Consider the following 144,179-nt stretch of genomic DNA (forward strand, 5'->3'; position numbering starts at 1 on the left):
GAGGGTGTACAAACATATAAAATCCTTTAACATTTTTCGGCCAAATGGGGAGACTTCTCAAAAGTGTCACAGCTAATATAGCTGGGAGCTCGCGAGAAGCCCACATATACAGATTGAAAGTGTGAGCCGTCCAACAACTAAGATATATTAAACTTAATGTTGTTCTATGTTTTAAGCATCTTCGTAGATTTGCCCTTTCCAGTGTTTCAAAACACTGCTTGAATGTTTGAGGATTTCACAACAGTCATAGATTGACTCAACTTGTTTTGTTACCGTTGGTCACGTGACACAGGTATTCCGCCATCGTCAACACCAAAGTTGACAGTGGAGATCACAATGAACTTGAACGAAAGTAATGTCTGGTTGGACTTCTTGTAGAGTGACTTTGTTTGTGGCAGTTACTTTGGTTCTATTTATTCAGTCCGAATCTCAGTTTGCCCACAAATACAATGTGATCGTTAATGCAATTCACGGCCCTGTTGAGGGGTTCACTATCCCAGCTTACCACGAAGCCTATGACAGGAAAAGAATCAATGTCTTTCTGGGGATCCCCTACGCAAGGAGACTGACACAGTATGGGGATTGGAGAAAAGAGTTCCGATTCAGGGTAACGAGACCACATATATCAACAACTCTGCCGGTAGCAGCAGATTGTATCACCTGCGTCTATTTCAGCGATAGGTGTCTTTTTTTTTTTTAAAAGAAATTTATTACAGATACATTGTAATGGCAGTTATACATTTTTATTCTATAATAGTGTATCAGTTTTCCTTGGAAAAACATTATATGAATGTCCCAAGAAATACATAGGACAGAATAGATGAGAAAATACATCAGCATTGTTTAACGAGTCCGACAGAAAGATGTGATTCAAGGTTGCAGTTTTGTTTTTAGTGTCATTTCTCAGCACAGGATAGGCTGTACATGGTGGTCAGTATAACTGGGGAGGAAGAACCCAGGAAAACCCTGGTAAGAACCACCAACCTATGTTAAGCTACTGGCAAGGTTACTCATGTACCCATATTAGCCTAGCCAGAGACTTGAACATACGGGGACATGCGTAAGATAGTAGTGATTGGTAAAGGCAAGTGCTTTAGCCCATTTAACCACCCATGGCCAGTGTGTTATCCAACGTACATGTAAACTGGATTGAATGTTGTACTATGACTTAACAATTAAAAGCTCAACGTTTTGGAAATTGATTTATGTCTTGCACTGGTGATAATTAGAACCGACATCTTGACCCGATTTGTTGCCATTTTCTCATGGTTAAACTAATAGTGATTGATAATTTTCATCTCGATTAAATCTTAAATGCATATTACTCAACAGTCATGAAACAATTGATATTTAAGATGAGTCAAGGTGCCTTCGTGACTGTTGATGGCCTACTGTACAGGGTTGGTGCTGGCTTTAAAAAAGTTGTTACCCAAAAAAATTGTCAACCCCAATATTTTATCACCAATTTTCAAAATATGTTGCCCTTTTCATAATGCAGTCCTATCCGTTTATCTCAATACCCCCGGAACCAAGGTAATATTGCAAATATAAGCAGATGTTGAGATAAGTAAGGGGGGTGAAGGGGGCTGAAAATAAATAGAAATTTTGTATACCAGTGTATACAAGTATTTGAGGTGACATGTCATCGGTGACTAGGATTTACACAGGGGAAAAAAAGAAGAAAAAAAAGGCAAGTTTGACTAAATGAAATACACTTGTATATTGACAACTCACATTTGTGTTGTACATTCCACAGTATGTTAAATAATGTACATGTATATGAAAAATCCATGAAGTTGAGTATTAAATCATATGTTAGAAAATTAATGTATCAGTCAAATCTCGTTAGAAAATACAACATATATATATATATATATATATATATATATATATATATATATATAAAAACTGGTAGTCCTTGTTTGATCTATATTCCATTGTCAACAAATACATTTTACAAAATTATTCATGGGTGTATAGTTGTTTATATTCTACATGTACATATACTTAAATTGGCCTAGAATTTGGTCAGCCAGAGACAACTACCAAGGGGATGAGGCTATTCATAGGGAAATGAAAATGTATGTACAAATTGAAAAGTTTAACAAACATTCTTGCGAGGTGTCACATCTTCATTTAACTTGACAGCCAGGTATATATTGTTTCAAAATATTGGAACTTTAATTTGGGTTTTACAGCACCATTGGTTGCAATCTTAACAAAGAAATATTTTGTTGCAAACTGGAGACTTTCACGGCACAATAAATATGTTCCAATCATTATGAAAAATCAAACAATGTTTTTATATAAGTCTGTTGCTGACTTCCTTCAATTAAAGGTCTTTGGTTTGCTTTGATGAAGGTGCATGTGTTATTTAAGGCACCGCTAAAGGTCCTCTTTGAAGGACCAAACAAATGCTTGCTTGTTTTTGCTTTTTTCTTCATTAACTTAGCATGTATGTATGTGTATATATATATATATATATATATATATATATATATATATATATATATATAGACACACAGAATGATTCAGTGCTTCAGAGGTAATCAGTTTTCTTTGAAGTTTCAGCAAAAGTATTGTTTCTGCTACATTTGTCAAAAGAAGAAAAAAAATCTGTCGTCTGCAGTCATTCCCATTCCAGCCTTCAGAGGTGGTCGATCGTAGCTATTCAGGTAGCACAAATGTTTTAGTTATATTATGGCATACAGTACTAAGGCCAGACATTGGCTTTAGCAGATTATGACATAACAGTGCTGTGTTTGGGTGGTTTGTCAATACGAACAAAGGATTTGTTTATGTAACAATAGATTCCATTGTAGTTTTACATCAATGTTTCCAGCTTCCTGTCATGGTTCCTTTGAATTTCTCCACTCCAAACCCAAGACTGTATGTACAGTTTTTAACAGCCAAAAATGTTGTCAGCAAAAAAATCGCTAGGCGGTATATTTTGTCACCAATGAGGAAAAAAACTCCAGAATTGGCAAAGCCCAGTGCAATCCCTGCTGCTTGACTATATCAATAGTCTGCATTACTGTTGGGGTGCTTACATAACTGTCAGTGGCTTGCATGACTATGTTCATGGTTTGCATGACTACATCAGTGGCCTGCATGACTATGTTGATGGTTTACATGGCTATGTCAGTGACCTGCATGACTGTTGATGGTTTGCATGACTATGTTGATGGTTTACATGGCTATGTCAGTGGCCTGCATGACTGTGTTAATGATTTACATGACTATGTCAGTGGCCTCCATGACTATGTTGATGGTTTACATGACTATGTCAGTGGCCTCCATGACTATGTTGATGGTTTACATGGCTATGTCAGTGGCCTGCATGACTATGTTGATGGTTTGCATGACTATGTCAGTGGCCTGCATGACTATGTTGATGGTTTGCATGGCTATATCAGTGGCCTACATGACTGTTGATGGTTTGCATGACTACGTCAGTGGCCTGCATGACTATGTCAGTGGCCTGCATGATTATGTTGATGGTTTACATGGCTATGTCAGTGGCCTGCATGACTGTTGATGGTTTGCATGACTATGTTGATGGTTTACATGGCTATGTCAGTGGCCTGCATGACTGTGTTAATGATTTACATGACTATGTCAGTGGCCTCCATGACTATGTTGATGGTTTACATGGCTATGTCAGTGGCCTGCATGACTATGTTGATGGTTTGCATGACTATGTCAGTGGCCTGCATGACTATGTTGATGGTTTGCATGGCTATGTCAGTGGCCTGCATGACTATGTTGATGGTTTGCATGGCTATGTCAGTGGCCTGCATGACTATGTTGATGGTTTGCATGACTATGTCAGTGGCCCGCATGACTATGTTGATGGTTTACATGGCTATGTCAGTGACCTGCATGACTATGTTGATGGTTTACATGGCTATGTCAGTGGCCTGCATGACTATGTTGATGATTTACATGACTATGACAGTGGCCTCCATGACTATGTTGATGGTTTGCATGACTATGTCAGTGGCCTGCATGACTATGTTGATGGTTTGCATGACTATGTCAGTGGCCTGCATGACTATGTTGATGGTTTGCATGGCTATGTCAGTGGCCTGCATGACTATGTTGATGGTTTGCATGGCTATGTCAGTGGCCTGCATGACTATGTTGATGGTTTGCATGACTATGTCAGTGGCCCGCATGACTATGTTGATGGTTTACATGGCTATGTCAGTGACCTGCATGACTATGTTGATGGTTTACATGATTATGTCAGTGGCCCGCATGACTATGTTGATGGTTTACATGGTTATGTCAGTGGCCTGCATGACTGTGTTGATGGTTTACATGACTATGTCAGTGGCCCGCATGACTATGTTGATGAATTGCATGACTATGTCAGTGGCCTGCATGACTATGTTGATGGTTTACATGGCTATGTCAGTGGCCTGCATGACTATGTTGATGGTTTACATGGTTATGTCAGTGGCCTGCATGACTATGTTGATGGTTTACATGGCTATGTCAGTGACCTGCATGACTATGTTGATGGTTTACATGGCTATGTCAGTGACCTGCATGACTGTTGATGGTTTGCATGACTATGTTGATGGTTTACATGGCTATGTCAGTGGCCTGCATGACTGTGTTAATGATTTACATGACTATGTCAGTGGCCTCCATGACTATGTTGATGGTTTACATGACTATGTCAGTGGCCTCCATGACTATGTTGATGGTTTACATGGCTATGTCAGTGGCCTGCATGACTATGTTGATGGTTTGCATGACTATGTCAGTGGCCTGCATGACTATGTTGATGGTTTGCATGGCTATATCAGTGGCCTACATGACTGTTGATGGTTTGCATGACTACGTCAGTGGCCTGCATGACTATGTCAGTGGCCTGCATGATTATGTTGATGGTTTACATGGCTATGTCAGTGGCCTGCATGACTGTTGATGGTTTGCATGACTATGTTGATGGTTTACATGGCTATGTCAGTGGCCTGCATGACTGTGTTAATGATTTACATGACTATGTCAGTGGCCTCCATGACTATGTTGATGGTTTACATGGCTATGTCAGTGGCCTGCATGACTATGTTGATGGTTTGCATGACTATGTCAGTGGCCTGCATGACTATGTTGATGGTTTGCATGGCTATGTCAGTGGCCTGCATGACTATGTTGATGGTTTGCATGGCTATGTCAGTGGCCTGCATGACTATGTTGATGGTTTGCATGACTATGTCAGTGGCCCGCATGACTATGTTGATGGTTTACATGGCTATGTCAGTGACCTGCATGACTATGTTGATGGTTTACATGGCTATGTCAGTGGCCTGCATGACTATGTTGATGATTTACATGACTATGACAGTGGCCTCCATGACTATGTTGATGGTTTGCATGACTATGTCAGTGGCCTGCATGACTATGTTGATGGTTTGCATGACTATGTCAGTGGCCTGCATGACTATGTTGATGGTTTGCATGGCTATGTCAGTGGCCTGCATGACTATGTTGATGGTTTGCATGGCTATGTCAGTGGCCTGCATGACTATGTTGATGGTTTGCATGACTATGTCAGTGGCCCGCATGACTATGTTGATGGTTTACATGGCTATGTCAGTGACCTGCATGACTATGTTGATGGTTTACATGATTATGTCAGTGGCCCGCATGACTATGTTGATGGTTTACATGGTTATGTCAGTGGCCTGCATGACTGTGTTGATGGTTTACATGACTATGTCAGTGGCCCGCATGACTATGTTGATGAATTGCATGACTATGTCAGTGGCCTGCATGACTATGTTGATGGTTTACATGGCTATGTCAGTGGCCTGCATGACTATGTTGATGGTTTACATGGTTATGTCAGTGGCCTGCATGACTATGTTGATGGTTTACATGGCTATGTCAGTGACCTGCATGACTATGTTGATGGTTTACATGGCTATGTCAGTGACCTGCATGACTATGTTGATGGTTTACATGACTATGTCAGTGGCCCGCATGACTATGTTGATGGTTTGCATGACTGTGTCAGTGGCCTGCATGACTATGTTGATGGTTTACATGGTTATGTCGGTGGCCTGCATGACTGTGTTGATGGTTTACATGACTGTGTCAGTGGCCTGCATGACTATGTTGATGGTTTACATGGTTATGTCAGTGGCCTGCATGACTATGTTGATGGTTTACATGACTATGTCAGTGGCCCGCATAACTATGTTGATGGTTTACATGACTATGTCATTGGCCTGCATGACTATGTTGATGGTTTACATGACTATGTCAGTGGCCTGCATGACTATGTTGATGGTTTTACATGGTTATGTCAGTGGCCTGCATGACTATGTTGTTGGTTTACATGACTATGTCAGTGGCCCATATGACTGTGTTGATGGTTTACATGGTTATGTCAGTGGCCTGCATGATTATGTTGATGGTTTACATGACTGTGTCAGTAGCCTGCATATATATGTTGATGATTTACATGCCTGCCAGTGGCCTGCATGACTATGTTGTTGGTTTGCATGACTATGTTTATGAGTACAGAGTATGTTTAAAGAATCTGATTTTAAAGTCATCAAAACAATTCTAACATTGAAGTACACCTTTTGCATGTCTACAGGTAGATGAGGGAACATTTGGAAAAAGGTCCGATTTCCCTCCAATTTCACATGTACCACTACTAACTACCTTAGAAGGATGCCCTCTTTTCCTAATAAGTCTGACTATTCTGACTATAGACTTTAAGTACAGAGACAAAGAAGATGTTACATACATGACTGATACTACTATCTTGGAGGCATTTGACTTTTTTTGGTCATCATTGATTGTGTATTAGATGTCATGTGTTGACACTTTTGGTTTGTTGCTATCTTGTGTTTGTGTTTTATTTTCTTTTTCTATGTGACATTGATGGCTTGTAGAAGGAATAATGTAAATAAACTATTACTGTCCTTTCCATGTATTAATATTATTACTATCATTATTATTAATTTTATAGAGGGCAGTATATGTTAAAACCCAACTGTTTTGCCAGAGTTAGATTTTGAGTGGTTCCTGTTTTGCGGGAGTTAGATTTTGATTGGGTCCTGTTTTGCAAGGGGTAGATTTTGATTGGGTCCTGTTTTACAAGAGGTAGATTTTGATTGGGTCCTATTTTGCAAGAGGTAGATTTTGATTGGGTCCTGTTTGCAAGAGGTAGATTTTGATTGGGTCCTGTTTTGCAAGAGGGAGATTTTATGTTGGTTCTGTCTGTCTTTCCATTTGATTTATATATAAAAAAGTTACCAGTAGCAAGAGTGTGCAGGAAACAATAGAGACTAAATAGTGTTTTTTTTGGTAAGATTTTGTTTGCAAGAATAAGTATAAACAGTGCAAAAGAAATTATTCTGTGCAAGAACTATATCCGGACACCAAGCATTAGCATGCTGCATTGACAGGTCATATAAAACATGTCAGTTTAACTCTGTCAATGACATGATTAGATTGCTTTTGTTGACAATAACTGCTGGTAATATATGCTATGATAATTAGGAAAGACATTTAAGATAGACAAGAGAAATTTCTATGCATGTTTGTATGCAGATGACCTGTTTTGATTTTGATGCTATTATAGCAATTTGTCCCATTTTTTTAGGCCCACCATAAAGCAGAGTGGTTTTGGTATTGTCCATTTGTCTGTCAGTTACTAATTTATTTTCCATGCAATTACTAGAGTTGACAGTTTCTAAACTTGATAGATTGCTTGCACTTGGGGTAAGGAAGAAGCCCATTTCTGAGTAAGGAAGAAACCAGTTTGGGGGCTGAAAGTTTCAAGGTTATGATTACTGTATTTGAAAGAAACAAAGTGTACTGTAAGATAAGTTGTGCAGTGTTGTGTCTAGAATGACAATGACAAGGGATACTTTGTCCACCATCCTCCAAATCTGGGAATCACCCAACAATTTAAAGGTACAAGTTTAATTAATAGACAGTACTTAATTCACAAGTAGTACTTAAAGATTTATACATGTATCCTTATTTGCATCAACGAAAAGTTAATTTTGAAAAAAAATTGGAGCCTCTTTCGAGAAATTGATGACCAAACATATAGTGGTATTACACAGTCCAAAGGTGGATTAAATTATGGAAATCTACATACGGTTCCTAACATTATGTCTTTAAAGAGTGTTGACATGGACAGATCTTTGCGAATGTTATTTCTAGAGATATTTTTGACATAAAAAATTTCATTGGGTACATACACGGTTGTAATAAATGTTTTAACAAGTGCTCCAGAAACTCTGAAAGCGTTCACATGTTTGAATATCTGATTAACCAGAAATGAGCTTCACCATGGAATTTTCCATTTCCTGATCTTCATCTCATTTAACTTTAGCTTCAGTTGTTATCTACCAGTGTTTATTTGAATAATTCCTTTTTTTTTCTTAATTATTTTAATTTGAAATTTGGAGTTAATGGATTCAAATGACAGATTCTGTATTTGCATATATCGTGTCCCATTTGTCATTAATACATCCTTGAAATAAATTATCTGTTCGCCACCATAAATATACAATATACTTTGAAAATATGTCACACTATCATCAGATAAAGATTTAAAATTTTAATTTAGTACATTGCCTTAAGTCCTTAATGTTTTGATTACAGTGTATGTTGCTTTAAAACATATGTTAATTGCTATCACACAATATTTACTGACTTTGTCAGCTCCGGTCATTGTTGGCATCTAACATAGAAGTGGATGGATTTGCACTAAAGAAAAGTAGTAGGTATATATTTTTAATTATTTCTGGGAAAAAATGTGCATCCATTGGGCTCAGAAGAGGTAATGACTTGGTGTACATGGACAAAAATGTGTGTCCAGTATGTCTCAAAATGGGTCATGACTTGAGGGACAAAGGACAAAAATGCATGTCCAGTACGTCTCAAAATGGGTCATGACTTGAGGGACAAAGGACAAAAATGCATGTCCAGTGGTCTCAAAATGGTTCATGACTTGCGGGACAAAGGACAAAACGGTGTGTCCATTTTGATTGATTGATTATTTGGATTAATGTCGCGTGTGCCCAAAAGGGCATGTGCAACAGGTTTATTCCCACAGAGCAGGATTCTAAATGTGCCTGGGGGAAGGAATTAGCGCCACTCCTCCAGAGGTTGATGTGCTCAAGGAACACTGCTAATTTAGCCACCAGGTCATGGGACTATATGCCCCTAACAAACTGAATGAAGGGCTTTCATGAGTGGGAATGGGCTCAACACACTCATATTAACAAAGATTTGATTTCAGTCTGTTATTGACTGTACTAGGTGTAGACCCAAGCAGTATGTAACGTCCATTGCAATTGGTCGCAACTATGACATCACATCAGGACACCTAGCTTTAGGCAGGTGGAAATTATTCCACATCTCGCGCTGTTATATGATGTCCGAGAGAGGCAAGAGGGCAAGAAACTCTGCAAGCCAGCCATGGATGTCATGCACTTCCAAGAACGCCAGTCCGTACTTAGTCAAATTTACTCTAGTTGTACTAATGGACAATAAAAAAAATGTCATTAATGTGTTAGCTACCTGTGCAATTGGGTCAAATCAAAATAAGTTGTAAAATTTTCCTACATCCTAACAATTGTAAAAATTTCTAGTACATAGTGTACTTTGTAGATGCCCTACAGATTTTTAATAACTAATATGTCTGAGCGACATATAAAAAGTTTGGTCACTGTTAGGTCATTAAAAGTTTGAATTTTGAAGCGATGGATTGAAAGATCAAGTTAGTGTACATAATAGTTTTATCAAAATGGGATACCATGTCAAAATGGTTCCCTGGATAAGAGGCAATATTGGTAGCCCTTAGAGGGCTTTTTAAGCAAAAGTTCCCAGTTTTTCTTCTGCTTCTCTACATTTCTCCAAAATCCTTTTTCCTGTCTGGTGTAAAAATGTAGTTAGCTGCTTCTACTAGCTGCTGGACTGAGTAGTTCTTGTAGGCCTCTTGATAGAATTGTGTGAGGATTCTGACACAATAGTACCACTCGCTACTCATTTATTTTTGCTTTTATTTATGTTATGAGTTTCATGCGCACATTGCACACTTATTCGTGTCTCACCGAGGCAAGGGAGGAAGTGACCAGGAAGGCAGGTGACCATCAGCACACAGGAGTCTGCTTATTCCAGGGTCTAAATGGATGTAGTTGCATGAATTTTGAGTTTTTGTTCTTGTGTCCAAAATTGTTCTAAAGATCAGCTAGGTTGGATTGGATGGAAAACTCTGTGCTGCTTTAGTGTTAGTCTGGTCTGTATCACAGAAGTAGGCCGCATTATTACCTTGGCTGTGTTTCATGTTAGGGCTAAGTAGAGAGCAGAGAAGATGAGGTTTGTTTTGTTTAAAATTCCATTTATTTTTGTTTTTATTTGTAAAAAAAAATTTTTTTGGTAATATTATTTATTTTTATTTTTAAGGCTATATTTGGGATTTAAGAAGACAGGAACCTTTGCTAAGTATTCAGGTCCCTAGGGACGTATCAAATCACCCGTCTGTCTATGTATATTAATCTGGTTTTAGAGAGTGTTTGGGTGGATTATGTATGTTTTACAGGTTGTTATTTTTGAGCTAGAGGGATACCTTTGCTGAGTACTCAGGTTTAAGTGAGGTTGGGTTGTTTATTTTATGTTTTTAGGGTGTTGTATATTTTTTCTTTTAGCTTGGATTTGTCTAGGAATTTAAGTATGTTTTGGTAGGTCAGATTTATGTTGGGGTTATTTTTAAGGAAATTTTTTTGGGGGGGGTGCTTTTTGAAATTCTATTCTAGCTACCTGATATTTTGAGCAGCTATTGAATATATGTGGCAGGTCTTCAATGGTTTTGCAGTGATAGCAATTGATATTAGCAGGCTTGGGTCCTAGATGTTTGCTAATTTTGTTTTTCTGGTTACGATGTGATTGATAATTTTTTGGTCCAGGCTGCTCACTTTGGGTGGTTTGATGGACCTATTGGTTTCTTTTATAATGGAGTAGAGCATCCTGCCTTTGGTAGTGGAGTTCCAGTGCTCCAGCCATTTCTGGTTAATATAGTTTCTTATTATGCTTTGGGCTTCTGTTATGCTATATCTGAGTGGGGCTGGGTTAGGGTTTCCTAACATGTTTTTTGCAACTTTGTCGGCTAGCTCATTACTAGGGATTCCTATATGTGAGGGTATCCAAATGAATTCAGCTGTCTGCTCCGCTAGCTGCAGATAATTCCTTAAGCATATAGAAAGCTCTAGCCAAGAATTGCTTTCTTGATTTGGTGCTGTGAGATTTGATGGATTCTGTTACACTAAGTGAGTCGCAGATGATAACTGCTTTTGAAACTTTTTGGTCTTTAATCCATTTTAATGATTCTATTATGGCATGTGTCCAGTGGTCTAAAAATGTGTCATGACTTGAGAGACAAAGGACAAAAGATCATGTGCACAGGGTGCAATAATAATAATAATAATAATAATAAAATAATAATAATAATAATAATAATGCTTTATTTATAGAGGGTGACTCATTAGTCAAGGACTATTCTCCCTATGAGGCCCTCTTAAGGAGAGTATTACAGTGCACATTATATGAAGATAGCAATAATTACTTTTTATTTTAACATGTTTAGTATTTAAATACTAAGCTACATTATTTACTAGAAACACCTACATGCTTATGATACTGCATGCCTGGACCGTACATCGTGGATGGCTTGCACTTTGGGGTAAAGAAGAAACATATCAAGGTTTTGGATGAGAAAACATCACAGGTCAATGTAACTCCATCTGACGTGTGGATTTTGTGCACTAGTACAACCCAACCAGTTTTTTAAGGTGGAAAGGTCAGAAGTCAAGGCCACTGAAGCAGAAAAAGAAATACATAATATTGACACAATAATGTTAATTCAGCAGCAAAGACCTGTCCAAATTTTGTGCGTTTCCCACATCTATCATTATGCCTATCAATTACATGTTAGTGATGTTTTGTCTTAGGTTTGTATTAGGCACTGTGGTACTGTGGTACTACGTCCATTTTCATGAATACATTTCTTGTTTAGACTGCTATGGTGGCCTTGTGGTTAGAGCGTCCGCCTCGAATGCGAGAGGTAGTGGGTTCGATACCTGGCCGAGTCATACCAAAGACTTACAAAAATGGTACTAACAGCTGCCTCGCTTGGTGCTCAGCATTAAGAAGTTAGTGTTAGGACTGGTCGGTCTGGTGTCAGGATAATGTGACTGGGTGGGACATCATACTACATGTCTGTGGCATGATGCCGCAGTGCTAGACATCACTATAAACTGCCACACTGCAGACATCATAGCGATATGACTGAAAAATTGTTAAAGCTATGTTAAAAATCCAAATTACACACATACACACACACATTTCTTGTTTTAATGTTGGTTCATTATCTTCTAGAGTTCCATCACGAAGACAGCATTTTTCGTTCACATGCACAAGATTATAATAAGCCAAGAAAGTATGAATTTTTGTAGATTAATTTTATTTCCATAGGTATAAATTTACAGTGAATGAAGAGTGAAAAAAAATTGTTTTCTCTGCATTCTTTTTTCCTCAGAGGCCTGAAAGACCATTTTGGACTGGAATTTGGAATGCCACATATTACCGACCTGCATGTCCGCAGCTTCCATTTCATGTTAAGCAGACTGTCCCTGGCTTTGATAGATTCAGAGATACCAGCGAAGACTGTCTCTATATGAATATTTTTGCTCCAAATGTAAGTATTTTGGGTTGTATTTTCTAGTATGTGTTTTGACCATTGTCAAGAGCTAATCTTTTAATGGTATGCAAGTATTTTCAGATTTTGTGACAGAATGCATGATGTCAGTTTTAAATACTGTTTTACTACATGACTACCTTCATTACATGTTCTTTATTAAATTAAAAGCAACTGACTGATTGACTTGCATTGCTTTAGTGTACTGAAAATAAAATGTTTGTCTTGAATATTTCCTGTCACTGTTTATCTCATCTTTATTGAAGGAAGAAATAAGATCCTTCAGTTTGATTTTCATTGAAGTGTCATGCATGGTCAATACTTTTGGTCTTCATTGAAGTGTCATGCATGGTCAATACTTTTGGTCTTCATTGAAGTGTCATGCATGGTCAATACTTTTGGTCTTCATTGAAGTGTCATGCATGGTCAATACTTTTGGTCTTCATTGAAGTATCATGCATGGTCAATACTTTTGGTATTCATTGAAGTATCATGCATGGTCAATACTTTTGGTATTCATTGAAGTATCATGCATGGTCAGTACTTTTGGTCTTCATTGAAGTATCATGCATGGTCAGTACTTTTGGTATTCATTGAAGTGTCATGCATGGTCAGTACTTTTAGTCTTCATTGAAGTGTCATGCATGGTCAATACTTTTGGTCTTCATTGAAGTGTCATGCATGGTCAATACTTTTGGTCTTCATTGAAGTGTCATCATGATCAATACTTTTGGTATTCATTGAAGTATCATGCATGGTCAATACTTTTGGTCTTCATTGAAGTGTCATGCATGGTCAATACTTTTGGTCTTCATTGAAGTGTCATGCATGGTCAATACTTTTGGTCTTCATTGAAGTGTCATGCATGGTCAATACTTTTGGTCTTCATTGAAGTGTCATGCATGGTCAATACTTTTGGTCTTCATTGAAGTGTCATGCATGGTCAATACTTTTGGTCTTCATTGAAGTGTCATGCATGGTCAATACTTTTGGTCTTCATTGAAGTGTCATGCATGGTCAATACTTTTGGTCTTCATTGAAGTGTCATGCATGGTCAATACTTTTGGTCTTCATTGAAGTATCATGCATGGTCAATACTTTTGGTATTCATTGAAGTGTCATGCATGGTCAATACTTTTGGTCTTCACTGAAGTGTCATGCATGGTCAATACTTTTGGTCTTCACTGAAGTGTCATGCATGGTCAGTACTTTTAGTCTTCATTGAAGTGTCATACATGGTCAATACTTTTGGTCTTCATTGAAGTGTCATGCATGGTCAGTACTTTTGGTCTTCATTGAAGTGTCATGCATGGTCAATACTTTTGGTCTTCATTAAAGTGTCATGCATGGTCAATACTTTTGGTCTTCACTGAAGTGTCATGTGTCATAGATACTTTAGTTGAGATTGAAGTGTCATGCAAAGTAGATACATGGGTCTTCATTGAAGTATCATGCATGGTACTTACTTGGGTTGTCATTGGAGTGTCAAGCATGGAAGATACTTTGGTCTTCATTGAAGTGTCATACATGATAGATACTTTCTCTTCATTGAAGTATCATGCATAGTACTTATTTGGGTTGCCATTGGAGTGTGAAGCAATGGAAGATACTTTGGTCTTCAATGAAGTGTCATACATGATAGATACTTTCTCTTCATTAAAGTATCATGCATAGTACTTATTTGGGTTGTCATTGGAGTGTGAAGCAATGGTAGATACTTTGGTCTTCATTGAAGTGTCATACATGATAGATACTTTCTCTTCATTGAAGTATCATGCATAGTACTTACTTGGGTTGTCATTGGAGTGTCAAGCATGGAAGATACTTTGGTCTTCATTGAAGTGTCATACATGATAGATACTTTCTCTTCATTGAAGTATCATGCATAGTACTTATTTGGGTTGCCATTGGAGTGTGAAGCAATGGAAGATACTTTGTTCTTCAATGAAGTGTCATACATGATAGATACTTTCTCTTCATTAAAGTATCATGCATAGTACTTATTTGGGTTGTCATTGGAGTGTGAAGCAATGGTAGATACTTTGGTCTTCATTGAAGTGTCATACATGATAGATACTTTCTCTTCATTGAAGTATCATGCATAGTACTTACTTGGGTTGTCATTGGAGTGTCAAGCATGGAAGATACTTTGGTCTTCATTGAAGTGTCATTCATGATAGATACTTTCTCTTCATTGAAGTATCATGCATAGTACTTATTTGGGTTGCCATTGGAGTGTGAAGCAATGGAAGATACTTTGGTCTTCAATGAAGTGTCATACATGATAGATACTTTCTCTTCATTAAAGTATCATGCATAGTACTTATTTGGGTTGTCATTGGAGTGTGAAGCAATGGTAGATACTTTGGTCTTCATCGTAGTGTCAAGCATGATAGATACTTTCTCTTCATTGAAGTATCATGCATGGTACATACTTGGATTTCATTGTAGTGTCAAGCATGATAGATACTTTCTCTTCATTAAAGTATCATGCATGGTAAATACTTTGGTCTTCATTGAAATGTCATGCACGGTAGATACTTTGGTCTTCATTGAAGTGTTGTCAATGGTAGATACTTTGGTCTTCGTTGAAATGTCATGCATGGTAGATACTTTGGTCTTCATTGAAATGTCATGCATGGTAGATACTTTGGTCTTCATTGAAATGTCATGCATGATAGATACTTTGGTCTTCATTGAAATGTCATGCATGGTAGATACTTTGGTCTTCATTGAAATGTCATGCATGGTAGATACTTTGGTCTTCATTGAAATGTCATGCATGGTAGATACTTTGGTCTTCATTGAAATGTCATGCATGGTAGATACTTTGGTCTTCATTGAAATGTCATGCATGATAGATATTTTAGTATTCATTAAAGTGTGGTTCATGGTACTGGGATTTAAGAACTTGAAACAGTCTTTTTCCTTGACATGTTCGACACCAGATGTTCTGGTAATGAAGTGTTCTTGATAGATATGCAGCCTTATCATTAAATCAGTCAGATGCATTGTGTTCCTGACAATGTTGACTTTTAATTGTGATGCCACACATTGTGAAAATCATTCCTACTTTAAGAATAAATGAACAGAACAAAGAAAGTTCCCTAAATGGTCCTCTAGTGACAAGAATTAGGACAGTGATCACCAAGACTGGTGCATATTTACTTTATATTCAGCATGACTCATTTTGGGTATTCTTTCTGTAAGCTTTGTCCTTAAGTCACTTTATTGTAAGCTTGGTAATTAGGTCATTTTAATGTGAGCTTTTTTCATAGGTCACTTTACTGTGAGCTTTTTTCATGGGTTGTCTTAGGTTTGCTTCAAGTTTACTGTAAACTGTTCTTTAGTCAGTTTTCTGTAAGATTTCTTCTTAAGTCTGTTTACTGTGTGCTCTCTTCTAAAGTCTGTTTACTGTGCACTTTCTTCTTAAGTCTGTTTACTGTGCGCTTTCTTCTTAAGTCTGTTTACTTTGTGCTTTCTTCTAAAGTCTGTTTACTGTGCACTTTTTTCTAAAGTCTGTTTACTCCCTTGCACTTTCTTCTAAAGTCTGTTTACTGTCTGCTTTCTTCTTATGTCTATTTACTGTGCACTTTCTTCTAAAGTCTGCTTAGTGTGCACTTTCTTCTTAAGTCTGTTTACTGCATGCTTTCTTCTTAAGTCAGTTTTTGTAACTGTGAACTTTCTTCTTACCACATTAACTCCTGGCAACGAGTTTACCTGGCAGGAGGTAGTAGCCTACTGCCAAGCTCCGTAGCATCAAAGTCATGTATGATACACTAAAGTGGGTGGTATTATAGAAAGGGAGACAGATGTAGCTCTACAATGATACCAAATAATCTGGAAGTTCTAGCTGTACTACAAAATACAGAGGGAAAAACCTCATTTTTTGGACCCAATTTGTTTTAACCCAAAATTTGCCTGTGGTCGGAATCTGATTTTGTGTCCAGATTTTAGACTTTTTGGTCTCAGATGTAAGGCAGACTGGTATGAACTGCAAATAGACAGAAGAACCTTTGCATAAAGTATGATAAATTGTGTATTTATATGAGACAGCCTTAGCTGGCACATGCATTTATTGTCAGCAACAAAGAAAAACTATTGATAACATCTGATTGCCTTCAAATTAGTAAACAGAAGTTGATTAAATCATGTGGTATGAAATCCACCCCCCCATTCCATGCTGCTTATTATAACCTCGCAGTATGCTCAGCCACTGATAATATGTATCATCATAAAGAAGATATTGTAAAATGTTTCCATATTTAATAACCACTTTTATGCAAAGTTTTGCTGTTGCTTCACATTTTGTTAACTTAAAGTTAAAATGAGGGCTACATTACCAGTGTGTGCAACACATTGAAATGTTACATTCAATGTTGATTGGTGGTTATTGTTTATTGAAGTCCAGAGTAAAACGATAAGCACCAATCAGAACAAACTGTAGCTTATTCATGGCATGACATGCCAGATGTATTGACATCCAAACTCAGTAGATACATAGTAACATGGAAACCTCATGACATGCCAGATGTATTGACATCCAAACTCAATAGATACATAGTAACATGGTAACCTCATGACATGTCAGATGTATTGACATCCAAACTTAATAGATACATAGTAACATGGAAACCTCATGACATGCCAGATGCATTGACATCCAAACTCAGTAGATACATAGTAACATGGAAACTTCATGACATGCCAGATGTATTGACATCCAAACTCAATAGAAATAGATACAATGTAACATGGAAATTTCATGCCTATTGAATGATTTGTAAAGTACTTGAATCATACATGAGGAACAAGTTTTGAGTCTCTCCTTTTACAATGATAATCAGTGACAAAACATTCTGATGAAGAAAAGAAATTACCGGTACCACAGGATCAATATGGTGGCAGAAACAAATTCAAGTTGTACTGACCTTGTTAATTTTTAGAAGAGGAGAGGGTGTTTTTAATAATTTAATGGCCGTTGGTCTGCATCTGGAGTAGGTACAATGTGAAGGATGTGATTGTTATCTCTGCTCCCATATTCAGACTTGTTATAGATAAAATTTTGCTTGCAAGAGGAACTAGCACTACCATATTTACTGTATATCTTGGGACACTGCATTTGTTGCAACACCATTACTTACTTTTATAGTTATTTTTTGTGCACTGTATGTTCTGGGACACCTTTTTTTAGTCATAGGTTGCGGGACACCTTTTAAATCATGAGAAATTATATGTAAATTTTTTTAAACTCCAATTTAAATTTTATTTAAAAATTTAATCTGTGTTTTCATCAATCCATCCCTTCTCCTGCACAAGTATGATCCTTTTTGGTACCTGGATATCTTTTATCTCCCTCACACAACTAAGAATTATTGAAAGCAACGCATCTTCTGCTGCAGAAACTGCAAAGGTTAAAGTCAGTTTTTTTTATATATCTGCACCAGAGTAATGTGAATTCGCACACTTTTAAGCCCCCTCCCCCCGTATTGACATTCTACCCAGGAATAAAATCCAATTACTGTCGGAGTTTCATCCATACTCTGGGTTATTTTGCACCTTACATGTTGTATGTGAATGGCAGCTGCCTTAAAGCAATCAGTTGATATTTCTCTCTCTCTCTCATTTGGTTTCATTTGTGATTTTGTTGGATTCAGTTTTCACTCTGATAACACAATGAAACCTAAGAGGACAACCAAACACAATTTGTTTCTGTATGTTTGTGTCAATGAACAATGTGTCGTGTGACAAAAGCGATACACACTACATGCATATGCTACATTTATGGAGTTCGTGGGTATATTTTTGTCTTTATTAAATTGCTCATGATGAAAAAAAAGAAGAATAAATGATAACAGTGCAAGGTTATTTTTAAAAAAATTGTATTATCCAATACACATGTTATTTATCTCTTTTGTTGTAACATGCAGTGGTGGTGGTGGGTATATTCGACACTGTGTTGTTTAAGTCTTGTGACATATAAACTTGGTGAAAAATGTTTCACCTTAAAATTTTGGCCAGGAATAAAAAAAATCATTTATTTGTTCATGTCTCAAGATACAGTTTATGGTAAATATTTTATTTCTTCTGTTTTGAAGATAACAGCCAAATACCTTCCATAACCTTCCATAACACATAAATTGGTAATGTTTTAAAAGCATTCATGCAGTATAAAACAAGGGGTGTGGTGACCCAAGTAATCCTTGTACTTGATTAAATGGGACAGTTTGAAATGGCCTAAAAGGTTGAATAAAAAGTCACTTTCACCTAACAGGTAGCCTGTTTGGAAGTTGTTGTTGTTGTTGTAGGGTTTAACGCCATTTTTCAACACATGATAGGCTATACATGGCGGCCAGTATTAATGGTGGAGGAAGAACCCGGGAAAACCCCAGAAAGAACCACCGACCCTGGAGAAGCTACTGGCAAGCTTGCTCACATATCCAAATTGGAAGAATCTGAGACTTGAACCTACACAGACAGAGGTGAGATGGCAGTGATCCATAACGGAGAGCACTTTAAACCACTCGGTCACTCGGGGCCCCGCCTGTTTGGAAGTATTTTCTCTTATGTTGTCATGGATGATAATAGCAAAGCATCCTAAAAATGCAACCAAGATGTCAACACATAAAATGGCACCACCACTAGTGAGAGATATTCTAACGATGAAAAGACCATTAAGTTGATATGTGTATCGATGCTGTACACTTTTGACTTTGGTTGATCAAATTTGTTGGTGAATGAACTAAAGCAGCTGTTTCATCTGTTTGAAAGTACAGATGATTAAGTTAACATTGTGGACGAGTTCACTGAGTCATAAATTAAACAAATGATTGTGATATTCGCATTGTCAACAACCAACATGAGAGACGCAGTAATTGAAAATACCATTCTGATCATTAAAACAGCTGTTTAGGAGAATATTCATATCTTTTTGCAAAAAGAATGGATTTTGACTGACGAATGTTTTCTAGGATCTAAAAATATATCACTGAAACACATATCTATCAGAGACATACCATTTTACAAGTCAGTCAAAATACTTGATTTGAGAAAAAAATGCAACTGAAGGTTTAGGTAGGAAACTAAGAGCCTCAGAGCCAATAATTCAAGATGAACAAAAAGTATTATTTCCACTTAAGTTTACTTTTTAACGTGACAGTTTAAAAAAAAAAACTGGTGTAGAGATGCGATTAAGTTAAAAAGTCACTGGGTGGAGCTATGTATGTATGAATACTGTATTTAAGTATTGATGAATTTATGGTTGTGAATTTATTTTGGAATAAAGCATAAATTCAATTACATTGTTTCTTGTAATATCTTTTATTGTTAAGCCTTAGTTAGTTTAAAAAAATGAGCATATAATAAAATGGTTACTGCATTTGTATGGGAAAATATGAACAACTTTTTGGGGCAAAATACTTCACTTCTTAACGTCGTGCAGTATTTTGCAGAAAACTTGTTCTTGTTTTTCCATACAAATGCCGTGACCTATAAATATTCAACATATAATTTTTTTCCCTTTCAGAAAACTGATGAGAGACCAGTGCTGAACCCTCCACTGTACCCTGTAATGGTCTTCATCCATGGAGGGGGTTTCACCATGGGTGCTTCAAATCAATATCCAGGGGTTTTCCTGGCAGAACGAAATGTTATAGTTGTCACTTTCAATTACAGACTTAATGCTCTGGGCAAGTATTTGTGGGTGTAATCTATAGTGTTATTAGATACAAGACTTTAGTCTGGGATGATGATGATGATGATGATGATTATGTTTAAGGTGGCAGCAGTGATGAGGGTGATGGTGATGATAGTTATCATGACAACAGTGATGAGGGTGATCATGATGGTTATCATGGCAGTGGTGATGAGGTTGATGATGACCATGTTATGGCAACAGTGATGAGGGTGATGATAGTTATCATGGCAACAGTGAGGATGGTGATGATAATTGTGATGAGGGTAATGATAATTGTTTTAGGTTAACTCAGTTGTAAAACATTATGAAACACTTATTCTGCTTATGTCAGTCCAGTAATCCAACTGTCCTACCCCATCCCTCAGAAAAGTTTATCTGATGATAAACCCATGCTTCCCATGCTTGATGAAAAGTCCCCCCCCCCATACACACATTCGGAGAATTTGGCACTGTCTAGCTAAAGATATATCTTTGCTTGATAATAAACTCACTCTTTATTTAGTGAAAACTTTCATAGTCTCACTTCAGGAGTTTATCATAGGTGAGATACAGTAGGAATTATCATACTCTGGTGTAATTCTACACATACGCAATCCAGACAGTTTGAGATCTGTTATAAACTGGATTTGTATTGTTTGTAAAATATGTAACAGTATTTAGGCATTGTGAACTCCACCCAGAGACAGGGACTGAAACCTCCAGAAGATTGTTTGTTGATGTTTGGATCTTTGCTTACACATGCCAGTTCTCAGTTATGCGAGGCAAGATAACCAGGAGTTATTTAGAATTCATGTAAAATCATCCCAGGCCCCAGAATAAGACAGTAGTACAAACATGTTGATATAATCTATACATAGGACTTGAATTGATAGTGCTTTTCAGCAGTCAAGACTGAACAATTGTTTTTGGACCTCAAACATATTCTTTATTATGAATTAATCATTCTGACATTTATTGAAACAAAATATATCTGTCAGTAAACACAGATATTGATTGTGTGTTTATTACTTTTGTTTGATTATGATGGTTGTATTACCTGCTAAACATACATGAGGTATAGGTATAACTTTGATGGTAAAAGCTTCTTCAACATTTTCGAGTTTATACAAGTGGTATACTACTCAGTGTAACTCAACATGGTGTTCTCCAATATATTTGTTTTTAATATTATTATTATTATTATTATTACTATTATTATTATTATTATTATTATTATTATTATCTGTTTTCAGGTTTTCTCAGCACAGGTGATAATTACTCACCTGGGAATTATGGAATGTGGGACCAACAGAGAGCTTTAGAGTTTGTAAAGGAGAATATTCAAGCATTCCGTGGAAATCCCAGCATGATTACCATATTTGGACAAAGCACAGGTGGTGCTAGTGTTGGATTACATATCCTGTCCCCTCGCTCTGCAAGTAAGTGTGCTGCTGTTTTAAGTCATCTTCCTTTTTATGTCTTATTTGCCTTAATTATCCCTCAGTTTGCCAGTTCATGATAATAATAATAATAATAATAATAATAACCATATTTAAAGAGGGTAACACAATTAGCTAAGAACTAATCTACCTTGAGGCCCTCATACAAAGGAATTTCTTTTACCAGTCCATCACGTTGTGTGTCTACAATTCTTTTCCTTATATCCTCTATTTGCCAGTCCATCATTTTGTGTGTCCACAATTCTTTTCATTATATCCTCAGTTTACACACAGTATTAAGTATGAACTTTAACTTTGTACAGAGACACAATATTGAGTATAAACTTCAACTTGTAACATTTGTACAGAGAGACCCAATATTGAGTATGAACTTCAACTTGTAACATTTGTACAGAGACACAATATTGAGTATAAACTTCAACTTGTAACATTTGTACAGAGAGACCCAATATTGAGTATGAACTTCAACTTGTAACATTTGTACAGAGACACAATATTGAGTATAAACTTCAACTTGTAACATTTGTACAGAGACACAATATTGAGTATAAACTTCAACTTGTAACATTTGTACAGAGAGACCCAATATTGAGTATGAACTTCAACTTGTAACATTTGTACAGAGACACAATATTGAGTATAAACTTCAACTTGTAACATTTGTACAGAGAGACCCAATATTGAGTATGAACTTCAACTTGTAACATTTGTACAGAGACACAATATTGAGTATAAACTTCAACTTGTAACATTTGTACAGAGACACAATATTGAGTATAAACTTCAACTTGTAACATTTGTACAGAGACACAATATTGAGTATAAACTTCAACTTGTAACATTTGTACAGAGACACAATATTGAGTATAAACTTCAACTTGTAACATTTGTGCAGAGAGACCCAATATTGAGTATGAACTTCAACTTGTAACATTTGTACAGAGACACAATATTGAGTATAAACTTCAACTTGTAACATTTGTACAGAGAGACCCAATATTGAGTATGAACTTCAACTTGTAACATTTGTACAGAGACACAATATTGAGTATAAACTTCAACTTGTAACATTTGTACAGAGACACAATATTGAGTATAAACTTCAACTTGTAACATTTGTACAGAGACACAATATTGAGTATAAACTTCAACTTGTAACATTTGTACAGAGAGACCCAATATTGAGTATAAACTTCAACTTGTAACATTTGTACAGAGAGACCCAATATTGAGTATGAACTTCAACTTGTAACATTTGTACAGAGACACAATATTGAGTATAAACTTCAACTTGTAACATTTGTACAGAGAGACCCAATATTGAGTATGAACTTCAACTTGTAACATTTGTACAGAGACACAATATTGAGTATAAACTTCAACTTGTAACATTTGTACAGAGAGACCCAATATTGAGTATGAACTTCAACTTGTAACATTTGTACAGAGACACAATATTGAGTATGAACTTCAACTTGTAACATTTGTACAGAGAGACCCAATATTGAGTATGAACTTCAACTTGTAACATTTGTACAGAGACACAATATTGAGTATAAACTTCAACTTGTAACATTTGTACAGAGAGACCCAATATTGAGTATGAACTTCAACTTGTAACATTTGTACAGAGACACAATATTGAGTATAAACTTCAACTTGTAACATTTGTACAGAGACACAATATTGAGTATAAACTTCAACTTGTAACATTTGTACAGAGACACAATATTGAGTATAAACTTCAACTTGTAACATTTGTACAGAGACACAATATTGAGTATAAACTTCAACTTGTAACATTTGTACAGAGACACAATATTGAGTATAAACTTCAACTTGTAACATTTGTACAGAGACACAATATTGAGTATAAACTTCAACTTGTAACATTTGTACAGAGAGACCCAATATTGAGTATGAACTTCAACTTGTAACATTTGTACAGAGACACAATATTGAGTATAAACTTCAACTTGTAACATTTGTACAGAGAGACCCAATATTGAGTATGAACTTCAACTTGTAACATTTGTACAGAGACACAATATTGAGTATAAACTTCAACTTGTAACATTTGTACAGAGAGACCCAATATTGAGTATGAACTTCAACTTGTAACATTTGTACAGAGACACAATATTGAGTATGAACTTCAACTTGTAACATTTGTACAGAGAGACCCAATATTGAGTATGAACTTCAACTTGTAACATTTGTACAGAGACACACAATATTGAGTATGAACTTTAATATTTAACATTTGTACAGAGAGACCCAATATTGAGTATGTACTTCAACTTGTAACATTTGTATAGAGAGACAATATTTAGTATGAACTTCAACTTGTAACATTTGTACAGAGACACACAATACTGAGTATGAACTTTAACTTGTAACATTTGTACAAAGACACAATCTTGAGTATGAACTTCAACTTGTAATGTTTGTACATAGACACACAATATGGAGTATAAACTTTAACTTGTAGCATTTGTACAGGCACAATATTGAGTATGAACTTCAACTTGTAAAATTCGTATGAAGGTGCAGTATTGAGTATGAACTTCAACTTGTAACATTCGTATGAAGATGCAGTATTGAGTATAAACTTCAGCTTGTAACATTTGTATGAAGATGCAGTATTGAGTATAAATATGAGTTCATACATTTTAAATAAGCGTGGTTTTAATTGATCTCAATGAAATATTTAGTGTTTTCTTATATTTGATCAGTCAAGTAATGATTGTGTACTTAAGTTGACAAAATTTAAGTGTGTGACATGATGATGATTGTTTTTCAATTAAATGTTGAGTATGTACACAAGTTGAAAAGTTTTATGAAAATGTAATGTGAAACTCGAATTTGAATGAAATATTGAGTAATAGTATAGTTACACTGAATAAGTTTTAGAAAACTTCCTTTTCTTCAGACTTGTTCCAGCAAGCAATAATGATGAGTGGATCAGACAGGTGTGAATGGACATTTATTCCTTCTACTGATTATGTAAAGCAATATGCCAAGGAACTAGGAGACCAGCTAGGATGTCCTACCAATGATAACCAAAGACTTATTACATGTCTTCAGGTCTCTCGGTCTGCGGATGACATTGTCAATGCTTCAGCCAGGGTCAGAATTAAGGTTAGAAATGTTTGCATTATGAATTCATAAAATACCAGGTTTTATCATATTTGAAAGATCAGTGGAACTAAAGTAAATGTGTCTCTGGCTGAAAGCTTTGTAATCATAATGCATTTTCATTGCAGAATGTCCTTTATTAAGGGTAACATTGCAGTACATTGATCTCAACTTAGCAGATTTTTGCAGTACAATGGGATCCATCCCTACCAAACTTAGTAGATTATTGCAGTACATTGGGATCCATCCCTACCAAACTTAGTAGATTATTGCAGTACATTGGGATCCATCCCCACCAAACTTAGTAGATTATTGCAGTACATTGGGATCCATCCCTACCAAACTTAGTAGATTATTGCAGTACATTGGGATCCATCCCCACCAAACTTGGTAGATTATTGCAGTACATTGGGATCCATCCCCACCAAACTTAGTAGATTATTGCAGTACATTGGGATCCATCCCTACCAAACTTAGTAGATTATTGCAGTACATTGGGATCCATCCCTACCAAACTTATTAGATTATTGCAGTACATTGGGATCCATCCCCATCAAACTTAGTAGATTATTGCAGTACATTGGGATCCATCCCTACCAAACTAAGTAGATTATTGCTGTACATTGGGATCCATCCCCACCAAACTTAGTAGATTATTGCTGTACATTAGGATCCATTCTTACCAAATTATCAGACTGCAAATTTACTGATCTCAACTTAGTAGATTAGCTTTGTTTTAAAGCACTGGCTTATTTAATTTTGTTCGTAGCAGTATTTCGTGCATATTATAGTTTTGACATGTCAGAAACTGCTCTCATCATTATTTCTTAGTACCAACATGGAGGTTATTAACTCATCCCATATGTGAGTAATTATTTAATTGTACGTTTTATATTTGTAAAGATATATTTCATTTGGTTATGTTTCCTAAATTCCTTCAGTGATTTTCTTCTTACTTTGGGTGAATCGTTGGGAAATTATGACAATTCATTCCATGACATGACTGCTCAGCCTTTTGATGTTTGAGTCAGTGTGATACTTTTTGCAGCAGTGCTTTGATCATCACCCATTGTTTTAGACACAACATTCCCTTGCACAAGATAGAAACTAATTCCTCAGGGTTCGCATGGTCATTAAAGATCATTGAGACATGAACACCTCAATTCAAGGCATTGAAAGTCATTGATATTTGACCTAGGTCATTGAAATCATTGAATTTGAGAGATTTCGCTTAAAAAATTTAAAGTGATTGAAAATTTTATTTTTGAGTCATTTGTTTTACATTGTATGATGATTGGAAGTATGGTTTGATTTGCTGTCATTATGCTGGTAGCAATTCCACTATTATTGTAATCCACATCAAGTAATTGGACATCACGCATAGTGCCACTTTCACATGATGTCATTAACACATTTTGACGTCACTAAGTTTAATTGTCAATTTGGATCATGGACAAGACATTCTGTCATAGAACTATGCATTGAGGAAGTTTTACAAATGCATGTTTAAAATATGGGAGGCCACATGTCCAAAAAGGGCTGAATCCCAGCGTGACTCGTCTTAGATGATTTGGTTTGGCAAGTAGCCTACTGGCTGATGATACTGATGGCAATTTATTTTAAAGCTATGAATTACGCCGGATTATTGGAGTTTGAAAAGTGTTAAAAGTGAGAATTTTTACTGATGCATCTTGACTGAAATTAATCTTTGAATAGAGTGGGTCACATGTAATCAGAACTGGAACTGATGTCATTTTTTTGAAAGCCAGGTCTCAAATGGAAGCTTTCCTAGTTATTCAGATGGTGAAATCATTTGTGATGCAAAGTTTGAAAACTGCACAATAGCTGTAAATCACATGTATGGGTCTGCTACCCCCATGCATCAAGGAACTATAAACAGTGATAGTGGTGAAAAAAGTGACTGTTGTTACACACTGTCCTTTCATAAAACTGATATTCATCAGCTGTTCAAAAAACTGAAATTTACTTTATGACCTTGGATGAAGTTTGTATCAGATAGGTTAAAATATTAAGCAATTTATTTTTTCAGTTACGTTTTAGGATTTGTTTAAATTTATGTGAAAATAGATAGGTATGTAATAAAAATATTATTATTGTAGTAATTTGATCCTAATTGCTAGATCACATATGGATGTCAGTATCAGAGAATTTGATAATGACTCAACTCGATGTGATCTACATGTGGTAATCAAGATTGCATTACTGTAATATAAGCTGCATGATCCAGATAAGGCCCTGCTTCTAGGATATATAAGCTGTATGAGGCCCTGTTCCTTGGATATATAAGCTGTAGGAATCATATAAGGCCCTGTTCCTAGGGTATATAAGCTGTAGGATTCAGATAAGGGCCTGCTTCTAGGATATATAAGCTGTAGGAATCATATAAGGCCCTGATACTAGGGTATATAAGCTGTAGGATTCAGATAAGTCCCTGTTACTAGGGTATATAAGCTGTAGGATTCAGATAAGGCCCTGATACTAGGGTATATAAGCTGTAGGATTCAGATAAGGCCCTGATACTAGGGTATATAAGCTGTAGGAATCATATAAGGCCCTGTTCCTAGGGTATATAAGCTGTAGGATTCATATAAGGCCCTGTTCCTAGGGTATATAAGTTGTAGGATTCAGATAAGGCCCTGTTCCTAGGGTATACAGGCTGTAGGATTTAGATAAGGCCCTGTTCCTAGAGTATATAAGCTGTAGGATTCAGATAAGGCCCTGTTCCTAGGGTATATAAGCTGTAGGATTCAGATAAGTCCCCATTACTATGGTATATAAGCTGTAGGATTCACATAAGGCCTGGAATATATGACTAGTATTCACATAAGTCTCTGGCTAGAATATATAACTAGGATTCATGTACATCTCAAGTGCTAGAATATATGACTAGGATTTCTATAAGTCTCTAAGGCTAAAATATATTTAGTAGGATTCATATAAGTCTATAAGGCTAGAATATATGATTAGGATTCCTGTAAGTCTCTAAAACTTGAATATATGACTACAATTCCTATATGTTTCTCAGCTAGAATATATGACCAGGGTTCATGTAAATCTCTAAAGCTAAAACATATGGCTAGGATTTACAGTAGCCTCTGAAGCTAGATTGTGACTTGGATTCACATCAGTTTCTGAGGCTAGAATATATTAGTAGGATTCCTATTAGGACTTAAGGCTAAAATATATGAGGATCATCAGAACTCTTCATAGAGGTTTAAGACTTTAAGTAAATAATTACTGATGGTCACATGTAAGAAGAGCCTTTCATTGTATTTATGCATGCAGGCAGAATCTGAGGAGATGGAAGGTTGAACACTGTAGAACCACCAAAACAGTCTTTGAAATAATGGAAAAAAATAGACTGCTCAGTTGGAAAAATAGATGGTAATTTAACCAATGTTTTTTTGATATTGAGAAGGCTGAATATGAATTGTTGGACTGGACTTTTATTTAATCAGTTACTGGTACATAAAATTGTAAAAATAAACACTGAGTCTTTCTCAGCATGATGACCATTGAGAGCTTTGTCAAATACCTGGTAGCCAGAAATACAGGCCAGAATTGCTTTCATGTTTTTACCAAAAAGCCAGAAATACAGACCAGTATTGCTATCATGTTGTTTTTACCAAAAAAAACCAGAAATACAGGCCATTATTGCTTTCATGTTGTTTTTACCAAAAAACCAGAAATACAGGCCAGTATTGCTTTCATGTTGTTTTTACCAAAATGCCAGAAATACAGGCCAGTATTGCTTTCATGTTGTTTTTACCAAAAGCCAGAAATACAGGCCAGTATTGCTTTCATGTTGTTTTTACCAAAAAGCCTGAAATACAGGCCAGTATTGCTTTCATGTTTTTGCCAAAAAGCCAGAAATTCAGGCCATTATTGCTTTCATTTTGTTTTTACCAGATAGCCAGAAACACAGGTCAGTATTGCTTTCATGTTGTTTTTACCAAAAAGCCAGAATAAGGCCAGTATTGCTTTTATGTTGTTTTTACCAAAAAGCCAGAAATACAGGCCAGTATTGTTTTCATGTTGTTTTTACTAAAAAGCCAGAAGTTCAGGCCAGTATTGCTTTCATGTTGTTTTTACCAAAAAGCAGAAATTCAGGCCAGTATTGCTTTTATGTTGTTTTTACCAAAAAGCCAGAAATTCAGGCCAGTATTGCTTTCATGTTGTTTTAACCAAAAAGCCAGAAATACAGGCCAGTATTGCTTTCATGTTGTTTTTACCAAAAAGCCAGAAATACAGGCCAGTATTGCTTTCATGTTGTTTTTACCAAAAAGAGAGAAATGCAGGCCAGTATTGCTTTCATGTTGTTTTTACCAAAAAGTCAGAAATACAGGCCAGTATTGCTTTCATGTTTTTACCAGAAAGCCAAAAATTCAGGCCAGTATTGCTTTCATGTTGTTTTTACCAAAAAGCCAGAAATTCAGGCCAGTATTACTTTCATGTTGTTTTACCAAAAAGCCAGAAATTCAGGCCAGTATTACTTTCATGTTGTTTTTGCCAAAAAGCCAGAAATACAGGCCAGTATTGCTTTCATGTTGTGTTTACCAAAAAGCAGGTTTCCATAAGATACATTTACCTATGCACATACATGTGGCCTAGCTTGAATTTTCAAAGTGTAATATGGTCACATAGGAAATCTTTATTAGAACAAATACTTTCTTTTTTTTTTCAGCAAGGGACTGTTGGAAATCCATGGGGTCCAGTAGTGGATGGGGCATTTATAGGGGCAAATGAAGCCTTCCTGACAGATGCACCCAAAGTTATGAGAGAACAAGGTCGTTTTCAGAAGATCCGAGTAATGGGTGGACTTGTTAGCGATGAAGGCTCCTTTTACATTCGTAAGCTTTCAAAAGTCATTCATAATCCTTTTAACAGTTCTTCTACTCTTTGTCACAGTAAATAACAAAGACAATTTTCTATATATAAAACACCTTTTTTCCTTCAATTACAGTTGTTATGATTATTGTTATTGAGTATAGTATTTAATAATAATAAATAGTAATAAAGACAGTTGCCATGCTTTAGCTACATTCTTGGCCTACACTAAGAGGAACCAAAATCCACAAGAGGCAAGTGAATTAAAAATGCTGTAAATGGTTAATAGGTCTGTTTAATTTTATTGTGTTTCTTGCAATGTAATTATTGGTAAAACTGCCCAGCACTGTGGCACTGATAACTAAGCCAACAATTTTTTGGTTAATCATAGACTGGATTTGAAAATGAAACCTCTGACTTGAGGGCAGCCATATTTAGAAATATTTAGTTTCGGGTACAATGATTCCTTTATTGAGGTAGTTGCCAAAGTAGGATGCTGGTGATGGCTAACTTAGAAATTTGAATTTCTTCTACAGATCCATTACAGGGTCATAATACATTTGGAAACCAGGCTCGGTTGTAAGGAGTTATAACGCTGTCATCTTTATTTATTCTACTGATGTAAAGCATAGTGACTCTGTAGATGAAACCAGAGTGAAATAAGTTTCTTTCATAATAATTAACAAGTCATAATATGGCACACATTCCCTCCTTCATTTACTTCCCGGGAAGAATGTCCACATTATCTCAGACTGGGGGTACATGATGATTAGCCCAGTTTGGCACCAGAGCCTTCATCCATTGGGAGACCATTGGGAGACCACTCTCATCTGACCTGTACATGGCATGCAGATGAACTGTTTGCAGATTTGTTGCTAAAATAAGTCTGGAGCATGTATCACAGTTAGTATGATATCATTATCTACCAATGTTGACATTTACAGGAAATGGCCTCAGCAAAGATGTGATTGAGCTTTGAGCTTCTCACAGCTGTTCTATTCTTTTCTTTGATAATTATAATCGGAGGTTATTATCAAAATCATGGTGAACATATGTTGCTTTTGTGGATTCATACACAGAGAGAAATGAACCTTGAACAAAACGGGGTACCAGAAGAATACAGTTACAGATCCTTCCATCTAGCCAAGTTGTCAGCATCATATCATCACTATCCTGGAGATTTCAATGAGAAATCTGTTCAGTCTTTTGTGCAGCCATATCAGTGATTGCCAGACCATCTTGTATGCCTATCTACAACAGGAGATATGGTCGCTCAAAAGAAAGAAAAGAAAGGGTGATGGAGCTTACAGAAAGGCCACAATCACTGGGGTTTTACTCAAAAACAGCAAGTTGAGAACCACCATCACTTGGAATTGACTCAACCACTTCCAGTTGGAGATGGCAAGTTCAATAGATGGGACAAGTATGCTATCAGTTTCAATCTGAGAGACACATTTTTTCCCATCCCTATCCACCCCATGTCATGAACATTTTCTCCATTTTTTCGCTTATCCCAACACAGTTTATCAGTTCACCAGTCTTCTCCTTGGCTTCAGCATCAGACCCTCGGGTTTTACTCAGAGTATGGATTGCATTGGTTCCCCGTTCCAGTCAACATCTTCTTTAATGATGGCAGTGTACCTGGATGACCTCCTCCATAAACACACAGTAAGTTCTATCCTACTCCAAGGCTGGAATGGTTTTCTTTCTCTTCTAGATCATCTAGGCTTTTTAGTTTACTGGGATAGCCAGACCTTCATCCATCCCAGAACTTTGTCCAGCTGGATATGGAGCTATTAACCAGCCATAATCTGGTGCAGTGGTGTTTGCATTACCAGAATCATGGAATTTATTGAGTCTGTTTCCAACAAGACTTGGATTTCAGTGAGATAGTTCTTTCAACTCCTCAGTTTATTCAGTGTGACAGTGGACTTGGTCCCACTTGGCTGTCTTGTTTATGTGGTCCTTGCTAACACAATGACTTTTACTCTGGCCCTTTGAGGGGAAACAGTTGGCTGTAGCCCATTGACGTGAGACACATTCCAGCATCATGGCAAACATGTTTTTGGGATGCCAATGGGAGGTAATGAGCAAGAGTTTTTGCCCTTTGCATCATGGCAGACATGTTTTTGGGATGGTTATAGACCTACCAGATCTTTTAGACAATTTTAGTCTTGATTGTCCAATATCCCTCATTTTGTCATCCTGGATTTTAACATGGTTTGATTCAAATCCATTCAGACCTCTAGCCTACACCTCGCTAAAGTCACTATCATACAAGTCATGTTTCCTGATAGCTTTGGCTGCATACTCTTTATGTAGACCCAGACTCTCTTCAGGGTTCAGGGATTTTCTTGACACAATTGGGCTTCATAGCCCAAATTAGGTTACTGTCTGTCAGTAATCAAAGAAACGTCACTCGCTTGTGAACAACAGTAATGCAAGATCCTGTTTGCGCTCTCAAGCATTACTTGAAATGCACATAGATAAGTGGTGGCATGTGCAAAGTGCCTCTTCCTTCCCATGTGAGTCGGAACACAGGATACCACCCTTCAAGCTGAAGAGGGTCATATGCTTGGTGTACTCAGACATCCCACCAGATCAATCGCCTCACATAGATTACTGCTCAGAACCTTCAAGCAGTCTTTGCAAGCCTTGCGTTCAAATGCAGTATTCCTACCCAAGACGTAATAGCTGTTGGCTGGCATGCATGGTCAACCTTGTCAAGCCTTCATCTCATAGTCCAGTAGGTCCATTGATGGCAATACATAGATTTGGCATCACAGAGGCAAGCCTTTGGTAGGTCCAGTGATGGCAATACCCATTGCCACCAGTCCAAACTAGCTCAATCAACACAATAATTGCTGGATTCGCCAGTGAAATTTTGTAGGTAAGATTTCAATCATCTTCTTAACCGTATGTTCGGGTCACAGGTCAAGTGATTCCAGGTTTTGTTGCTTATGCAATTAGGAGAACAAGTTATCATTCACATTGGGAAATTCAGCTATTCTTCCCTAGAAAAATACCTGAGGTAGAGTTTGGATGCTCTGCATCCCCTCCTCCTATTACTTATTCTCCTAACATAATGTGATTGGTGAATGTGTTCAAAGGAGAAAGCGGATTTTCAGGTAAATTATGTTTCTTCGAGAATACTTACCCAATCACATTACCTAAAAACCCTCCCAACCACCCCGCCATCTGAGAATCCTCTCTAGTATCTCGCTCAGCTAAAAAAAGTAGCAATACCTGGCAGTGCCAATGGGAGGTAATGGGCAAGAGTTATTGCCCTTTGTCACTTGATAATAGACAGGGAAAGATGATTTTTGTCCTTCAGTAGGGCCATATTTGCAAGGTAGTAGGCTAGTATTCCTAACATAATATGATTTGGTAAGTATTCTTGGAGGAACATAATTTGCTTATATATTTGCTTTCGTAACTTCAGCATGCTTTGAGTTTCTACTATGTACACATGTTTTGACTTGGCATGCTTTGAGTTTCTACTGTGTACACATGTTTTGACTTCAGCATGCTTTGAGTTTCTGCTGTGTACACGTTTTGACTTCAGCATGCTTTGAGTTTCTATGTATGCTCATTTCTTGACTTCAGCATGCTTTGTTTGAGTTTCTGATGTGTGCACATATTTCGTGCCTTCAGTATGCCTTGTTGGTTGGAAGCATCTGTAATAATCTGCATAGAACATCATGGGTTATTTTATTTACTACTGTATATATCTGACATCTTGTTTTCACTTAATTGTTTAAATCAGTCTCAAAATGAATATTACATATGCTTTATTGAACTCAACAATATTGGATGAGATGATATACCTCCAAAGTGTGAGAGCCTCCAACCTAGGAGGGAACTAACTCTTCTAGTATGTACACATGTATGAAGGAGATATTGTTTATATTTTTGGCATGTGCTTATTGTGATGAGCTTAAGCCTAAAATAAATTATGCAAAAACTAATGTATGCAAAAAATAATGTAAAAATAATGTATGCAAAAAATAATGTAAGAATAATGTATGCAAAAAATATTGTAAAAATAATGTATGCAAAAAATCATGTAAAACTAATGTATCCAATAAATAATGTAAAAATAATTTGTGCAAAAAATAATTTCTTAAGAACTGTATACATATTCAAGGTTCTTATGGTCTTTGAAAGTCTTTGACAGTTTGGGAAAAATATTAGGTAGCATTTTCAAGGCCTTGAAAGTTTGGGAAAATTGAGCAGATTACCCTGAGGTCTTTAAAAGTCTTTGAAAATTGAAATAAACCAAACAGAATGTTAGCAAACATAGGTCTTGGAAATTTATGTTTGTGGTTTTGGAAAGTTTGGGAAAAGTCATTGAATTTATCAATAAGAATTCTGTATGAACCCTGATGTTACATCTAATATTGCGCACATAGTATAAATGTTACATCTAATATGGTGACCACTCCAGTGGCCTAAGTGGTTAGAGCAACTGCCACGGATGCAAGAGGAAAATGGTACTAAAAGCTGCCTCGCTTGGTGCTCAGCATTAATAGGTTAGTGTCAGGACTTCTTGGTCTGGTGTCAGGATAATGTGGCTGGGTGGGATTTGATGCCCCAGTGCTAGACATCACTATCAACTGCCACACTTCAGATGTCATAAGGATATGACTGAATTTTTATAAAAGCTATGTTAAAATCCAAATCACACACACACTTTAATATGGCACACAGTATACATGTTCTAATACGGCACACAGTATACACATTACATCTAATATGTCACACAGTATACATCATAGGATGTAACTTTAAAACCCATTTTTATGTCCATGGATGAAGTTACACATGCCTGGTATACATGTTTCATCTGATATGTTACACAATATACATGTCACATCCAGGATGGTAACCAGTTTATATGTTACATCTAATATGGTATATAATTATTCCCATGATGGTAATGGATATTATTATATACTCATTTTTTTTTCTCTGTTAACTTTACATTGTCAGAATCATTTAGTGTTTTATGATACTGAACACTTTAATACTGCATGACACATGGATCTAAAAATAGTATAGTGTATTATGAACTTCTTTGTAAACAAAACACGTGCACTCATGTAGTAGATGCTTTAGGTTTTAGTTTAATAGATTTGTTTGTGGATGAACTAAAGTTGTTTCATCAATTTGAAAGTAGAAATGATAAAGTGAACTATGTGGACACATTTACTGAGTCACAATTGAAACTTTTAAAGAAGAAAACAAATGAACATTATATTCACAATGTCCACACTAAACATGAGAGACACATTATTGAAAATACCATTCTGATCAATTAAACAGTTATATAGGAGAAATGTTCATAACTTTTCATAAATGGAATGATTCAGACTGTGACCATAGACCAACAAATAGATCTCCATTTTTTATTCAGACATTACTGGTTGCACTACTGGTAATGTCAGAACAAAAAGCAGAGATCTACTTGATGGTCTACCTGTTACGACTGCTCTCTGGGGTATAAAAAATAGCATAGGAAAGAATATTGAGGCCAAGGGCTATCACATGTCTATCAGAGACGTACCATTTTATAAGTGGAAGTACTAAATTCGAGAAAAAAATTGCAGTTGAAGATTTTGGTAGAAAAGTATCGGCCTTAGAGCCAATAAGCCAAGACAGCCAAGAAATTAACTGGCTGAATGGACTGTCACACACTAGTTGCTTGCAGTTTTCCACATTGATTATTTGATACAATGTTTAAGGTTTAGGCTTGCGATAGATGCTATACAGGCATAACATAGCTGGGGTCCCTACAGAGAGATTGCAAGTGACAAGGAACAAGCATGCCTTCTTTAGCTGGTAATAAGAATGGCAAAAACAGACTTACATTTTTCCATCTTGAATTTCCTCAAAATGTACTTTTTTAGTTCTGCAAATGCGAATTATGTGAGCTATATCATGGGTTCCGAAACTTGATTACATACTGTGAAAATGTACTTTTATTTTGACTACATTTTCAGCTGCAATTATATTCTCGTTACTGCACTCAAAATGAAATTAACATGAAACTCCATAGTCTTTTTGATATTTTCAGTTTTTTACCACATTAAGATTCCAGACATTCAATGACAGAATAGAAACATGCATGCAGCTGAGTGAAGACGTGTCCCTCCCTGCTTAAATCATATGTACTTTATGTGGAATTGAAACAGCTAATAAATCCATTCCATAACCAGCAGATCTGAGTAGAATCGACAAAAAGAATCCAAATCCATCCATTCCAGCCCAACTGGAAAAGTTGTTGCAATGCACATTCATTTGCAAGATGACCCTTAATTTCAATTTTAAGTAGACCAAAATATTAGAGCACGTGATGAATTTGAAAGGTCGCTGTGATATGCTATGTGTGCATTAATGTTGTTATTGGGTACTGATGAATTTATGAGTTGTTTCATATATGTATTTTTTATAATTAAGACTCAGGTAGAATAAGAAAATGAGTATATAATAGAAAGGGAAAATGGGAAAATATGAACAAGTTTTCTCAGGATTAATACTGCACTCCCCAAAGGTCATGCAGTTTTAATCCAAAAAAACTTTTTCATATTTTCCAATACAAATGCAGTAACCTATAATTCCTTTCAGATTTCAGTTTGATTTGTAATACCAAGTTTTATTGCTTCAAGAGAAAAAAAAAGAGTGAAAATGTTCTTTTCTTTGACAGATTAGTGGGAAAAATTGCACACTAAACGTATTTTCACAAGGGCAGTATATATGATAAACATCACACAGATCAGTAACTTTTGAAAACATGTAATGCTTAATTTAGTGAAATCAGAAAGTTGTGTAAATTTAACATGTTATGATCACACAATAAATTTAACCTTTCAGCCAAACTTTCATCTCTGGAAAGTGGTGTGTCCCCAGCCCAGTATGAGAATATCATTAATGAGTTTCTGTGGGATCGGAAAATCACGGACATACTGAATACGAAGGAAGCCTTGAAATTCCAATACACATATTGGGCCCAGCCGGAAAATTACACCATGATTCGACAGGAACTGATTAATGTTAGTATTTCTTATACACGATAAATACGTAAAATGAGTTTTGTTAATTACATTTTGAAGAAAACATAGGAACTATGTGATCCTTGGTGTCTGTGAATTCTGTGTATACTTACTTTTCTTTCTATATGAATTGCTTAATTCAGACTTATGGAACACATTTCTTTTGAATTGCGTTAAATGCCTTACACTATGGGTCTCACACCTTGTTTATGTTGGTTGCACGGGCTGTTATAGAAGGTAGCCTGTACTCCTGTGTAACGACTCTATGGTCACAAACTTAAGTAACAGAAAACAAGTTTGCAAAACTCAACAATTTAATTATTAAAGTGATAAATGAAAAAATTTGAGAGGAACTTAAAGAATAATGAAGTGAATCCAAATTGGTCCATATAAAGGCCTATGAAAGTCCTAAATGAAAGAAAAGTCCCTTATAATTTAAAGCCTGGAAATGTACTGGTACTCCAAGAAGCATGATGTTGTCAAGTTGGCATTGTCCAGAATTCTTGTGAATAATTTATAGCCATTTTAGAATAATATTATTGTCCAAATAATGAGCACTTTCTATCACCACTGGACAGTCCAGCAGATTTTTTTCCTCTCACAAAATATCTAAGTACAATGTATAATGCGTCTGCAGACTTACAACAGGAACAGTAAAAATGTGAATGACTCCAGAAATCGGAATGAAACTGAATGCTTATTTTCACCTTATAAACACTGTATATTGTGATTGTAGTTCGTAATAGACCCCATGTGACAACATACACTATTGATTTACAACAAACTACATATATTTACATGATCTCATGCAACCAATGGGAATCCACAGAAATCTTCTTAAAACTTCCATATCTCATAAGTCACTAAGAAAATACGCTATAGGTGCTGTCCTAAGTCCTATTATTATGATTATTATTACTAATTGTCAACATGTACGCAAACAACTCTTTATAAATCCTACAAGATTTGTGTTTTCAAAAGAGCCAAATTACATGCACAGTTTGTAACAAACAATATTCTATACAGTCTACAACCATGAATTAAAATTACAAAAATTAAATAAAATCATATACCAAAATTTACAGAAAATATGGATATACATAACACCTATCAGGTTCAAATCACACTTTGTTCACCTGGAATGTTCGTAGAATTTGGATTCGGCAAAAGACATCACTGGCTAACTTGAAGAATTTAGCTCCTTTCAACTCATGGTGGCTAATATGTAAATGCATTACTTGCATATCCCATGCACAATGGTTAGAAACATAATACTCTTTGAATGTATTATATGCCTGACTTTTCATTTTTCCATTTTTCCATTTCACTCCTTGAATTAATTAAGTTTCATCATTCACATCCTATTTAGAAATAAAATGATGACATGTTTTATATCAGCACATGTCTTGCGAGTTACCTGATAGAGCCTCGATATATGTGATGTAAGTTACCTGCTACAACCTTGATGCATGTGATGTGAGTTACCTGGTACATCCTTGAAAGGTGATGTGAGTTGTTTGATACAGTCTTGATGCATATGATGTGAGTTACCTGGTACAAACTTGATACATGTGATGTTAGTTACCTGGCACAACTGTGATACATGTGATGTGAGTTACCTGATACAGTCTTGATACATGTGATGTTAGTTACCTGGCACAACTGTGATACATGTGATGTGAGTTACCTGGCACAAGTGTGATACATGTGATGTGAGTTACCTGGCACAACTGTGATACATGTGATGTGAGTTACCTGATACAGTCTTGATACATGTGATGTTAGTTACCTGGCACAACTGTGATACATGTGATGTTAGTTACCTGGCACAACTGTGATACATGTGATGTGAGTTACCTGGCACAACTGTGATACATGTGATGTGAGTTACCTGGCACAACTGTGATACATGTGATGTGAGTTACCTGATACAGTCTTGATACATGTGATGTTAGTTACCTGGCACAACTGTGGTGCATGTGATGTAAGTTACCTGATGCAACTTTGTTACATGTGATGCAAGTTATCTGATACAACCTTGATACATGCAGTGTGAGTTACCTGATACAAAATTGATACATATGGTAGCAGATATTAGAGAATTGCATATGGTTATGGACTAAATAAGTGTAGAATTTATCTGGATTAGAATGCAATTGAAATATTGGAGAATGGTTTAAGTCAGTGCAGAATCTCTCTGGATTAGATTGCAGTTGTTTAAAGTGCTCAGAAGCAGTAACTATTGTAGTTTTCTTCACTTAAAAGTTGAGAAATGGGTATTGAAAAGCATTATGTAGAAAAGTGTGTTTACAATCCAATTGCAAAATGCGCATACCCAGATCTGCTGTCATATAATGCACGGGCCGATCTTCGTTGGTGTAGTCTATTAGGAAACAAAACAACATACACCCTGATCAGATTGCTGATTATGTGGTGGTAGATTAGGGTCTGTATTGTTTGCAGATGGAGTAGACTTATGAATATATATGGTAACAGCCTGAGTATAAACTCATCTTCTGATTAAATTGTTTTCTTCAATAATTCTCTGAAGAATTTCTCAATGTTAGAAAGTTTAGCTTACAATGAGCCATGGGACATAGGATAAGACCAGCAACTGTTACTGGCTTTGCTTGAAATAAAATTAATATAATTTTTGTTGTCAGTTGAATATTTCTAGGTTATCAGATGAACATTGTTAGCTCATCTTGATGAAGTAGAGAGCCATAGTACTCCATACACTGGGTCCACATGAGTGGCAGATATATACACATATATACACACACATACATACATACATACATATATATATATATATATATATATATATATATATATATATATATATATATATATATATATATATATATATACACACACACGCACATACATATATAGTCTCAATGCATCTCAACTTTTCCTTCATCACAGGTCATATGCAGTAGTTTGGAGTGGATTTAGCAGCATCTATCCACTGGGGAGGGGGCCAAATCGACTAATTTTATACATATTCATTATTTGTGCATCATTGGGGAGGGGCCAGATGGGCTGACCTTGTACATATTCATTATTTGTGCATCAGTGAGGGGTGACTCGCCAAATGGGCTAACTTTGTATATAGCCATCAATTGTGCATCACTGGGGAGGGGTCCAAACAGGCTAACTTTGTACATATTTATCATTTATGCATAGGGAATGTTAGTCATGAAACATTGTACAACTATGCTTTTAATAGTGGTCACTTCAAGATTACCCAAAGCCTTTGGCTTCCACACTCTAAAATTTGAGTTTTTGCAGTTCTCAGTGATAATATCAAACAGATTTTACTAACAAGATTGGAATAAAGAAAACAAAATGCTCTCTAGTTTTTAGCTCATCTGTCCATCATCTGACAGCCATTTCTCATCTGTTAGTCCATTTCTCATCTGTCAGTCCATTAGCACAAGTTTGTTAGCTGTACTCCTAAACTTCTTAAAGGATTTCCATACAAGTTGACATGTTGTTGTGTATATCCTTAATTTCTGTAAATTTTGTTCATGGCTGTAAATCATAGCGATTCTCTTTAGTTGAAATTTTTTATGTGCATAGGTTCTATTTTAAAATATTAAGCATGTAAAATTGATTGCATATGATCTATAAATAGATGCTTATGTATATGTTTATGCTTACTAATGATACAATTATTGGTAAATATGTTGACAAAATTCAGGATTTTCCCATTGTACAGATTGTCAGCTGGTAACTTAGAAGAATTAAAGTTAATTCTCATTGGATGTGTTAAATCATGTGAGTTCTTCCAATTTGCCATGTAGTAGTATCTTAGAGTCCCAATACATGTACCTGTTAAAACAATGTTGTTGTCTTTATAGACATAGAGTCCTAATACATGTACCTGTTAAAACAATGTTGTTGTCTTTATAGACTTAGAGTCCTAATACATGTACCTGTTAAAACAGTGTTGTTGTCTTTATAGACATAGAGTCCTAATACATGTACCTGTTAAAACAGTGTTGTTGTCTTTATAGACATAGAGTCCTAATACATGTACCTGTTAAAACAATGTTGTTGTCTTTATAGACTTAGAGTCCTAATACATGTACCTGTTAAAACAATGTTGTTGTCTTTATAGACTTAGAGTCCTAATACATGTACCTGTTAAAACAGTGTTGTTGTCTTTATAGACATAGAGTCCTAATACATGTACCTGTTAAAACAGTGTTGTTGTCTTTATAGACATAGAGTCCTAATACATGTACCTGTTAAAACAGTGTTGTTGTCTTTATAGACTTAGAGTCCTAATACATGTACCTGTTAAAACAGTGTTGTTGTCTTTATAGACATAGAGTCCTGATACATGTACCTTTACCTGTTGTTGTCCCTAGAGATATAGAGTCCTAATCTATGGACCTGTATAAACAATGTTGTCTTTATAGACATTGAGTCCTGATACATGTACCTTTACCTGTTGTTGTCCCTAGAGATATAGAGTCCTAATCTATGGACCTGTATAAACAATGTTGTCTTTATAGACATTGAGTCCTGATACATGTACCTTTACCTGTTGTTGTCCCTAGAGATATAGAGTCCTAATCTATGGACCAGTATAAACAATGTTGTTGTCTAGAGTCCTGATACATGTACCTTTACCTGTTGTTGTCCCTAGGGATATAGAGTCCAAATCTGTGGACCTGCATAAACAATGTTGTCTTTATAGACATTGAGTCCTGATACATGTACCTTTACCTGTTGTTGTCCCTAGAGATATAGAGTCCTAATCTGTGGACCTGTATAAACAATGTTGTCTTTATAGACATTGAGTCCTGATACATGTACCTTTACCTGTTGTTGTCCCTAGAGATATAGAGTCCTAATCTGTGGACCTATATAAACAATGTTGTCTTTATAGACATTGAGTCCTGATACATGTACCTTTACCTGTTGTTGTCCCTAGAGATACAGAGTCCTAATCTATGGACCTGTATAAACAATGTTGTCTTTATAGACATTGAGTCCTGATACATGTACCTTTACCTGTTGTTGCCCCTAGAGATACAGAGTCCTAATCTATGGACCTGTATAAACAATGTTGTTTTCTGTAAAGACATGGAATAGGCTGGATTCTTTTAATGGAACAAATGCAAGTGAAAGCCAAAAGAGCACATATTGAAGATGCTTCAGGTCATGTCACCGAGGTAATATGAAGGGAACCAAAAATATTTGCATGAAACTATACTTCTTCTAGGCTTGGATGGATTGTTAATATTGTGCAGGTCTGATTTGCATTAATACCCATGTTCCCATTTTACAATTATTTTAAACAAATTACAGATATTGCAATTATGTATGTACGTACATACGTACATAAGTATGTATATCTGTATGTATGTATATATGCATGTATGTATGTATGTATGTCTCTGTTTTTGTTCATTTAGTTTAAGCTTACTTGTAACTTTTTCTTGTTTGTATGCAGATGATGTCTGACTATATCTTTGGATCTGGTATGGAGGATGCATTGAAATATCAGACCCTTTACAATCGCACCTTCTTCTATGTCTTTGACTTCAAGTCTCGTTTTGATTTCTTACCACCTTGGCGAGGTAAGTTAATGTTGGACTATTATAGTTCAGTACCATAAAAAAACTGACATGGTACTGTAGGTATTTTAGGTGCTTATTAAGGTATGTCTTATTGTGTAACCATACTGCATTAGAACTCTTTGCAGATAAGAAAATACAATGTAGCTGCAAAATAGTTGTACAGTTTGAAATTTTTATGGATAAAATGTGCCTTCATTCATTTGTTCATTTGTTCCATGTTCCTTCAGTCATGTTTTCCGTTATTCATTATGGCACCAGTGTCATGGACTCATTTAAACAATACTTATGATCATTGATATTATAATGTATCTTCAGAAAAGTAACAGTCATTATAAAACGTCTGTTACCTCATTTTCATGCTAGCATGATTTTTTTACATGGGGAGAGTAGAATCCATTGTTGTCTATTGCATAGTGCTCATTTTATTTGAACAAAATTTAGTTCATATTTACTTAAAATTGCAACAAACTTTATGGTCTTGCTGAAGTTTGTAAGAAATTGTAGATCCATTGGCCTTTTAGGTATTTTATGTCAGGGGAGGTAAGTCAGGTTTAGGTGTACTTTATAATAGTTATCTTCCTTTGCTTTTGTTCCACTAGAAGCAATATTTGAACGTAGTAGAGAATGCTTTTAAAAGGAAATGACATCAGCCATTACTGTAATAAGATTTCTAATGCTAATATAAAATCATTAGATATGTAATGAAATCTGATTCTGAGTAATCACTGTAGGAATCGTCATAATTAATTGTTTGTAGGATGCTTAATTATTAAAGCAGTGGATTTTCCCCTAAATGTTTTTCAAGATATCACTGAATGAATCAAGTTTTATATTTCCTTCATTTTTCTATATTTTTGATGAAATTCAGTGCATTGGCTGTAAGTTCAGTTGCACCAGGACCATATGAATTGTAATTTGGACACATGCTGAAGATCAGAATAAGTTAATTTAATTTTTGCACAACAAAATAAACCCCAACAAAATCAGCTGCATTTGCAGTTGGCCTTTCCAAACCAGCCAAATCACAACTTTTTACCTTGTCTTCATACACAAGAGTCAAAAGCTGACCTTAATGAACAGTTTTTTTTATTTTACTGTTTAGGATTCAGAGCTGCCTTTTGTTAAATGCAATTAACATTTTTTGTTCATTAACAAATCTACAGGAAATATCAGAGATAAAAATATTATTGATTTTCTTGGGGACAGAACAGAATGCAATGACAACTAAATGGCTCAGTCAGTGTAATGAGACCTTAAAGCCTCCAAACTGTCAGTTTTATTATTACTTTTTATTTTTAATAATCCGCTATATATCCAGTCCACTCACATTATCTTGGATTTATTTCACCTATATTTGTAAACTAGATATGTGGATTTTAAGAAAAGTTAGTCAGTCATTGAAAATTAGGTCACTGTGACCCCATTATTTTTATTTGTTCAGGAGTAACTTTTGTCTTTTTCAATTTTCTGTTTGTTGCCCCATTGGTATTTATGATCCTATTTCACCTACAGATATGAAATTTGGATGACTCAAGTATAGTAACACTAATAAGCTAGCACTAATGCATTTTGGATGACTCAAGTATAGTAATGCTAATAATCTAATACTAGTGCAACTTAGATGACTCAAGTATAGTAACACTAATAAGCTAACACTAGTGCATTTTGGATGACTCAAGTATAACACATCTGAGTTAAATATAGTGCACTTTGACTGAGTTTTCATATTTAAGAGACTTGGTTAAAACTACCCCTTTGTACACTCGATATATTAAGCCCTTTTTCTTTTGCACTCTTTAATATTGATATGAGATTGCATTTTAAGAAGACTAACTCACCCATGTAATAACTGACTCATTGTGATATAATTTTCAAACTAGATAAACATGTGATGTGATGTGATTTTGATTTTTAACGTAGCTTAACAATTTTTCAGTCATATTGCTATGATGTCTGCACTGTGGCAGTTTATAGTGATGTCTAACACTGGGGCATCATGCTGCAGACATGTAGCAAGATGTCCCACCCAGTCACATTATCCTGACACCAGGTTGACCAGTCCTAACACTAACCTCTTAATGCTGAACACCAAGCAAGGCAGTTGTTAGTACCATTTTTGTAAGTCACTGGTATGACTCGGCCGGGGGTCAAACCCACGACCTCCCACATCCGAGGCGGATGCTCCAGCCACTAGGCCACCAGATCGGTCAGATCAGCTTGTATTTAGTTCTCTATTTGTTACATCATCAGTATTTACATCATCAGTATAATTTAACATATTTCATGTACACATTAGAAAATTGGTCTGTGCATGCAGCTTAAGGAGAGTAACTCTGCCATGACAAAACTAGGTAACTATGACCTATTTTTATGCCTTTGTGACTATTTTATGGGGTGCTGACTACCCTCTTCTGCTAAAACAAATAGCCTGACTTAGTCTAAAGTACACTATCTGTAGCAGTTATTAAAATAGGGAAAATGAATTTTGCCAGACTAGACAATACCAGTTTCTGAAAGTGCAATGAATGAATTCCCAAATATATAAAATGTAAAAAAAATATTAAAAAAAAGTATTAGCTCTTTTTTTATACAATTTACCTCTCAAGAACAGAAGTGAAAATGACCACGTAGAGCTAGCACTTTTTTGAAAGATGCATATCTGGAGTAAGGCCAAGCTGTATACTCTATAACCCATATTACACCCGTCAATCATACACCAAAATAAAGGGAATTAAATGTTCTTTAAACTATACCTAAGATATACAAGGTCTTTTTTAAATAGCCAGTATAACCTGTGAGGGAAGCCAGGGAAATTATTTTTCTTTAAAATTCTAACCCTAAGCAAAATATGAAACTGTAGAGTGCCACCTTATTTACATCCTCTGTTTTTAAAACCCTATTATATCCAGACTGAGGCTTTGTATAATCTTGAACTGTTGAAATTTTTGTTTGCTTTATGAGGTAAACCATCTCCAGTACCATGCAGATCTGACCCTTTAGTGCAAAAGGGGACATATTCATTAAAATGCATGAAGTATATTGCAAATGCAATTCTTCAGTGCAAAAGAGGACATATAATTCATTCCAATGCATGGAGTATATTGCAGATATAACCCTTCAGAGCATAAGAGGAAGTTCACTACATCTTTTGGCTTGCAATTATGGCAGAAGTACTACAAATTGTCGGCTTGCCATGGTTGAAGACTCACGAGAGTAGTCTCCCTTTGGAAGAGGACTTTGTGCCATATCCCATAACTTCTAAGTTATAACATCCACTCATATCTAGTCAGCACACTCTTACAAGAAGCCTTTCAAATGTTGACATTGAACATTTTCATGAGTTGATGAGTCCTATGGAGCAATACTTCTTACTGTATCTGGCTATTTTTCCATTGTTGAATTTGTCTAACTTTATTGTACATGAAGCAGAGCTGCACCATATGCTAAATTGATATAGATCTTATAACCTGTCTCCACACTATGCCTTGTGCAGTAAAACCTATTATAGACCTCTGTTATGGGCAACCACCTGTCATTTCTGACCTCAGTTATAATGCATAGATCGAATTTATACATTCTTTAAAAAAAAAATAATTTAAAAGAAGTTTGGCTACCAGTATCTGAAATTTTATGGGCATACTTATTTGGTGTTTCATATTTTCTATTGTAAACCAAACTAAAGTACCTGTAGAGTATCCCAGCACTTAGCCTGGTTCCCAGCCTTATTGTAGTGGGACCATCGTAGCTACCGACAATATGTATGAGTAGAACCCAGTATCCAGCCCCATGAATGACTGTATTATGAGAACAGAGACAGACACCACTGACCTTTATGTAATCATTTGTAACAACAATTGCTTGAATAGTAAAGATTGTTCTGATAAAAACAAGCATAAAAGAAGGGAATAAAATGGATTATGGCTACTGGTTTGTATATAGTGACAGATAATAGTCTGTAAACCAGGCTAATGTACATGTCGCAAATTTGCCATTGTAGTGTTGAAATTAAGGTAGTGGTCACATATATTGTTTTGTCTTTAGATTTAATCCATATTGTCTGGTGGTAAATAAGGTCTTTGTTTATTTAACCAGCAAGTAAGAATCATTTGAGTGATTCGAAGGATAGTGTTAAAGATTTGTTTCTTGGGTTTTTTTTCCCCTGATGTTACATTGATTACATCCCAGTAACCAAGCTGTTGTCTATTCAAGTTGGTACGACCTAGATGCACCATTGTCTTTGCAACTGATACAAATTAAAAAGAGCACACCACACATAAATAAGCAGTTTAAACATTGGTACAACAAATTTAGGGTATTATAAAGGAAAAAGATTAAATCAGAAACGATTTCATATGCTAATACATATACATGTAATCAAAAAATGTAAATGTGATTACATGTTTAATGATAGAAGTATATATTTATTTTTATATAATTTTGTTCTCAGATGAATGCATACAGTATTTTAGCAAGAACTATTAATACAGAATAGAATATATGTATAGTGATTGCAGTTGTTTTTCTTTACATTGTTCTGAAACTGTACCTTTGAAACTGGTCTTTTTGTACAAACCTGATATCAGTCTTGGTCTATGAGATGCTTCGGCCCAAGATGCCTGATATCAAAGTAGGACTGTGGATGAGATACTGAAGTTCCATATGCCTGATATCAAGGTAGGACTGTGGATGAGACACTTCAGTTCAAGGTGCTAGATTCCACACTAGGAATATGAGATACTTCAGTCCCACATGCCTGATATCAAGCTAGAACTGTGGATGAGATACTTCAGTTCCAGATGCCTGAAATCAAGCTAGGACTATGGATAACTCATTTAGCAATTGCCTTAAAGCTTCCTTGTCTCAGTGGGAAGACTTCTAGTATGGCTAGACAGCACACTCAATGGGCTTCACCAACACAGTCTAAGAGTTTACAAGTAGTGACTGCATCATCATACTCTACAAAAGATGACAAACCTTGTTTACAAGCACCATTGTCTTTGCTTCACCCAATGATGACAGATCATGCTTACAAGCACCATTGTCTTTGCTCCACCCAATGATGACAGATCATGCTTACAAGCACCATTGTCTTTGCTCCACCCAATGATGACAGATCATCGCTTACAAGCACCATTGTCTTTGCTCCACCCAATGATGACAGATCATGCTTACAAGCACCATTGTCTTTGCTCCACCCAATGATGACAGATCATTGCTTACAAGCACCATTGTCTTTGCTCCACCCAATGATGACAGATCATGCTTACAAGCACCATTGTCTTTGCTCCACCCAATAATGACAGATCATGCTTACCAGGTCCATTGCCTTTTGCTTCTCCCAGTGATGACAAGTAGAGATTCTGCTTTCTTGGCATCTTGAAGAAGTGTTTTGCCAGTTTTCATCAGAATTTTGTTCCACCTCCACTTACTCCCACCATCTCTCAATCCATTATGCAAGAAAGACCAACCAGCATTCAAACAGTTACCATAGTCTGGTCAAATGGCTGACTTACTGCATTGTTTATAAAGGCAATTACAGAACCCATATGTAAATAAACGTTTCTTTTTATGGCAATGACTGCTGTCCATTTTCAGTAAATCATTCTATAAGACATGTACACTGACGTTGAGGCTTTCAACAGAGACATAACAAGCCTAAGAATTTTGAAACTCTTGTCAGTGGAATCACTTAAACCACACAAAAGTGGTTCTGGAACTCTTTTGCTATATACAATAGACTCTCAGCTAGACCTGGTATTAATTCCAATTTCCATGCTTGCAAGCTACACTGTGTAAGCAGCAGGGAAGTCGTACAGACCCCCTGGCTCAGATAAATTTAAGCCTCCCACCAAACATTTCTCCGTAGAAGCCTCAGAAAGCAGAAATAACGCCTCCTACGCAAATTAATCCGCAAAATTTCAACCCAAAGTGCATTTTCAGGCATAAAAAAAACCAGCATTTTTTGGGGGGGGGTATTGTAAAATTTGTTTGTGATTGCAAATTCCGACTACAATTTTATGAGTAAATTTGATCAAGACCAACTCGATACCTACTACGCGGATCATGAAGATTAATCGTGACAAAACCGTGCGGTGTTGCTTGAGCGTGACTGAAGAAATTTTTAAACTTATTTATATCCATGTCGCCGTTGCACCAAGTTTGATGAATATTCCTCAGTGTGTGAGTATCAACGCCATTGAAAACCGATAAAATATTACAATTGTCTCTAATAACCTTCGGAATTTGCGTATATCGCTGCGTCACGTAAATCACATCGGTGTTCTTGTGTCGGCCACGCGAGAATATCCTAGCTGGGTTAGTTTGCTTATCCAGCATCACATCATCGAAAACAACAAGATTATTAGCATCACCGTCTAAATTTTCCACTGATGGAGTTTCATTGATATCCGTTATAAATTCTATTGTGCCATCCTCAGTTTTATCGCTAAATTCCTTTAGTACTTTATAACATCGCTGATCATCAACGGACGGCGCAACCAAATATAATTTATCCCATTTTAGCCATCTCATTATCAAATTTAGCAACAATTGCGTTTTTCCAGAACCAGATGGTCCAATAATTATCATTCTTATCGAATTCGGTAATGCTTCGGTGTGCTTTACTTGCTCGCGTTTTTTCGTGGCTGAAAAATCAATTACATTCATGTTATTAGAATATTATGGATTCATATTGTGTTAAGTGTCGCACTCGAACTGCTACGATAAATCCAATCGAAGTCGTTACACGCAACAACAGGAATGCAATTAAGGGAGAATGTGAAGTTTGCAAGACAATCAAGTTTAGATTTGTAAAAAAAAAAGTAGAACCGGAGGAGACATCGCAACCTCCTTAACAAATCTGCCTGGAACTCCCTGGGCGAAATATCCCGGAGAGAAACATTTACCAGGATATAATTACTGCGGACCTGGTACAAGGCTAGATATAAGACTTAACGATAATAATCAACCAAATCCTGGCGAGGATCCAGTAAACGCTATCGATAACGCATGCTACTATCACGATCTTGCATATCGCAGCGGAGATTTACAACAAAGACATCTCGCTGATATTAAATTAATTCACGCAATAGATGCTATTCCTGATAAAAATTTCAAAGAGAAATTGGCAACTTGGTTAATAAAAGGAGCAATGAAAGGTAAATTAGTACTAGGTGCTGGTAATTTATAATGGAGCAAATATATTATTCTCCGCGAGGATTTTGGCGAGGAAAATCAGCAATAGCCAAACTTGCTAAGGCAGCAAAAGTAAAGCAATCTGTCGCTGAATCGTGGCTATCGAGGCAAGCAGTCTGGCAAATTTATCTTCCTCCGCCTAAGAAAATATCATATGCGAGTTTCTCTGTCAGCGTCCCTAATGAAGTCCATCAGGCTGATCTTATGTTTCTTCCTTACGATACCGTCGACGGAGTTATATACAAATATGTTCTGACGGTTGTTGATATTGCTAGCAGATACAAGGAAGCGGAACCGTTATCGAATAAAACAGCAACAGATATTGCTAAGGCGTTTAGCGAAATTTATTCACGATCTCCATTAACATGGCCGAAGCTTCTCCAGGTTGATCCAGGTCGAGAATTTCTTGGCGCGGTTACTTCACTGATGAAAAAGAATAATGTTAAAATCCGTCGCGGTATTGTAGGTGTTCATCACAATCAAGCTATCGTTGAGAGATTCAATAAAACTCTTGCAGAACGATTATTCGGATATCAGTACGCGAGAGAATTTATCCAAGATAAACGATCTCACGATTGGGTAACAAGATTACCTCACGTGATTAACGCGCTAAATAATGAAGTAACACGAACGATATCAATGAAACCCGCAATTGCAATTACAAAAACAAAAATACCACTAAAGCGAGATTCTACTATTCCACCTGTGCTAGGTAGCGTTATTGTAAGGTATTTGTATAAGGAAGGAGAAGCCGAAGGTGGCAGAAAAAGAGCAACTGATCCAAACTGGAGTGTTACGACACATAAAATATCAGCTGTAACAAGATCATCAGGAAGGCCAGCAATTTATTTTCTAGATTCACTAGCGCCACAACGCGGATTTACCAAAGAAGAACTACAAGTAATTCCAAAAGATACTCAATTACCACCATCGTCGTTAATGTGAAATTTAATCCTACCCAACTGAGATAATTTTCTTACTCGAGACACAGCTAGATAAACTAAATTTGACCAGGAAATTCTATCATCGACAATCCAGACTTGACTATCTACTGTTAATCCCTGTGACGAGTGTATCGTTGCTGCGTATCCGAGTTTCCATGGCGATCTTTCTGCGTTTATTGCATCATTGACAAGATTAATATCAACGAAAATAATATCATTTAAAACTAATATTTTTTCTTCTCCACATGGCAAAATAACATTGATATTTTGTTTTCTAGTATCAGTTGGCCTATAACACAACGGCACCTGCAACGTTGGAAATTTATCACAATGAAGTTTGAATAATATTTCCTGAATAACATCGCGAACAATTTTTCTGCTAGCAACGATCAGATGATCTGGACGCCACAAAGTTAGAAAATTATCCATCGAAGTTTCGTCGATTATTTTTCTCATCACATCACATTGAAATTTATTAGGTTGCAATCGAATCATTTTTTTAAACTCGGTCAGTAAAATATCATTAGATCTATAATCAGCGTCAATTTCTTCATAATAATCTACAAAATTTCTAAGCCACCTGTGAGGAGATTCACCATCAATAGGATCAGGTTGCCCATGATCGCCGCACATTATTACTGCAGTATTTTTTTCTTCCAACCAACTTAGGAATGATTTTAGTATAACTAAATTTACTGTGCAAATTTCATCAAATATTATAATCTTGTTGATATATTTGTTTCCCATTCGAGCCGGATCCCACAATCCACCGCTGTACTTGAAATAACTGTGATAAGTACAAGAATTAACGCCACGTTGTTTTATTTCTCGCGCTAATCTATGAGTTGGAGTCAACACGATCATATCAGAATTTGAAAATAAATTTATTGCTCGTGTTGTTTTACCACTACCACCAGGACCATTTAGGTAAACGAATTTGTTTCGTGAAATTGGATCAAACACTGATACTGCTGTTGATACTTCATCACATTGGTCTTTATGAAACTTATCGCAATCTTCTACATCCGCGTCCTCACAATAATCTAGAATATCCTCGTTTTTTATTCTCCAAGTTCCCCAGGAACCATCGGTAATTAAATTCTCCAATCTGCACTGGAATTTCTTATCGATATAAAATGAATCCGTTGCAACCCTTACCGCGATATCAGAAAATTTATTTATCATTGACAGCAAATTAATACTCACATAAGCGAGCATTGATGATCTTAAATGAGTATACTGTGCTGATTCTCCATCAAGATAAGTGATCACTGTACCTAACTTCGTTCCATCAATAATAATATTTTCTCTGTTGCAAAATATTCCACGAGACACTGTATCGGCAATAATAAAATCCATCTCAGCATCATTGATAAATAACCTAGCGTGGCGATGTTTATGATCAACTGATCCTCCTTGAGTAAATTTACCAATTATTTTTCTTCCAATATCTTTCGCGTTTTCACAATCCGTGGGTAACCACACCTCGGTCTGCTTTCTATACGATATAATTGCTTCACTTACCGTCAGCGATATCAACATCGACGAATCCAACATATATCTCAACAATACCGTAGGGACCCATCTTCGCTGAGATAAATGCCGACCAAACCAAATATAACAAATTTTATGCAAATTTTCAGCAAGTTCGAATGAAGTAACATGAGCGAATCCTGTCATGACAAAATCGGGTAACGGTCCGTTAATTGCAACTCTAGTCATCTCGTTGGTGGGATGGCCAAATTTAGTAAAGTAATCTGCACAATCGCCATACCCAAGGAAACTTCCAGGATAGCATGCGCTCATATCAACGGAAATCATATCTTCGAAATAGTATTTGGTATTCCATAATCCTCCATGGCCGTATTCGATACAGCTAAGTTGAATATCATTGAGAAATTCATTTCTTGTAGGTTTCCACGAATTTCTTTCTCTAGCAGCGTGAGCAGCAACAGACGGAACAGTAAAGCAATTTGTCAGTAATCGATCTGGATTTGACGAATACTTCTCCGCGATATTTTTCATCGATTCATGTAATATTTCATCTCGGTAAATATCTCCGCGTGGTAAGATAAATTGATCGTATCTTTCTTCGCTAGAAAATAACCAAATCGATATTGGATCGGACTTGGCTAATAGTTTGATAAACCTAAACATTGCATCGGAACTATCTTTGGATTCCACGGGATAAAACTTAACAACACGATCTCGCGGAAATATCATTACCGACTGACTCCACGCATGTGAATTATGATCAACAATTTCGATTGGTGTTCCTCGAGAATTATACGGCGATGAATATAATATTTCACCCGATAGTGTTTTAACCGTAATAGGAAATTTAAGTTTCTTACTTAACGCAGCAACATCATCGATTGATGCGCCATCAGCAACTGTCTTTGCCCATAAATTAATTTTATCCAATCTCAATTGAGTCAGACCAGATCCGCGACGGGCATTTTTCATGTGCTCGATAACTCGCTCAGCTACACAATTTATCATCGGAGATTCCCTCATCGCGGGTAGATTTTTCACATCAGGATTATTATTCAGCCGATAAATTCCATAAACAACAGCACTAGAAGGATACGCCCTAGCATAATAAGGACCATCAATCCCCAGCAGCAATCCCGGTTTCGAATTTTTATCAAGAACAACATTTTTCTTACCGCCACGTACTGGATCTCGTTTATCACGAATAATCCAAATGTCATCGGGCATTTGTGCAATAAATTTTATTCCGAAAATAAATCTCTCTTCTTTGTGTGAGTTTTTTATATGTTCGATTATCTTCTTCGCTCGCTCCAGATTCATCGTAGCATCAACAAAGTTAGTTTTCCAAGTTGACCAGGTATGAATCGCTCCATCATCAAAAAATTCCTTCTTCGCACTATCAACTTCAGGAATGATATATTCTGCCTCATCAAGATCAAATAAATCCATTATTATATTTTAGACAAATGTTTAAATTATAATATGCAATGCAAATGGATAACAGTCGGATCAACAAAGTCATGTGACAAATCCTGCAGAGGCGAATACTGTGGTGCTCACATATACGAAATTCGACGAGGCAACAAAGGACCACAACGATGTTTAGTTTGCCAAGTTGGTATTCGAGGAAAAACAAGATTATGTTTCTCTTGTGGAGGAAAGAAATATCGTGAGTTACGGAGATATTATGAAAAAAGATCTTCCTCAGTGATAAAATGCGAAGAAGATTATATTAATCGTTTCAGAGCAAATTACGATTTAAACAAACAGAATATTGTATATGAATCACAAATCAACGATCCCTGCAATGAAAATCTCACACGAGTATAGATCTCATCCTACCATTAAGAATTACGAAGCATCTGCCGATGGTAATATCAGAAATATCAAAACAAAGTATCATCTCGGTAATGTTTGTAATTCGGGGTATTTGGCGTGTAACTTCAACGAGAATAAAAAAATAAATTATCTTTCTCACAGATTTATATTCGAGTGTTTTCATGGAATCATCAAGGATAATTTGGTTATCGACCACATTGACGGAAATAAACTTAACAACAAACTTTCTAATCTTCGCGCGGTAACTCCGAGTGAAAATGCAAGATTTGGTAATACCAGTGGCGGACGGCGACCAGCTAAGGCGGTTAAATCGATAAATCGAGAAACAGGTGAGGAGATCGCTTTCGAATCGATGAAATCAGCTGCGAAATATTATAATATTAGTTCAGCATCGGTGCGGCGAGCGGCAGAAAAAATAATCCACGCTACATTTTCATATAATCTCGGCAATTGGATCGAATTCTCCTATACTCGAATAATATTTGATTCGGAGAGTGACGAAGAATAATTGAATATCTCCGCAAAACAAAAAAAAAATTAATTTTTTGAAAATTCTCCTGGATTTTATTTATTTTTTTCCCCCAGAAATATTTCTGGGATACAGATTTGGAAAATCTCACTTGCGATTTAAAAATCAGAGATTCTCACGATTTCACCAAAAGATTGATACTCACAGTTTCTCCTCGTATATCAAGTAAATTTCCTTTTTGATCCGTTAGTTTGAAATTTATTCTTGTCAATAATCGATTATGACATCGCAGGTAAAACGGATTCATTGGCTCCTTGATTATCAAATAACCAGGAGATGCGCTAGGTGAAAATGAATACAATATAAAACCCTGATGAGCTTGATTTGACTCTGACGAATCCACGTTGTAACTACCCTCGACAACGTCCGCGTGAAGATAAATCGCGATAACTTCCGTTATATTAACGATACCCGGCGATATATGTCGTCCACCTTTGTCAGGATCGTTATTGTGTTTAAGAATCAATTCTGAATGTATTTTTTTGGTCCATGCGGCATATAATTTCGGAAATAAATCATCGATGGTATCAGTGACGGATTTTCTCATCGCATCAAAATCAGAATTGGGAAATTTGAAATTTGGCAGTGTTTCCTCGGTTAATTCAAATACTCTCATGAATTTTTGTTTCTCACCCGAGTTCTTGATCAACTCGAATTTGCTAATAGGAAGAACATAGTCGGCAATTGATATATCGTCGACTATCGCCCGAATAAACATATCATGATAATATTCAATATCATTCGCAAGTTGATTTAAAATTTTCACGTGTTTTATAATTTCGCTACATGAACCAGATTTATTTAGGATGCATTCATGAAATGATCCTCGCAATAAATTTAATTGTAATTCGTGTTCTTGAATAAACTCGTCTAGTGTTCTTCTTACCAAGATACCGTCTATGGGGGCTATTATCCTGTTAATGTGGGTAGCGTCGAAGATTTTCACATCTGGGGGGATTTTAGGAAGAGGCAGCCATGAGAGAATTCTTTCGTTAATAAAAGTGAAAGCGAATATTACTAGGTTAATTTTGTGGTTATTCATGAGATTGATGGCGCTGTGGATCAGAGGTTTGTGTTTGATATCTCCATACCATCCTTCGTCGGTTGTAAAATCTTCCTTTTTTGGTTCCGGTAGTTCTGGAAGGGTTTCATCATACCAACCTGGAATAATAACATCCGATTTCTTTGGTTTTATCAGAGGTGCGACCTCGGGCCAACCTAATATATTCCTGATCGATGATTGGTAAATATCTACCACGTACGGTGATTTCACTTCTATCATTGACGATAGTGTTGGATCATGTGAAGATATCTTTATTCCCGGAGTAGCATCGCCGGTTAAATTTGATATTCTAGTGGTAAACTCATTATTCAGCTGATCAATTTCGTAACTACCGGTTGGTATACCAACGACGATCCAATCGGGTGTTCCATCGGGTTTATTCTTATTTGCAAAAACAAGTGAATTATTTGGCATCAAATTACCAAATGATTTCGATCTAACATTAGGCCAGCTATTGTAGACGCGCAATTGTGTTAACGCAATTTCGTTAACGCTAATTGGTGTTGAAAAATTAATACTAAACTCGGGTTTCGTTGAACTTAGCGATATTAACGTTGTTGTCGGCGGCGTCGTGTTTGTCACGATCTGGGCTAACTCGGACATTATTAATATTCATTTGTTCAATCTCCGAGTAAATACTGATCATTGCAGAAAATTCTAGATCGGATATAATACCATCGTTGAGACTTTCAGAAAGTAACAATGATAACTTCGAGTACGCGTCATTGATCTTAGTTAGTTTGTTTTTGTACGAAGATAATTTCTCACTTGTGCACGATGATATTTTTTTCGCGATGATACTAAGAACACCCGCGATTGCTGTTGTTGACGAGATTATTATTGTTGCTACGATTGGCGCTATCATTGTTACCGCGGATAGAATTATTCCTGCACCAGCAACTACAGCTGATACCGCGTACACTGCAACATCAATGATAACTAATTTGCGCTGGTATTTATTTATTTTTGTTTGATAATCGTCAAGTTGTTTTTTTAGTGAATCCTGCCATGATCGCGCCTGATTGTAACGGTAATCCGATGCTGTCATTTATTAGTATCCTACGATAACAATTGCATAATCATTATTTATCCAAATACTTCCAATCCCGACAAAAATTCGAAAATTACAAAATAATCCACCGGTCCTGTGGTAGTTCTATCTGGTGGTTCCAGATTGCATACTGTATCCTCATCTTTTTTTAGTGAAATAATAAAAGATGAGGGATAAAATTCGTGGATTTTATGCCATGATCGGATTCTAAATTTCGTATCAGAGATAATATGTATTCGATATATACCGGTAATTGGCACGGTGAGACTAAAATCGGTTGTGGCATTTTTAATACTCCAAATATAGGATTTTGTCCTTAACACGAATGGCACACTGCAGGTAAGATTTTTTGTTTCTACTTCCTCTGGTATCGAAATTCGCGATAATCTTCCAAATTTCATTGATGATAATTTTGTGCTGATTTCGTTGATGTTTGTTGTTAAAGTAAGAAATTTCTCATTGATATCTTTTATTTCTCCGTGATACACTGATGGATCGAGTTTCTTATGTGTTAGTTCAAACATTTTATTGATATTGTCGTTAACTTCCTTAATGGTTTTTTTTGTTTCTTCATGTGATTTTATATCGACTTTATGTTGCAATAACATATGAATTACTTCGAGATTATCTTTTATTATTCTAATCGCTTCGGAATTTGCATCATTTCCTTGAGATGCGTTTATTTTCTCGATATCTTCGTTGATTTTTTTTATTTTCTCGCTAAGATCGTCATGTGATGCTTGATCGGCTTTCTTATCTGATACGGAGGAAGTATCAGTTGATGTTTTTATATTCTCGTCAAATTTTTTGCTAAATTTAGCTAAAATATCGTCAAGTTTTTTAAGATCGTTATTTAGTTTGTTAAGTCTTTTTGTCATTCTATCTTGAAGTTCGTCGTGTAATGCTTTATCGGCCTTCAGGGGTAACTTTGCTATAATATCGGCGATATCAGCAACAGATTTTAATACCATCTCCGATTGGCGAGTAAATTGACTAATATGATCGCGGTATTCGTCTCGCTTGATTATATCAGTTATTTTGACGTTGCTAGTTTGTAATCGCCCTTCGGTATTTTGAAATACAGCAACTTCACCAGGATCAACTTCTGACAGTGATAAAAGATTGTTAATATCGCTCTTAGTTGCAAACTTTGATGTATCGATGTCGACTACGTCTTTTTTTTCTTTCCTAAAGAGAGATCTACCGTAAATGTCAACCATGATATTTATCTACGGTATATTCAAATAAAATTTTGCGAAAAGGACGAGATGATTTTGAAATTGCATCAAGGACGTTAATTGTCTCTGGACCGCATATTGGTGGATCTGCTAATGTTTGTGTTGGAAGTGTTGAATACCAAACCGGAAGTTTTAGTTTTGACACGTATTTGATAAATTCATTTGGCGGTGCTAATCCGTATGAGTCGAAGTAAATGATTTCGCGAGGATTAATCGCATACGCAACCCAGTGAGTGCCAGGACCGGAATTTTTATCAAGATTTATTATTCCTGTCTCGGTAGGATTTGGTTTATCTGGTAGTTGATCTCGCATAAATACGCCTCTGAAAAATTTTATTTTCTTTTTTTTTGCTTCACTGATTAAATCTAAATTTGAGGTTGGTAGGCTCGACTTAGACCGGATCCGTACGGGGGTCGTCTTAGGTAAAGGCCTGATCCTTGTTGCGGCTGCAATAATTTTGCGAGAAGAGAGGGGAAGAGAAATCCTCCCTTTTTTTTGCGATATCTTCCTCCGACGATCTTCTTTCCTAATACGGTACCCATCCCACTAAGTGCACCTAATCCTATTGTTTTTGCAATCATGGGGGCCGCTGCAGCTATTAATCCTGGAATAGCCGCGAATAAAGGAAAAATACCACCTACTTTGATCATATCTCTGATTGCACCTATCGAGAGATTCAGGCGAATACCAGTATTTGCTGATCTGGCTCTGGTGAAATGTCCGTGTTGATTTTTAGTTAACGATAGTTTGTTAGGTCCACCGTGAAGTTGATTACTTTTTAAGGTTAAACTTAAACCTCGTCGCGCTGTTGTTGCTGCATGAAGTTTTTTTATTTGACCTGGGGTCAGAGTTACGCTGACGTGATCGTATGGCATATTAATAATCACTTAATCTAAATTTAGAATTTTGTTACATGTTCTCTACGGGTGCGTCGATAACTCTCATTCTACCACTGATACCCTCCAGGATCATTGTTCTATCGCTGAGAATAACCGCGATTGCTCTTGCCGGTCCTCCTGTGTTAATTCTGGCTTTGAAATGAATATCGACAACCGACTGCTTTACCAAATCGAGATGTTCCAGGGAAAAGTAATAGATGGGATAGAGAGTATTAAAATCTAACTGTGATATTTGCAATCCGGTATCAATATTTTGATCACGACCCATAAAACTTAGCAAGCGATGATACGCGCGCGCCGTGGAATAATTTTCAAAATCGATGGCTATTTCCTCAGATGGCTCCTGTTGGCCATTTATTCTCAACGATACGTTTGTTGCCTCTAATCTATCGAATATCATGTTACTATGTAATTGATCGTCTCTGATCATGCTTTGCAGAGCAACAAAGATATGTCTAGGTGCGGAAGAGCCTTGCTGTGAAGCAATTCGCCAGGTAAAAATTCCGTCCAAATTAACATTTTCGTTGGAGTCAGTCATTGTTGTCAACCAAGACATGATGGATTTTCCTCCTTGATTCATAAACGACAGTAATTTTTCTTCTATGATCATTGATGGAACTATTGCTGGCATCCACAAGGTAATTTTTTCAAGGACAACTTTACCAGGATCACCAGGATCTCGCCAAATGGCTCTGTCATCATTGGCATCTCGAACGAAAGATATCGTATGCTTCGCTCCGTAAATAACTTTTCTGAAATGTCTGCAAAATCCAAAAATATGAGATAATGGAATTGCACAGGAGAATTTTCGTTCATCTCCCTTCAACATATTTTTTCTTATGGCAAATCCAAGATTGTAATTGCCATTGGGGGCAATCATCGCTGAACGAACATCAGCGGGTTGGCCAGCGGGGTCTACCGGTCTACCGATATCAAATGGTAAATGTTCAGGGTAGTTGGAATTATCCTTGGCAAACATCATACTAGGACCGGCTGATCTGGTAAAATCATCCGAGTATCTTGCTAGACCTATGATAGTCGTTGCTATATCAACGTTGTTCGTAATTGATTCAATCTCTCTTCCATCAATCATGTAAGTGGCATTCTTGAATAATGCCATGATACCATTATTGACAAAACCAACACCAAAATCCGCATCGTAGTTGGTACCATCAGCTGCCTTTACAATTTTTCCAACAAATTCGATATACGCCTCAGATGGAAGAAAATATCTTGTTGTATCGTGGACTTGAATTTCCTTCCGATTTCTTGAATCTGGCTCAACTACATCGTACGAGAAATACTGAAAATCTCGCACTGATGTGTCCCTACCTACTGGCTCGTCCATATCAAATACTTCATTTGACACTTGTGCGAACATTTATTACTAATAATATCGTCTAAAACGAAGACCACTACCTGAAACAAAACTTGTATTTGCTAAATTTGTATTAGCAACATTCTGTGCTGGATTTATATTAGCAACTTCCTGCGCTAGATTTGTTATAGCAGCTTCCTGTGCTAGATCATTTATTTTTTTATTTGCCGCATCATTTATGACCTTACTAACTTCGGGTGGCATTTCTCTGGTGCTAGGTAATTTAACAGGTTGCTTTTTACGTACTAAACTTAATATTTTATTTTTGATAGCGTTGAAGCCTTTACTGGCCAAATTACCGATACCAGAAATGGCAGTCTCACCTATCTTTCCTATCGCTTTCAACCCAAATTGCTTAATCACGGGTCCAATTTTAGGTATTACTCGCGTGACAAGACTTCCAACGATATCGCCGAATCCATTACCGTGAATATATTTGTATACTGGCAATCGAGAGTTTACTATGCGGACCTGATTAGGTCTGCGTTGATGTTTGTGAATAATCATATTATTTCAATTGTGTTGATTTAATCGATGAGTTCATCGACAAACTCCTTGTAAATGTGAGAATCGATGATACCACCACGGAATAATCGCTGACAAATATCTGATGCTTCGTTGACTATCTCACGGGAATTATTTCCTGCTCGTTTTCCTCCGATTAATACTTCGAGGCGAGATACATCGTTGACAACACTGTCGGGACAAACTGAATATCCACTTCCTGTTTTTTTTGTTTCTGGAGATTCCAATGGCGTTACGTAGAATAAATCGTCTGACGGCGTTGAAGATTTCTTCTTCTCCTCTGATGATGACCCCGGCGATGTTCCCGACGACGTCCGTGGTGAATATATTTCTGGTGGAGATGGGGGAGTCCCAGCCGGGTGTCTTTCTAGTTTTTTACCCTCAGGATCGTATAATAAATATTTCTCAGTGGGACCCCTGTAGTTTGAAGCTGTTGGTTCCGGAGGTGGGTCTTTCCACCAGGGGCGTTCTGTGTGAGGATAAAACTTTTCACGTATTTCAGGAAATTCAATAGAGTGGCGAATATCAAAGGAGGATGAATCAGAACTTTCATCTTTAGGTGACGAACTTTTACTTTTAGGTGACGAACTTTTACTTTTGGGTGGCGAACCCTCAAATTTGGGTAGAGAACCCTCAAATTTGGGTGTTGAAATTTTTACATCTTTTCTTACTTGATAATTAACAATATCCGATAAAAATTTTGAAAAATCATCATCTTTATAATTTACTGGTTTTCCTAAACTACCAAAATAAATTATCGCATACCAAACAAGATCGTTGATTTTATCAACATTAATATCTTTTTTCAAATAAATTTTTTTAGTTTTCAAATCAGCTTTTGAAGCAATTACAACTCTCGCAACATCATCTTCACGAATTGCATGTATGTTATCTTCATCCAAATAATTATCAGCAGGTAAACTAGGATCAGGAATAAACCAACCAGATTCATCGTATATGTATTTAGGTACAATTATCGGTTCATCACTCTGATCTTTTTTCTTTTTCGATTTTCTCTCTTTTTTCTGTGGTAGAGTTCTCTCTTTTGGTCTAGCTCCTAATTCCTCTGGTTGAAATATTGGCTCCTGTGGTTGAATATCTTCCTGTGGTACTGCTTTTCTTCCTCGTTTTTTAGGTGTTGGTCTAACTTCTAATTCCTCTGGTTGAAATATTGACTCCTGTGGTTGAATATCTTCCTGTGGTGTTTCTTTTCTCCCTCGTTTTTTAGTTTTTTCCTTCTTCTCCTGTTGTTTTCTTTCTTTCTCCTCTTGTTTTCTTTCGTCCGCTACTTGCTTATTAAATCTTTGTGTATCTCTTGCCGCTTCTAAAAATCTTCTGTAACGCGGATCCGTTACTACACTCACATGTGTTTTTCCCGTATAAACTTTATATACCATGCTGTACCAATTATCACGAGTTCCATATCTTTTTTTTCCTATTGGAGTCAAATATTCATTTCGATCGCTAAAATAATTTTCCGCAAAATCACCAATTTGTTCTATAGTATACAATGCCGAGAGAGGTCGCGATATCATATCCCATCCCTCCTCGGTAAAATTTTCTCTTAAATTCTCAATATTAAACTTTCCTTTTATCATTAAAGGTTTTCCTCCAGGTTTTTTTCCTCCAGGTTGTCCTCCAGGTTGTCCTCCATCAGCAATTGCAAGTTGTTGCGCCGCTGCTGCTATTGCTAATCGCTCGGGTAATGTTCGTGATTGATCCTCAATACCTTTCAACATAGGAAAGATTCCACGTTTCTTGATATCTGGATCTTTTTCGTCGCCATATACAACCTGCTCAATTGTTCCGGTCACTGGCTTCAACCATTTTGCCGAAGTTTCTGAAATTCCATGTTGCATATCTTCGTAACCACGAACATTTCTCTTAAATAATCGTTTTGTCGGAATGAACTTCTTTAATGCCGCTAATTGCTCTCGCGCTAATCTGGCCGAATGAGGCTCTCCAACTGTGCTAACTTTTCGACTCATCTTATTTTCAAAGATATTGTTTTAATGTGAAATAAAATTAGTATCCGCAACCCACCATAATTCATTATGGCACAAACAAATTTTACAATACCCCCCCCCCAAAAAATGCTGGTTTTTTTTATGCCTGAAAATGCACTTTGGGTTGAAATTTTGCGGATTAATTTGCGTAGGAGGCGTTATTTCTGCTTTCTGAGGCTTCTACGGAGAAATGTTTGGTGGGAGGCTTAAATTTATCTGAGCCAGGGGGTCTGTACGACTTCCCTGCTGCTCTGTGTAAGATTGTTATATCCAATCATATTCATTTGGTATCCAAACAGACATGCTGTGCATGCAAGCTATGCCATGTAAGATCCGAAAAAATGAAATACTGTTGCTGTATTGAGATACAAAATATGATATATTCATCAGAACATTTCTTACAAGCAATATTCCAAAAAGTCCATCTGCTTACTTGTTGATATTACAGTCTATAATATGGTGGTTTTTAAACAATGGCATATAAATATGTTTGACACCTTTATAATCTTGAAGAACTGTTCATTTGCATAGTCATTTATATAACCTACATATTCTCATCCTGCAATGTTTGTAAGCAGAAATTTTTTTACAATCTTTTTGCCCATTAATTCACTCGATGATATACTTCTTTGGATATTGTGTAGCTACAGTGTCGTATTTACTAATTGAAATATATAAGTAGCTAAGGGTGATATATTTTTTTGGATATTTCATAGCTAAGGTGTCATTGTTGTTGTTGTTGTTGTTGAGTTTAACGCCATTTTTCAGCACACGATAGACTATACATGGCGGCCAGTATTATTGGTGGAGGAAGAACCCGGGAAATCCCCAGAAAGAACCACCAACCCTCGAGAAGCTACTGGCAAGCTTTCTCACATACCCACATTGGCCGAATCCGAGACTCGAACCCATGCAGACAGAGGTGAGATGGCATTGATCTGTAACGGAGAGCGCTTTAGACCACTCGGCCACTCGGGGCCCCGCTAAGGTGTCATATTGACTAATTGAAATATGTATTTAATTAAGGGATCATATACTTCTTAGGATATGTGTAGGTAAGGGTTCATCCAACATCCTTGGGATATGTATGTAGGTGTAGGTGAGGGTTAGTTTATCCATCTTGGGATATTGTGTAGCTAAGGGTTCATATACTTTTGGGGATATTGTTTTGCTAAGATTTGATATATACTTATTGAAATATTGTGTAGGTAACAGTTCATATGTCCTTCTTGGGATATGTATGGAGGTAAGAATAGATATATTCAGTTGGGATTTTGTGTAGCTAGAGGTTCATCAATACTTCATAGTATATTGTGTAGCTAAGGTTTCATATCAGGGATTGAAATAGGACGTGATGGGTGGCAGGTCCAGGACCTGTCTCCCTCTGAGGAAGCCAAGTCTGACATGCATATAAACAGGTCCAAGTTCCTGAGCTGTTGTGAGGAACATATCAAATTCAGTACAGAAGCGTAGTTATATGTATGAAATTTAATAAATGAACAAAGTTGTCATTTTAAATAATGTAGTTTCCTTTCTTTTCAGAGCTGGATAAAATGTCCACAGTCATAAATTTATTTGTTTTCATCATCACAGGATTCGAGATTAAATTTAACTAAAGTCAAATCAACCTAATTTTTTTTTACCATAGTCTAAGGCACTGGACTGGTTTTTAAATCAGAGAACTGTTAAAATCTTGAACAGATTTTTCTTTTATCCCGTAATATTCAACCCATGGCCAGTCTGTTGTCTAATATTCTTTCAATGTGCAAACACTGTGTTCGTAATACTTTGCGTCATTGTTTGCCTATTTTTTCTCTCTTGAGGGTCCATTTTTGCAGTTCCTATAAGTTTTGGCATTTGCCAATGGATGTGAACCAAAGTTAAAACAAATAAAGTGTTATAGGCAGTGGCAAAATCAACCTTACGGTATAGGACCAGTCATGCAGCATGTGAAAAATGACTGCTCCGGTGGCCTAGTAGTTAGAGCATCGGCCTTGGATGTGGTGGGTCGTGGGTTTGAACCTGGCTGAGTCATGCCAAAGACTGATAAAAATGGTACTAGCTGCTGCCTCACTTGACACTCAGCTTTAAGAGGTTAGTGCTAGGACTGGTTGGCCTGGTGTTAGGATAATGTGACAGGGTGGGACATGATGGTACATGTCTGCGTCATGATACCCCATTGCTAGACATCACTAGAAACTGCCACACTGCAGACATCAAAGCGATGGGACTGAAAAATTGTTAAAGCTACATTAAAAACCCAAATAACACACACACACATGCATGAACATATTATTTAATTCATCCATTACATCAGAAATATCAAGTCTCATTGAACAAGGCTTAGAGCAAATGACTTTGAAATTGTCTCTTTCCAAATAATAATAATAATAATAATATCAATAATTATAATAATAATAATGTGTGCTTAGTACAATGCCTAATATTTAAAAGCTGTAAGCACTGTACAGTATTAGATAACACATAAAAACATAGAGATTGATATGGGTTCATATAGCCATCTTTGGATATGGTGTTGTTGTTGTTGTAGGGTTTAATGCCATTCTTCTGCACAAGATAGGTTATACATGGCGGCCAGTATTACAGGTGGAGGAAGAACCTTTGGAAACCCCAGGAAGAACCACTGACCCACGAGAGGCTACTAGCAAGCTTTTTCACATACCCACTTTATCCAAGCCTGAGACTCAAACCCATGCAGTTATAGGTGAGATGGCTGATCCGCAGTGGCGAGTTCTTTGGACCACTCAACAATCAAGGCCCATAGGTCGGTGGTTCTTCCTAAGTTTCTTTCGTGTTCTTCCTCCACCAGTTAAACTAGCCGCATGTGTAGCCCGTCATATGCTGAAAACTGGTGTTAAACCCAGAGCAACAACATGTATGATATTTTAAGGTCTTGTATATGCTGACACTGCCCATACATCACTGCGTGTGAGGGAATAATGTTTGCAACTAAAGTTATCATGACGCAGAGCCAAAGCCAATTGCTGAACTGAAATTTTGAGAATGGAAAGACTGGGAGATGGATTTTAATAACCTGCCTTTGCATGATAGTATGACAGTTATTTAGCATAGTCATGAAATTGTAAATACTGTATATAACTAGTGTATAACTGTATATAATGAAACAATGTATCTCTGTGTATGATATATCAGTGTATGTGATGAAACAATGTATCTCTGTGTATGATATATCAGTGTATATGATGCAACAATGTATCTCTGTGTATGATATATCAATGTATATGATGTATCAATGTATCTCTGTGTATGATATATCAATGTATATGATGTATCGATGTATCTCTGTGTATGATATATCAATGTATATGATGTATCAATGTATCTCTGTGTATGATATATCACTGTATATGATGAAACAATGTATCTCTGTGTATGATATATCAGTGTATATGATGTATCAATGTATCTCTGTGTATGATATATCAATGTATATGATGTATCAATGTATCTCTGTGTATGATATATCAATGTATATGATGTATCAATGTATCTCTGTGTATGATATATCAATGTATATGATGTATCAATGTATCTCTGTGTATGATATATCAGTGTATATGATGAAACAATGTATCTCTGTGTATGATATATCAGTGTATATGATGCAACAATGTATCTCTGTATATGATATATCAGTGTATATGATGAAACAATGTATCTCTGTGTAACTATGATATATCAGTGTTTCAGTGTATATGATGTATCAATGTATCACTGTATAATAAGTATCAATGTATACTATGTATCATTGAATCACTGTACACAATACATCACTATATATGATGCCTCATTGTATCACTGCATACCAGATTTGGCATGTGGGTATGTGAGAAAGCTTGCCAGTAGCTTCTCGAGGGTCGGTGGTTCTTTCCAGGAATTTTCCGGGTTCTTCCTCCACCATTAATACTGGCCGCCATGTATAGCCTATCGTGTGCTGAAAAATGGCGTTAAACCCTACAAAAACAAAACAAAAACAAACGAATCACTGCATACAATCTATTGATGTATCACTGTATTCAGTATATCACTCAGTATATTATGTACCACTGTATACAATGTATCTTGGTCATAAATAATCTTTTTCAGACTATTTCAAAAGGTTTTCATTTTTTAGCACATTTTTGACCCGATAAATTTTCCTCTGTAACTGAAACAAAGTGAGAAAAGTGTAGGATTTATGATGATTTTCCTTCTATTGAGATTTTTATTTCATGAAACACAGTATGCATTTTATAAAACTGTCCTATTGCATCATGTACATATTGTTTACAAATTGTAAATTACATACACCTTAAAACTGCTATGTTCCATTAGCTGAATGAGTAAACAGATTCCGTTTATGTTGCAGGTGTAGCCCATGGACAGGAGTTGCAGTACGTGTTTGGTTTTCCCTATGTCAATGAAACATACAACAGGTTGTTTGGAATCTACCCTCGGCAGGAGTATGACATTGATTACAGTGACAGAAATATTAGTGACTATATGATGAATCTTTTTACTAATTTCACAGATTCAGGGTGAGTTTTGCGGTTTGCTATTCAGTCCATTAGTGACTACATGATGAATCTTTTTACTAATTTCACAGATTCAGGGTGAGTTTTGCGGTTTGCTATTCAGTCCATTAGTGACTACATGATGAATCTTTTTACTAATTTCTCAGATTCAGGGTCAGTTTTGTGGTTTGCTAGTCAGTCCATTAGTGACTACATGATGAATCTTTTTACTAATTTCACAGATTCAGGGTCAGTTTTGCGGTTAGCTAGTCAATCCATTAGTGACTACATGATGAATCTTTTTACTAATTTCACAGATTCAGGGTCAGTTTTGCGGTTTGCTAGTCAGTCCATTAGTGACTACATGATGAATCTTTTTACTAATTTCTCAGATTCAGGGTCAGTTTTTGTGGTTTGCTAGTCAGTCCATTAGTGACTACATGATGAATCTTTTTACTAATTTCACAGATTCAGGGTGAGTTTTGCAGTTTGCTAGTCAATCCATTAGTGACTACATGATGTTTCTATTTACTATTTTCTCAGGCTCAGGGTGAGTTGCAGTCATCTTAATACCAATCACAGTGCATCAATAGATGTAACCACATTAGTATCATTAGAATATTGAATGCAAATTTAATGTCAGTAAATAAATGTAATCATGTTAGTCTCATTAAAATATTGCATACAAATTTGATATCAATAAATAAATTTAATCATGTTAGTATCATTAGAATATTACATACAAATTTAATATCTGTAATTAAATCTAATCACGTTAGTATCATTAGAATATTACATACAAATTTAATATCTGTAATTAAATCTAATCACGTTAGTATCATTAGAATATTACATACAAATTTAATATCAGTAAATAAATGTAATCACATTAGTATTTTTAGAATATTGCATACAAATTTAATATCAGTAAATAAATGTAATCACATTAGTATTTTTAGAATATTGCATACAAATTTAATATCAGTAAATAAATGTAATCACATTAGTATCATTAGAATATTGAATACAAATTTAATATCAATAAATAAATGTAATCATGTTAGTCTCATTAGAATGTTGCATACAGATTTAATATCAATAAAGCGTCTAAAGCGCTCACCGTTCCGGATCACTGTCATCTCACCTCTGTCTGCGTGGGTTCGAGTCACAGGCTTGGCTAGCATGGGTACGTGGGAAAGCCTGCCAGTAGCTTCTTGTGGGTTGGTGGTTCTTTCCTAGGTTTTCCAGGGTTCTTCCGCCACCAGTTATACTGGCCGCCATGTATAGCCTATCTTGTGCTGAAAAATGCCGTGAAACCCTAGAACAACAATATCAATAAACAAATGTAATCACATTAGTCTCATTAGAATATTGCATAAAAATTTGATATCAATAAATAAATGTTGTTGTTGTTGTTGTTTTAGGGTTTAACGCCATTTTTCAGCCTACGATAGGCTATACATGGCAGCCAGTATTAATGGTGGAGGAAGAACCTGGGAAAACCCTGGAATGAACCACCAACCCTCGAAAACCTACTGGCAAGCTTTCTCACATACCCACATTGGCTGAATCCGAGACTCGAACCCACGCAGACAGAGGTGAGACAATAAATAAATGTAATCATGATAGTATCGTTAGAATATTGCATACAAATTTAATATCAATAAATAAATGTAATCACGTTAGTATCGTTAGAATATTGCATACAAATTTAATATCAATAAATAATGTAATCATGTTAGTATTGTTAGAAATTTGCATACAAATTTAATATCAATAAATAAATGTAATCATGATAGTATCATAAGAATATTGGATACAAATTTGATATCAATAAATAAATGTAATCACATTAGTATCATTAGAATATTGCATACAAATTTAATATCAATAAATATAATCATGTTAGTATCGTTAGAATATTGCATACTGATTTAATATCAATAAATAAATGACATCAATTAAAAGACTATTTTGCTATTCTGCTAAATGTTCCCTGCCATGGCATTATAAAAGCTATGATATAATTTAATTTCACAGTTAGAAGTTGTCACAGAGTTAGATAATATTATAATAATAAACACTTTATGAAAAAACAACCTATAGGTTTTAGGTCTTCAATTGCAGAGACAGAGAGCAGAATTACCTTCAATTTAATAGCATGACATTTGATTTTGATTTCAATAGCATGACAGTCTGTACCTTCATTTACATTGTATGACCTGTACTATACCTTAATTTCAATTGTATGACAGCCTATACTTAATTTTAGTTGTATGACAGCCTGTACCTTCATTTCAGTTGTGTGACATCCTGTGTCTTCATTTCAGTGGTATGACAGCCTGTACTTCATTTCACTTCATTTGTATGAGAGCCTGTACTTTATTTCATTTGTCTCACATCCTGTGCTTCATTTCATTTGTATGACAGCCTGTACATTGATTTCATTAGTATGGCAGCCTGTCCTCATTTTAGTAATAAGGCAGCCTGTTGCTTCATTTTAGTAACTTCACAGCCTGTACCTCAATTTCATTAGTGTGACAGCCTGTACCTCAATTTCAGTATTTTGGCAGCTTGTACCTTCATTTCAGTTGTATAACAGCCTGTATATTCATTTCAATAGCTGGACAGTCCATACCTTCATTTCAGTTGTATGGCAGCCTGTACTTCATTTTAATAGTATTACAGCCTCTACCTTCATTTCAACAATTTGACAGCCTGTACCTTGATTTCATTAATATGATGGCCTCTACCTTGATTTCAATTTTATGATGGCCTGTACCTGTTTTCCCAGGTTCTTTCTCCACCATTTAAACTGGCTGCCATGTATAGCCTATCTTGTGCTGAAAAATGGCATTAAACCTTATAACAATAACAATAACCCAGTTCATTCAGGAAAAATAACACTGGCTCAACCAAGTTACCACATTGCCTTTCATTTTTAACTTGTACACTTTTTCATGCAGTTTTAGTGACTTTAGTCTTTTTAAACTTTTATTAGATTGTTCTTTTAGTGACAAGCATAGTTTAAAATTTATTGGATTAAAACATTTAATTACCTAGCTATCTTTGATTAGAAATACATTCAATATTTTTTTTATCTTTCTAACTTTGTATATTCACAGATATTCTCATTCCCTCTCATGTGAGTCTTGCACATTTAAAAACTAATTAAACTTGATAATGAATCTTCTGTGTAGGAAAAAATAATATACAAGGCTTCTTTTTATGGCTTGATCGTGTATGAAAAAATATTCTTTTTCAGAGCGTATTTTGCAATACAAGTAGTAACATCCATCATTGGCTATGATTGTATTTAAAGCTTGTGGCGGCCTCGTGTGGCCAAGTGGTCTAAAGCACTCACCATTCTGGATCACTGCCATCTCACCTCTGTCTGCGTGGGTTTGAGTCTCATGCTCGGCTAATGTGGGTACATGAGAGTCAGCCTGCCAGTAGCTTCTTGTGGGTCGGTTGTTCTTCCTGAGGTTTCCCTAGGTTCTTCCTCCACCAGTTATACTGGCCACCATGTGTAGTCTATCTTGTGCTGACAAATGGCATTTAACCCTACAGCAACAACAACAAAGCTTGTGAATTTGTTTCCTTTGATATGAAAAGTGTTTCAATGTGTTTTTATTTCTATTTTTAGCATTTGAATGTGTTGATATTTGTATGAAAAGCATTTGAAAACTAATAATAGGTTTTAGATGAAAATATGAGGTTATTAATGATGGAAATATTTTTTTTTCTATCCATTAATTAAACTGTTGATATGAACACATATCGAAGATTATCTTTTTGTTCTGATTTTTGTTTATCACAAATTATCTTGTATTAAACATTTATTTTAAAGTGGATTAAATTATTTCAAAATTAAAAGTTTTTTCATTGCAGAAATCCAACAGCTTTGCATTATGACAAGAAGTTTTTCCGGAATACAACATGGTTGGAATACAATGTATATAACCATAGTTACCTCTACATTGGCAACAAGTCAGAGAATAGGATAAATTACCGCCAGCAATACTTTGCATTCTGGAGGGAATACTTTGTACAGCTTTCTAATAGACCAAGTTGTAAGTATAGAACATGTATCCAGGTCTGGAACACAATACAATTAGTACAGAAACTTGTTGGCTTTAGAGTTAACCCATGCACTTAGTGCAGCTGTAAATCTTTTAGCGATGTTGCTGCCATCACACCTTTTATGGTTTCAGCAGAATTCAAGATTTAACTTTTACAGTAAATTAGACATTGTTTACAATAATAATGTTAATAATACAAACACCTTTTGTTATATTAACATTAACTTTGACTCATTGTCACAAATTATAGCTATGCCTTCAAAAATGTATGTGGAAAACAATGTGACTGTGGAAGGGGCATACAGCATTTCATATAGAAAATTGCATGTTTTGTTCAGCAAAGTCTATACCAAGACCCACAAAACACTTATAACACACACACACACACACACTCTGTAGGAGGAATGGTAGTCCATTGGATTGGACAGGGTTCCCATGCTACCGGGAAACTGGAGAAAAGTCGGGAGAAATGATTTTAAAAAATTCCCGACTGTGAAAAGTCCTTGAATTTTGCAAATATTGATGAAAGTTGGGAAAAACTCAGGAATTTTCTGCCACCATTTGATGTCTGAAACAATCACATAATTGAGTCAAAACTAAACTGATCATGGTTAAATTTATTGAGTTCTAATGAAAGTATTCATAGGGTGTGGTATGGATCATTTGTTTGATTGCAATAAACATATGCTGAGTCATTCCAAATGCCCAGTAGATTAGATTCATCTAGTAGATTTTTATTTTCAAAGTCAGCTTGATATCTGTATCTTTCCTTACATGAAAGGAATGCAAACCAGTCTAGCATCACAATAGGCCAACATGGTAGTGGCAAAGTGTAGCCACTTACCGGATGGCATAGCAAACTTTAAGCATTGTTGGATTGAGTGATAGAGGCATGAAATCGACATGAAAATTACTTTTTTTCTCAAAAATTGTATTAAAATTGTTATGTCTTTAGTCTGCTGAAAGACAAGACAAAACTTTGTCTTTGATGAAATGTGACCTGGTACTCATGATTTGTATTGTTAGTCGCATGAGTACACAAATCTAACAACCCACATTTTCAAATGTTGTATAAGAAAAAGAAAAAAAATATTAAATGAAAGTCGTATGCTGGTTATAATTAAAATACAAAAATGAAAGAACACAAGATTCTTCATATTTATATATTCTGAGAACAACTTCTGAAGTTTTGTTGTATCACATGACTACCATGTTGACATGTGCTCTCTGCACTCGCCAGATTTCTGGTTTTTACAAAAATTATCTGACTTTCATTTAATATAATTGAATTTCTGTACAACAACATTATAAAGGAGTTTGTTGTTGTTATTATGTGACTATTGGATTTCTAATGTCATAATTTGAGTCGGGTTTCATCTACACCATACTTTCATCTTGTCTGTCAGCGGATTAATGACATAAGGATTATAATGCTTGCCATTTCTGAGAAAATAAATCATTTTCCTATTGATTTCATGCAGGTATGAGTCGATATAACATAAGTTTAAATTTTCTGGCTAGTGTAGGTTGGATAGTATAGCTAGTGTTGGTTGGATAGTGTGGCTGTCTTGTACATCATACCATAAGTAAATGAGATAATTACACTATCATGTAGATTATACCATAAGTAAATGAATTAATTACACTGTCTTGTAATCAAGATAAGTAAATGAGATAATTACACTGTCTTGTACATCACACCATAAGTAAATGAGATAATTACACTGTCTTGTACATCACACCATAAGTAAATGAGATAATTACACTGTCTTGTACATCATACCATAAGTAAATGAGATAATTACACTGTCTTGTACATCATACCATAAGTAAATGAGATAATTACACTATCATGTAGATTATACCATAAGTAAATGAATTAATTACACTGTCTTGTAATCAAGATAAGTAAATGAGATAATTACACTGTCTTGTATATCACACCATAAGTAAATGAGATAATTACACTGTCTTGTACATCATACCATAAGTAAATGAGATAATTACATTGTCTTGTACATATACCATAAGTAAATGAGATAATTACACTGTCTTGTACATCATACCATAAGTAAATGAGATAATTACACTGTCTTGTACATCATACCATAAGTTTAATTTGATTCTTGTGAAACTAATTGGTGCCCTGAGTGGTCAAGTAATCTGTGGTGCTTGCCTTTACAGATCACTGACATCTTACATCTGCCTACATAGGTTTGAGTGATAGGCATGAATATGTAAGAAATCTTGTCACTAATTTCATTTAGGTCAGTGGTTCTGCATGATCTTTCTTCACCAATGATACCAGCTACCATATATGGCCTTATCAAGTCCTGAAGATGGCAGTACACTCCAATAGTCAATCAATCTTGTGAAACAAATATCTAATTACAGCTGTAATGGCTGTGTATTTATGATTAATTATATCAAATCTGTGATATTTGGATTACAGATCTGATTCTAGGAACTAAGCTATATGTTTTTATATTAAATACTGTGATGCAGAAGAAGGGGTGCTTTATTATTGCTGTTGTTTCCACTGCTTATGCAGCAACTGCTATTGCTTATGAAATATTGTCTGTCTTTGTCTGTCTGTCTCTGATTATAATCATCATCTATCCTTCTTTCATTTTATTTTCAGATTTCACCACTGCTGCTCCCAGTTCCCAGCGTGCATCAGCCTTTGAGACAGCCACTTGGTCCCTGACAACTCTAGCTGGACTGCTGGTCATCATTACCATTGCACTCTTTATTGTCATATGTAGACGACGTCCAAAAGACTACTGACATAAATCAATTCCTGAAGTCGGTATATCTATGCACTTAAAACTACCCACATGAATTAAATGAAACTCATTATAGTTAATGTTAGTGTGTAAGGAAATGTTTTTTCAATTCTTCCTATCAGAGTGCGCCAGGAGCCAGGGAAGTGTGTGGACCTACATGGTTAACCCTTGATTTATTAGAACTCATTTCACATTTGCTATGAATCATGCTTTATCTTTCAAATATTGCATGAACAGACAATAGGGTTCTAATTTGTTAAAACCAAAAGCTCCACAGGGTCATGGTTCTTTGTTAATACCTACCCTGGGTTGTCATTACTTGTAACCATAGATAGCATTGAAGAGGCAAAGCCATTTTGTATTCACTGTAATCCAGGCATGTTACTTCTGGCATTGCATTATACTACATAACCCAACCAAATAACCTCAAATACAATTTTATTACATGGAAAGTTAAAATCACTTCGCTAGAAAGTATTTGGCCAATAGACTGTCTATGCCTTGTGTGGATTTGTTTCTGTTTGATAACTTGAAAACTTTTAAGATCTCTACCCTGTAAAGATGGTAGACTTGTATAAAACAAATACGAGACACATTTCCACAGAACCTTTGCTAGAGTGAATTCTCATTCAGTGAGCTCAGTGGATGAGATGGAAGTTTGTCAGCAGTCATTGTTAAAAGTCAAAGCCAGGGTATTTTCATTTAATAGAAAATAAGTAATATTCCATACAGGCAAAAGTGTGACTTATGTTTTTTTTTTAAAATACAAAATATGATTTTTTTAAAGTCAGCACAAGTCAGTTAATGCCAAAACTTCAAGAGACTTCATAAAAAATAGATGATGACTGTGTGTTTCAGTACAGCATGTAATTTTATAATTGTGGCAAGATTCAGCTGAACAAAAATTATCCATGCACCCAAATCTTAGATGTCACTGCAGTGATATATCTGTCTCCATTATATTTTTCCCATAATTTATTTTCATTTGTGGATCCTTTATTCCCAGAGTTCATTTTGCTGTCAATCACTCATGAACTGTTGAATGTATAACACATAATGTGGGTCAGCTAGTGAAGTATGTTGACCTCTCTTGTAAACAAACTTCTCACTATGTAAACATCATAGTGACATAACTTAACTTGTCATTTTAATACATACATTGACAGAGGTAAATGGAAGAGACTGAATGTATGACTATGTTCAATAATTTATATATATTTTTTTTTGAAGAAAAGATTGTCTATTTGCAATTTAAACACTGCAATGTAAAGTTCAGTTTTTATGATTTCTGCATGTAAACATTACCTCAGTGACCTAATTCATGCATGAATGACCACCAGGTGGACCCTCATTACAATCATTCTTCAAACATTTTGCATAATATGAGTGGTTAAGATAGGCAAGGTTCTAGGCTTTGTTCAACTTTGAAATCCAGAGAGCTATGGGATAATTGAAAGATAAAGTCTGTAAAATATATCCTCTTGACGGACTCATAACGAGGTATTCTGCTAAATAGGTCATGCCCTAGATAAGGCAGGTTTTGGTGATACAGGAGATGTCGAATTCAACAGTTTTATTGGAGTTTTTCTAATTTGAAGATTCCTGGTACATAGGGAGTATATGTTGTGATACCATGTTAGTCGGAGTTCATATGAAGGGAATGCAAAATTCTGTTTTGCATGTATGAGTGACTTTTCCACCTAAAAAGTGTCGTCTCTGGGTCCTAAGTATATTTTGCTGGAACAGCATTGAGCCATTTTTAATGCTATACCTTTTTTGTTTAACATTTAAAGAAAATTTGTCCTTTTGTCCTAATATGGCAACTGTCAATAAGCTCCTATAAACATTTAGTAAAACGCTTGCCAACCGAGGTATTTGTCAGTGCTTGGATTCGACGAGTTGTTGGACAGGAGCCAAAATGGTCAACTTTGCAGATTTCACTTTACATCATGTACAGTTCTAATACTTATAATATCATTTTGCAGTTAATTTTCATTGAATATTTATCACATAATAGAAATTACTCAGTCGTTAGTTTTTATGGTAAGCATACTAAATATAAGATAATTGCCCATGCGAAATAATAATAAAAATCTTATGTGAAGTCAGTAACTCAGTGATTAGATTGTTCATGATAAATTGTTTCACATTCATAAACACTAGGGAAACCCAACACTGTATTGACATTTGCTCAGTAGCAGAAAAATTGTTTAGGAATAAGTTAAAGCAACTAATCTTTTGATAACAAATACAAGATTTAAAATGAGTTAAATTTCCATATGTAACCAAAGGTATTTAACCCTGTATAAAACTTTTTATTTTTAATTGTTTGGTTTCTCCAATAAAATACTTTTAAAAAATCTTATCTTTAATCAGTATTTAGTGGGTGTTTTAGTCATTTTTGTATCATTATCAGCATAAAGCTGTCATGCACATAATTTATTTTACAGCATATGTGTATTGTTGTACATGTGTGTGAATATTCATCAATTACTAAAACATATGTTTGTTGTTGTACATGTGTGTGAATATTCATCAATTACTAAAACAAATGTGTATTGTTGTACATATCGGTGTGTATATTATCCGCTAATCTCTACAAAATATGTATATTGATTTACTTCCATGTGTATACATATCCTTTAATTCTGACAGAAATAATCTATTCCCTCACTATAAGGTACCTCTGTTATTTCATAACAGTTTGTCAGATGTTATGTAAAAGTTAACACAATACAGTTTCCCTTCAGTATGATGTATTTCTGCTTTTGTACGATAGTCGTGTTGCCATTATGTTCGATAAATACAATACACTCACTGTAAGGCACATTATCCTTTCTATAACAGTTGGGTGTTACATACAGGTAAAGACAGTACAGTACTCCATCAATGTAAGGCACCTCAGCATTTCTGTAACAGTTGGATGGGTGTTTTGTACAAGTAAAAACAGGACAGTTTGCCCTCCTTGTAGGACACCTCAGTATGAACAATACAGGACATTTCAACCTCACTGTAAGACATCTTAGCATGTACAAGTAAATACAGAACATTTCAACCTCACTGTAAGACATCTCAGCATGTACAAGTAAATACAGGACAGTTCACCTTCACTGTAAGGCATCTCAGCATGTACAAGTAAATACAGGACAGTTTACCTTCACTGTAAGAAACCTCAGTATAAGTATGCAGTGTTAATAGTAATATCATAAATATTTTCATAGCAATTTCAACAGTACAAAGTGTCCTTATCTTTAAAGGAGTTTGCTTTCATTGCTGCTTTGAATGGCATTATAGTGAGGGAGTTATATTGAAGTAATCTAAAGAACATTGTTACAAATAAGTTTTTGTATATTTGTTTATTTTATATGTAGATATTTTATTACATGATTCATGGATTTTAATATTTTTCAGAAATATAACACCTTTATTTTTTTTTACAAGATTTGTACAAATATCATTCCATTGCTCAGTTCATTAACACTTTTCAGACCATATGTCACTTATAGGATAATATTTTAATATTAATTTGATGCAGAAAGTATATTTTTATTAAGGGTTTCTAAATGGATTTTTTTTTACTAATGTAGTTTTCTTCAGTAATGGCAGCAGTGTTTGATTGGGTCGCTGAATCCCATAAGTTTTAAGGCGGAACTTGTCATCATGTCCATCTCTCAAATATGTTTCCACACAATAATTTTAGTCTAAGACCTGATACCGTGGCCAAACTGTGTGGATGACCATATCAGAAGGGGGGTGGGGGGGGGGAAGAGGACAAAAACCCATCAATTTGGAGTAAGAGATCAGAACTAAAAGTCACTGAGTTAAAAAAAAATATTCTGGACAATAACTTTAATTCTTCTATCTTGACTAAACATGAAAAAGAAAGTCTATTGATAGAACTAAAGTATATAAAAGGAAAAGGTCATGTGTCAGATCCTATATCATGTCCATGGAGATTTCTTCAGACAGAAGTGCTGCATATTACTAGAAAATACTTTATTTGACCAATTCAAAATTATTTTTATTTTTCATTTGTAAGTGACTTGATTCTTTAAACTGAAAAAATTTCTATTAAAATGTTTGAAACTTTGGTCTTTTTGAGAATTTAAATTTTGCCAGCTTTTGGATTTACTCATTAATGTCCATTATATTTTGGGTGAGAACAAAAAAATTAGATCTACCTGTACTAGAGTCATTTTGTTTTCAAAACAGTTTGAAATAATATATTCATTTTTGGTGACATCCAAATGACATGACTGTGCTTTGATTTGTTTATTTAATAATGATTGGCTGTTCACTTAGCACTTATACAAGCTTCAGGTATATAGATATATACTTATATTGTGTATGGTCCTGTGCTTATTGACTGACACTTTATGACGTCCATGGAGATTTCATCTGACACAAATGCTACAAATTCCTAAAACAAAAAAATTATTTGACCAGTTGACATTTTTTCTTTTTTGTACCTTTTTAAGTGAATTGCTTCTTTAAGCTGAAAAAATTCTCTAATAAATTTGAAACTTCTGTCTTTTTTAGAATTTAAATATTGTCATGGCTTTTGGAAATTCTCATTTAATGTCAAGAACAAAATATTTGATATCTCAGTATTCAGACATTTTGTTTTCAAAATATTTTGAAAGCATATGTTTATATTTGGTTACATCTAGATGACATGACTGCTCAGTCGTTCTACATGCCTTGATTTATTTATTTTATATTGAATTTGTAGTACCCTTAGCTTTATAACATTCCATTAAATCATGATACATTTGAACAGATTTCAGGAAAATTGAAACTGGATAAAGAACATCACATGTTGCAGTCTATACCTGCAGCAATCAGCACATTAAAAATGATTTCCTCATAACTGCACAAGTTCTGTACCACATGATGTGATAAAACTTTATGGATGACTTGCATTTGAAACAGGGAGATAATCATTGACTTTGTCAGTAAAAGGTCAAAGGTCAATGTCAGAGAGACTCCAAAGAAAGAAAATGGTTTCCACAAAATAATTCAAGTCTTATGAGCACACCCGCGACCGAACTCTGTGGTTGGTTTGCATTTAAAACAAGAAACGCACATTATTTTGGGGGTCAGCATGTCAAAGACCAAGGTCAACAAGACTGAAAGAAGATATTGGTTTCCACATAATTTTTGTGTGCATTTTACTAGGACCAAATTTTGTGACTGGCTTGCTTTTTAAAACTAGAAGGCACACATTACTGTGTGGGTTAAGGTCACAACAACTGAAAGAAGATAAATGGTTTCTACTTGTGTATATTTTACCATTACCAAATTTTCTGGATGTCTTGCATTTGAGACAAGCCTATTGAGTTTGGCTTCAAAAGGTCATATGTGGTTTTATCATACAATCAGGCTATCATTGATGCAAAGGAAGGAAGATTGGTTTACATATAAATACTTTCATTTACTAATAATTTATTACTATACACTATCAGGTTTATACTGGATAATTGTGCATTGTTCTTTAGGCTTTGCTCATATGTTTGTGATTGTCATTTTGCCTTCAGGAAATGTCAGAAAAAGGCAAGACATAGAAGTACAGTGTGTGCCTGTCTATCTGGTGTCAGATGCTAAAAGGTTTTTAAAATTTCATCAGCGGATCATCATTAGACATTTTCCACATATGCAGGTGGGGAAGGGGGTATGTCCCTGGAAGATGATTGCCAAGGAAGTCATTGGTCAAATTCACATGGTGATATGTAATTACATTTTAGATGGGTGGTCATTGTTTAAATTTTTGGATGGGTGGTTATTAATGTTTAAAGATTATGTGGCTAACAGCACCATCTATTATTGCCATGGATGAGTTAATATTTCACGAAGTAAAGATGTGTATCATGGGATATAAATATCACCACTGTAATGGAGGTCAAAAGGCTAAAGATCGTTGTAACCGTTTTCACTTGGGTGGAGGATAAGGCATGCGTGATGTGTCTGAAGACAGGTATTAGACTTCTAACTAGTTCTACAATTGAACATTTTGTATTCTTTGGGGATGATGAGTCCAGGTCAAGGTGAGATACATAGCAAATTGCTGAGAGCTGATATCTTAAATAGTAAAATATTTATCGTGGGATATAAATACCATCACTGGTATGGAATTAAAAAGTTGAAAGATCAATGTAATGTCTTCATTTAGGGGTCTGAAAGGTCATGCATTATGTGTCTGGGGACAGGTATTGGACTTCTAACTAGTCCAACATTGTACATAATGCTTTTCTTGTGGATGATGAGTCAAGGTCAGATACACAGGAAGTTGCTGAGGGGCTATATGATACTATCCTTACATCTACTGTTATCAGCTTTACCACATCAGCAGAGGAATGGGGTGGTTAAAGATATGAGGTAAGTTTCACTGGAGATGTTATGTCTTGTATTTTTAGAGACATCCTTGCTGGCAAGATGACAGATGTATGAATTATTTACTTTTTTGTATTTTTCAATAGGGCATGTAAAGTATTGTAAATAAATTGTACTACATAAGTATGTAATGTATGTTTGTATGTATGTATGTATGTATGTATGTATGTATGTTCAAATGCTTGATTTGTCCATTTATTGTATTAGTTTGACAGGTGCACATAGTGCAGAATCTTGTCATTCAACAGTAGATGTCGTTTACACCTTTTTAGTCATAACTTTATATTAGAAAAATAGACATGTCTTTGGTGTAAATGAAATGTATTTATACGTCCATGTCTTGTCATGTTCTTTATTTGCAGCTTTATATTGTTTTGATATGGAAACCATAAGACAGAGCGTATTATTTTATAATATCTCTTTGTCCATCCATCTGGTACTTGTTTCATTTTTACATAATAATCTGAGTTGACCACCACCTACAGTTATTCAACTTTTGTGGATGGCTTGCACTTGTTGTTAAGAAGGAACTTGTTAATTTTATGCTGAAAACCTTACAAATCAAAATCACTGAATGCTCCTCTGCCACAACACTCTCATGTCCTGGCTTAATTGTTATCTAAGAAAACGATGACCATTTCTATGCATGTGTGCCAGGGGACCGTGTCTTACTGACAATTTTCAACTTTCTGGGAAGATTTGTCACATTGAATGGATCAGGATTTTCGCCTTGGAAAAATATAAGCTGCGCAACATTAAATCGCACGATTCCATGTACTGCTAAAAGTTCTTTTATTGGTGCAATGACGTGCTCCTGCATTTCATTAAGTTTTGGATTTAAAAAAAAATAGCACAGCAAAATTTGCAACCAAACCAAATTAATACATTAATTTGCATTGCTTGATACGTAGAAATTGTCAGACTGGGAATGTTAATTCCCTAATTTACAACCAGTTTTTTGTACTAAAAAACATATTTGCCTAGTCAACATTTTAATGGTAATGATGTTAAGCTCAGGCAATCGCCTTTGTACACATGTCTAACGTATGGTTTACTATCATACCTTTAACGAGTGCCAGACCATTTTCCCATGCTACTGCTTGATATGGCCATGATCGTGCCCACATGATATGCAAGAACAACATGCTGAATGGAATACTGACTTCTCCTTGGCCAACTGAAAATAAGTTTTAAATAAATGTAGAACATACTTTTGTTTTAACCAATGAGAGGTCATTAGTCCATTCAGCATTGGTTTGTATATAATCTTCGAGAACATTTAAGTGAAACTCAGCAGCAGATCATATGCATATACACGGATTTCTTAAAATGGACCTGATACTATATCCACCACACCAACAGACCGTATACTATACCCACCACACCAACAGGCCTTATACTATACCCACCACACCAACAGACCTTATACTATACCCACCACACCAACAGACCTTATACTATACCCACCACACCAACAGGCCGTATACAATACCCACCACACCAACAGGCCTTATACTATACCCACCACACCAACATACCTTATACTATACCCACCACACCAACAGACCTTATACTATACCCACCACACCAACAGGCCTTATACTATACCCACCACACCAACAAATATTTTTGGACAATGTAGTTCCAATTTGATATCTTCTTTAAGTTTGCTTCTATCTTTCAACAATATAGTATGTATGTATGAATGAAAGTTTGTGTATAAATTATTTTTAATTCCAGAGATCAACATAAGCATTTGCCGATCATCTTTCAAGTCAAACGTGCTTCTCACTGCTATACACTTTCACTGAATGATCAACATATTTAAATATCACACAGGCTCTAGACTGTCCCCGTACTTTGCAACATGTTCACGACCTTGACCACGTATAGGCCCCCATGTTTACAACATCCACCCACACCAAGTAGCCATTTTCTTTATGGAAGTCTCTTACTTTAATCAGTTGTCCTGATGACAACAGTTGTAGCTAATTATGTTGCAATGCATTTTACATTTTAAAATGGTGTGATCTATTTTTCATTTCTTGCTTTCAGGAGTACTACTTCCTTACACCACGGCACTACCTTTATCAATTTTATCAACAATTTAATCGAAAATGGTTGAATCGTTAATAAATTAATTAGATCCTTGTGGTTGCATCATATACACTACCTACATTTAAACACACCACCAATAGTATGACGTGTTTTCTTGTATAATGCAACAGTTTAGTAAATATGTGATTTTTACGGTCATAGCAGCACATGCTTTAGAAAAGAAAACTGAACTTCGCTTGCGTAGCACAATAATGGTTTATAAAATGACTTCTGTTGTTGCATTAGCAAAATTTTAGTGAAAAGAATTTAACTTTGCTGTAACAACTGATTTTTGCAGTTGATGTAGCAGTTCCGGAATATATATATATATATATATATATATATATATATATATATATATATATATATATATATATATATATATATATAATATTTCAAGTCTATGGGTTTAAACTAAGTAATAGTAACAGCAAAACCAACAAGTTTAGTAAAATTGAACAAACAATTTATTTCCGCATAATACAAAGTGAAAATCTAAAAGGAATTTACATTATTTTGAACTAAATCCTAAATAAATCTAAATGCGTAATCACAAGTCCAGAGTCTGGAATGTTTTGAACAAATTCCAGATCTTAAATATGCTGATGCACCTATAATATTGAATATGCCGGTATATAATTATTCTTTATGTATCATGATAATTTAATCAAGATTGTATTTGAATGAATTTACTATACTTGAAAATAATGTTTTAGTCGAAAATGTCTAGGAATACATTGTAATTCAAATGAAGAATTTATAGATAAAAGACTGAGTCCTAACAAATTATTTCTGAACAACACAGTAAATACATATGCAGACTGAAATTAAAACAGGAAAAAATTTGCTTACCTGGTCTTCCCTATTGACTTATAACGCAACTAAATATCCAGTACTTATATCATTTAAATGTAAATTTCCATCAAATTTTTAAACAGGTTAAGGTCTGTTAAGTTATATTTTTCAATCAGGTAAACCATGGTTTTTCGATGGGAAGAACCAAAATCCTAAATCAAATCCAAGTGAACATATTGTTAGCATATTGATCTTTATGTTAAAGTATAATCTACAATAATGGACAAAAGTTAGCAACATACTATATTGCTTACAACAGGTCCTTACAATCTACAATAATGGATAAAAGTTAGCAACATACTGTGGATATAAATAACAATATACATACGCACAAATAAGCTTTTATACAATTTGCTGTTGTTATAGAGTTCAAGTATAACACTGCAGAAAAGTATAGTTGTGTTAGGATGTTATTGCAGTGGATAGGTCTTATCGAGTCAATGCATGATTACTGCTACTGCTGTAGCAAGTATTCTTCCAGATGAGGATGGCTTTAATTTGGCTTTGTTAGATTTCTTATCATCTTTGCAAGAATGTTTGCTGATAGTACCAGCTTCATCACGTTCTCTACCATTACCTGAATTGAAGACTTTGTTGCTTCTTATACCCGAAGTGATAGCATGACTACTACTGATGATATTGTGAGTATTCTTTCAGAGGATAGTGAGTTCAATTTGGCTTTGTATGGTTTCGTATCTTCTTTGTACAAAGGTTAGCTGGAGGCATAGATTTCACCTGCTTTTCCATTATTGCCAACACATTATCAGTTGAAAAAGAAACATAAAGAAGGGTTAGAGACTTTTATTATGAAGCCAAAAGGAAGAAGAATGTACATTTGTTAAAAAATACAAAGAGAGATAAAAGCAATAAGAAGAGGACAACATAGAACACTGAAATGAAGGAATATCATAAAATCGAAACTGCTAGTATGCTATAAGACAGTTGGTAGATGAACACACTTGAGAAAAATGTATCAAATATCTTTTGAGAAACCAAAGAGAAAGAGACTTACATCTACACCTAAGTGCAGGCGTATGACTTCTGACATGGAAATAGTGTCAGGCAGTTACGGTTGATGATGTCAAGTCCAAAATAAATTTAAAAACAAAGTTCTATCCAGGGCACCCCAGATTTCTTAGAGACAGAGATATTATTCAGTTATTGGCAATATATGTGTGTTATATTTGTGTATGTATATTTCTTAGACGAAATCAAGTAAAACTTAAATTCCTTATCACCTTGTATGACAGTATACAAATACGTTTGTGGGTATAGTTCATACAACACTCGTACATTTGCTTAAACTTGATGGACTGAATAACTCTGGTACAACATGATCATTCAGATCTTTGTAAACTGCCAAGGAACATGATCATTCAGATCATTGTAAACTGCCAAGGAACATGACCATTCAGATCATTGTAAACTGCCATGGAACATGATCATTTGGATCATTGTAAACTGCCATGGAACATGATCATTTGGATCATTGTAAACTGCCAAGGAACATGATCATTTGGATCATTGTAAACTGCCAAGGAACATGATCATTTGGATCATTGTAAACTGCCAAGGAACATGATCATTCGGATCATTGTAAACTGCCATGGAACATGATCATTCGGATCATTGTAAACTGCCAAGGAACATGATCATTTGGATCATTGTAAACTGCCATGGAACATGATCATTCGTATCATTGTAAACTGCCAAGGAACATGATCATTTGGATCATTGTAAACTGCCATGGAACATGATCATTCGGATCATTGTAAACTGCCATGGAAGCCTTATTACCAGTAATAACATTTGATGAAGGATTGATAGTAACATGATTTGGGAAAGTGTATTTACTTGAGTTGAAATGGCAAAGCGATAGATAAAATTCAGTCTTATTTTATTATGGGATAAAAGTTTATATGAAGTTCAAATTGAGAGAGAGAGAGAGACTTCATCCAATGAGAATCAACACATTTCACCTTTGCCATGTTTGGTAAATTTTTTTATACATATTTTAAACATTGTCTTTAAGATGAGGGGTATACAGGATCCAAAGAAATCGACAAATAAGCAGGAGATTAAAAAAATCTTGACTGCAAGGACTAATGTATTTCCTAGTTTTATTCATCGTATTTTTATAACAGTTGCACACAATTTACAGGACTTGAATTTAGCTTTTAAATAATCTGATCATGTTCATATTACTGTCATCATTCTTAACCATACATTGAGGGGGGGTGGGGGAATAGAAATAATTTAACAGAGCAGGAGGTTATCCAACTGAAAGATTGAAAGAGAGAAGGAGTGATATGTACGTTATAAACTGCATGTGTGAATATTGTATTCATACTTTTAAATCAAAAACAAATCTAGAAGAGGCACTTACTGATTTTGTACTTTTACTTGAACAAAAGTTGCAATGACATTTCAAAAACACATCACAAGAAAATCTCCTTTGAAACAATTTATCATTTAGTCTAATACAAGTCATCTTATCCACATGTAGTATAGAGAAAAAGATCTTTGTAAACTATCACGTGACTGAAATTTATGGGCAAGGGAACACTCATACAAACCATTATGTGGATGTAGAAAGGGCTTTTTTCTCCAAAATCAGTGCTTGACAATGTAAGTAGTGAAGTGGGATACCCTAGCCTCAAGGGGAATTTAATATGGGGAATTTTAATATGGTGGGACTGCCTAGCCTCAATGGGAATTGAACGTGGTGGGACTGTCTAGCCTCAATGGGAATTTAACATGGGAAATACAGGACCGGCACTCTATGGACAATGAGAATTGAACATGGGAGATTTATATAACACAGACAACAGACAAGAGACAAACACTGATACATGGAGCCAAAACATAATCACAGTCTACTATCCACACACGGGAAGAAGCAAAAAACTAAACACCAATATACTTTTCACACACGTGAAGAAGCCAAAATGTAACCACAATATACTATCCACACACGGGAAGGAGAAAAATAAACCCTTATTATACTATCCACAAACCCCAATATATATACTATCCATACACGTGAAGGAGCCAAAACATGACCAATATCTACAATCCACACACGCGAAGAAGCAAACTCAAACCCAGACTATACTATTCACACACGCCGAGAAGCAAACATAACCAAACTAAACTATCCACACACTGGGAGAAGCAAAATCATAACCATAATCTACTATCCACACATGCCAAGAAGCAAAAATATATCCTCAATATACTATCCACACACGAGAGGAAGCATAACAAACCCAAAATATGCTATCCACATACGTGAAGAAGCAAAAAACAAACACAAAATATACTATCCACACACGCGAAGGTGCCATAACTAACCACACAATATACTATCCACACACGCGAAGAAGCAAAATCAAACCCAAATTATATTATCCACACACTGGAACAAGCCAAAATAAACCCCAATCTACTATCCACACACGGGAAGGAGCCAAAACATAACCACAATCTACTATCCACACACGGGAAGAAGCAAAAATCTAAACACCAATATACTATTCACACACGCGAAGAAGCGAAAACATAACCGCAATCTACTATCCACACACGGGAAGAAGCAAAAACAAACCTCAATCTACTATCCACACACGGGAAGAAGCCAAAAACATAACCACAATATACTATCCACATACGCGAAGTAGAAAAACAAACCCTTATTATACTATCCACAAACCCCAATATATACTATCCACACACGCGAAGGAGCCAAAACATAACCAAAATATACAATCAACACACGCGAAGAAGCAAAATCATACCCAAACTGTACTATCAACACACGCCGATAAGCAGAAACATAACCAAACTATAATATCCACACACGGGGAGAAGCCAAATCATAACCATAATCTACTATCCACACAAGCCAAGAAGCAAAAACATGACCACAATATACTATCCACACACGGGAAGGAGAAAAACAAACCCTTGTTATACTATCTACAAACCCCAATATATACTATCCACACACGCGAAGGAGCCAAATCATAACCATAATCTACTATCCACACACGCCAAGAAGAAAAAACATAGCCTCAATATACTATCTACACACGCGAGGAAGCATAACAAACCCAAAATATACTATCCACACACGGGATGAAGCCAAAACATAACCAAAATACACTATTCACACACGCCAAGAAGCATAACAAACCCAAAATATACTATCCACACTCGCTGAGAACCATAACAAACCCAAAATATACTATCCACACATGGGAAGAAGCCAAAACATAACCAGAATCTACAATCCATAAACGCGAAGAAGACAAATCATAACCATAATCTACTATCCACACCTGCCAAGAAGCAAAAACATAATCTCAATATATTAACCACACCCGCGAGGAAGCATAACGAAACCAAAATATACTATCCACACACGCTGAGAAGCATAACAAACCCAAAATATACTATCCACACATACAAGAAAGCATAACAAACCCAAAATATACTATTCACACATGGAAAGAAGCCAAAACATAACCAAAATCTACAATCCATAAACATGAAGAAGCAAAATCATAACCATAATCTACTATCCACAGATGCCAAGAAGCAAAAAGGTAACCTCAATATACTATCCACACGCGCGAGAAAGCATAACAAACCCAAAATATATTATCCACACACGGGAAGAAGCCAAAACATAACAAAAATCTACAATCCACACACGCAAAGAAGCAAAATCATAACCATAATCTACTAAACACACCCGCCAAGAAGCAAAAACATAATCTCAATATACTAACCACGCACGCGAGGAATCCAAAACATAACCTAAATCTACAATCCACACACGCGAAGAAGCCAAGTCAAACCCTAACTATACTATCCACACACGCCGAAAAGCATAACAAACCCAAAATATACTATCCACACACTGGAAGGATCCAAAGCATAACCAAAATTTACAATCCACACATGCGAAAAAGTAAAATCATATCCATAATCTACTATCCACACACGCCAAGAAGCAAAAACATAACCTCAATATACTATCCACACACGCTGAGAAGCATAACAAACCCATAATATACCATTCACACATGAGAAGGGGCAAAAACTAACCACAAATATACCATCCACACATGAGAAGGATCAAAAACTAATCACAACTATACTGTCCACACACGGGAAGGAGCAAAAACATAACCAAAATCTACTATCCACACACGCGAAGAAGCAAAATCTAAGCCAAACTTTACTATCCACACAGAAGGAAAGTTAAAAACCACACACTCTGCTATATACACAAACCAAAATATACTATCCACACGCAGAAAGGTGCCATAACTAACCACATTATCTACTATCCATACACGCGAAGAAGCCAAAACATAACCAAAGTATGCTAACCACACACGGAAAGATGCCATAAATAACCACTTTATCTACTATCTACACACATGTGTGAATAGTATAGTTTGGGTTTGATTTAGCTTCTTCGCGTGTGTGGATAGCATGTTGTGGTTATGTTTTGGCTTCTTCCCGTGTGTTGATAGTAGATTGTGATTATGTTTTGGCTTCTTCGCGTGTGGGAATAGCATATTGGTGTTTAGTTTGTTGCTTCTTCCCGTGTGTAGATAGTAGATTGTGGTTGTATTTTGGCTCCTTCCAGTGTGTGGATAGTAGATTGGGGTTTATTTTGGCTTCTTCCCGTGTGTGGATATTATAATTTGGGGTTTATTTTGCTTCTTCGCGTATGTGGATAGTATATTTTATGGTTAGTTATGGTACCTTCGCGGATGTGGATAGTAGATTTTGTGTTTGTTATGTTTCCTCGCGTGTGTGAATAGTATATTGAGGTTATGTTTTTTCTTCTTGGCGTGTGTGGATAGTAGATTATGGTTATGATTTTGCTTCTCCCCGTGTGTGGATAGTATAGTTTGGTTATGTTTCTGCTTATCGGCCTGTGTGGATATTATAGTTTGGGTTTGATTTGGCTTCTTCGCGTGTGTGGATTGTTTATTTTGGTTATGTTTTGGCTCCTTCGCGTGTGTGGATAGTAGATTGGGGTTTGTTTTGGCTTCTTCCCGAATGTGGATAGTATATATTGGGGCTTGTGGATAGTATAATAAGGTTTTTTATTCTCCTTCCCGTGTGTGGATAGTATATTGTGGTTATGTTTTGGCTCCTTTCCGTGTGTGGATAGTAGATTGGGGTTTATTTTGGCTTCTTCCCGTATGTGGATAGTATAATTTGGGTTTTATTTTGCTTCTTCGCGTGTGTGGATAATATATTTTGTGGTTAGTTATGGCACACCTTCGCGTGTGTGGATAGTAGATTTTGTGTTTGTTTTTTGCTTTTTCGCGTGTGGATAGCAAATTTTGTTGTTAGTTATGGCACCTTCGCGTGCATGGATAGTAAATGTGTGGTTAGTTATGGCACGTTTCCTTGTTTGGATAGTATATAATAAGTGAAGTGAATGTAAGGGTCACTCATATGCCTCGAAAAAAATTGACTTTCTTGCCTCCCCAAATTTAAAAAAAAAATGTTGTATCAGTGTCTGTGTTTTGTCTGTTGTCTGTGTTAAATAAATCTCCCATGTTCAATTCCCATTGTCCAAAGAGTGCTTGTCCTGTATTTCCCATGTTAAATTCCCATTGAGGCTAGACAGTCCCACCATGTTCAATTCCCATTGTCTCTAGAGTACCGGTCCTATATTTCCCATGTTAAATCCCCATTGAGGCTAGACAGTCCCATCATGTTCAATTCCCATTGACGATAGACAGTCCCACCATGTTAAAATTCCCCATGTTAGATTCCCCATGAGGCTAGGGTACAACCCTCCTAGTTTAACACAAAAGTCCCATTGAGGCTAGGGTATCCCACTTTACTACTAATGTAGAAGGTTCAGGTAGTAATAGTTTTAACAATCCTGTCATGTGTTCTGGTAGAGACAATGTTGAGGTCTCGGATAGTATTCTCGTTAGAATCATATATTCAAAAGATGAAAAGGTCAAAGGTGATTCGTGTGGGTACGATAATTCCAACGGTGATAACCATTATAATAATCTAAATCGCATGGTTGAAAATAATACTGATGATACTGGCGACTTATTGGTATAGCTAAAATACGAAGTAAGAAATTATATTTTCTGTTATTTCTGTTTTGTATTTTATAAAATTTACAGAATTTCCACAAAATTATGAAATGTGTCAACTTTTCCCTTGGTACTTGATTGAAAGATAGATACATTAATGAAGCGGTGCGCGATTTGTGACCAAATTTTAGCATGACAACACATTTGCCGTATATTACCGGACAAGACATAACTTTTAAAATAATATTGGTTCTATATTAACACAAAAAATCATCCTTATAGTAAAATATACTTTACTTGAGAAATTATTAGCTATTTACATCTGTTGTTTACTGAAAATGCACAAGGCTGAATAATTTTCAGTATGTCATCCACTAGCAAATGTAGGGGGACGCCATCACAAGGTTGTGCTATTTAAAAGCTTGTCTACATTATCTGGGTAAAACAGTTGTTATATGTTTTTCTTCGTGAGTCATGTTAGTTGAGATTGCGTCAGAGACTTGGCACAAATACTTTATTATCTGCAACATAAGTTCTCTGAAGCATTCATATATGAAACAGGATCACAACATCAAAACGCAGTATTTTATTACTATATATCGATACACTTCCCTCTAACCAGCTGTGAATTGTTCCCAAAGAGGATCTTTCTTTGATGTAAATGTTGAAGATGCACTTTTGTCCCTAAATCGTTCAATGCTTATATCACTACTAATTTCAACAGTTACGTGACCAAGTAATAAAAACACTCTTTTATGGAACCTCAAATGTTATCAAAAGCTTAAGAAGTTTTGACACTATTTATACAGTCATTAACATTCCATTCATATTATTTGTACAGTCTCGAATGTGCACAAATCACTGGATATGTGCTGCCTTTTGCAAGAACAAATTAAATTATGTACTTTCTTATCCTATGGACGGATCTTTGTGGACTTCAGCTGTGGAAGAAGGATAGTACTGGCCCTTAAATATACTTGACTAAGTAAGAGAAACATCCTTGTAAGGAAAGTCAGATGTTGCCAATAAGCTAATCATTTTTAATATTATTTGTACAGACACTGGTACAGAAAATGCCATTCGTTTTCCAGGAATACTAAAGAATGACAGTGTGTATCATATGAGCAAACATCACTGGATAGGTGTTGACCTTTGCAAAAGCATGCTAAATTGTGTTGTTTCGTTACCTTTGATCGGATGGTTGTAGACTTCAAGTCGTGGAGAAAGGATTTAATGGGTCCGTCGATACCGATTACCAAGATCACTTGAACACATTCGTGGTCATGTGGAACAAAACTTCTTCAACATTTGGGACATGTCTGACGGCTCCTCCTATAAATCTGTCTTTTATCATCCACATAAATCTGTCTTCTATCATCCACTTAAATCTGCCTTCTATCATCCACATAACTCTGTCTTCTATCATCCACAGAAACGTCTTTGCATGGCAACCTTTTTTTTTTTGAAAATGGCATCTTCCGCACAACGAAAAGAAAAACTCTGGTTGGATGTATTACAGTGGTAAAGAATGTATTATCTATCTACCAATCTATCATCTAAGCATACATACATACATACATACATACATACATACATACATGCATGCATGGATCCATGCATGCAGACAGACAAATATATCAACTGTTGTATGAATGTATTATTTAAAGCTAAATTTACACTAACTATGGAGGTATCTTTATTCAATTCTCAGGTCCTTTGTTTTATTCAATAGTTAGTTTAAACGCTGATTTAGTTGGTGCTGAGACAACAAACTATCGCCGATTTTCATTTATTCGGCACAGAACGGATAGTCATTGTGAAGATTGTGTAGCCGCGCTGGGTAATCATGATCAGACTCGATAAAATAACTGTAGTCCCCTGACATCTCCGCGCTCAGTTTCTTTCGACGAGGAACTGGTCCGGACTTATCCAGTGAAACCCATCATGCTGTATCGGCTCTGTCAAATCGTAACCCTGAAGGTCATTACTGTCGAGATAAATCAAGTATTTTATTTGGAAGATCTTTGTCGTAGTTGTTCAGGTAGTTGTTATTTTCAGCCGCATATTTCTTTGTTAGAACGGAGATCCCACCTCGGATTCGTCGTTCCACAAAGTTGAACATATCAGGGTCTGTTAACAGTTCTAGTTTTATTTTTCTGTGTTTAAGTATGTCATCTGAACCAAGTCCTGGTGCTAAGTGATAACAAAAAGGATCGAAATAATAGTTGCAGATACTTGTTTCTCTGAAATTTTGAAATGTACCGTCGAGCAACATCACATTTGTGATCAAGTATAGGTCATTATAATCACCGAAATGTTTACTGTCAAATTTATCCCATATCTTCTTGACGTACTCGTATTCATTGTCGGTGATACTTTTCAACGTTAGCGATGAATAACACCCGTCTTTGTCTGGTAGACTTGTTTCACCGAATCGATCAATGCTGTTCAGATACTCATAGGGGAAGATACCCTGGTGAGTCAACAATCCGACTTTTACCTTACAAGTGATTTTTTTTCAAGCTTTTGAATTTACGACAACCGCGAACTATTTCATCTAACGGCGCCGCCATAAACTGCATGCTGTCATCGTCAGCGACATAAACGTTTCGGTGTTGTTTGGGATCCCTGTGATCTTGAGTTTTTGTAAATCACTTAATCTCATAATATCAGGGTTACCTAGTGCTGTGATAATAAAATGGCAGTCATACCCACGAAAATTATGGGCGATAACAGGTATCAAGTGTGGAGCATGAAAACTCAATTTATGCCTATCATGGACGGCTCCAGAATAATTTCCTGTTACATGATAATGATCACGAACTTATCACTCATCGATTGTTTGCAATCCATCGACTGCTCACACAAGCCAGCGTCAGCATCAAATGGTACTTCACAGATGTGATACACACGAGCGATTTAAAAGTCCTTTTTCTGCTGTCGAGTTAGCGATCTAATCGCTGATACTCGTTAAAGAATCTTATGTATTTCTTCCGATTCATAAAACAGTTGCTTGAGCAGCCAGACTGCAGGTGGCTCTGTATTTTGTTCTCACGATACACCTGAATGGCATCAACAGAACAAGTAACTTTGTAAGTATCTCTAACCGTTTCATGCTGATGAACTTTTACAGTTGAAGATCCAGCTGTCAGAGTTGAACTTAAAACCTTACAATTTCTTATCACAGGCATTAACAGCGACTCTTAGTATACTTCGGTTCAGCAAACTGAAAAACATACATACATACATACATACATACATACGTTTTTCCTTTGTATAAATAACACGTGTTTTCGTTCAAAATGTACATATTCTTCACACTTTCATTAAGTTTTACTTTCCTAGATGTTTCTCGACGACCTTTAAAACAATGAATCACATCATGATTTTATATGACAGAAAATTAAATCCGTAAACATTTTAAAAGTCAGATATCTGTCAGAGAGAATCCTAAGATTGTACCGTATGGTCTTTGTCCAGCGGCAGAAACTCTTCTCCCTTTCCGACAGTTTTAGTTTACTATCATTTACCTTCATTATACCTGTCGGTGTCCGGTGCAGCCGCAGAACCCTGCATAGTACTTTAATTGTCCTTCGATTGGCGCTACATTTATTGTTTATGGACATGTTTAAAGAAATTAATAGATATAACACAATAGTCAGAACTTTTGAAATACCCCCATATATGTTAACACATATTCTACACCAAATAAGTGAATGAAATAGACTGCATTTGTTAATAACAAGAAGTATTCAGCAAAAGAAAACATACTGGCGATCTGTACGCAACATTTGTGTAAGCATCAAATCATGTAAATTTAAAAGAACCACAACTACATAAACACTTATGTTGTGGTTTCCAATGACAGCCATTTGGCAGGATGGGGACGAACGATATTAAGCTGACCACAGTTTTGATCTCCTCAACAAAACGATATATAAATCTTGTTGCGACACTATGCTTTTAAAATACATTTAGGAATGAACCTACCCAAAACAATGAATACCCGTTATTAGTGGCAGGACGTATTTGTGCCTATAATCCGTGTTCTGGCCGGACCAGACAGTGCAACCTAGTACATATGGACCCACTTGGCGAAGGTGAAAACAAAGACAACTCAGAGTAGAGGCTTGTATTTATTCAAATTCCCAATGGATGTACAGTAGAATGGTAAACTGAAAAATAAGGTAAGGGGCTATTACAATATGATCAAAAAATGAGGGAAAATTATAATTACATGACGAAATATATGTGTGACGAAATGTCCAGTTCATACGAAAACGAAAATACAATTCAAAACATTGAAATTACACATCTGACGGTTGTAAACTAATAATTAATACATTGAACAGTCCGAAATAATGTTCCTGAGCACAAAGGAATAGATATATAGTCTTACTTGACAGTAGTTTGTCCTGTCCTGTAGATTTAAAACGTGTCGTATGTTGAACGATTTTCAGGAAAATCCAGGTGTAAGTAAAATAGCGGAAGCGGAATACGGAGTCAAATCCGGAAACTAATGAAATTTATTTAAACAGTAAAACGGGAGTTCGGGAATTTAATAAACAAGATATTTAATATATTTCCACAACGGATTGAATCACTAGAGGAGTGAATGAGATCCAGAACAATCCGCATACATTTAGATCAGTGCATCAATTATCTGCTTTGGAGAACATAAATATACCATCCTACTTATCTATTCGTTTGCATTGTAAATTCACTTACCAATTATAACAGTTGCACTCAGACAATGATCTTGATATACATAAATCCTACTGTTAGCTAAAATATAACTTTGGAAACGATTTGGAATAGTTTATTGAGACCAGGTGGCAACAAATGAAAATATCAAAACGTCATTAGCCTTGAGTATCATGACATTAAGATATATTGTAGCATCTGCCACACAAAGATGGTTGAGCCAATTGATTAATACATCAGCCTTCTTGCATGGTGTAATATTAAATAGTAAAGAAACAACACTTATTCACAGAATTCCCCAAACCTTTATGCGTACAATTAAAATTTCATTGATGCAAAGCATTGCTGCTGATCTACGGGCGATGCTGAAAACGACATTAATAACTTTGATTAAAACAGTTATGAACACAATGTCGAAGATAACGATGACGATGATGATGAAGACGACGAATGTAGTAGTTGTGATGAGACTACGGCTATCATGATTTCTATAAGAGAACATATATTCGGTGCAGCAATATTATTATAAAAATTGGGAACACAAGTAGGAGAAGGGCAAAATGATAATGGCGATGACGATGTTAATGATGATTGCGATGATGATGATTAAAGATAGAAGAGAAAGAATACAAGTAAAAATATATGGGGAGAAAGGTTTAATACAATGCGGGGCATACAATATTGGGGTTGCATTTACATTGTTACGAGTCTATGCCCTTAAAATAAGTAATATAAAAGAGTGAAATACAACCAGCTTTGTAAAATTTAACAAATAATTTATTTCTCAAGAATTCAAAGTCAAAAAGAGGAAAAATAACTTAAGGTATTGCGAATTAAATCCAAAATAAATCCAAGAATTACAGACACCAGTCCTAATAATTCAAATTCCTGAAGTACGAGTCCAGAATAAATCCAAAAATTGAAAGGGATGACGTGTCTGTGATAGCTTTTATAGTGTTGATTTGTTAACAGTCTTTTGTTGAATCACAGTAATAAAATTCCATGTTTGAATTCAGTATAAATTAAACTGAATGTCTGTATCCAATAATTTTATCAGAGAACGTTTGTATTTCCACTGCAAATAATCACTTGAATTCAATAATTTGAAGGAAAAAGATTCAACCCCAAAGTTACTGGTCACAACATATAATATACAGCTTGAAAGTGCTAGATGTTAAAGCACGAATTAAATAATCCTTTCACCATCACTATGTATAGTTCTCTACTTGACCTCAGATCACAATTAGCATTTACTAAGAAAACCCATTACCTAATGGAAAATAACTTTCTAGAATCATCCTGATGTTTACAAAACAATAACCTGGAATAGGTATAATTCACTTAGGAAATTCCAAAACTTTGACCCAGATAATCATATTTACTACTTCTATTAATAATATTACTGATTTTAAACCCATACATATAAGGAATAATTTAGCTATGTATTAGTTATTTCAATCAATGAAACAAAATAAAATCGGGGTCCAGCAGAAATTAATTCAATTTTGACAAGGTCAAGTCTAACATACAATGTTACATTACAATAGAAAAAACGATTTAACATATAAATTAAATATACATACCAACACATAAAACTTATTTAAAGAAATGTTTGGTGTCAGTAAAAATGTGTGCCATACCATATATAGAGAGTGAGTTTGTATGAACAAAATGATAATTGGATCGTAGTAAAATCCTGAGAACCATATTCGAAAGAGGATAAAAGATTATCACATATACAATAATTAATCTATATAATAACTATATTTTAAAGTGATTTAAGAAAGAATTCTTGTCGTACTGCTTTGATGTAGCAGGGTATTATACATGCAGTAAATATGAATTTGATCGCAAATTATCATTGGAGATATACCTTATAGTTTTGAAAATGATTCGCAGGCTTGTATCAGATATGGGTAGCTTTTGATTGGTATATATTCGACGGCTGTTTACTTGTAAGGCGAATTGTTTAGTAAAGTAAACGCTGACGGTAAGACACTGGTCTCTGTGCATTACAAAGAGCACTCGTGTATTGCAACAATGTGGAAGTCATCCAAGTTGAATTTGTTAGTTTCAGCATTTATTTACAACATATTTTGATCTATTTTAACTGATGCATGACATTGCATTTAGATTTTTAGATTTAATTTATATATTTCAATTTATTATAATATATTCTAAATTTTCTCTCTCATTATATTGTGTTTTTAAGGGTTGTATTAAAATAGCATGCCGCCTTCTTTAAGTGCGGCTTACTCTCGAGAGTGAATTAGGACGGATTACTTTTCAGAGTTAAAAATCATGGGATTGGGACGGCATACTCTCGAGAGGAAAAGGTCGTGACATTTGGACGGGTTACTCTCTCACTCTCGATCGATCGATCATGGGTATTGGACGGCTGAGTAATGAAAACGAAAAGTCAAGCAATAGGTCCTGGGACTAGACTGCTAAGGTATACTTATATTTAAGATCAGCGCAATCTGGAATTTTATGGTATATGTCCCTACACATCTTTTTGCAACATCCTGAATAATCGACAAGTGAAGTCATAATCAACATTGACGGCTTAGGCTTTTGTATAAACTTGCATTGTCTTTCGTAGTCTTGAATTCTCAAGATATTTATCGTAAATTTTGACATTCACAGAAAATAATCTGGTTATTTCAACTTTAAAACACAATGGATGGCAAGAAAGTCCAGATGTGTCCCACTTGATAAAGCAAGTGCTTTGCAGAACTAGGTATGTCATCTCCCTCAGTCTGAGAGGTTGCTGTTCCACGCCCACCACTGTATCCAGCTCTCAGACGTCTTGACACATCAGTTTATTCAACCGCCAAGGAAACGATAGCCATGTTTCACCCAGCTTACACAGGTAAAACAGAAATATTACGATGAATCCTAGTTAACTCTATATAATCATTGTATTCCAGAAAATGTTGTTAGGCTGAATGCTAACCTGTTTTAGATGTGATTTTGTTGTGATGCGTTTTCGAAATTTCATTGCAAGTTTGTTCACTGAAAAATATCAAACGCGTGAAGGATCTATCTTGATTTGTTCTTTGTTCAAAATGACGAATTCGTTATTCACTCATAGACATTTCATAATGTACAAATCTCTCATTATCCCTCTCAATCTGTATTTAAGACACCAACCTGCTTGATGCTAAATTCTCTCTTCCTCCCCATTCTCTCTCTCTCTCTCTCTCTCTCTCTCTCTCTCTCAATCTTTGGAAGATTATACTCTCAGTAATATCAACACTGCCGGAGTATTTAAAATCTACAGGACACACGTTACTAATGTACTGTCACGACCGCGTACGACCTGCGATGAACAAAACTAGAAAATACACTATCACTCTTTTTTTTCAAGATGTTTTACCTCCTGATTCTTATTGTAAAGAAGTGGGGGGGGGGGGCTTTTGTTAGAAGGAGGAATGTTTTAGAATAACTACGTTATTGGGTCCAATAATTTTGACCTTGTTAGAAGTAGCCAAAGTATTAAATTCGTTTGCATATTTTATTGTAATCCAAATTACCTATTAATCAGCCTGAACATAACTAAACCAGGGTATGTATGATCAATGAAATCGATATCGACATTCTTTTCTAAACCGATATAAGGCTATTGATTTTGTTAGAAGGCGCTCACATATTGTAAATTATTTAATTTGTTTACGCGTTGCATATTTTCTTTTATAATGTTGATGGGATCATCAGTTGAAACAGCGTACATGCTAAATTCAGATAGGAATTTCACAGCAGTAAAAATGACATTGCGTTTCATCTGAAAAAGACTTTAGTAGACCCATATTAGTCACATATGTTACTAGAGAAGCCGATATTTGCAAGGAATAATTATTGAACTCCTTTGCAAACATCTTTTGATACTGGAAACGTAATATTTTAAACATTTAATAAGAAGAGGACCGAAAGTAGAAGAAGAAAAAAATAAAATATGCAAGAACATACTCAGATGAATCATGCTTGTTTCTCCCACATTCTCACACGTTTGATGGAATTGTTTACACCGGTATTACAAAACTCATTTATTATCAGTTCTATTTTAGCCACGTGATTCAAGGAACGACTAGTTTTATGTGCATTAATTCTGAAGTTGAAAGCAAAATATTACAAAAATTTGGAAATCTTTTCTGATCAACACTGTATATAAAGTATGTTACAACGTCTTATTTGCTTTGTTTTTGGTTGAGAGTGTTTGATATTGTCATCCAATTTGTTTCTGTAGCCTTTTAAAGGTACGTTACCATATTTTCATTAAGTTCAATTTCTATTAAATTTTATTTTCATCTTATGAATAAAGAAATAATTCCTTATCCCACACACATACTTCGGGTATTGAAATAGGTGTCAGTCACAATCAGGAAAAAAAAAAGAATTGACTAAGATATGCAAGAACATAAGCAGAGGAATCATGCTTGTTTCTCCCACATGCTCACATATTTGATGGAATTGTTTACACTGTTATTACAAAAATTATTTAATATCAGTTCTATTTTAGTCACGTGATTCAAGGAACGACTAGTTGTATGTGCATTAGTTCTCAAGTTGAAAGCAAAATATTACAAAATAAATTGGAAATCTTTCTGATCAACACTGTAGATAAAGTATGTTACAACGTCTTAATTGCTTTGTTTTTGGTTGAGAGTGTTTGATATTGTCATCCAATTTGTTTCTCTAGGCTTTTAAAGGTACGTTACCATATTTTCATTAAGTTTAATTTCTGCTAAATTTTATTTTCATCTTATGAATAAAAAAATTATTCTTTATCTCACACACATACTTCCGGTATTGAAATAGGTGTTAAAGTCACAATCAGGAAAAAATTGTATCAAAGCGTTTTGTTAAATATTTTCAATGCTTGATACTGTATAAACCCTTTGATGGAATCTGTTCACATAATGGAGGCATTATTTTACAATTAAGACAATTTAAGCTGGGTGCCTTTGATAGTTGGATCAATTCCACAGTTTTAGAATGTACGCATTAAGATATTGGTTAATTTTTTTAAAATTTCCTGATATTTCCTGTGCCTCTTGATAAATGCTGTTCCTACGAGGCGTGCTTGTTCTTGACAACAGTTTGCTGAAATTTCCGGAAATATATACCTAGATAATGGGTCCCATCAGTCAGTAACAGTGTAGCAATCTTTATAAGATAACCCTTTGATAGGGAATTTGTTTGTAATAGGATTTGTTGCATACACATGAGAGAGAGATTTGCGTCAAACAAGTTCACTACGTAGATTTACAGAAGTTGGTACATGTTATGACATGACATGAACAAAGCGATTTCTGCTAATTCCCTGCTTTCAGTATATATATATATATATATATATATATATATATATATATATATATATATATATATATATATATAACAATTTTTACAAGATAACTCTTTGATAACTCTTTTTGTTCCATTCAGTTTCACAATAGTAAATTGATGTATAAACACCACTGGCAAACTCGCTTAACCATTTTGTGTCCCTGGTTTTGATCAGCCCTGAAATTATGCAAGACACATCTTGTGCAAATCTTTCTGAGCTTCAACTGATTCGTCAGTATATTCAAAACGGTTGAAGACTTAATGCCTGTGATAATAATAATATTATCTACTGTGCACTGAGCTTCTTTATTAAGTTTTCTCTTCACATCAGCTACTTTCCGCGCACCGATCGTAGGCAATAGATAATGGTCATTCAGAACTTGCGCCATGTTTCATGCTTACTCAACGCCTTTCAAAATATAGAAATGACCTCATGCTATTATAATATGATAGACAATTACATACGTAAACATTATCGAAGTCGGCATTGACATCTGTCAGAGATTATAGTAAGAGCACCCGGATTATATGGCATGCTCATTGTCCATTCGCAGAACTGTCCTCGGTCACTCTTATCTATGTTACGTCACAGGAATATATATGCAAGTATCTGGCCGACAGCGCTTGCAGCTGCAGATCTCTTTACACTTGTTCGTCGATCGGCATCATATTTATTGACATGTTTAAAGAAACCAGTTGATGTAAAATAATATTCAGAACAGTTGAAATACCTCCGGTATACGTTAGATACTTCATATTAATTGCATATATTAATGTGTATGCTAAATGGAGTAATTTCGTTTATATCTTTTTGTATTACATTTTCCACAATTTGCAGAATTTTCCATAAATTATTAAATGTTTGAACCTTTTTCAGTTGGACATTGATCAACTATAAATACTTTATCACGGGGTGCATGTACCAAACCAAGGTGAATTATGCCAAGATGAATTAACGATTGCTTTGTATTAGCGGACAAAATATTGTTTTCTATAATACAATATGATCGATATTAAGCCAAAAAGTCATCCTTATGGTAACGTTACTGGATCAGCTATTAGCTATTTATCTTTGTTCTTCACAGAAATGGTATGAGACTGAATAATTTCAGATTTTCATCGCAGAGAAAATTTAGGATGAAGCCAGCACAAGGTAACGCCATTCAAATATTGGTTTTAATAATCTGGGAAACAGTTTGTTTTAAAGTTTTCCTTTCGAATCACCATCGGTCGCATGAGTCATGTTAGTGGAGAATTAGGCTGAGAATTGCCGTCAATAATTATTATCTGCAACTTACGTTTTGTTACTATACCCTGAATAAAGCAGCATATATACCTAGATATCACTGAAAGGCGATATATTATTCAACTATACTAACAATACCATACACTTGCCTCTATCCAGCATGGAGATATTCACTGACAGAATCATTCTGGCAGATATAAATGAGCAAGTCATTAAATCTTGAAAATTATATTCGTCATGGGAATAAATAAATAAATAAATGTGAGTGCAAGGAACCGGAACAGGAACAAACCAAAGCAATATAATAATATTGCAGACGTTGATCGTGCCCCTTAGTTGGTGAATCTTTATCACAGTAATATATTCTCGGCAGAGAGTGTTAATATGCAGCCAAATATTCTGAAGCAGAAATCTGCGTTTATAGCCGTTTTGCTTTGTTCCCTACAGGTGGAATCAGGTATGGATTTTGAATTCCTTTCTTCTTCTTATATATATATATATATATATATATATATATATATATATATATATATATATATATATATATATATCAAGAGAGTCAATACTAAATCGTCGGATATAGTTTGTTGCTTAGAAGAGAAACCTTTCAATGATTTTGCATCAATTTTGAACAAATCAGCTGATTATATGTTTCTTCATGTAAATATTTTAAGGTTAGTTTTACCTTTTTTAGGAATACGGTTTTGCTTTGCCTGTTAGGTTTAGGTTAGCTCTCGTCACAGGCAAATTATTTTGCGATTTTGGGGTCGAAAATCAAACAAAGTATTTAAAATAATGATCGTATCTGATTGGCCGAAAATAACAAGAGGAGAAAAAAAGCTTTTGTTGTAGATTAAAGTAAGGTAAAACTTGTCAGCATTTTAACTTTATGGTCTAACTGCACAGGTGTAAAAAATGGGAGATTCATCCATGGACGATTGTTAGTACTGTGTACCGAAAATAATTTTTCACACGAATAGAATATAAACGTCTTTGCTTTTCCAAACACGAAACTATAGTAATATAGTGACAATTAAGTATATGGTCTGCGAGGATCGAATTCCTTTTTTGTGCCGTATGGTTTTTGCTTGAAGGCCAATAAAATCAATGCTGACTTTAAACAAAATCCTTGAGGTATATTTCTATATCATCTATCGTTTCGAATAATGTACTTACATAAAAGTAAATGTAATTTGCCACCTTGGTCCTTTGTAGTTTGTACTTTCACTTACTTCTTCGTCCTTGTCATTGTCTTAATTATAACTGTCATTACGTACGCATTGAATGCCCTTAAGGGATTAGGTAATGAGAATAATTTTTCATTTAAGGAGGCATTTTGTTCCGACAAATTTGTAGAATTGCCACTTCTTCATCTTTCTATCAACAGTGTTATAACATATTTATTAACACGATAATCAGAAGATCCCTTTGGTTTTGGCGAGTTTTCGTAGACAGGTGTACATACTAATCGGGGTAGATATACAACAAAATAGTAAAAATGATTGTTGGGTGAACATTTAATCATCTTGTATAAACGGGATTTCTATTCATTTTCGTGAATATTACGTGTATTCGATTGCATGAGAGTTTGTGAAACGTAATAGCTTGTTTTGATCTCAAATATTCATTCCGTTCAATATACCGTTTACAAATGAATTTTAATTGATAGAGTACTTGTACAGTCATTAACACGGAACATTGTATTTCATCGTATTTGTACAGTCATTCACATGGAAAATTCCATTCAAAGTATTGGGACTCTCATTCACTTGGAACATCCCATTCATAGTATTTTTTTTTTACAGCCGTTATGAATTTAATTTGATGCTTGTCGTAGCATACAGTTTAAGAACAGATCTGATTTTGAAACGACCATTACATGTTCGTCGTTAGTACCATAATTGGATATAAAAATGCAATTTTTCTACAAACTTTAAAGTGTTTATACCAATGTTATTGTCAACATTTAAAAGTTAAAATATATTGTAGTGAATCTCAAATGTTAGTAAAATGCTTCACAAATTTGTCACAGTAGTCGTACAGTCGTTAATATAAAACATTCCATATTTGTACTGTCATTAATACGAAAATGTCGATTCCTTTTCCAATGCGTCACATATTCTAAATTATTTTCCCCACGAATAATAACGTATTCTAAGACGCGTATATGCAGTCATCATTGAATATTTCTTGGCCTTTGAAATGAACATAATACATTATGTACTTCTTTTTCCGGTGGATTTCCAGTCGTAGAGAAAGGGTACTATTGGTCCTTAGATGCATTTCACCTTGACTACCTGGACACATCCGTGGTGACATGGAACAAAACCTCTCTCACAGCAGGGACATGTCTGATGAACTGCGCTGGCGGCTCCTCCTGTAAATCCGTCTTTTACCATCCACACAGACATGTATGCATGGGATCCTCCTCTTACAAACGGGCACTTCCGGACAATGAAAAGACAGACTCTAGCTGGATGTATTACAGTGGTAAACAATATATTTTTCTATCCTCCAATCTACCCATTAATACATACATACATACAAACATACATACAGACTTAACATGATCTTCGCCATAAAATGATCTTCCATTATCGTTGTTATTGTATAAACCAAAGAGTACTCTTCAGAGTAAATGTAGCTAGTACCAGAGTACCGGAATTATCTCACGAAAGTTTCACTAGACAGGAGCAATGTTATTCTTGCAGGACATTTCAAACTAAACGTCCTTTATTTATCTTATACTTTCATTTTTCCTCTGCATCGAATATTAAAAGCCACATAACGTTCTATCATTTAAAAATAATATTACGCAAAACACAATTAGAGACAAAATGTCCTCATCATTTTTCTTGTCTGTAAGTTGAACAGCTGAAACATCGTGACATATAAAAAATTACCTTTTAACGCATAGAATTAGTGTAGCATGGCAATCATATATATTACAGATTTTCCACGCATTATCACGAATCTTCAAGATATGATAAAAAAGGAACCTAATCGGATCTCTATGCGCATTCAAAATATAAAAATTGCAGCATAACTTTACATTCTTTGATTTTTCTTACTGTAAAGGGGAGGTAGTCTTACACACACACACACACACACACACACACACACACATATATATATATATATATATATATATATATATATATATATATATATATATATATATATATATATATATATATATTATAAAGTAAAGGATAGCAATGGTATAGTTAACGACATGGCAGATTAAATAATTTGAAATGCTAAAAATGTTACTTTTCAAAGCTTTGCTTGTCCACATAAAGGCTCTTTATTATGACTTCTGCTTTGGAAAATTTCTAAACTGCTGTAAATTTAAACACACTAGGGCATATACAGAATCTTCCATATAAACATCCTATCACAAACTGTATCTACAGAGGGCCAAGAGAATCAAAGGAATTCATTGTCCAAAATATTACAGTTTTCATTTTCAGTTTTCATGAGTAGCTTTTTTGTAAGAGCAATTTCTACAGCTATCAAGGCAAGGTTAAAATCAAAAGCTCATGTAGTACCAAAGTAATTTGTCGAATGTACCAAGTATATTGGTTCCAGGTGTTGATACATATATTCAGTGTGGCCTACCAGAGATATATGGATTCCTAAAAAAGCCAATTAATGCTAACAACACTACAGAGTAGCGATAGAAAGGATTTCAAAGTAAATATCACCAAATTGAAAATGACGGCAGTCTGCAAACCCCAATTGCTTATGCACTCTTTTGTATTATGCTTTGATTTCCAACGACAAGTATATTTCAAAATGATGTATAGCCATTATGGTAAATCATCCAACGACAAGTATATTTCAAAATGATGTATAGCCATTATGGTAAATCATCCGACAACAAGTATATTTCAATATGATGTATAACCATTACCGTAAATCATCTGCAGCTGGATAAATTAACGCAAGTTAACACAGCAATTATGAATAAGAAATAAATTATATATATATATATATATATATATATATATATATATATATATATATATATATATATATATCTTTAACACCACTGACATCATGAAATCTTAATTCTTCTTCCAGATTATTTAGGTGGATTGCAAAAAGAAAAGGGATGAGCATTGCATTTACATGCATGTAGTTTGATTTTCGATATATATATATATATATATATATATATATATATATATATATATATATAGAGAGAGAGAGAGAGAGAGAGAGAGAGAGAGGTGGTAGAGATTAAATGCCCTCTGCATAATGTATTTTTTACTATATATTTTCTATCATGTTGTAATGATTTTTTTGAAATAGAAAGCATCTCCAGATCTCAGTTTCAGAGCAAAACTAAAATATTCTTAGAGTCTTTAAAGAGATGTTCGTTTTTCAATTTAAGAGCAGCATGGATGTGATGGTGGGTACACCTATGTTGGATCGAGCGGTTTGTGTTTAAAGGCATATGAAATATATCACAATTTTCATGACGCTATGGGAGTATGCGAAGCAGAGGGAGCGAAACTGGCCGTATACGACAATGAACAGGACTTGAGGGATATGCGTAGCTTATTTCAGAGTACGTTTTGGTAATTTATATCGGTGAAAGGCAAGAAAAAGTCCGTTTGAGACAAGAACATTGTCTAAAAGCATCATATTTTTGTTGCCTTTTAATTCTCAAACTCTACTTTTCTACATTTCAATGATAGGAACGAAATGCAAAGTTGGTTGAATAAAGTTCCTAACGAATAAACAAAACATTCCCACTTAAAACTATCAAAAATTTGAAATCACTGTCTATACAAATGGAAACATTACTTGACATTATTTACTGAAGAACAAACCAGCTGAATTTACTTTTACGTTACACCCTATACCAGGGCGATAGCTGGCTGCAAATAAATTATTTAACATTGTCTTGTCATTTCACCCAATATCACGCTATATTAGATTCCAAATAAGTTTCTTAACATTGCCTTCCTGTTACACCCAATACCACGTGGACAGTAGATTCCAAATAAGTTGCTTAGCATCGTTTTCACGTTACACCCAATACCACTGGGATAGCAGATTCCATATAAATTATTAAACGTTTTCTTCACGTTACACAGAAAACTACAGTCATAGTAAATAACAAATCAGTTTCTTAAAAGCGTGTTCTAGTTACGTTCCTATGGTTCGCTGCTTATTACATCCAACATGCCAATCAATTGTGGTCATCCGCAATATTGTCTAACCGAACTGGTAACGGCTAATGCATAGGGTACAGGCGGATTATCTGATAAAACTGAATTGTAAGCAAAATATTGTTATTGCATAATATGATTTATATGTGAATAAATTGTATTATGTTGATAAAGTATGGACATAATATTGATTTTTTTTGGTAAAGATTTGATACTGGAGTCATTAAGCAGATATTATACACGATTTTAAATATGCAAATGCTTGCTATAAATTTGCACTCCAAAACTGGTTCATGTTTTCTTTTTGTATTCAATTCTGTATTGCACACCCTAGGAATCCAATCTCTATAACAGCTTAACTAATGACAACGAGATCTGTTGCGTCAGCTATATTAGAAAACATTCCATTTAAGTATTAATAATGTGAACTGCTGTTTTAAGCGAAGTTCGTATTAAAATAGTACACCTAAATAAGGATGTGAGCCGAATGAGGACATCACCCTAATGAGGACGGTACACTATCTTCCTAAATATTTTTTTCTGCCAATGGTTATTTCATGGGATGTATACGATTACATTTTTTCTCCAATTTTAAAAAAAAATTAAAGTATTTTAGATTGAGTTAGAAATCTTTATGACATTTGAAAGCGAATTTGTATCAATTGTCTTCAAATGAAGATAGTCAAAATTGTTTCTAAAATCATCATCATCATTATTATTATTATTATTACATCCCGTTATTAAACAGATTCTGGTGCATATGTATGGATTGGAATGACCGACCTCGTCAAGGAAGGAGAGTGGAAATTCTGGAATGGAAAGACACCAAAAATATTACCGTGGGGATCGTACCAGCCGAGTGGAGCAACGGACGAAAACTGCGCAGTACTGATCAGTTTTTCACAATTTCAGGATTACCCTTGCACTAGTACCTTCTTTTTTATATGCCAAAGATATTTGCCTTAGAATCACGTGAAACTACACAAGAAAACGTGTAAATTAAATTTGTATGTGTAGTACGATTCGACAGATCCAGAGGATGCCCATACGGGAAAGGCTCTGTAGACATTCTTGAAATACTGCTGTCAAGTGAACACATACTTCATTCTGAATACCGTTGTTCAATTGTTGTCAAATTATTGAATATTTTTTACTCACGTTGCATAAAAGCACCATTTTAATTCTCATTTCGAGTGAATAATTTAAAACACTGTTATTGCACCTTTGTGAATGATGATTAAAGTGACAGGACTTTTAATCTTAATAGAAATACACTCGATACCACAAAATATGGAAATGGAGGGAAAATGCTGATGCAAATGCCATGCTCTTTTTGCAAGAAAAACAGTTTCTTTTCATGCATATAGTGTATTTTAATGCGTTATTTTTTCCTTATTCTGTAACTATAGTAATGCAGCGATCATGTTTTAAAACAAATGTGTCACAGACATAATGTTAGTATCAGGCTTATGAGCATGAGTTAGCAAAGGCGTTCCTAACTGTTTGGCTAAGAATTGCACTTCCGATTTATCTCGAGGGCTTTTAAACAAGACCACGTTATGATCATTGAGACTGATGGTGCGATGGGCTTTACTTTGTTGAAACAACTTTTGAGTGATGTAAATGACACTGGCACTACGATGATGCCCTTTGCGCGTAAACCACAGTTTAATTTCGTCTTCGTCTTCTTCTAACATGTCGTCGATAATGACCAGATGAGTTTGACAGGGGTCAGACTTCCGTCGTCTTCGTTAGGACTGCCTTCCACAAATACGATAGAATCGCCTTGACTTTATCGCAAGATGCTGTACGCCGATTGCCACTCTTTATACCACCACACGATTCGTTGAGGTGGCCGATCGATCAAGTGATGTTTATGTTCGATCAAACGTTTGACAAATTCGGTTTTGCCTGAACCGCTAGGTCCAGCCATGAGCATGTTGAAGGGATGACGAAGATACAAAGCCTCTAAACTGACACGATCTAAGTGTTCGTCGATGACTTAGAAAGAGGAGTAAGAGGGAGCAGAGAAAGTAGAGGTAGCCATAGTGCAATGAATGTCACTTGTGACACAAAGACAGACAAGAAAAGAGTTTATAATGCTATGCCAGTCACACAATTTTATTTTATCTAAATGTTTAGTACAATTATTTAAAATGTTGCGTACATGTACACCGTTTCCAATAATTACCTTGCCTTGAGACGGTCCCTCGTTGAAATCACATGTCGGCTTTGAATAAGATCGACCGACACTCATTTCATCCATTGTGATGATTATTCGACTCGTCACCCTGTTTCGAGTAACTGTTAGATAATTGTGTATTATTAGATGACAATATTTTATTTTGCCTTACTTGTTTACAGTGTATTTTAATCAAATATTGCCTCCCAGAACGTGTTCCGCTAGGTTTGAACTGGCGCCATTGTTCGCAGTACTTTAGGTTGCTGAGCGCGAGGTGGTAGCGTTCTCGTTTCTAACCCGTATCGGAGAACCTCGAGTGTCCCCGTTGTTTTTATTTGTGTAAACATCAGAGGTTCTCCAAGGTACAGAGATTATAAATAAAGCCCCCGTCGTTGCAAACGAAGGGACTGACAGCATTGAAGTCGCAACCGTCTGTCTCCTTTCGGACCAAAATTCTAAATCCAAATTTTTATCAGTCACGACTACTTTTATTCAGGTAAAAACCATCTCTGAAAGTATTATGTTATTACAATATCAAAACTCGGATCTGTCCGGATTTTGATTTATTCAAAATTCGGATTTGCCCAGATTTTGATTTATACAAATTTCGGATTTGTCAAAAATTCGGATTTGCCTAGATTTTGATTTATACAAATTTCGGATTGGTCCAAAATTCGGATTTGCCCAGATTTTGATTTATACAAAATTCGGATTTGCCCTCATTTTGATTTATACAAATTTCGGATTTGTCTAAAATTCGGATTTACAAAGATTTTGATTGATACAAATTTCGGATTGGTCCAAAATTTGGAATAATCCAGATTTCATTTAAAGGTTTTGTTTTACAGAATTTCTATAAATAGGGTTAGTACAATCCACCACCAATACAATTATACTTTGATGTTATAAAAACATAATCTTCATCATATCAAATTTAGTTTATAAAAGTATTTAGGCTAAAATTGTTGTTTCTTAAAATATACATGAAAACTTGTATATTAAAAGATAATCTTGTTTGGATTATGTTGTATAGAAAATGTATGGTCATGAAGTAAAATTATTATTGTGTATGTCAATGTAATTGTGATCTTGTGAGTATTAGAAAAAGGAAATAAGAGAAGACAATAAAAAGTAAAACATAATTTATTCTGTATTTATTTACAACATAAATAACACACATTTTTTCGTTCTTCTCTATAATCTCCTCTGTGATTCTAGCCTTTTATTGTACAGAAATATCAATGCAAACACCACAAACAAAATGCAACATTCATTTAACCTCAAGCCAATACCAGGCGAACCCAGAATATGTTATGACTGAAAGAATCGTAGCAAACAATCACAACAAATGGTGTCAGATGTGGAGTCTGAAAAATAAATTAAATACACAATTTTTGAAATATAAAATATTAAATTAAATTATAAAAGTTTTGTATATTTACTTGTTAACCAAGTATTGGTGGTGAAAACAAAATCGATGAAAGAAGCAAAAGCAATTCCCTAGAAAGTGTTTGTGAAGGTGTATCTCCCTCCAGTGAAATTGATAATGAAAATGAAAACAGAAATATGAATGAAAATTGGGAAGTGAATACTTGCTTCGAGGAAAAGTTGGATAGAAACTGGAGTCAGTTTGCACACGAGGTGCAAAATACAATTTGGTCTATGAGTGAGAAAATGAGTACGCAATTTGAAAATGTTTCTCACCAACTGCATGAAATGCAAGAAAGGATTGAAAAAGTAGAAAGTAACTCGTCTATTAAAGAAAACTCAAAAGCAAATCGAGTTGCAAAAGAAACATAAAGCAAAGTGGTAACACATAATGTGCATTCATTGCATAAATTGTCCTAGAATGGTGGAACAAACACAACTCCTAAAATGAAACCTCAGTAATTTGATGGAAATATCGACATTGACGAATATCTCACTCAATTTAACATTGTCGCCGAAATCAATGGTTGTAATAATCAAGTTAAAGCATTGTACCTAGCTAGCAGTTTGTCCGGGGTAGCTCGTTCACTGCTCAGTGAATTGGAAAATGAACAGAGAGCAAACTATGATACCCTAGTTAAAGCTCTCATCAATAGATTTGGTTCTATACACAGAGCAGAGATCTTTCGATCAAAGTTGAAATCTCGATACCGAGAAAAAGGGGAGACACATCCTGAACTAGCTCAGAATGTCATAAAACTTACAGGAGTAACCTATCCTTCTGCAAGCACTGATGTGTTGAAATTTTAGCAATAGAACAGTTCACTGAAGCTATCAATGACTCAGATATAAGATTGAGACTTAAGGAACATGACCCAAAGACCATGTCAGAAGATGAAACATTGGCTTGTAAAACTAGAAGCACACAGAATAGCTGATAGACAAAGAAATATAACAGTTGGTTCTGTTCAAGAGAATTTTTGTAAAGGATGTGAAGATTGCAAACACAACTGTGGGAGTAATGAACTCAAACAAAACTTCGAAAAGCTTACTGCAACAATACATGAACTTGTTCAACAAGTAAATGTAAACCAGCAAAGCAATAAATCACAAAATGTACATGGTTCAAGACGTCAAATCAATGATAGAAATTATGCTAATCAGTCAAGAGAAAGATCTGGTGGTTTTAACCATCAGCAAAATAATATCAAACCTAAATGGGAAGATAACTCCAGATATAATTCAAATTACAGATCAAATTATGACACTTTACGAAGTTTTCAGGGTAACTGGAGAGAAAACAGAAATCAAGATCCATGGCAAAACCAGGAAAACTGGAATGGGGCGAACGTAGAGACCGACACTCGTCCTCCTCTCATACAGGCTCCCCAATAATTAAGCTTAATAGTCTGGGAAAGGATGAAGGATACTTTGTATTGGGGACAGTAAACCATAATGAAATTAAATTGCTTTGTGACACAGGGGCAAGTGTGTCTATTTTAAGAAAGAGTTGTAAAACAATGGTCAAATCCACCAAAAATCAATCCAGTAAATACCAGATTACTGACAGTAACTGGAGAGACTGTACCATTTTTTGGTAAAGCAAATGTGGATATAAAGCTTGGGAATAAAGTATTTAAAACTGAGATGCTTATTGCAGAAATTCAACAAGAAGGGATCCTGGGAATGGACTTCATGAGAACAAACAATGTGACTTGATGATAAGTAAGGGATGTTTAAATGTAAATGGAGAAAAAGTAACATGTTTCTTTAACATATAAAGGGACCTGTTTGTTGCCGGGTGGCAGTTACTGAAACTGTTGAGGTTCCTCCACATTCGGAAATTATAGTAAACAGCAAACCATTAGGAATTGTGGGAGAAAGCTCCTCTGGATTGATTGAACCTGCAGTGAAATTTACTGAAAAGACAGGATTGTTGGTAGCCAAGGTCCTAGTTATCCTAGTAAAAATACATTACCCATTAGAATAGCAAATTTTGGAACCGAACCATGCAAAATCTTTAAAAATACAGTAGTAGCTGAATATCATCCTGCATCTGTAAATGATTGTACAACTTCTGATTCAATTAATGTCTCAGTAACAGATGACAAAATGAATGAAATAATGCTCAAACCTCTAGCAGACATGTTTGAAAGGTCCTCAAAGAATTTAAGTGATGAACAAATAAATGAACTAAGACATTTTCTAATTAAAAATGAGGATGTTTTCTCCAAAGATTCCAATAACATAGGCCACACTACACTAGCCCAACATACAATTAACACAAATGATGCTCAGCCAATTAGACTTTATCCATGCAGAATTCCACTAGCAGAAAGAAAGATTGCCGAAAAAGAAATCGAGAAAATGGCAGAAGTAGCTGACATAATTGAAAAATGTCCCCAAAGTCCTTGGAATGCTCCTGTAGTAATGGTAAATAAACCATATGGATCTGTTAGATTTTGTTGTGATTTTAGACGTTTAAATGATGTGACAGTCAAGGATTCACAACCTTTACCTCGTATTGATGATAGTCTTGATGCACTTTCTGGTTAAAAATGGTGGTCTTGCCTTGACATGAAATAAGGTTATTGGCAAAGTGAAATTAAGGAACAAGACAGACCAAAAACTGCTTTTTTAATACCTGGTGGTGAACAGGGGATCTGGAAAAGAATGGCATTTGGTCTTTGCAATATACCCGCCACATTCATCAGATTGACACAAGTTGTATTTTTCTGGTCTAATATGGAAAATTTGATCCTGTATTTAGATGATCTGATTTGTTCTTCGAAAACATTTGAGGGTCAACTCGAAAATCTCACCGTTATCTTTGAGAGATTGCGACAAGCCAATTTGAAACTTAATCCCAAGAAGTGTTGTCTTTTTCAGATGCATGTTTCTTTCTTAGGTCATTTGATAACTGAATCAGGTGTTGGGACCTTGCTTGAAAAGATACGAACCATTAATGAATGACCTGTGCCAAGAAATGCCAAAAAAAACCAAAGGCTTTGTTTCCCTGTATTCATACTATAGATCATATGTTCACATATTTGCGGATATTGCTAAACCTCTCCATCAAATGGCAGAAAAGAATGTAAAGTTCAAATGGACTGTAGAATTTCAAAGGTCATTTAATACTTTGAAACAAGCTTTAACAAAAGCTCCGATACTTGCATTCCCAACTGAAAATGGTCCATTCATCCTTGATTGTGACGCTTCAAATATTGGACAGGGTGCTGTACCATCAGAAGTCCAAGATGTAAGGGAGAAGTTTGTCTGTTACTTTAGCAAATGTTTTTCAAAACCTGAGAGACAACACTGTGTAACTCGCAGAGAGTTACTGGCCATTGTAAATGCCATTAAACATTTTCACAATTATTTGTATGGTCGTAGGTTCACAGTGAGAACTGATCATAGTAGTTTGAGATGGCTTTTGAACTTTAAATTAGTGGAAGGACAATTGGCCAGATGGTTAACATTTCTGTCGGCATATGACAATGAAATTGAGTATAGACAAGGAAAAAATCATAAGAATGCTGATGCATTATCAAGAAGACCATGTCATGACATCCCCTGTAAATATTGTGATCGATTGGAAGAACGTTGCAATGAAACAGTGAAAATTGACAAAACCAATGATATCTGCAAAGTTGAAAGTATTCCTGTTTTATCCTGTGGGGTAGACAGAAATAAAATAGTTGACAATATTGATAGTGTCACATGTAAGGATGAATTACACTTTGGTATAAATGTGGTTGAGGAAAGTGTCATAAATGAGATGTGTACAAAGAACGTACTCTATAGCATGATACTGTGTATGTTCCTAATTTTCCAGATAGCTTTAGATATGATGGCAACAATTACTGTCCTCTTCTTTTGCTTTCTCTCAATCTTGGTAGAACACCTATGCAAAAGAAAAGAATGTGAAAAGAATGATTCTAAAATTTTGATCGGTCAAGTATGTCAGAAACAGAATAGTACAGAAAAGTTAAAATATAGCACTGATGAATTGAGTGAAGGTGAAAACACATACTGTAATATGTCTAAAGAGATTAGTACTGAATTAGAGCAGACTAATGACAGACATATACAGAATAAATGTGCACCTGATTTATCAAATGCTAATCCTGAAAATGGTGACTTAAATGGATGTTTGAAGCCTCAAGTAAATGATGCTGGAAATTCTAAAAGAAATAATAACACAGAAATTGACCTAGAGAAATTTGACATAGGAAATTTGGATTTTAATGTTCTAGCAAAGTTGCAATTACAAGACCCAATTTTAAAAACTGTACATGACTGGTTGAAAAGTAAGAGTAAGCCGGATTCGGCTGATGTCGCTAAATATGGCCTAGAGATTAAGTACTTTTGGTACAGATGAGAATCTCTTTGTCTTAAGAATAATGTTTTATATAGAAGATTGGAAAGTCATGATGGAAAGGAAATCACATTTCAAATTACAATACCAAGAAGTTTGAAAACATTTGTTTTGGCCCAAATGCATAATAGTGTTAGCAGTGCACATCTTAGTATAACCAAAACCCTACATAAAATAAGGCAACAATTTTTCTGGTATGCTTTAAGAAGAGATGTAGAGAATTGGTGCAAGAATTTTACAATTTGTGGTTCAAGAAAAATGCCTCAAAAGAAAGCAAAGGCTCCCCTTAAACAATACCATATGGGATTACCCATGAAAAGAATATCAATTGATTTTATGGGACCTTTACCAAAATCAAAACAGGGTAAAAAGTATCTAATAGTAGTGGCGGATTATTTTACAAAATGGACAGAAGCTATTCCATTACCAAATATTAAAGCACATACTGTAGCAAAAGCACTGATTGAAAATTTCATATCCCGATTTGGTGTTCCATTACTCATACACACAGATCAGGGATCTAATTTTGAAAGCAATTTATTCCAAGAACTGTGTAAGAGTCTGGGTATTAAGAAAACCCGAACAACTACTGCAAGACCCCAATCAGATGGTATGGTTGAAAGAGCAAATCGTACAATAGTGAATATGCTTTCAGCTTTTGTGTCGGATCATCAAAGAGATTGGGATGAATATGTACCTTTGGTGATGATGGCCTACAGGTCGTCAGTTCATGAAAGTACTGGAACAAGCCCTACTGTAAATTCTGCTTCTCTTAGTATAAGTACATTATTGATTTGGTTGCTGAGTGAAATTTACTGAACAACAATTATTTTGTAATTGAATGAATGTAAATTTAATAGTGTAAGATTGTGTCTATATGAATGAAGAAAAAAAAAGGAAGAAAAAAATGCATACAAGTCTTGTAAAACTGCATCAGTTTATTGAAGTACATATGTGTATTTATTTATATATGTCAAATATTTAACAAAGTTGCTCTCACTTTCATGAATTCCTGAGTGGTGACTGGACTTGTGGGATTTGTGATGATATCAGAGTTTTTACAAGAGTCAATTGTGTCAATCATTTGATTGAGCAGCATTCAGGAATTAGTTTTAAGTGTAAACTCTGCAGAAAGTTGTTCATTAGAAATGATAACCCTCACACATGTAAAGCGAAGAAAGAAGATTTTGAGAGATTTGCCCATTTATCTGGAAAACTAGGCCAAGATACAGAGAAAGAGTTAAGTAACTTTATCTCTACCATGGTTCATAAAATTGTGAAAAATGTGAATGGTAGGCATAAGGTGGTTCCCCGTCCTTCAAAAAGAAAACAAAACTCCTCCTCAACTCCCAGCAAGAGACAATGTATATTACCACGGACCTACAACACCACCAAGACCCAATCTTCGGTATCATCCAACCTGGAAAAATCAAGTAGCCGAACCAAATCACCAGCTTTTTCAACTCCTGTTAGTTCCAGCTCCAACTCTAGTTCTTCCACAAGAAGCTCCAGTTCATCTAAGAGTTCTTCACAACATAACCACACCAGCTCCTCTTTGAAAACACCAGAAAGGAGAGGACCCGAAAGAGTTATGACCGCACCAACCCCACAAATACTCAAAGAACTCCTTGGAATTGAGCATACCGAGAGATTATGGGGAATGGATGATGACAAGGAATTTTTACTAGAGGAAGAGATGACAAGTACGGAGGAAGAAAATAAAAGAAAGAATGAAATGTCTGATGTTAATGAGGATGAAGATCATGGAGAAGATAAAAATGGAAGTAGAGAAGAAAGAGATCAGGTAATAATTAATGAGAAAGGAGAAAATGCCATTAGTGTTTTGAACGATAAGGTGAATGAGGTTGGAAAGAGGAGAGTTAGAGATGAGCGGTTGGAAGTAAAGAGGGATCTAAACAAGAAGACAGATAGTACAGTATTGAAACAGACAGTGAATATAAAGAAAGCAAGTATTAATGATGGAAGAAGTGCAGATTTGGAGATGCAAAGTAGATTAAAGGAACTACAACAACTGCAAAATAGTAAGATTATGCTAGATGTCGGGGGGGGGGGGGTGTAAAATGGAAACCAGTCGAATTACTCTGTTTAAAGATCCTGAGTCACTCTTTTCAAGGGCAATAGAGTCTAGTGAACACTGTGGTTGAAATAACAATGTTATTGTTTTTAACAGAGACCCACCTCATATGAGATTTATTTTAAATTGCCTCCGGTTCAATGGCTCTATGCCAGAGGCCTTAATCCCTAGAGACCGGCGAAACTTAACTGAAATTTTACATGAGGCTGAATATTACAATCTGAAAGGCCTGTCGTCATTACTCTGGAAAAGGCTGGACTTATTATTTGAGTGGGGAGAAGATTAAAAACAATAATTTCTTAAGGACATGTAATGAATATAAATTTGACTGAAATAAACATAATGTAAATTGAGATTTGGCAAGACTGTATTGAACTGAACAATTGTTTGAAATTTGTGAATGGTTGGATTTGTGTTGGGAAACTGTAAATCGAGTATGCGGACCACTGGACCCAAAGATCACACTGCCCATCGGACCAAAATATGACTACTGACTATTCTACAGCTGCATATATAAAAGGAAATCATCACAAAATGTAGAAAACTAAATACACAATCTAATTTATAAATGTATGTTACTGTTTATTATATTAGGAATACTTACCTATTTAAGGTACAAGAGTATTATGGCTTGATGATTTCCAGTGGAAACTGGGATATTTCATGATTTATGATTTTTCTTCATATAATCTTAATGGTATTATATATATATATATATATATATATATATATATATATATATATATATATATATATATATATATATATATATATATTCAAGATAAGTATAAGTGTAATATGATCAATAATTATTTAAATCATAAATTTTTTATTGTTTATATGAAGATAAAATTGTAAAAATGATTTTTTTTTTAAAAAAAGATGAATTTAACAATATGAATTAATTTTATGCTGGATTACAATGTCAATATATTTCTGTGTTAATAGTTTTCATGTTAACAGCAGCACAAATGAAATTCTGAATTCATTTGTTAGTTGTCCTTTTCGCTATGAATTATTATTATTATGGAATGGTGAATAAATGTGATGGTAGTGCTCTTGTGAAGAGAATCCGTTGGGTTTGAATCCCTACACTACAGCAAATAGGAAAAGTATATAATAGAAAGTGCTCTGTATAATTTTCTTAATTGTAAAAGGATGAATTTTCAGATGAATTACAACAGTTATATATATGGTTAGTTTTTTTTGTTGAAATTATAACAATACAATTTTTCAATCTGTTTGTTATTTGTAAACACATGTATGATAGTCTTTATGTGAGAGAAAAAAGTGCGAGAATGCAGCTGCACTGGAAAAATTAAAGTAATTTTCTTTAATTTATATATAGTATAATATCCATTTCTCACCAATTGGGGACAAATTCCTAAAGATTGGGAGTAAAGCTATGCCAGTCTCACAATTTTATTTTATCTAAATGTTTAGTACAATTATTTAAAATGTTGCGTACATGTACCTTGTTTCCAATGATTACGTTGCCTTAGGAAGGTTCCTAGATGAAAGCACACGTCGGCTTTGAATGAGATCGACCGACACTCATTTCATCCATTGTGATGATTATTTCGAAGCGTCACTATGTTTCGAGTAACTGTTAGATAATTATTTATTATTAGATGACAATATTTTATTTTGCCTTACTTGTTTACAGTGTATTGTAATCAATTATTGCCTTCCCGGAACGTGTTCCGCTAGGTTTGTAATGGCGCCATTGTTCGCAATACTTTGGGTTGCTGAGCGCGAGGTGGTAGCGTTCTCGTTTGGAATCGGTTCACAATTAATACTTCCAGTTCAGTATCCACGAATGTAGTTCTAGTCTATTTTTAGAACATTTTTTCCTCTCTCATTTTGGTGGTGATAGAAGAGTTTTATTTATGCATTTTTGGTAGGGATTTAAAGGTAACTGTTTATTCTTGATAATATGAGCTCAGGGTGTTGTTGTCTTGTGTATTTCGGCGACAGTGCACAGTGAGTAATAAGGCCTTGGTGATGATCCGGAAGTGAAATCTGTGTTCTGTTTACATGCTGCTGTGTTGACAGTCCAGCATCTAAACAAAAGAGCAAGTCAATCTTTGACAAGAACTTCACCGTGAAGTCAACTTTGAATGTATTTTAGATTAACATATGATTTGTATTGATTGTCACACAGTGGAAAGGTCAGTACTGAGAAACAAATGTAGAGAACATATAGTAAAATTGATTGTGTTCTATGTCCTGTCAAAACCTAACCCGTATCGGAGAACCTCGAGTGTCCCCGTTGTTTATGTTTGTGTAAACATCCGAGGTTCTCCAAAGGTACAGAGAGTATAAATAAAGTCTACGTCGTTGCAACCGAGAGACTGAGAGCATTGAAGTCACAACCGTCTGTCTCCTTTCGGACCAAAATTCTAAATCCAAATTTGTATCAGTCATTACTTTTATTCAGGTACAAACCATCTCTGAAAGTGTTATGTTATTACAATATCAAAATTCGGATCTGTCCTGATTTTGATTTATACAAAATTCGGATTTGTCCAGATATTGATTTATACAAATTTCCGATTGGTCCAAAATTCGGATTTGCCCAGATTTTGATTGATACAAATTTCAGTTTTGTGTAAAATATCGGAATTACCCAGATTTCATTTAAAGGTTTTTTTTATACAGAATTTCTATAAATAGGGTTAGTACAATCCACCACCAATACAATTATACTTTGATGTTATAAACATAATCTTCATTATATCAAATTTAGTTTATAGAAGTATTTATGCTAAAATTGTTGTTTCTTAAAATATACATGAAAACTTGTGTATTAAAAAATAATCTTGTTTGGATTATGTTGTATAGAAAATGTATGGTCATGAAGTAAAATTATTATTGTGTATGTCAATGTAATTGTGATCTAGTGTGTATTAGAAAAATGAAATAAGAGAAGACAATAAAAAGTAAAACAGAATTTATTCTGTATTTATTTACAACATAAATAACACACATTTCTTCATTCTTCTCTATAATCTCCTCTGTCATTCTAGCTTTTTATTGTACAGAAATATCAATACAAACACCACAAACAAAATGCAACATTCATTTCACCTCAAGCCAATACCAGGCGAACCCAGCATATGTTATGACTGAAAGAACCGTAGCAAACAGTCGTAACTATATACTTTTTCAGGACACATTTATTGATGTTTCAAAAATACACCACGAAATACTAAAATACATAAAAGCCAAAAGCTTAAGTACAACGATAAAATGCACATCAAAACGATCAAAGTGGAATAGAAACAAGTCTCTGTACAAGATGTTTTGGGTAACCAGGATGTCCTAGGGACAGTGTGTAATGTCTGGTTTTTCAAATGACATTGTAGGTCACTTCAATGACTTGGTCCCACTAAAAGTAGTTAGTGACAATTCGGAGACCATCGAGCATGTTCCAGGTATGCTGAATCTTGTTGTTTCCACTGGTGAAGTGACACACCGCAACTGAAGCACTTAACTTTATTCCTTTGGCCAAATAGAAAAACCCGGATGAACTATTGATCTTGGACATTGTCCCTTTTTATATGCTGATTAATATCGACGTGACCGTACGGCAAAGTGAAGTGGTTGGGAAGCCTCACTCCTTCTGGTACACAATTTGATATACTTTTTCCAAGGGTCGACTGACGATTTGGTGAGTGGGTAAATGTACAATCTTGTTCGGTTGGTAGGTGGTCACTTAAAAGTTTTCATCCTCTCCAGACTGCAAGGCTTCTTTCAATACGCCAAAGTTCACCACTCGACTGGTGCGATAATTGAGAGTCTATACTTTCACTTTACACTCCGTGTGCACTTCTCCTTGTTTGTCCCGGTATTCATAGCCGTAATATTTAGGGCCGCCACTAGCGAAACTTTAAATCTTCTCGTCGGGGTGCTCGTCTGTTCAGGCTCCTAAACGGTCTCCTTCGATGTCAGGGTGACGTTGACCTGGGCGATCGTTGTAGATGCAACTGTCCGTGTCAAAGTACAGAACACGATCCCCTAACAGTTCTAAAGCTTCGTACAATTTTAAGCGAGCATGGGCTGTCACATAAGCCGCAATGATGACATTTCCAAATTCGTCGGCTTGTACAAAGTCCCGATCTTCTTCGTAATTGACTAAAATCAAAACGACATCCACGTGTTTCATGTATTTGGTTTTGTGGTGAATCATCTGGAAGCAACGGGAACGTTCCCTCAAATATTCTGTCTTGGGTAAGCACAGTCGTTGTGCCATTTTGCCAAACAAGCAATTTAACATCACTTTGGCAAACGATCGTCTTTCTTGATGTGGTCTAAATAGATACATTTCTGCTCCCAGTATTTCTCTTTGAATGTCCTTTGGTCTTCGGAAGTGTGACACTAAGAAGGATAGCCGCTGGCTTCTTGTTTCAGTTTCAAAAAGGCATCCATGTAGTCTGCGAAAATGCCTTTCTGAGTTGGGTCACCCTTGTGGTATTGTTGTGTCTGGGAAAGTGGTAAATTTCATACACTTCTAACAGTTGATATCCCATGTCCAGAGTTTGAACAATTCCACGCTAACCAACGTTCCCGTCAAGGCGCGTTCTTCCTGGTGTGCTGACAAGGCTGGTCTTGTTTGCACATTTCAGCACAAGTACGGCACAAGGGGAAACAATATTTGCACACGTAAGAATACAGCGAACACACGTGCAAGTATTTGATTTCTTCTCCTATCTCTTCGTCGGCGTGGTACAGCAAACAGGTTTCATTTGTCCATCCTCCGTACAAACTATCCCTCGGTTTCAGTGGGTCCATCAGCTTGTTACTTTCCACGATGCGTTTAAACTCGGAATCGCTTTTCAAGCCGTGATCGTATTCGTGTTCCCACATTTCCACCACTTGGTATCCTTGCTGATCTAACTTCGAGCGTCGCTGACAAGTGGCCTGGTACAAGTCTTCCATAGTTCGTTGTAAAAACTGACTTTTAGTGCCACGTTGATGGTAGCAGACGAGCCATCCGTGAAATAAGCAACCGTTAAACTCGTACACGATCTTGGGGTTTTGTAAGTCGCAGCCATCTACCGAATACGTTCCGATGGTCTTTTCGCCCCCTCCGTTGCGTGCGTGCTGAATCCACTTGTCATCATTGTCGCGCACGTTATGTAACCAGCGAAGGGCCTTGACCGAGTATTGACGTTTGATAAAGTTGGTCGTTTGAGGACTGATGGCAGCCAGGGTGTTTTCGGGCATGACTCGTTGGCGATACACTATGGAACACGCTTTGGCAATGGTGCAGCCTTCTTTCAAAGGATCGAATCCTCCGTGCTCCATGAACAGTTCTCGAAATTTTCCACAGCAACGCCGTAAAATGTCCACGTCGGAACTACAATACTTTAACATTTCTTCCTGAAAGTCGAAAGGGTCAGTTGCATGTGCCTGGTACCAATCGTAGAAAGCTTATCGTTGTTCGGTACGCATGTTGTCGGGGTCGTAATCTTTAGCCTCAGGCAAATGGGGTAGAACCGCATGTTGATTGACTTCGGTATTGAAAAAGTGTGGAAAGTAGCCTTTGGCCATTTCTGTCATTCCAAACGTTTTAGGCATTCGACTCAAAGGCATGGCCAAATAGCTCATCGAATCTTTAAACTGTACTTGTCCCACTTGCATGGAAATGATTTTGACTCCGTTCAAAGTCACTTTAGGACGTGCGGTGCCTTGTTCCGTATAGTATCTCAAAAGAAACTGTCCATCGTATCCCCAGAAATTGTGAGCCATCACCGTGGCATGGCGATGACAATCTCCATAATGTTCGATATCCTCTTGGCTCCACGTCTCGTCGATGGGGTCTAAGATCCATTGGGCGAATTCGGCTAGCGTGTTCGGTCCTAGAAAGATTTGTTCACGTCCTCCAGGAACATTACTGCAGTGAGGGCATTGACTAAAGATAGGTTCTTGGATGCACTTTTCGCACGCTCGATGGGCCACGCATAAATTAGGAATGTGACTGCCAGTCTCTTGCATGCATTCGAAATCGAAAAATATGAAATTCTCTTTCTTCTTGTGGTCATCATCTTCCTCTTGTTGGGGTTGGTATTTTTGAATGTAGAATTGGTGTTCCAAGTCCACGATTTGTTGACAAATGTGACATTTTTTCTTTCCTGAACATACGTGTTAGTAGTGAAGGGGGGGGGGGTAGATTAGCGACAATGGGAATTAGCATTACAGAGACCCCTGGGTCAGATTAGCGACAAGGGAAATTTAACATGGAGAAAAATCGTGGGTCAGATTAGCGACAAGGGAAATTAACAAGGAGAAAAATCGTGGGTCAGATTAGCGACAAGGGAAATTTAACATGGGAATAAATTGTGGGTTAATATACGTACAAGGGGAATTGAACATGGGATTTTTTTCTTTTTTTTAAAAAAATTTTTTTTAAAAAAAGGGGTAGGCAATCGAAAGGCTATCTCTTTTCGAGAAATATGGGGGCCCTGAAAAGGGCCTTTGGGTTTATGTTAATGTATTCATTAACATAAAGGGCACCGCATTGGTCTTCTTCTTGTTCTTAGGCTGCGTCTCACTGTTGGTCCGTAAATCAGCACTCTTTTCAGGCATCCTTGTCTTTCAACGTAGATCCTACGTATCCACAGGCTGGTGTTTGTCCTGTGGACAACGGTCCACTTGGATCGGACATACATGAGCAAGTCCGTCCGAAACATCATGGAAGACACAAGGGTGGATGACTCAACTGTGGTCCACATCTTGAAGCGACGAGAACAGGTGAATCAATGCAGTGAACTGCGCTTATTTATAGGCAGAGGTAGGATTGAAACGGATTGAGTTCATTCACCAATCCGAACACGCGTTACAAAATTCAGTCAGCCCGCATCCAATCCGAAGAGAGCAGTCTGTCACGTCACGTAGTCTATATAGATTCGCTAGCGCTTGTGTGCAGTCAATCTATGCGACAGTGATTCAACATGACGGAAACTCAGAAAACGATCCAATGGGGTGCACCAACAGGGGAGACCGCCCAAGGGAACCCGGACTTACTTTCAGAAGAGGTGAATTGGGATTTTGTGGATTTTCTCTCCTCGCAAGAATTTGTTCCGGAACCTTCGTTACCTTCTTCATTACCGCAAGTGGAGAATTTTAGACAGAGACAGAAAGAAGAATTGGAGAAATTTATACAACGACAAAAGGAAGCGGAACAGGCTTTTCTCCTACAGCAACAGCAAGAAGAAGAGGTAAGAAAAAAACAACAGCAGCAACAGCAAGAAGAAGAAGTAGCAGCAAAGAAACAAGAGGGTGAAAATCAAACGGTCACGGTACTGTTGGACATTTTAGCGGAGTTAAGAAGTCTGAAACAAATGTATCAGACTTCTTTATTACGACCGAAGAGAATACGACCTTCCCGAGCTAAACACGTCAACCCTGTGACTAAGCCTACCGTACCACCCTTAGTGATTTCAACCCAATCATTATCATCATCATCAACATTACGCAGTCCAGAAGTAGGCCTTGGCCGTGGCAAAGGCTTAAGGCAGTTAAAGTTGATTGCTTAAACTCACCCCTTCACCATGAAGAAAAAGGCCCTTTTCAGGCCACCCACATTTCTCGAGAAGAAATACAATTTCAATTTGCCAATAACTCAAAAAAAAACCCCACCCATTTTACCCTTATAGTACCTGTCTGTGTATGAGTGCGTGAGTGTACGTTCTTATTTTAAAATCAAAACTCAAAGACACTTACCTTATATCATTAATTTATTCTTTTCTCCATTTTTTACAATCCAATTCACAATTCACAACACAACACTTTAATAAAAAGTTCATTGACTTCTTCTTTCTCCTTGTTTAGTCTCTCTGTTTTTTAAATTTCTTCCCTTCTTCTTTTCTTCTTCTCCTGTTTCTTTGCCTCTTGTAAATAGAATTGTCTTCTTTCTTCCTCTTCTTCCTCTGAAGAATCCCTCTCTTCTTCCGAAGAATCCCTCTCTTCTTCTGAAGAATCCCTCTTTTCGTCTGACTCCTCTTGTTTCTTTTTTGGGCAATCTGGAGACCAATGTCCTTTTTCTTTACAATAATAACAGGTATCTTGACTTTTGTCTTTTTTAGTCCCTGTTTTTGTTCTTTTTTGACGGTCTGGACACTCTGAAGACCAATGCCCTTTTTTCTGACAGATATAGCAAGTATCTTGACTTTTATCTCTAAAGGAAGGAGAGTAGTCCGTAGGCTGATCTGAATAGAATTTTCTAATGACCCCTCGCAAAGCTCTGACGAAACGTTCCATCTGGTTAGTCTCTTCCATCGTTGTGCTCGGCTTGAGAGTGAAATGAATAGTGAAAGGACAAGACACACACCCTTTTATATACGCTGGTCTGCCATGACTATAAAGTAGCTCATGGTGTTTGAACTTGAGTCATTTGACTTTTTGCTTTCAAGATGAAACGATCTAATTCATTCGAGAAGAAAGAAGAAGAAAGTAAGAGGCAGAAACGTGATCTATCGCCTCGTACCAGGGCTGAAATCTTGGCACAAATTCATGCCAGTGATTTTGAAGAGGACATGAGTGAACCAGAATTTGAAACCTCTAAACCAAGTTCACCACCCTTAGTCAACCCTGAAAAATACTATTCCATTCGAGAGACGGAAAAGCGCTCCTCTAGAAAATTTAGAACCACGGCTTACAAATACACGGTGAAGTTTAAAGATTTCAAGGCTGAAGTGCCGTTAGAGAAAGCAGAAGTGTTCATCACTGGGGTGTGGGATTCTTTGCTCACTGCACTCAAGCAACAATGTCAACCCAAAGAAGACGACCGCTTGAGACTTTCCATACAACACGACGGTTTGAAATCCCATGTTTGGATCGAGTTTAGCACCCCTGCAGAATTGACCGCTTCCAAAGTCATGGACAAGATTCAACACGTACAACAATCTAATGATCAGTTTGACATCACCGATGGTAAAGCCACACTGGACATGACCCACGTCTCTCCTCCTCAAGGAACTGGATTCAAAAAGATGTTATTGGTGAACGACCTTCACAGCACCAAAAAGAGTCTCGTCCAAATTAACAACCCTCAAGACCAGATGTGCTTAGCCCGTGCCATCGTGGTGGGACGAACCTATGCCAACAAGAACGACACGGCAGAATGAAAAAGAACCTGGAAAACTATTCAACGATCCGATCGAGCCAAACAACGAAATGAAGCAGAACTCCTGTTACAACAAGCCGGACTGTCCAAAGACACACCCTGTGGCATTCCTGAGATGCAAAATTGCAAGATGCCCTAGCTCCACGCTACACCTTGAAAGTGCACCCTCAAGAAGTGCGCGGACCTCTGTTGTTTCGAGGCCAAGACTTTAAGGACGAAAAATACATTCATGTCTATTATCACGATGAACATTTCGATACCATTACCAGTATCACCGGATTCCTGGGATACAGTTATTACTGTGAGAAATGTGACCATGGTTATAACAATCGAGAGCAACACAAGCATTGTGGATCGAAATGCACAGGATGTTTGGCCTCTTCACCCTGTCTGAGCGAAGAACCAGTGCCTTGTTCAACTTGTCTGCGCACGTTTGTCAGCCCTACCTGTTACCAACAACATCTGAAAACGCAAGGTTCACAGAAGAAATGCGCTTGTCAACTGCTGAGATTGTGCTCTACGTGTGAACAAGTCATACGTACCAATAGTGGCAAGGCACACGTATGTTCAGGAAAGAAAAAATGTCACATTTGTCACCACATCGTGGACTTGGAACACCAATGTTACGTGCAAAAATACCAACCCCCACCAGAGAAAGAGGACGGTCACAAGAAGAAAGGCAATTTCATCTTTTTCGATTTCGAATGCATGCAAGAAACCGGCATTCACATTCCTAATTTCTGCGTGGCTCATCGAGCGTGCGAGAAGTGCATTCAAGAACCTATCTTCAGTCATTGCCCTCACTGCAGCAAGATTCCCGGAGAGCGTGAAAAGATCTTTCGGGGGCCGAACACGTTAGCCGATTTTGCCCAATGGGTCTTAGACCCCGTCGACAAGACGTGGAGCAAAGAGGACATCGAACGTTACGGAGATTGTCATCGTCATGCCACGGTGATGGCTCACAATTTCTACGGATACGATGGACAGTTTCTTTTGAGGTACTATACGGAACAAGGCACCGAGCGTCCTAAAGTGACTTTGAACGGAGCCAAAATCATTTTCATGCAAGTGGGACAAGTACAGTTTAAAGATTCGATGAGCTATTTGGCCATGCCTTTGAGTCGAATGCCTAAAACGTTTGGAATGACAGAAATGGCTAAAGGGTACTTTCCACACTTTTTCAATACGGAAGCCAATCAACACACCGTTCTACCTCATTTGCCTGAGGCTCACTATTACGACCCTGACAACATGCGTACCGAACAACGAGAAGTTTTCTACGCTTGGTACCAGGCTCACGCCTCCGACCCTTTCGACTTTCAGGAAGAAATGTTAAAGTATTGTAGTTCCGACGTGGACATTTTACGGCGTTGCTGTGGAAAATTTCGAGAACTGTTCATGGAACACGGAGGGGTCGATCCTTTGAAAGAAGCTTGCACCATTGCCAAAGCGTGTTCCTTAGTGTATCGACAACGATTCATGCCTGAAAACACTGTGGCTGTCATCAGCCCTCAAACGACCAACTTTGTCAAACGTCAATACTCGGTCAAAGCCCTACGTTGGTTACATTACTTGTGCGACAAGGAAGACAAGTGGATTCAGCATGCCCGCAACGGAGGGAGCGAAAAGACCATCGGAACTTATTCGGTCGATGGCTGGGACTTAGAAAACCCCAAGATCGTGTACGAGTTTAATGGTTGCTTATTTCACGGATGTCCCGTCTGTTACCCTGACCGTGGCACTAAAAATCAGTTTTTGCAACGAACCATGGAAGACTTGTACCAGGACACTTGTCAGCGGCGCCTAAAGTTAGAACAGCACGGATATCAAGTGGTGGAAATGTGGGAACACGAGTACGATCACCGTATGAAAACCGATCCCGAGTTTAAACGCCTCGTGGAAAGTTACCAGTTCATGGACCCGCTGAACCCGAGGGATAGTTTGTACGGAGGAAGGACCAATGCCACCTGTTTGCTGTACCAAGCCGACGAAGAGAAAGGAGAAGAAATCAAATACTTGGACGTGTGTTCGCTGTATCCCTACGTGTGCAAATATTGTCGCTTTCCTGTAGGGCACCCGCAATTGCTTACGGAACACATCGACCTGAAAAACATTCGACAATACGAAGGCTTGATCAAGTGTAAAGTTTTGCCTCCCACGAACCTATACCATCCCGTCTTACCTCACCATTGTCAAGGCAAACTGATGTTTCCCTTGTGCCGTACTTGTGCCGAAACGTGCAACCAAGACCAACCTTGCCATCACAGCCAGGAAGAACGGGCCTTGACGGGAACCTGGGTCAGCGTAGAATTGTTCAAAGCTCTGGACATGGGATACCAACTGTTAAAAGTGTACGAAATTTGTCACTTTCCCAAGACACAACAATACCGCAAGGGTGACCCCACGCAGAAAGGCATTTTCGCAGACTACGTGGATGCCTTTTTGAAACTGAAGCAAGAAGCCAGCAGCTATCCTTCCTGGTGTCACACTCCCGAAGACCAAATAAAATTCAAAGAGAAATACTACGAACAAGAAGGCATCACTTTAGACCACATCGAGAAAAACGAAGGCAGGCGATCGTTTGCCAAAGTGATGTTAAATTGCTTGTGGGGTAAAATGGCACAACGCCCGTGTTTACCCAAGACGGAATATTTGACAGAACCTTCCCGCTACTTCCAGATGATTCACGACAAAACCAAATACATGAAACACGTGGACGTCGTTCGAGAGAATTTGATCTTGGTCAATTACGAAGAAGATCTGGACTTTGTACAAGACGACCCTTTTGGAAATGTCATCATTGCGGCTTACGTGACAGCCCATGCTCGCTTAAAATTGTACGAAGCTTTAGAACTGTTAGGGGAACGCGTCCTGTACTTTGACACGGACAGTTGCATTTACATCCATCACCCGATTCAACATCACCCTAACATCGAAGGAGACCGTTTAGGAGCCTGGACAGACGAGCATCCCGACGACAAGATTCTAAGTTTCGTCAATGGAGGTCCCAAAAATTACGGCTACGAATACCGTGACAAACAAGGAGAAGTGCACACGACGTGCAAAGTGAAAGGACTGACTCTGAATTATCGTACCAGTCGTGTGGTCAACTTTGGGGTATTGAAAGAAGCCTTGCAATCGGGAGAGGATGGAAACTTTAAAGTGACCACCTATCAACCGAACAAAATTGTACGTTTACCCACTCACCACATCGTCAGTCGACCCTTGGAAAAAGTCTATCAAATTGTATACCAGAAGCGAGTTCGACTTCCCAATCATTTCACCGTACCGTATGGACACGTCGGTATTGGTCTGTATATAAAAAAGGAACCCTAGGCAAGATCGATAGTTCATTGTGACTACCAAGACCGAGCGAACAAGATGAATACTTTGAAAGAGACATCGTTCCAGTTTGGGGATTGTAAAAAAGTTGTATCTTCCTCTAGTGTGACTAATATTGGATGGATAAGACCCATGCATTGCGACGGAAAATGTCCGGAAGGAAACTGCGATTGTCCATGTGGTTACCATTGTAATTGCGTAACGGAGTTTGCAGACGAGTGCGATTGTGAGCCTTGCGATGGGTACGATGCTGTACCTTGTGACCTGAGCGATGCCGTAAAGCATCATGGGAACTTTGTTCTCACTGCCCCTATCATGGAAAGTGATGCTGTGCGTGTCAAACCTGAGGGATGCGAAAGTGATGCCGCTCGTCCTCTTGGACATTTTACTGGGTTTCGTTTTAAAGGGGAATGTTCACCTTCACGTCTACCCCCCTACGGATGTCATCCAGCCTTGAGCAAACTCCTGCCCATGTCACTCAACCCTCATCGTAACGAACTTGTGAAAAACGAATATTCGTTTCCTGTGCGTTTGTCGGAATACTGCGACTTTGAAAATCGTCTTCAATCGTTCAAAGGAAAATGGCCTAAGTATCTGGGAGGACCGACCCCCGAAGAATTAGCCAGAGCCGGATTTTTCTACTTGGGCGAAGGAGATAAGGTCAAGTGCTTCAGTTGCGGTGTGTCACTTCACCACTGGGAACCGCAAGATTCGGCCTACGTAGAACATGCTCGATGGTCACCGAATTGTCATTACTTACCCTTAGTGGGACCGAGACATTGAAGTAACTCACCATGTCGTTGACGAAGAAGAAACCAGATTGGCTAGGAGTCAAATGTTGGACATCACCGAGACCAGTATTTAAACTTCATTTCAAAAACGATATTGAATCATTACCTAATGAACTACAAGAGAAGATTTACAAGGAAGTTTGGCAGGGGTTTGCCAGAGTGAAATCTCAATGGGTCACTGTAGAACTTTTGTGTCGAGAAATTCATAAGAAGAAAGTGAAAAAAGTCAACCAGTGTGTTAGATTTCTTTGGGTCAAGGGTGCATTCCTCCTATTGTATCGCTTTAGACCGTTTACATCAAAAGAGTTCAGTGACATTCTTGGACGTTACCCTGAATGGCAGTGGTCAGAAATTACTCACTATGTGGATTACTTTTGTGAATTGTACGGACTGACCTATTCATGTATACTTTACAAGAGAACATTCGTGCTTTGCCTGTGGAGTTGAGAGAAAGGATTTACCGAGAGCTGGTCAAAATACAAGTGAAACGTAAAGAACAATTGCATCCGTTACGTCACCGGTGTTTGAACCACTGGTACCTGAATGCTATACAAAGACTGATTGAGTTGAAACTGTTCCATTGGACAGACATTGATCAACGACCTCCTGGTTATAAAAAGGAATGGTTTGGTATTGACGATTCTATCTACTACATTGTAAACGTACTGCATCGAATTCCAGAGGAAGAGTTAACGAATTACCAACATCTTTCACGCAATGTCAACTTGGTGAAAGAGGAAACTTCTGAACGAATTGTAATGTGTAGATTAGTGGTGAAACGATTTAGATTCGACAATGAATTAAAACCATGTTTGTGCAAACAGTACATTTCTTGTGTCAGACCAAAGAGGATTTAGTATGACCTATTCATGGATACTTTGCTAGAGAACATTCGTGCCTTGCCCGTGGAATTGAGAGAATGCATTTACCGAGAGCTGGTCAAAACACAAGTCAAACGTAAAGAACAATTGCATCCGATACGTCACCAGATCTTTAACCACTGGTACCTGAATGGTATAAGAGAACTGATTCGTCAGAAATTCTTTCAATGGTCAGACATTGTTCAAAACTTTGAGGTCGCTAATGATCGACATGTTCATGATTATGGTTACTTCGAGATTCACCTAGTGCAACGCATTGAGGAAGACAAGTTAAAGGATTACAACCATATTTTACGTGGAATCTACTTAGAGGAAGAGGAAACACCTAAACGAACTCTGACGTCTCGGTTACAGTATGCAAGATTTAGATTCCCTACTGGAGAACGAAGATCTCTGGCTAGAAAGTACGTGTATTGCATCCGAAAAAAAGAGAATATAAAACCAGGCTGCCATGCCACGGTTTATGTCACATGTCATCCAACAGATTCCGTGGAAGGTACTCAATGACCATATTCAAACCGTGGATCATTACCATCGATTATTACAAGAACTGTATCCATTCAATTTGGGACGACAAGTGGTGTGTGTCTTAGTGACTTGTTTTCTGGGATATCGTTTACCAGCCGATTCTTTGTGGACTCTTTACGATCAGTACTTACCATACCTCCATGGCCTTAAATGGTCACGAAAAACTCCTTTTGCTCAAAGCCTTGCGTTTTCATCTGGATACTTCTCGACCTCAACAGGAAAAAAAGATTCGTCAACATTTAGCTACCCAAGACGTGTATGACGATGTGTGTGTAGCTTGTGACTTACATCCCCATTGGACAGATGTTCGTGCCTGGAAAGAATGGGGTTTTGAGGCTTGGACCCAAGAAGTGGCCCAGTATGCACGAGAGTTGTTCAAGGAAAAAAGTTACTTTTCAACCCGTGTTAGTGACGGTGCCAGAAGAACCCGTCACCCAGGACAGGACTGTCGTGGACAGGCCTGAAAGACCCTTTCGGGAGGACACTTGTGTGACCTTACCCCCTACTATAGAACTGGTTAGAACATTACCCAAAACATGTGGTTGTTGTACAGACACTTGTGTTTATTCCACGTTCATGGTTATCATGTGCCTTTTATCCTTGTACTTAAGCCTTTGGCTTTTATGTATTTTTGTCTTTCGTATTCATGTTTGAAACATTCAATAAACGTGTTCTGAAAAAGTATATAAACTCTTGTCTTGTTTGTTTTTCGTGTCACAAGTGACATTTCTCACACCATGGCTACCTCTGCTGTCTCTGCTCCCTCTTCCTCTACTGTCAAAGTCATCGACGAACACTTAGATCGTGCCAGTTGGGAGGCTTTGTATCTTCGCCATCCCTTTAACATGCTCATTGCTGGACCTAGCGGTTCAGGCAAAACCGAATTCGTCAAACGTTTGATCGAACATAAACATCATTTGATCGATCGGCCACCTCAATGGATCGTGTGGTGTTACAAAGAGTGGCAATCGGCGTACAGCCTCTTGCGAGAAAGTCAAGGCGATTCCATCGTGTTTGTGGAAGGCATTCCTAAAGAAGACGACTGCATCGTCTCTGACTCCCGTCAAACCCATTTGGTCATTTTCGACGACATGTTAGGAGAAGACGAAGAAGAAATTAAATTGTGGTTTACGCGCAAAGGGCATCACCGTAATGCCAGTGTCGTTTACATCACCCAAAATTTGTTTCAACAAAGTAAAGCCCATCGCACCATCAGTCTCAATGCGCATTACGTGGTCTTGTTTAAAAGCCCTCGAGATAAATCGCAAGTGCAAGTCTTAGCCAAACAGTTAGGAACGCCTTGGCTGACTCAGGCGTACGACGATGCCACTCAAACTCGACACGCCTATTTACTCGTCGATTTGAAACCTACGACTCCCGAGGATTTGCGATTTCGTACCCACTTGTTTCACCACTGGTGCCAAGACGGAGGGCCTGTCCTGTACACGTCTCCGTCCTCGACTTCATTTCACTCCCCATAAAAAAATCTATAAAAACCTCAGACCCTTTTTCGTCTGTCTCACTCACAGTGTGAACGTGACGTCCCTTCAGTGGCATCTTCCCGTCAAATTGATTCGTGCCTTGTATGGCATCAGTCGAGAAAAAAATCCACAAACACGAGCCCGTGTCTTAGAAGCTAGTCTCAAAGAAGTCTTACGATGGTTCACGGTGACGGTACGTCAATTACTCCAAGGAATCATTCAGATTCCTCATCAAACCAAACGCTTTTTCGATCGAAACAAAGTCGCTTTGGTCCAACTGGCCGATCTCCGCATCGACACTCAAACCAAAAAACAAATCATTTTGAAACCTGGAGGGAGCGGTACTCTAGGAGGGGTCATCATTCGCTCTCTCTTAAGATGGGATCCTAATGCCCCCAAAGTTATACCCAAGACAAAAGTCCAACGAAGCCCCAAGAAGAAGAAAAAGACCAGGTCCCCAAGGAGAACTTCTCCAGTGGCAGGACACTCCTCTGACCAGACACCACCCCGGAAAAAGAAAAGAAGCCCCCAGAAAAAGAAACAGAAAAAAAGTCCCCAGAAAAAGAAAAGCCCACAGAAGAAAACTAGTCGCAAGAGAGGCACTTCGGCCAGGACGCAACCTTACACTCGCAAACCACGATCTGCCACGTCAGTGACTGCGTCTGCGGCATCCTCACGTTTGTCCACTTCTCCGTTGATGACACCAGGAACTGAAGAGTACTTGGAGACGTTGATTACACCAAGAACTTCTCCGTTGATGACCCCCAAAAGAACTTCCCCAGTGGCAGGACCCTCCAATTTAGTGGCAGTGGCTGCTGCTCACAAAGTACCTTCTCCCAAAATCAAAGTCCAAGAAAGATCGGGCGTGTTACAAAGTTTACTGGATTTGTCCAAGCAAGAACTGGCTCGATTTAGTCCGTTACGTACCCCTGCACGACGTGTCATGCCTGTCCTCAAACTGATACGACGTAAAGACAATCAGTGGCGACGCGTTCCAGTATAAAAAAGGCCTGTGACCAAGTCGGGTATCAGTGTTTTGGTGCTCCTGAAGATGTCACCCTCCAGAAAACCCCAAGGAAAGAAAAGGAAAGGACTGCATCCTCGTTTAGTCAAACATGGGGACATGTTATCTGTCCTGTCCAAAGCTTCTCCACCCCTACGAAAAAAACTCATTCAAACGGCCTCCAAAGAGGTCATCGATACCGTGTGCGAATGTTGTTTGAACGTCTTGAAAGGCACGATCCCTTTATCCAAACACCAGAAACAATGCTTAGGCAAACATCGTCACGTTCTTCGCCAAATGGTTCAAAAGAAAATTCCCATTCGTCAAAAGACGAAGATGTTGGTCCAACGTGGAGGCATTTTGCCTCTCTTGTTAATCCCCTTACTGAAAGGAGTCTTGGGAACCATGTTGGGAGGACTGGTGGGAGCAAGATAAAAAGGCCCTCGGAAGTCCCAAGATCTCAGAATCGACCCCTGACAACCGCATGGAAGGACGAAAACCAGCTTTAGTGCCTTACAAACGATGGATGGAATACCATCGGTGGCAAGAACAACGCACCCCGCATTTACCTCCCAATCCCAATTTGAGCGAGATGTCCCAGTTACAACACGAATTGCAGTCCTTGATGGATCGCCAAGATTTGTCCGAAACAGAAAAATCGCAAAAGTACGGTCAACTCTTGCAACGACTGCAACTCTTTCACCAGAAAGCTTTAGACGAAACAGCTCTACCCACTCTGAAAGATTTTAAGACCTTGATGAAAAGTCCAGCACCATCATCATCATTACCACCACCACCACCACTACCATCCCCAAGGGTCACCAGAGATGCTACCCCACAAAGACCTGAGGAAGAAGAGATGCGCGAAGTGTTTCAAACACCGTCAGCAGCTCCCATTTCGAGTAAGATTGCAGCATCCTTGTTGACCCCGTCCCCCACACCCCAACGAGAAGAAATGAAAGCTTGGGTTAAAAAGATGATGTCCACGCCTCCTTCGACAGAAGTGAAAAAGAAAGAAGGGAAACCAGAAGTGAAAAAAGAAAAGAAAACCAAAGCCATTCCATTGACACCTCCACCACTACCTTCGACTTCTACTCCCGTAGCCCATCGGACACGTAAATCCGTTTCCAAACCACCCTTTCGACCCACCCAAAGTAGCATCACCGAAGAGTGGGTGACTTATTAACACACCAAAAAAAAATGGAAAAAGTCTTAGCCAGCATTTACTACGATCCCTCGCATCCTGCAGGTTACGCAAGAGTTCAAAAATTGTATCGTGCTGCCAAAACGCGACTGAAAAGTCTCCGTTTACCTCAAGTGCAACGATGGTTACAAGAACAAGCTACTTACACTTTACACAAACCCATTCGACGCAAGTTTGCCAGAAGTCGCACCCGAGTGGAAGGCATCGATCATCAATGGCAAGCCGATTTAGCCGATGTCTCTCATTTGGCCAGCTACAATCGTGGCTACAAATATTTGTTTTGTGTCATCGACGTCTTTTCCAAATTTGCTTGGGTCGTGCCCTTGACTTCCAAATCGAGCAGCGAGTTAGTGCGAGCCCTGCGACGGGTGTTGAAACAAAGCGGTCGTCACCCTCTTCGATGGCAAACGGACAAAGGCACCGAATTTCTGAACCAAGCTTTCCAAAAAGAATTAAAGAAACGTGATATTCATTTTTTTACCACCGAGAATCCCGAAACCAAAGCCAGCATCGTGGAACGTTTTCAACGCACTTTGAAAGAACGCATGTGGAAATATTTTACGCATCACCACACTCTGAAGTACATCGACATCTTACCGCACCTGGTGCAAGCGTACAACCAATCTTACCATCGAAGCATCGGACGTGACTCCCGACAACGAAGTGCTGGTGTTTGAGCGTCTGTTTGGTACGTCCCCGACGAGGGCTGTCCCCAAGAAAAGTGGAGACTTGGCCGTAGGAGATTGGGTGCGCATTGGCAAAACCAAACGCACTTTTGACAAAGGTTACTTACCTAACTGGACGACCGAATTGTTTCGCGTCACTGGACGAGTGCATGGTCGTCATCCTGCCGTCTATAAATTGGAAGACATGAACGGAGAAGTACTCAAAGGAACGTTTTATTTACCCGAGTTACAACGTGTCACCAAAAAAGAAGACGACGTGTACGACATCGAAAGCATTCTCGAACGCAGAACCCGTAAAGTGGGCAAACGACGTGTCAAAGAAGTCAAAGTACGTTGGAAAGGATATCCACCCAGTTTTGATTCTTGGATCGACGCTTCGCAAGTCATCGACTATAAAAAGAAGTGACCATCATGCCCTTTCACATAACAGACGCAGCTACGTCGACCACTCCTTCTTCACCTAGTTCTTCTGTGCAAGATTTACAAAAACAACCCTTGTGGGTGTGGTGTGGAGAACGTGTGCCTAAAACGCAAATCGTCTTTTTATGCCAAATGTTCGTGGTGTATTGTGTCATCGGGGCAGCCATTGCCAATCTGAGTTTGCAACAAGGAGACAAACAATTGTGAACCATTTTATTGAGCAGTTGCATCGGTTACCTACTTCCTAATCCCTCCCTGAAATTCTCCTCGAACGGGAACCACGGGAACCTTGTGTCCAGTGCCAGTGCCAGTCACCACTTCAACCACAACCAGAACCCCATTTTGGGCGGAGACACGCCTCTGACGTCCACTAACCCCTCGGACAGCCACAGAATTCTGGAATTATGAGTCACCAAAACCAATTTTACTTAACCTTACCCAGTGACAGTTCCATGGAGGTGTTTCCCCACAACAGGTTGTGCTGTTACACGGCCAAATTACCTCAGGCCATCCCCTTAGATCACGAAGCCCATTGGGAAGTGGCTTTGGTAGAAATGATTCACCCTACACAAATCCAAAACATCACTGAAGGTCAAAACACTTTTGACGTCGAAATTTTGGACCCAGCACTGCAGCAAAAGATGACGGGCAGTCCTCAACATAACTCACATTTTGCAAAGGACCTATTACCCCGCGGCAGTGACTCTTCTCCTCCTCTTTTCGTTTATCGCTTTAAAATTAACCCAGGCCATTATTTTAGTGGTCAACATCTGGTGGAAGCCATCGCTGACAAATTCTATGCAACCTTTGACAAAGTTCTGACCACAGCAAAAAAACGTGTCACCATCGAGTACCACAAACTGTCTCACCGTCTACTCATCAGATTTGAAAGTGACGAAAGAAGTATACGTATTAAATTTTGCCCTGAATTGTATGACATTTTGGGTGGAGACCTCAAAATGGTCACGGATACGGACACCAAAAAAATTAAAATGGCAGACATTGACAACGACATGCATTTTGCAAGGTATTTTCGTTACCCGGTAGAACTGAACCAAGGACTGACTTTGATCTTCGTGTACTCCGATGTGGTGGAGTACAACGTGGTGGGACACACCTCCGTGCCGTTACTGCGTGTCATTCCTTTCAAAGTAAATTCTGCCACGGTCACTGACGAGGAAGGTGGAAACACTTACCACGTCCACCGCGAATTTGTCCATCCTCACTATTTGCCTGTCAGCAAGTCTTATTTGGACACGGTCAACATTGCTATAAAAGGAGATCTGGGACAAAATATTCCATTCACCAAAGGAAAAGTCACGGTGAAACTCCATTTTCGAAAACGGTTCTCTCACGACTCGTAAGTAAGTAAGTCATGTATCCAGTGTACCAAGGGGTTGCACGACAGCGAGGACACGGTTTAGGAGACATGTTAAAATGGGCCTTTCGTTCGGTGGCCCCGGTGTTGAAACCGATGGTGACACGCGGATTGCACGCCTTGAAAGATGTGGCACTGACGCAAGGCAAAGAATTTCTCCAAAATGTCATCATCGACAAACAAAACCCTAAAGAAGCCTTCATGAGGGCTGGCAAAAATGTCTTGCTGCAAACGGGCAAAGACATTTTAGGCCGACGAGACACACCTATAAATGCCCTGCACGCTACCGAGTCAGGCATTCAGCAAGGACAAGGCAGAAAGAGACGACGCAGAAAACACCCTTTCACCAGACTTCAAGCTAGAAAAGCCAAGAAAAGAAGAACCGTTCGAGACTTAGACGTTTTCGATTATTGAGAAAGAACAGAAAAAAATGATGCACCGAGAGTCTTGCGCTTGTTCCAAGACGGAACTGGATCTGTTTGCCATGCCCCCTACCATGATCACCATGCAAGAATCCCAATGGGTGGAATTTCATCCCGTCTCCTCATTGACCGATTCCGCTCCCATCGAGTTTAAAATCAAAGGACAGCCCGAAGATTACATCGATCTGAATAGCAGTTATTTGTACCTGAAAGTCCAAGTTCTAGATAAGGCTAATGGTCAAGTAGTTGCCACTGAGAATATAGCTCCCGTCAACAATTTCATGCATTCCTTGTTCAGCTCAGTGGACTTGTACTTGAATAACAAACTAGTCAGCAGCAGCATGGATACATACCCTTACCGTGCCTACCTGGAAAATCTCTTGACGTACGGAATAGATGCCAAGGACACTCATCTCAATGCTTGTGTGCTGTGGGAACCTGACGAAGCGAAGGATTTTGACGACCCAGATAAAGACAATAACGGCTTTGGAGAAAGACAAAAGAAAATCGTAGGTGGAAAGAGTTTAGAACTGATGGATCGTTTGCATTTGGACATGTGGTTGCAAGAGAAATATTTGCTGAACGGGGTCAATGTCCGCCTGAGACTGAATCGTAGCAGTACCGCTTTCCATTTGTTGGCTGATAGTGATGCTACTACTGGTGGCAATCCCAAAAGCAAAATCGAGGAGGCCAAACTCTACGTACGACGCGTGGAAGTGTTACCCAAAGTAGGTAACGAAATCAGTCAAACGTTGAGCAGAACGACCGCCAAGTATCCCATACGACGTGTGGAAGTGAAAACGTTCACCATTCCCGCCAGCCATCATTCCATGATCGAAGATCATCTGTTTCAAGGACAGTTACCCAAACGTTTAGTCCTTGGTATGGTCTCGAATGAAGCCTTCAACGGAGCCTTCAAAAAAATTCTTTCAACTTTCAACACTTCAACGTGAAGAAAATCGAAGTCAGTCGTGATGGCAACACCTTGTGTACCCGACCTTTCGAACCTGACTTTAGTGAGAAGAAGATGAATTACTTGAGATCGTACTTGTCCTTGTACGAAGCTACCGGCCAGTTAGGAACCAACACCAGTCACGGCATTACGTACGAAGATTACGCAGGAGGCTATGCTTTGTGGGCTTTCGATTTCACTCCAGACCAAGGCAGCGACGAGGGACATTTCCACCCTATAAAATCCGGACAGATTCGTGTGGAACTTCAGTTTGCAAAAGAACTGCCAGAGACAGTGAACGTCATCCTGTATGCAGAATTTGATAATACCATAGAAATCAACAGTTTGAGAGAAGTCATTCTAGATTATTAGAAGCCATGGAAGACTGTTATCCCTCTTTACCTAGTGGAGAAAGTTTGGAGATGGAATGTGAGGAGACCGTGGAAAAAGAAGAAGTGATCATGATGAAGTCCCGATGGCCAGAACAAGAAGCGCATTTAGTCTCCTGTTTTGCCAAACACTTGGTCGACAAAATGACGGAATTGATCAAGAAAAATTGTTATGGATGTCAAAACGATCATCCCAGTCAAATTCAACACGATAAATGCCTGATGTTAATTCAAGAAGAAAAATTGGACGAGTATCTGGACGAAGCTTGGAGTCTCATCTCGAACAAAGACGTGTTGCACCAGTGGTATAAAGACTTGCGTGAACATTCTTGTCCACCATTAACCACTCAAGAGATCCATCGTATCGAAGCTCTCCTGAATCAGAGTGAGGAAACAGAACGAATAACCGTTTATTCGTCAGACATTTTCAAGCAAAAAGTCAGGATCGAATTGACGACTTATTATTACATGTGAAGAAGAAAACAACACAAATGGATACCTGGGAACTTTATTACCTTTTGAACCACAGTTCGTATACGGCTTCTTGGAATCCTGTCGTCTGTGTTAAAGATGAACTCCCTCATCGCAAACCTAAAGACCATCAAGCTTACGTGATCAACACGGACGACAGTCATCTCCCAGGAACCCACTGGGTAGCCGTCTACTTTCCTCAAGAAGGATGTGTGGAATATTTCGATTCGTACGGATTGCCCCCTTTGGAAGACGATATCATTGACTTTATGAGAAGAAATGCTCAGACCACCCGATTCAATAATGTGAAATTACAAGGCACAGATTCCTTGGTGTGTGGACAGTATTGTGTGTATTTTCTGCATCATCGCAGCCTGGGCTATTCCTTAGAACATTTAGTGACTCATTTCGATCCTCGTTCTTCTTCAAGAAACGATGTGAAAGTCGATCGATGGTTTTGTGACCATTATGCTTATCTTTTGTCTCAAGCTAGGAAACGTAGTTTCCATCAATGGCCTAATGATTTCCAACAGTGGAAATCACAATTTCATTCACAACGTTGTCAGCCCTGTTTAAAGTAGAATGTGAATTGAGAAAGAAATGTTAGTGATTTGAAAAAATTGTTTGATGTTATATTGTTGGCTTATTGTTAAAAATGTTAGAGTTGTTGTTTAGTGTTAAGTGATTTTTGAATAAAAAATGTTGTGTTTTGAAAAAAAATGCCTTTGTCTTTTGTTTAGCTATAAGAATGTTGGATTGATGCTCTTTCATTTCTTACTATCCATCTCATGACACTCACTGAACGTTGCGGCTCGAAAAGCGTGTGGGGGATGTTTTCCTTCACGTCCGCGCTTTGACTTTAAGAACCGGGGGTTGTTTCCAGTCTAACCATCCATTGTCGACTCATCCTCCTAAGAAGATGTGCTCCAAACTAGCTAAACTCAACGAAGCCTACGTGAATTTGCATAGGGTCAGACACAGTCTGATACCGAAGCCAGAAGAGATAGAAAATGTGAGAATGTTAAAAATCACTGAAGACCTGATAGAAGAGCTCTTCAGAGAAGAAATGAACAGGGAGAAAGAAGAATGGACAGAGAAGTACAGACTTCAGAGACAGCAGCAACAGCAGCAACAACAACAGCAGCACCTGAACCTGACAGAGGCTTTGTCGATTGCCGTATCGACACCAAAGAGTTCTTCTTTTCTTTCCGAAGAAGCAGACCTATCGCCAGAAAGTCTATCCTCAGAGGACATCGCATTCTTAGAAACTAAAAAAGAATGCCATAGCAAACAAAAAACAGCCCTTTTCAGGGCTACCCAATACTCTAGAAAAGAAATAACTATTAATTTGCCAATGTGTGTAGGTAGGGTAGTGTGAATATAAACACTAACTCTTTTATAAAAAATGTGAGGGTATGTGTTTGTGTGTTTGCGTGTTTGTAAGTGCTCAAGTAAGTTGGTGTGGATAGTACATTAAAATGGTCTTTTTTGGTGTTTGAGGTGTATATTTGGGGTTAGATTGGATTGCTTTTGCGTATGTGGATAGTCTATTGAAGTGGTTAATAAAAATTTTTAAAATAGTGATGGGTAGCATAAAAAGTGAGTGTTTCTTTTAGGTCCGCGCGTTGTTTCTTTTGGTTATGATCTAGGTAAGATCAATTTTATGTTTTTAGGGGGGATGTTTTCCATCACGTCCGCGCTTTCACTATAAATTGAAACTCGTTCGGCAGTCTAGCTACCCTTGTTGATTGATCAACACCGCCAGAAGAATGAACACCAGAATTGTGAAACTGTTAGAACTCCAGATGCACCTGGAATATGCCAGGAGCATAGTAAATGAACTATCAGCGGAGGCTATTGTAGAAGAAGCAAGAATAAAGAAGGAAGAGGAGGAGAGAAGAGAGAGGGAAGAAGAGGAAAAGAAAATAGAAGAGAGGATGTCATACCATATCCCCGAGACAGAGGACTGGGGTGCTGAAGCGAATCATCCCGCCTCTGCACTCTCAAGACAAAAAGTAAAAAGAGACTGGAGTCAAAGATGCGTGTGTGGCGCCAGGCCTGGAAGGTGCAATCATTAGATAGGTGCATCTGGAGCCCTTTTAAGGGCTACCCAATACTCTAGAAAAGAAATAACTATCCATTTGCCAATGTGTGTAGGTAGAGTAGTGTGAATATAAACACTAAATCTTTTTTCATTGTGTGAGGGTATGTGTTGGTGTGTTAGTGTTTATAAGAGCTCAGGTATGTTTGTGTGAATAGTAGATTATGGGTTTATTTATTGTTTCTTAGCGTATGTGAAGAGTATAGTTAGGGTTTTATTATATGAAATGAGAAAGTAGGGGATGTTTTCCTTCACGTCCGCGCGTTGTTGGGTCATGATCTAGGTAAGATCAATTTTATGTTTTAGGGGGATGTTTTCCTTCACGTACGCGCTTTCAGTATAAAACTAACAGTGTTGGCCATTGGAACCCATTCTACGGAATAAGCAAACAAGAAGATGCCAGCAGCTTCAGCTTTATACAACGATCTTATGGGAAGTTGGTATTGGATGGTGGATGGATTGAGTGTAGTAGAAAGGGTTGAACAGGAATGGAGGTATGCAGTGACAAAAGACTTCGTCTCAAGACAAGTAACCAGCCTCCACTTATCCGTAAATATTGTAAAAGAAATGATAGAGGATGAGGAGAAGAGAATCAGAGGTTTAATTAACCCACCGTATGTCAAAGTGGGTAAGTTAAAAGAAGCGATAGATCATGTGACGAGTGCAAGGTGCTTTCTAGAAGACATTGTACAATGGACAGATTGGTGTTTCGCGAAGTGGGGGTTAGAAAAACTTAAGAAAGCTGAAGAACTAATGAGGAATGTGCTGACCGAAGAGGTCAAGAAGATCAAAGAAAAGTGGTCAAAGGAAAGAAAAGAAGAAGAAAATAGAGAAAAAAAGGATGAATTCGAAAAACTGAACACAAACTGGATGAAAATCCAAGAGAAGTTCCGGGCCATGGGCCACCCGGACTGGCTGCCGGAAACAGAAAAGAAAAAGAAGAAAGGAATGATGGACAAAATAAGAGGATGGTGGAAGAAGTTAAGAAGTTAAAAGAAGAAAAACCCAAAGGCCCTTTTCAGGGCCCCCATATTTCTCGAAAAGAGATAGCCTTTCAATTGCCTACCCCTATTTTTTAAAAAAAAATTTAAAAAAAAAAAATCCCATGTTCAATTCCCCTTGTACGTATATTAACCCACAATTTATTCCCATGTTAAATTTCCCTTGTCGCTAATCTGACCCACGATTTTTCTCCATGTTAATTTCCCTTGTCGCTAATCTGACCCACGATTTTTCTCCATGTTAATTTCCCTTGTCGCTAATCTGACCCACGATTTTTCTCCATGTTAAATTTCCCTTGTCGCTAATCTGACCCAGGGGTCTCTGTAATGCTAATTCCCATTGTCGCTAATCTAGCCCCCTTCACTACTCGTGTTCCTTCGCACTATTGGTACGTATACCTTGTCCACACGTAGGGCACAATCTCAGCAGTTGACAAGTACATTTCTGCTGTGAACTTTACGTCTTTAGATGTTGTTGGTAGCAGGCAGGGCTGAAAAAAGTGCGCTGTCAAGCTGAACAACGCACTCGTTCTTGTCCATCGTCCAGACAGTGTTGAGAGGCCAAACCTTCTGAGCATTTCGATCCACAATGTTTGTGCTGCTCTCGATTGTTATAGCCATAGTCACATTTCTCACAGTAATATCTGTATGCCAGGAATTCGGTGATAGTGGTAATGGCAACGAAATGTTCATCGTGATGATAGATGTGAATGTGTTTTCCATCTTTAAAATCTTTGCCTCATAAATACAGAGGTCCGCGCACTTCTTGAGGGTGCACTTTCAAGGTGTAGCATGGAGCTAGGACATCTTGCAATATTTGCATTTCAGGAATGCCACAGGGTGTGTCTTTGGACAGGCCTTTTTATTTTAACACGACTTCTGCTTCACTTCCGTGTTTGGCTCGGTTCGATTTTCAAGTGTCTTTTCCATTCTA

The 144,179-nt window shown here is 36.7% G+C and overlaps 1 protein-coding gene across 1 annotated transcript; it reads left to right on the forward strand.

The window, feature by feature from the left end:
- Window positions 1–283: 283 nt before the first annotated feature.
- Window positions 284–80,797, forward strand: LOC149783377 (cholinesterase-like). The gene is made up of 11 exons (XM_089931607.1): window positions 284–607; window positions 12,581–12,739; window positions 20,265–20,427; window positions 21,668–21,853; window positions 24,807–25,015; window positions 29,718–29,883; window positions 36,734–36,912; window positions 42,383–42,509; window positions 67,061–67,229; window positions 71,097–71,278; window positions 73,929–80,797. The coding sequence occupies exons 1-11, from the start codon at window positions 356–358 to the stop codon at window positions 74,072–74,074; spliced, it is 1,938 nt and encodes a 645-aa protein (XP_089787733.1). The 5' UTR covers window positions 284–355; the 3' UTR covers window positions 74,075–80,797.
- The last annotated feature ends 63,382 nt before the right edge of the window (window positions 80,798–144,179 follow it).

This window comes from Sinohyriopsis cumingii, chromosome 14, assembly GCF_028554795.1.
Source record: "Sinohyriopsis cumingii isolate HCF-2022 chromosome 14, ASM2855479v2, whole genome shotgun sequence".
NCBI lineage: Eukaryota > Metazoa > Mollusca > Bivalvia > Unionida > Unionidae > Sinohyriopsis > Sinohyriopsis cumingii.

What these genes read in the sequence shown, in the direction of transcription:
- LOC149783377 (XM_089931607.1), top strand. Translation starts at nt 356, where the DNA reads ATGTCTGGTTGGACTTCTTGTAGAGTGACTTTGTTTGTGGCAGTTACT. An exon ending in TGAATATTTTTGCTCCAAAT is followed by an intron (nt 12,740 to 20,264) that starts GTAAGTATTTTG and finishes TTTCCCTTTCAG; the next exon opens with AAAACTGATGAGAGACCAGT. An exon ending in TTTCTTACCACCTTGGCGAG is followed by an intron (nt 42,510 to 67,060) that starts GTAAGTTAATGT and finishes TTTATGTTGCAG; the next exon opens with GTGTAGCCCATGGACAGGAG.